This window comes from Muntiacus reevesi, chromosome 3 (assembly GCF_963930625.1).
Source record: "Muntiacus reevesi chromosome 3, mMunRee1.1, whole genome shotgun sequence".
NCBI classification, from domain to species: domain Eukaryota; kingdom Metazoa; phylum Chordata; class Mammalia; order Artiodactyla; family Cervidae; genus Muntiacus; species Muntiacus reevesi.
In genome coordinates, this window is record NC_089251.1 from 112,944,244 (window position 1) to 113,063,214 (window position 118,971).

Below are 118,971 nucleotides of genomic sequence, written 5' to 3' on the forward strand. Positions count from 1 at the left end.
ACTGGGATCTTCTCTTGATTTCTGTTACTCTGCTGCAGCCTGACTGGCCTTCTCCAAGTTCCTCCAACATGTGAGGATTTCATGGCCTTTGCCTCTGCTGTTTCCCCACAGAATCCTGAAACACTCTACTTCCGGATCTTCAGCTGGGATCTTCTCATCCTCCAGGCCTTAGCTCCTGAGCCAGCCTTCCCTGTTCACTTAACTATGTCTAGTTAGGTCCCCTCCTCAGTCATATTCTCTCTCAATCTCTCTCTGGCACATCTCCTTCATAGCCCTACCATACCTGGCATATCCTGCCCTTTGTCTATATCCACTTCCCTCCCTTCTCCCCCATATCCCCTTTCTACCCACCTACCCCCAACATATGCACTACACAATAGAATCTCTATGAGAACAAAGACAAAATCTATTTTATTCACTGCAGGACTCCTAGCCCCTGGACCATTGCCTGCTACATAGAGAGCACTCAAAAAATCTTTGTTTACTAAAGACTGCCTGTACTTTTGCTTCTAACTCCCCACCCCTTGCAGCTCACTCCACCCTCTGCATCACATTCTCAGAAGCTGATACGGGGACTGAATCAGAAAAAGAGGAAGTTCTTCCCGTGGGTGCAAAAGAAAAAAACAACAACTCTGTGATGAATCCAGATACAGTCAAGTGAATCACCTCCTCCCCCACACCAGCCCCACCCACCCCTAATGTCCACCATGGCCACACAAGCAAAAGGCTAACTTGCTGGTTTTGAAGGCAGAGAAGACAAGATTTAAGTCCTGCTGGCTCTGTGACCTTGAATCAATCTCTGTCTCAGCCTCGGTCTCCTCATCTGTAAAAGGAACACAATAATGGTACCCTCCTCACAGCGGGGGTTGTGAAGAGTACATAAGGTAATCCACACTCACAGAGGGACTGGGAATCATGTCTGGAATGTAATAAGGACTCAAGAAGTGCCAGCTGGTATTATTTTTAATACTCCAACTGGCACCACTAACCTGCCTTTCAGAACACAGCCCAGTCGTTGTTGTCCATCAGTTGTTCAGTCGTATCTGACTCTTTGCGATCCCATGGACTGCAGCACACCAGGCTTCCCTGCCCTTCACCATCTCCTGGAGTTTGCTCAAACTCCTGTCCATTGAGTCGGTGATGCCATCCAACCATCTCATCCTCTGTCGTCCCCTTCTCCTCCTGCCTTCAATCTTTCCCAGCATCAGGGTCTTTTCCAATGAGTTGACTCTTCAAATCAGGTGGCCAAAGCATTGGAGCTTCAGCTTCAGCATCAGTCCTTCCAATGAATAGCTACAGTTAAGACCCTCTCTGCACCTAAGTCTCCCCATCTGTAGCTACACTTATTATTATTATTTTGGGCTATGCTGTGTGGCATGCAGGATCTTAGTTTCCCAACCAGGGCTTGAACCTGTGCCTCCTGCAATGGAAGCTTGGAGTCTTAACCACTGGGCCACCAGGTAAGTCCCAGGAGCTACACTTATGAGCATGTGCTCTCTACCAGGCACTTGGCATATGCACTGTTATGCCTAGTAGAGTCTAAATTCCCTCAGCTGGCAATCAGCTTCCTGCCTAGGGCCAGGGACATCATAGGCATGCCCCAAACCTTGCTCTTCACTGTCTTTTATTTAATTATTTAATTTTATTTATTCATTTTCATTTTTAAAATTATTATAAAAATATACTTAACATTAAATTTGCCATGTTTAAGTGTACAGTTCAGAGGCTTTAAGTACATTCATATCATTGTTTATCATCAGCAACAACCATTCCTAGAGCTTTTGTACCATCCTCAACTGAAATTCTGTACCCATTATATACACTAGCTTCTCAAATACTCCCTTTACCCCGGTCCCTGGCAACCACTATTCTATTTTCTGTCTCTATGAATTTGATGATTTTGGTTACTCCAAATAAGTGAATAGAGTTTGGACTTTGGACAGAGGCACCGGGAGTGGCAGCTCTGCAAGTTCTTGGATTTGTAACCTGAGGTTGTGCCCCTTAATTTCACTGATCCTGTTTTGCCTCTTCTGAGAAAAGGGGATATCACTCCCTACCTGGAAAGGAAATTCTCTGCCTGGAATTTTATCTATGGAAAAACTTCTAGTACACTGCAGACACAGAGGAAGGGTTCAATAAATGTTAGTTTCTTTTCCCTTCAATCCTGTCAGCAGCTAGTCTCAGGAAATCATCTTGGTTAAGTCATAGCATAGACTGAAGTCAAGAGCCCAGATTCTGGTTCTACTGCATACCAACTATGTGACCTTGGTTTTCCTATCTATAAAACGGGGACACTACTAGTACCTCCCAAGTACATTAATACCAAGTGTTTAAAATGGGCTGGTACTTAGTAAACTTTAGCTGTTGTTATTCATGCTGCTGCTGCTGTTACTGGGCTTGGAATAGACATAGTCAAGAGCCAGCAGAACTGCGGTTTTTCCACCTGGCTGTCCCCTAGAGTCATTGAAGGCCATTTTAGAAAATATTCATGGCTAGACTCCACCCTCACAGATTCCAGTCGAAGTCATCTGGGATGGGGCTCTGGTATGGGTATTTTATAAGACCACCCTGAGTGATTTTATGTGCGACCAGGGATAGAAGTTCCACAAAGGTGGGATAACTAGGAGCATGGGCTCTGGAGTCAACCACCTAAGTTCAAATACAAGTCAGCCAATAAATAGATGTATGAATGTGAGAAAGTTTTTTTTTTTTTCCTCCTTTTTTTTTGCTGTGTAGCTTGCATAGAATCTTAGTTTGAACTAGGGACTGAACCTGGGCCCTTGGCAGTGAAAACTTAGAGTCCTAATGATTGGACCATCAGAGAATTCCCTGAATGTGGGAAAGTTCTTAACCTCTCACATTACACTGGGTTAATAACAGGACCTCGGAGGCTATATAGATCTAACATATTTAGAGCAAGCTCTCAGCAGGTCTGCCACCACTACCCCTCAGGTTCCCTTTTGTTTTCAAACCATGCAGCCATGGTGGGCCTATGTCTAGCTCACAACTACAATCTAACCAGGGGGGCCTAAGTGCCTTGAACATCCCAGATGGGGTCCTCTCCTCACCTTGCCAGCTTCCCCCAAAGTTATGTTTGGCCCTTCCAATGTTTGGCTTTTTTATTCAATCAAAATGAATAGAATTATCTCCCAAACAAAATTGTCTGCTTAGAAATCAGAGAGACCCGAGAATGCTATAGGGAAGGATAGAGCCAAACGGGTCATTCAAGTATGTCTCATATTTTAAAGAAGAAAGGAAGGAAAGGAGATGGAGTGGAGGGGGAGGGGTGGAGGAGAAGAAAAATTCTTCTCGTCAATGTTTAGGAAACAGTGTTTAAGGGAAAAAGAAGTATAACATGGATTGCATGTTCAAGACAGTTCTTCAAGATAAGGAAAAAATGCATAGAAAAAAGATGGGAAGGAAATATATTCCATGTTAAATAAATGTTTTTTTTTTCCCTTGCTTCTCCATCCTTTTATTTTTATTTCTTTATTTATTTTGATCATACTGGGTCTTTTTTTGCTAAGCTCAGCCTTTCTCTAGTGCAGCAAGTGGAGGCTACTCTTTAGTTTCAGAGCTTGAGCTTCTCATTGCAGTGGCTTCTCTTGTTGCAGAGCACCAGCTCCAGAGTACACAGGCTTCAGTAGTTTAGCTGTGTGGGCTCAGTAGTTGTGGTGCTTGGGCTTAGTTGCCCCAAGGCATATGGGAATCTTTCCAGACCAGGGATCAAACCTGGTAGGCGAATTCTTAACCACTGAACCACCAGGGAAGTCCCTCTCTATCCTTTTATGTATTTTACAATTTTCTGCAGTGAAAAGGGATTCCAGGAAAAATAAGTGAAAAAATAAAGAAGGAAGACCTTCGCATGACTTTTTCTCCTGTTAATTTGTCATTATTTATTTTATATCTTGGCCCTGCAGAGACCTGCAGGATCTTAGTTCCTTGACCAGAGGTGGAACCTGGGCCCCCTGCAGTGGAAGTGCAGAATCCTAACCACTAGACCACCAGGGAAGTCCTTCTCCTAAAATAATCATCTTGGTGCTCTATATTTTAGTTTCTCCTTTTTGTTAAAACATTTTGTTGTTGTTGTTGTTGTACGGCAGAAACGAACACTATATTATAAACCAATCATACTCCAATAAAAAATAATAAAAAAGAAAAAGTATACATATACAACAGATGAAAAAAAGATGAATAAATGCTAGAGATATGCCATACAACATTGTACCTACAGATAACAATATTGTATTGCGCACCTAAAAATCTGTTAGGAGAGTAGATCTTACGTTAAGTGTTCTTACTACAGTAAAAAAAAAAACAAAACACGAGTCAAAAAAATATTTTTGGGTCAAAAGATATTATCTCTACTCACAGTTTCTGTTCATTCTCCTCCCATTTACCATTTGAGCCACTAGAATCTGGCCTCCTTCCTAACCTCAGAGGTGACCGCATCCTTGAAGGATCAGCAATGACCTCTTAGTTGCCACATCCAGTGATCTTTTTTTTCCTTGCCTGAGCTCTCTGCAATATCTGGCATGGCTGGTGCCATCCCCTTCTTCTGGAAGCTCCCTGCCTGCTCTCTGGGCTTCGCTCTCCTCTGTCCAGGGAGCTAATCACTCTGACCACTTTCAGTTGGTTCCTTTAGTTTCCTCAGGGCTTACTGTTCCCCAGGTTTGGGCTTCTAGGTTCCTCCCTCCTTCCCTGCACACTCTCCCTGGATGACGCATTCACTCTTGGCCTCTATGGTCCATCTAATTGACAAGTCCTCAAATCTAGCCCTGGATTCTTGCCCGAGGACAAGTCAATCCAACTTCCTCCTGGAGGCTTTCATTTAGATGCCCCTCAAATATCACAGACTGAAGAAGCTCAAGTGGACTCATCATTTCCACTTTCTCTCAATCCCAACTCTTCCTGCTTCATTCTTTTACTTGGGGAATATCCTCGTCCCTTTCTCTCATTCATTACATTCACTTGGTCACTAAGACTTGTTGTTTCGATTGGAACTGTGTCCAGAGCCATGAACTCTGCCCTGCATGAAGCCTCTCTCTCTCTCTTGAGGGGAGGATCCTAGTAAGATGATCCTAGTCTCCCTCACATAAGTTTCCTTGTCCTGGTCTTTCTCCTCTCCAGCCCATATCTTAGCATTTTTTTTCTGATTGTTCAGTCATTCAATCAAAAAACATTTGCCACGCACCATACTTCATAGACTGACACAAAATAGGTCAAGAAATAATCCGTAGGATTTCACATTGTGGAGACTGCTATGAAAATGAGCTGGAGGTTGGGAGACAATAACTAGGACATGGATATAGGAGTTCTCTCAAATGTGGTGCTGTGAAGAGTCCTCCAAATGAAACCGCCCAGCGCCCTGATGGAAAGGGGAGCAACAGTGATAGAGCAGAATGTGGCTGGGGACCCCGCTTTAAGGTTGGGAGCCAGGGAAGGCCTGTGAGGAAAGAAAGATGAGTGAACCCTGAAAACCTGAGGGAAGAGCTGCCCAGGGAGACGGAAGAGCCACGACAAGGGCCTGAGCGGGGGTTCCAGGCACACATAGGTTGTCTGGAGCATAGGGAGTGAGGTCGGAGGAGGGCAGGAAGATCACACATGGTGGTCCTAGCAAGGGGTCTAGGTTTTAGTCTAAGTGCAATTGGAAGCTACTGAAGGGTTTTTAAACAGAGAAATCACCTACTTTGTTTCTTTAAAAGATTACTCCCTCTAGGTCCCTAGGGTAGATAACATTTAGAAGGTGGGTGGACAGGGTTGCTGAGTACTAGGAATTACTTCAGTGGTCCAGGTAAGTCCTCGGACTGGGACTGGGTGTTAGCAGTACAGCCAGAGAGGACTTAAACCTCCAGTGGGTCCCTACTCCCTGTAGAATACCTCTTCACTCTTTATGAGGACCATCTGGTTCCGAGCCTCCCTCTTCACACCCACTTGTTCTTTTTGGAATGTTCTACCCCACTTTTCCCTTAAAGGATGAACTCGTCATCCTTTAAGACCAGGTGCAATTGCCGCCTCATTTGTGAAGCCTTTCAGGAATCCTGCAGGGAGAGTCCTTTGCACCTTTTCAGTGCTTTGTTTCTATCTCTACCATAACACCTATCGCACCGTACGCCTTGCATGTTTACAATTCTGTCCCTGAAGAAGGTAGACCGAGAGCTTCTGGAAGACAGGGACAGGGTTTTGGTAAATGTTCCATGAGTGCACGATGCATAATCAAAAGATATAGATGAAAAAAATATATAGATGGTATCACTATGAAACAGTTCACAAAGGTCAAGAGTCCAGTCATGACCAGTCCCTATTATATTCAGAATCATCTGCTAATGTGTAAATTCATAAGAATGGATATGAACGTGGATACTAAACCTCCTCATTTGATTCTGAAAACAGCCCTGAGAGATGGACACAGTGAGAAAACTATCTCAGTTTTACAGATGAGGAAATCAAGGCATAAAGGAGATGTGACTTGGCCAAGATCCCTGAGCTTTGATCAGTTCAGTTCAGTCGCTCACGCGTGTCTGACTCTTTTGTGACTCCATGGACTGCAGCACGCCAGGCCTTCCTGTCCATCACCAACTCCCGGAGTTTACTCAAACTCCTGTCCCTTGAGTCAGTGATGCCATCCTGTCATCTCATCCTCTGTCATCCCCTTCTCCTCCTGCCTTCAATCTTTCCCAATAATCAGGGTCTTCTCAAATGAGCCAGTTCTTCACATCAGGTGGCCAAAGTATTGGAGTTTCAGCTTCAGCATCAGTCCTTCCAGTGAATATTCAGGACTGATTTCCTTTAGGATGGACTGGTTGAATCTCCTTGCTGTCCAAGGGACTCTCAAGAGTCTTCGCCACCACAGTTCAAAAGCATCAATTCTTTGGCGCCCAGCTTTCTTTATAGTCCAACTCTCACATCCATACATGACTACTGGAAAAACCATAGTCTTGACTGGATGGACCGTTTTTGGCAAGGTAATGTCTCTGCTTTTTAATATGCTGTCTAGGTTGGTCATAACTTCTCTTCCAAGGAGTAAGCGTCTTTTAATTTCATGGCTGCAGTCACCAATGCAGTGATGAGCTTTGATAACCAAGCATAGAATCCAGGTTGTCTGGCCCCCAAATCCTTTTCTATTGTTTGACTCCTGGGCTGCCTCACCTGTTCTTGAATCAAGAGCCTGTAAAACTTCCTGTTACTTCCTCACGACAGAGGGGACAGAGAACAGAGATGTGAGTCATAAGAGCAGGCAAGATGGGGAAGCAACTCTCTCTCCCCCACTCATTCATACCACCACCTCATTCATTCTTAATAAAGGTAGCAACCATCTAAGTGCTTATAACTATACTCTCCGCAGAAAGAAGGGCCTGAGTTTGCATCCTGGTTATACTACTTACAAGTTTGATGACTTTGAGGGATTCATTAATTTCTCTCAGCCTCCTGTATTTTATTTGTAAAACGGGAGTGAAAAGAAGCTACTTAGTAGAGTTGCCAAGAGGATTATATGAGATAAAGGAATCTTCTTCAAGGCCGAGCCAAACAAAAGGTCTTTTTTTTTTTTAAGCTATTTTTATTTATTAGCGGAACAGATCTTAGTTCCCTGACCAGGATCAAACCTGTTCCCCCCGCATTGGAAGCAAGGAGTTTTAACTAGTGGACCTCCAGGGAAATTCCTACAAAGGTCTTAATATTTGCTAATTATTACGACTGGCCCCAGGAACTTTCCTAAGCATTTTCAAGTATCACTTCTTTAAACGCTAACGACAACCTATGTCCTAGACGAAATAGGGGCTTAGAGCTGTCAAGTAACTCCCAAAGAATTTATGGGTTCTGACTGGAACCCAGAACCAACTCGCGGCCAGAAAAGTCTTGGCAAACAAGCATGCGTCAGAGGGCAAAGGAGTTTGCTTACAGACTCTATACTCAACCAAATCTTTTGATTCCAAATTGGTAGTTGGATCATCACTTTTGAAAGTCTGGTAAATGTAAGCTTCATTGGATCTGAGGAGTGAAGAGGGGCAGCAGAGTCCCCCAAGGGGAGTCCTGCCTTTGAGAGACCTGCCTTTGTTCCTGATTGCGCATGAGGTGTCTTTAATTTAGACCACGTTTATCCATGAAGTGGGGTTAGAAGAGTTATTAGGGTCCCTGGCGTCCCTCCCAACACTAATTTTCCAGAGCAGAAGCTGCTTGCTCTGATAAAGGCCCCAAACTCTCCGGCTGAAGTTCATCCTCCGCGGGCAGGCAATAGGGACGCGTCCCCTTTAAGGCTCCAACTCGCCGGCGGCGGCGGCCGGAAGTGTTGAAGCCCGGCCTGGCGGCGGCGGTGGCGGTAGCGGCCGTGGCGGCCTCTGCGCATGCTCCGTCGCCCGCCCGCCCTGGCCGCTCGCCGCCCGCCCGCCCGACGGAGACGGTGAGGAGGGGGAGGGGTGGGCGCGCGGGCGCGGGGTGGGGTGGGGGCGGGGGGGGCGGGCGCGGGGGCCGCGCGGCGGCCGGCGAGGGCGGGCGGGCGCGCAGGGGGCGGGGGGCTGCTGCCTCCGCGGGCGCCTCCCCACGCCCTGTGCGTGCCGCCGCCGCCGCCGGGGAGCGAGCGGACGTCGCGGCGCCGCGGGGGGGTGGGGGGACGCTGCCGCTGGGTCCGCCTGAGCAGCCGGGCCGCCCCCAGCGCGGCCGGCCGCGCCGCTCGGGTCCGGCCCCCGGCCGACAGCGGCGGGGGGCCGGCGAGCCTGGCACTGGGGGGCCCTGGCGCCCCCGGACCGAGGGGCCCGGAAGTCCTCTGCCGAGGGACCAGGAAGGGCCGGAGCGACTCCGGACTGAGAGGCCCGGACGTCTAGGACCCCGGGGAGGGGTCTGGGGATCGAGGGGGTATCCCTAAAGGCGGGATCTGGGGAGCACCAGGCCCTTCGATGAGGAGCTGGGGATGAGGCCTGGGTCGCTCTCGGGCTAGGGGGTAGTGGTGAAAGGACGGGGGGCGAAGAGTGAAGGAAGCCCGCTGCCTGCCCGGGAGGACCTCTCGGAGTCTTGGGGTGGGGAGCGAGGGCAGAGAGTGGGTTCTGCTGAGGAAAAGAGTGTCCAAGCTTCACCCGGGGGCGCCTAGAGGCCTCGGCCATTCAGTCCAGGCGACAAGAGGCAGGTGCTTCCCCGAAGGCACAGTGACAGGTCCGGTAAGCAGGGGACAAGGAAGAACAGCTCCAAGGGAAAGTGAGCAGGCCTCTACCTTCCCCTAGATGAGGGGGCGGTAGGAAGACACCTCAGAGCCTCCAGACGAAGGAATGAGAAGGGTCCAGATCTGTGAGGGAATAAAAGAGAGCTTGGATTACCTCATATAGGTAGAGAGGAGGGTGATCTGGCCTGTCGCGGATGAGGAAACCTGAGGCCCGGAGAGAAGATAATTGTTGGGAAGAAGGCTAGCATATCCCCGCTTTCTAAAATGACGGGGGAATTGGCCTGGTGTTTCCTAATTGAGGGGCAGGAGAGGTGAGAGCAGACTCTTGAGGGTCCTGGAGTGTGATCCATTCAGACTAAGACACGTCAAGTCTTGATCATGGGAAGTCTTGGCTGTTTAAGGAGCAGAAGGAGGCATTCTCTCAAGATGAGAGAAATTCACAAACACTTAACAGACACAAACAGGGGCCTTAACTCGTGTATATTTAGGAGAACCAAGAAGTGTCATTCTCCTTCTTAACCTGGAGGATTAAGGAAAGAGAGGATCAGCTAATTTTAGTCTCACAGGATTCTTTTCTCTCTCTTTGCTTATGGAACGTTTGGGGGACTTTTTCATTAAATTGTTGGACTGACCTAATTTGTCAGCCTTTTATCAATTATGTGTTTTTATTGTCTACTGACTTAACTTTTTTCTTTAGTTACCTGTTAGTTGCTTACTCCTATTTACAGCAAACATATTGAATAGCCAACTTGTACTCAGCTTCATGGGGTTAGTTTGGGCTGTGTTTTGTTCTCGTCCTAAGAAGAAATCTCCTCAACTGTAGTAGGTTGACCCTTCAAAAAATCCTTTTTGCAATTGCTTCTCCAAACACCTACAGAGTGGTCACTATTAAGTGATTCATCCGAAACTTCATTTGCTATGACTTTTTACCTCAGTGGTCCTGTGTGTGATCTCTTGGATTCATTACATCTGGTAGTGCCCTGGATCACCTAGTAAATACGTGAAACAGAATAAAGAAGGAAAAAACTCAAGGAGTTTTGACCTCATGTAATAATAAATTTTTTAAGTTGAAAATTTCTTAGAATAGGCTACATAGTCTACAAAAATTAAAGTATGAAACAAATACATTTTGGAATTAGAAAATTTCAGGATATATGGTATTTCTATGACTCTCTCTCAGCTACCAACTGTCATGTTCCTATGATCATGTGACACTTGTGCTTACATCTTGCCATGTTTTTTAAACTTCAGAACACAAAAATGAATTTAATCCAGAGTAGGTCAGGTATCATTGATGTAATTTTTTGATAGTTTACGTGAGTAGTCATGTAGTTACTTTCAAGGTGTCTTGTCTTTGAAAATAACTACAAATAATCCTTCCTTTTCACAGAAGTTCGACATACTTCCCTTATGTGTGTTCTCCTAGAATTACAGAGTGTTGTGCGATTCCACAATGAATACTCCAAGGTCCCCTCCATGAAATACCCAAAGGAGCAACTTACTCATCTTCCCTTAGTTTTTGTTGCTATAAACAAGAACCACTTTTTCAATTTACACTCAACTCAAAGAAATGACCTTCCAATTAACCAGTGTAGTCTGTAGAGCTGGTTAGGGTTTCTTGCTCGGAATATGGTATTTAGGGTAGTAAGAGAGATTCAACCCAAACTTGCTTCTCTGAGGAATGTAAGAATTGCCCTGTGGGATCAGACCTGTGTCTCTGACTGACAATGAGAGACTTGTTGTGGATGATTATAATTATCTTTTCTGGTAAACTCTCAGAAGGTTAGAGAAGCAGCCATAATATTGCTTTTGAGTTCCAAGGTGTGGGAGGGGTAAGAAGTAAAATATGAGTTCTTATTGAGGAAAGTATTAATCAAGAAGTTAGTCAACCACTTATTCAGAGTATTGGAGAGAGAGAGGACTCAACCTTAGGGTAGAAGGTTGAACTAGAAGCATCCTTTTAATTTTGCTTTTCTAACCCATTAATTTACCTATGCTGTTAATTTAACATTTAAACCACTTTTTTGAGATAATAAATTACCTACGATTGTTATATGCTAAAGTATTGTATCTTTTAAATTCATTGAATGTGTAGCAGGATAGTGCCTGACAACAAATAAGTGTCTGACAAATGTTAGCTGTGATTATTTCAATTCATCCTCCATTTTTATGGTTCAAACTTTAAAGATATCAATCGGTTCAATTATTCTAGGATTTGATGGCATTTTATACTTCATCATATCCCTTTTGGCATTTTCTAGACTCAAAGGTCCTAATCATTTGGGTTCTGTTTCTGGCAGCCAGCCATTCTGGTCCATTGATTTCCTATCCCCGCCTCCCCACCTCCAGTTTTAAACTTTTAATTTACAGAAGTTCAGATTGTATATTCTAGTATCTTGCAATTACTTTTTTCCTCTACTATATGACAGTGTCACTTATCTCTTTCCCTTCTGTAGTTCCTTAAGAACAGATACCATCCCTTTTCATATCTAAGGAGCCTAACTGTGTCTGTGATTTCTCCCTGTCATTACGGGAAGTTCAGGCTTTCTAAGCAAATTTATATCCCCTAAATTAAAGAAGTAGAAAGTTCTAAAAGTCTTTTAGGGTGAAGTGAGTCACTGATTGTATGAAAATTTATTACATACCTGCTGTGTACCAGATTTCCGTAGAAAGTTTTAGGTAGGCAGTTTTGTAAATAGAAATCTGATATTTGAAAATTATGGTACTTGTGGCCCTGGGCATTGAGCTAGCATAGGGAAGCCTGTTAAAAAAGAAAAGCTAGCTTTTCTCTCCCAGGATGCAGTCTGGTGAGGAGAGACTGACAGAGTGGGCTGATGGTTGTGACAGGGATGCTTCAGGCGCTGAGGAGGCAAGAAGACCCCCTCAAATCTAGTCAAGGAAGTCACAGAGGGCCTCTCTGAGGAAGTGATGTTTTAAATGTCACAAAAGTATAGCAGTGACTTGCCAAAAAGGACAGAAAAAAGAATTCCAGGTAGAGCAAATAAGTGTGAAGGCTCAGGAGAGGAAATATGGCATGTTTGAGAATTTGGAAAAAATGCAATGGCAGGAGCGCACAGTGTGAGAGGAAGAACTGTGGGAAATGAGGCCAGCAGGGTGGGCAGGGGACAGATTTGGTGGGTTTTGTAAGTCAGGGTGTTTGTACCATAATAGCAGCAAAGGGAATGCCCTGAAGGATTTTTTAAGTGGGGGAAATGGCCTTTAGTCAGATCATTTTGTCTCTTATCTAATAATGAGTTGGAGATCCAGATCAGAGGTTAGGATACTGATGAGAAGCAGCTGGAAAAATCCAGGTAACAGTGTGGTGGTTCAGCATATGATGATGGCAGCACAGATGGAGAGTGGAGGATGGTTAAAAGAGATATATAGGTGATAGAATGGCCAGGATTTATTTGGTGGTTGGTTGAATTTAGAAAGAGAAGAAAGAGGAGTCAAAAATAGCTCCTTCATTTCTGACTTGAGAAAATGGGTGGAGAGTAGCACCATTTATTGAGTCAGGAAACATAGGAGCAGGTTTGAGAGGGAACATGCTTTCAGTTTAAGATGCCTAAGATATTTTAAGAGGTTTTTGGATATAGGAGGTGTTGAATCCAGGAAAAAGTTTGAATGTGAGAATCATAAAGGGCAGGTCTAAGTTATATGTGAGGAATTTTAACTTGGTCAAACACAAACAAAAGTTGATTGAACTGCTGTATGTCAGTGCCTGCAATGAACAAGGCTGTAGGAGACAAGATTTTTAGATAAGCAACGCCTGTCTTCACAGTGTGGTCATGGAGGTAGATGGATGTTCAGTTACCCCGCTGTACAAGGCTCAGTGTGATTAAACACTAGAGGGGAGTGGCAAGCAAGTATTGGGGGCCTACAGGAGAGAAAATGGGGAGGTAGTGGCTTTGTGGAGGAGTGAGCTTTGAACTGGGCCTTGAAGGGAGAAGATGAGGGAGAAAGGAGTTTTGGGCTTACAGAATAACAAAGGTACGGAAACCTATACATGTTACGTGTCCAGAATTCAGTGAGAGATTGATGTGGCTGGATTTTAAAATTCTTGGGGTATTATAGTTGCAGATAAAACTGGGGAATTTGGGGGGGCCAAATGAGGGAGACTTTGAGTGCTGTGTTAAATGTGTGTATTATAGGCAAAAATTATAGGCAAACAATTGCTGTGGCAGAGCTGAAATGTGGATTTGGTCGTCTTGAGTACCAGGTATATATCCATTGTGTGTCTAGGCACGGTTCATTGCAGTTCTTTTTTTTTTTTTTTTTTTTTCTTTTTTTTTTTCTTTTTTTTTTTTTTTTTCATTGCAGTTCTAATCATCTTCAAGCACTCACATATCTCAGTCAACAGAGTACTCTTAGGTATATTTTCTTATATGACCCTCTCCTTTCTTTTCAGCTGTGAAGACTAACAGCTTAATAACTTAGGATCCTCTGAGTTTTCATTAAGATTGAGATAATGCTTTGAGTTAATTTAGAGTCAAAGATCTTTTGGTACTGGATGGTAGTTTCCCCAACAGCTCTGCAAGTGAAGTGTCAGGCAAGAGCCTATCTCCGTTCAGTTTGAGGCAAAGAGGTATTAAGATGTTCCTGGAAGTCATACAGTTGGACACAGCATTTATTAAACAGCTGTACAATGCAAATCATCTTTCTTTTTCCATGCAACTTAGTTTCAGAATGCTTGATGAAGTGTAATGGCTGGTTGCAAAGAAAATAGATGATTCTTACTTTCTAAGCACTTACTGTTTGGGATGGATCTAGTGATGTGTTGTATACCAGCTCTCTAGAATAAAAAATACCCTGATTTGTAATGCTTGCCAATTTCTTTGGTGCATGTACTCCCAGAATCACTGATTTCAAGCTACCAACTTGATGTTGCTAAACTGGGAGTTGGAAAGAGATGTACACAGTTGGCTTCCCCTATGACTCAGTGGTAAAGAATCCACCTGCAGTGCGGAAGATGCAAGAAATGCGGGTTCAATCTCTGGATTAGGAAAATCCTCTGAAGTAGGAAATGACAACCCACTCCAGTATTCTTGCCTGGAAAATTCCATGGACAGAGGAGCCTGGCGGGCTACAGTCCATGGGGTTGCAAAGAGCTGGACAGGACTGAACGACTGAGCACACATGCACGTGCACAGTTGGTTCTCAGGAGCTGGTAGAGCTGCCTGCAGCATACCACTGGGTGAATCACACGTACTAAGAAAATCTCCAGTAACTAGTGAGTCCGAAGGCATTTCTGTGGAAAGATCAGAGCCTATGTCTGCCCCTTCTCACAATTCCCATCTTTTTCATGAGACCATGATCTCCAGGACGCCCTTGGAATTAAGAGTTATTATATTGCTGTTCCTTTCCTATGGTTGTCATCTTTTCAAATCAGACAAAATTACTGGTGCTTCTTATTTCTGACAGCATTCCCAGCTATCTGACTTCATGTGAAAGATGGCTAATGCAGAAGTGAGTGTCCCAGTGGGGGATGTGGTTGTGGTACCCACTGAAGGAAATGAAGGGGAGAACCCTGAAGACACTAAAACTCAAGTGATCTTGCAGTTACAGCCTGTGCAACAAGGGTAAGTGACTAAAGATTGGAATATTCTGAAAATTTGGGGGAGTTTAAAGAGTGGAGATATTATAACTTTAAGGTGACTTAGCACAATGGAACGTTCAACATCAATTCTCAGAGCTAAGTTTTCTTCTCTATAATGTATTGTGTGCTCTATTTGTCATTCAGTACTTATTACAACAACTGACTGTTTCCTCGTCTCTCGCCCCCTACTCTGAGCTCCTTGAGGATAAGCTACATGTTTCCCTCATCATGTTTATCCACACTGGTTAGCACACTGCCTTGGTACATGTGGTACTTTTGCCCAAAGGTGAGATAGTTACAGTCAGAGGAGAATAGGCAAGGCAGCTATAAAAGTATTCCTACCAGTTCTCTGGACCCTCATGGATGGGCAAATTATCAAGCTTAGTCTATCGAAAATATGTATACCAGTCGCCTACCATTATACAACATATCACAAAGGTGTTGAAAGAAATATAGCACATGGTTCCCACCATCATGAAACTTGCAATCTAGTTGTGCAAAGCAAAAATACATGTTTATAGAGTGATCACTTACTTAGCAAAATCTAACAAGTGCCAAGTGGCATGGTTAGGATGTGCTTTTGCATTCAGAGAAGTGATTTAGAAAATCACTATGAATTTGAGAGAAGAGATAAGATTCTTTTTTTTTTTTTTTTTGAGAGAAGAGATAAGATTCTTAAGTGGTCTTAAAAGTTAAACAGGAATTAGATCTCCAGAGAGAAGAGGGGGCTAGTTATTTTATCTTGGGGAATATATAAAAGACTTAAGGATCGAAGTGTTCTATGGGCTTCCCTAGTGGCTCAGATGGTAAAGAATTCATCTGCAACGTGGGAGACCTGGGTTCTATCCCTGGGTTGGAAAGATCCCCGAGAGAAAGGAACGGCTACCCACTCCAGTATTTTTGCCTGGAGATTTCCATGGACAAGTAGCCTGGTAAGCTACAGTCCATGGGGTGGCAAAGAGTCAGATATGACTGAGCAACTTTCACTAGACAAACACACAATTGGCCCTCTGTATCTGTAGGTTCTACATCCTCAGATTCAACCAAACTTGGATGGAAAAAAAATTCCAGAAAGTTCCAAGAAGCTAAATTGAATTTGCCACACACAAGAAACTATTTACAAGCATTTATATTATATTAGATATTACAAGTAATCTTCAGTTCAGTTCAGTCACTCAGTCATGTCCGAATCTTTGCAACCCCATGGACTGTAGGCATGCCAGGTTTCCCTGTCCATCACCAGCTCCCAGAGTTTGCTCAAACTCATGTCTCTTGAGTCGGGGATGCCATCCAACCATCTCATCCTCTGTCGTCCCCTTCTCCTCCTGCCCTCAATCTTTCCCAGCATCAGGGTCTTTTCCAGTGAGTCAGCTCTTCGCATCAGGTGGCCATAGTTTAAGGTGTTGAAGTTTCAGCTTCAGCATCAGTTCTAGTGAATATTCAGAACTGATTCCTTTAGGATGGACTGGTTGGATCTCCTTGCATCCAAGGGACTCCCAAGAGTCTTCTCCGACACCACAGTTCAAAAGCATCAATTCTTTGACATTCGGCTTTCTTTATAGTCCAACTCTCACATCCATATATAACTACTGTAAAAACCATAGCTTTGACTAGACGGGCCTTTGTTGGCAAAGTAATGTCTCTGCTTTTTAATATGCTGTCTAGGTTGGTCATAGCTTTTCTTCCAAGGAGTAAGCGTCTTTTAATTTCATGGCTGCAGTCACCATCTGCAGTGATTTTGGAGCCCAGGAAAATAGTCTGTCACTGTTTCCATTGTTTTCTCATTTATTTGAAATGAAGTGATAGGACCAGATGACATGATCTTAGTTTTCTGAATGTTGAATTTTAAGCCAACTTTTTCACTCTCCTCTTTCACTTTCCAAAAAGAGTCTCTTTAACTCTTCTTTGCTTTCTTTCATAAGGGTAGTGTCATCTGTGTATCTGAAGTTATTGATATTTCTCCCTGCAATCTTGATTCCAGCTTGTGCTTTATCCAGCCTGGCATTTCACATGACGTACTCTGCATATAAGTTAAATAAGCCTTGGCGTACTCCTTTCACAGTTTGGAAGACACTGCAGTGAGAAGCCCAGGCACCACAACTAGAGAGTAGCCTCTGTTCACAACTAGAGAAAGTCCATGCACAGCAAAAAAGACCCAGCACAGTAATAAGTAAAAATTATTAAAAAAGAAAGAAATGTCAGAAAACTGTGGTTATAGTTTTAAAACTAATAAGAAAGAGTCCTTATCTTTTACAGATACATACAAATGTCTGGAATTTGCTTCAAAAAAAATTCAGGAGTGGGCAGATGTAGAGATGAAATCAGACTGGCCATGTGTTGATAATTGTTGAAGCTGGGTGATGGATGCTTACATGGTGGTTCATCATCATATTTTCTTTATTTGGAGGTATATTTGAAATTTCCTATAATAAAAAGCCTTTTAAATTACCAAGATAGGCTAATAGGTTAACAGTTTTTTAAATCATTAATTAATTTTAATTATTCATTAATTTTTAATCATCTGATTTATGCAGTAGCTGATTTAAGTATATGGGAGGATGTGTATAGATTATATGCAAATACTATGCCATTTTATAAAAGACTTGCATATCTGTGGATTTTGGTATTTGCAGGGGTTTTCTGGAACCAATCTCCCCACAATACTGAGGAAGAACAGCAATCTAATCCCAGTCTACTAAGTCATGTACCTTGCCTTAAAAACTTCTAGGGAAAAACTGTTAAACTATTAACCTGTCTTGGTAATTTAAAAAGCTTTTTATTATAGGAAATTTCAAATATACCTCCAAATAAAGAAAATATGATAATGAACTCCCATGTAAGCATCCATCACCCAGCTTCGGCAATTGTCAACACATGGCCAGTCTGATTTCATCTCTACATCCGCCTACTCCTGAATTTTTTTTGAAGCAAATCCCAGAAATTTGTATGTATCTGTAAAAGATGAGGACACTTTCTTATTAGTTTTAAAAACATAACCATTGTCTTCTGACATTTCTTTCTTTTTTAATAATTTTTATTTATGGACTGTGCTGGGTCTTTTTTGCTGTGCGTGGACTTTCTCTAGTTGTGGTGATCAGAGGCTACTCTCTAGTTGTGGTGTATGGGCTTCTCACTGCAGTGTCTTCTCTGGCTGGGCTCTAGGTTCTTGGGCTTCAGTAGTTGCAGCACATGGGCTCAGTTGCCCCATGGCATGTGGAATCCTCCTGGACTATGGATCAAACCCACGTCCCCTGCATTGGCAGGTAGATTCTTAACCACTAGACCATGAGGGAAATCTGACATTTCTAAATATTGTTAAGCATAAAGGAGATATTCTAAGGTCTATTAAGGAAAGTTGCTATAAATAATGTCTAACATATAGTCTATAGAGCGGCTTAAATTTTTGTTGGCACCAACAAATTATGCATGCTTATTCAAATTCATTTGGGGGTTTTATTTTGACATACACACACATACTTGTAGTCATTACATTTTGAGGTGTGGTAACATCAGGAAGGATTAGGGGGCAGGCTCTTCTGTCTTTCCTAAAGCACTCCAGTTGTCATTTGTCCTATCCACAGTGGAGACAGAAAAAAATTCTCTGCTACTTCGAGACTTAATTCTTTTGAAGATTTGGTTCCACTTAATTTTCTGTTTGTCTCTTTTATTTTCCAAATGATACTATCTTTTGTGGATACCTGGCATTGCTTGATTAGGTAGAGGCACCTTTGTCCAACATATATTGACTTCCCAATCCACTGTCTACAGTGAATTTTAATGCATGAGCTAGTGAATAAACATTTTGAGGTATTGCCTTTTTTTTTTGAGCTATTGCATTTTGAGGTGTTTGTCAGTTGTATTATTAAATTATTTTAATATTTTATTGCATTTTAGCCTCATTTTGTAAAAATGAGCAGGGTACAAAAACAGTGATTCTAGTGATGAGATATATAGGTCTCATAATTTTAATACACTTGAGACAAAGATGAAAATTATCAGGTGTCAGTGTTCAGCCTCATCACACTTCACCTGATGGACTATAATTCAAGTGTGAAGGAAATAAACAATCAAAGCGTATGCATAAATTGTTAGGAATAAATTGGTAAAGATTATATTCAAAAGATGTGAGAGTTGGACTGTGAAGAAAGCTGAGCACCAAAGAATTGATGCTTTTGAACTGTAGTGTTGGAGAAGACTCTTGAAGAGTCCCTTGGACTGCAAGGAGATCCAACCAGTCCATCCTAAAGGAAATGAATCCAGAATATTCATTGGAAGGACTGATGCTGAAGCTAAAACTCCAATTTGGCCACCTGGTGCAAAGAACTGACTCATTTGGAAAGACTGATGCTGGGAAAGATTGAAAGCAGGAGGAGAAGGAGGCAACAGAGGATGAGATAGTTGAATGGCGTCACCAACTCGATGGATGTGAGTTTGGATGAGCTCTGGCAGTTGGTGATGGACAGGGAAGCCTGGCATGCTGCAGTCCATGGAGTCGCAAAGAGTTAGATGCGACTGAGTGACTGAACTAACTGGCTGGCTGGTATTCAAGAGGCAAGAAATAGAGATTTTATATAAGTATTGTTAGATTTCAATATGTAATTCCTTTTGCCCATCATTTTAATTTTTTTTGCATATATGACATTTTATACTTTCCCAAATATTCACCATATACACATTTTCAGGGATGCATATGAAGCAAAAGTAGAGTATTTGGTAACGGTCTATTTATATGAATACATAGAACCTGACACATTGTATAAGATGATACTTTCATAATGATACTAAGTTAAAATATATCCACATTCAACTTTTTAAGAAAATAGAGATACTAAGGTACTCAGGTACTAAGCTATTAAGAAGATTTTTTATTCTGGGAGTTTTTCCAACAAAGATGACTTTTTCAGTGTATGCTTTCTTTTTAAAAACAAAAAAGATGGTTATTAACTTTTTCAAATAAAACCTTTAAACATACTTTGGAAATTCTCAGGAGGAATGAAAGTACTAAGATTCCATTACATTCTTGACTTTCCAATTCATTTTGGATTCATAAGAGTTTTAAACAATGAGATCATGGACTGGTGATTTTAATACTACATAAATTTACTCAGTGTGCTGAGTGGAATAGTTCAATTTGAGGAATAGTGACCTTACTTTCCTTATGCTCATATCTCTCCCTAGTAGGAGGTTTAAAGTGTTAGGAATATGTACAAACTCAGATTAGTAGGGTACCCCTTAGTTTATGTAAAAGAATCCCACATTCAATTAATCAGAATAGCTTTTCTTAACATTCAAGATAAAAAAAAAAAACCCGTATCAGTTTTCAGTGAATTAGAATACAATAATGTGGACTTAACTTTAAAACTCTTGTACATGTACACAAGAGTACTGTGTATACATATGTACTATATATTATACTATTGATATATATTTATATGCACACATTATACTATTAGTGAAGTTAACATCACAGTCATTGTAAATGCTGATAGTAACTGACTTGTACTTCACTGATCCATAATTACCACTTATTATTTGTAGCATAATAATCTGCGTGCATGTTTTATACGTCAATTTAGACTGTAAACTTCTGTGTTCTTCAGAAGAAAGGATTTAGTATATCATGTGTTCTCAAAGAATGTTTGTGAATTAATAAAGGAACAGCAACAATCATAATAAAATTTTGGGTTGATTATTAAAAAAAGCTCTAGTAAACCTAATTTTGCCTTACTTTGATGATTCAGAAGGCATATTGATATCTTATAAATCCTTAACATTTTAAACATATTTTCTGATTTTTGACTATAGTTTTAGTAAGTATAGAGAATTAAGCTAAATCCATCACTGTTATGAGTTGCTTTAGAAACATTTTCCCTGATAAAATCTTATTTGCCCGTAAAAATATAGACTATGCCCCGACTTCCCAAGTGCAATTTACTGGTTGTTGAAATTATGTATAGACAAGAATCTATTATTTTAAAGGATTTTGTAAATATTGGTCAAGTTAGAATAAGCTTACTAAATTTACTTGAAGTAGAGGTGTGGTTTTTTTTGTTTTTGTCTGTGCTGCACGGTGGGATCTTAGCTCTCCAGCTATGGATTGAACCTGGGCCACAGCAGTGAAACTCAGAATCCTAACCACTAGGCCTCTCAGGGACCTCTTAGATTATGCCCAAGGAGAGAAAGAAAGGTAAATAAGTAAATAGTATTAAGTATTATAGTTGTTGTGGCAAAAGCTTAAAGTACAGTTGGGTCACAGAGGAGGAATTGGGTGATTATACCGGAGGACTGAGATGGAAGGAAAAGCACCATACAGGCTGCTAATTAAAAAACAAAAGATGGGGAAAGATGTTCTGGGAAGAGGAAGAAGAGCAAGAACAGAAGGGATAAAAGAAGATGGCAGTTTGGTACAATTGGGGCTTGGGTTGTCTGGTGGGGTTTGGTGAGAACTGAAACCAGAGGACCAGATCATGGAGGGACTTAAATATCATATTAAGTATTTTGGGCTTTATTTCAGCAGCAAGGAGGAGGTTCTTGCAGGGTTTTGTGGAGGGTGTTACCTGATCATTCTGGAAGGAATATAGAAGATCAGGTTGATGTGAGGAGACCGGTTCAGACTAAACATGATGCAGCCTGAGTTAAGGCAGTAGCAGTGGAAATAGACAGGGAGGGTGGCTGGTGTTAAGGAGGTGTATCTGGCAGGACTTGGTGACTGGCTGTGTGGGAGTTGAGGAGGATGAAAAGGGAGAAATTTAGTGTAATTTCCAAGCTTCTGTTTTAGGCTACTGTGTGCTGAGTAGTGCCATTAACAAGGATGGGAAATATAGGAAGAAGAGTAGCTTGGGAGGTGGGAGAGGAAAGAGAACTTGGTTATTTTAGACATAATTCATTCAATCAAGTCCTATGGGATATTTAAATGTATTTATTTATTTAGCAGTTAATTGTATCCTGCTGTGGAATTCAGAAGGGAGGTCTGTGCTAAAGGTGTCACCATCGGGGAGGGAAATCACTGATGCAAAGGAGATTTTTAGGCACTACTTTAGGATAGCTAGTGCAGTAAATAGCATGGTAGGCTTATTGTGGAAATTAAACAAAGGATGTCAGTGTTCATGTCAGGTTATCTGAGCCCATTTCTTAGGAGGCAGAAACATTTTGGAGAGAGAGTTTTCCTTAAGTGGTACCTCTCATTACAGCTAGTTACTTTGGGCATAATTGCTCTCTCTCTTTTTAAAAAAAAAACTAGGCTCTGCTCATGTCTGTAGTTTGATTATGATGCCTTAAAAAATGCTAAAGTGTAAAAATGGCTAAAGTACCTAGATTCCAACAAAGGACATCAGCTTCTGTAGTCAGTAAGTTCTTCCTGGTTTGAATTGTCTAAAGGTATTACTTTTTAGTCATGTTTGGATAATTCTATAATATGTTTCAAGTGAAGCAATACTTTATATCATGAACTTTTAAAGTTAGGGAGGGATAAGTCTGGTGTAAAATACAGGTATTTTATAAGTAGCAGTGTAAGTAGAGTAGCAAGAGAAACTTTTCCTCTGGGATGAGGAAAGTTGTTGATTCATTTCCATGATAGTAGCTGCTAAGCAGTCTTGGGCAGCCTGGAATTTAGATACGTTGGGGCTTAAGTCAGAACACTAACATCAAGTTGTAAAGTATATTATTTTATTCCTTTTGAGTTAGATTAAAACAAATTTCTTAATCCTGTGCTGTGAATATTAATTTTGTCATGATTTATGTAGTTTATTGTGGACACTTTTACAACAGGATTTATGAAGCTGGATCTGAGAACAATACGGCAGTTGTGGCAGTAGAAACTCACACAATACACAAAATTGAAGAAGGGATTGGTAAGTCATTTTGTTGTTCTAGTACCTTTTTTTTTTAACCGCACCTTGAGGCATTTGAAGCCCTCTGCAGTGGAAGCGCAGAGTCGTAACCACTGGACCCCCAGGGAAGCCTTGTTCTGGTACTTTTAACCTTAGCCTCCTCGGTTGAGATTTCTTGCTTTTTGTACCTGATTTCCCCTCCCGTCCCCCCACACCTCACTGCCCAGTGTGCTCTACCAGTGCTGTAGCCATCAGTTTGATGACAGTCCATTGAGAGGCACTGCTCAGATGCTAGGGCTCTCGGTTGATGTTTAACATTAGTTTGCTTGGGTTACTGAAAAGATTTCTCATCAGTAGAAACTGGTCAAAGTATTTGGAGTCTCAAGGTTGATCTCTGTCATTCGGGAAGTTGCTGATGAGGTGCTGATTGGAAGGCAGTCAGTGGAAAGAAACTGAAGAGGAACTCTGAAATTAGTCAAACTTGGAATTTGAATCCCACATTCTCACTGAGCTGTATGACCTTGGGAAAATCCCTTCACCTTTCTGAGTCCCATACAGGTACATAGGAGAAACCGTGACTGCCTCACAGGATTGTTTTAAGAATTAAAAAAGATTGAACCTGTAAAAACACATGGCACAGTGTCTGGCACATAGTGGGAGCTTGGTAAGAGAGCTGTTATGCCAAATTTCTTCCAGAAGATCCCTGAACAATACAAATCAGTGTGAACTCTTAGCCCCTGAGAGAAACCAGGAGACTAGAGATGTTGAGTTAAACTTTAAAGAAGGGTGTTTGATAAATAACTGGTATTCTTTCCGTTTGCAAGATGCAAGTACTATAGAAGCAAACGAGGACATGGAAATTGCTTACCCCATAACCTGTGGGGAGAGCAAAGCCATTCTCCTTTGGAAGAAGTTTGTATGTCCAGGAATAAATGTGAAGTGTGTCAAGGTAATTGTCTTTCTGCTTGCCGGGGTCTGTCTTGGGGCTCCTTATTTTCAAAGGGTATGGTTTTAGAACCTCTTCTTCCCCACCATTTCAGTGTTCTTAATTTTGTGGCGTCCCTTTGTGTCACAGTTTAAAAGAAAAAAAAGGACTTTGGAGTGATACTGACCTGGGTTCAAGTCCCACCAGAATACAAGTCTTTTGAGAGCTGAGAATTTGTCTGTCTTATTCACCGTTGTATCCCTAGCACCTAGACTAGTGCTCTGAATATTTATCAGTAAATATTTTGTTGAATGAATGAAGTCTATCACTAGTTAGGTGACTTTGGTCAAGTAATATTTCAGAGCTTCATATGTTAAAATATAAATAATTATACATACATACACACACAGTAAGATTGTTGGAAGGTGAAATAGTATATGTAAAATGCCTTAGACTAGTGTGTAGTTTGGTAGAGTTTCTTCAAAATTATTACTGATAAAAATAATCTTCATGAGAGCACAATGTGGAAATAATTGCTTATTCTGCCTCTGCTGGTAGCTGCAGCTGTACCCATAGATAGTAGTCACCATCAGTAGCATCATCCTGGAATCATTAAGGATTACAGAATTTTGAGGCTCTGCAGTGCTGTTGGTTTCTACCATGCTTTTTCTTTCTACCAGATCCTGAATCTTGTCATCAGGGCTGGATAGATAACTTCAGTTTATTTTAATAGCTTTTGCAACATCAAAACCATCTGCTTGATTCAGGACACAAATGGATTTTATATCCTAATCAGTATATTAATATCAGGACAGAGCCAGAGAAGGATCATCTCCTCTAGCACAATAGGGTGGGAAGATAGAGAATACAGGCCCTGATTAGAGACGTCATCTGGGTATTTTTTTGTTTGTAATGAATAGAGTTATGTCTTTCTTTCCCTCATGGCTTGCCTAAATTAATATTGGATTATTTTGGACTTTTCCTTTTACATTAGTTCAATGATCAGTTGATCAGCCCCAAGCATTTTGTTCATCTGGCTGGCAAATCCACCCTGAAGGACTGGAAGAGAGCTATTCGTCTGGGTGGAATCATGCTCAGGTGAGCTCTAATAGCAAATTCACACCTTTAAAGTGGCTGTGGGGTACTTAATCATGGTAGAATCCAGAGAATCCAGTCTTTTCTCTCCAACTTGAATTTTTATCCTGTATGAAGGATTGGTTTGAACGATCCATGTATTATTTGACCTTCATCAACTTGTTCTTAAAATCCCTGTGAGAGAAGGAAAATTGAATTAAATTGACTTCTTCCAGCATCTAGGGCAATTTCTTGTGATGTCAAAATGCTGAGTAGGATCTTCTCTGGGCAGAGAAGCTCAGGAGTAGATGACAGTCTTGCTTGAGATCTTTCAATATAGGTGGAGCTAAACCTGATGCTAAGAAAGGGTGGCTACCATGGAGATGTAGGCTGACAGACAAATTCTGGGAGAATCTGGTAAAGTAGAAGGGTGCTTGTCAGAAGAAACAGTTATGCACAATGAACGCAGTCCTTGCCATCATTGTGCCATAGAAGTAAACTTCATTTTTTTTTTAATGCAGATGATTTTTTAAAAAATTATTTATTTATTTGTGGCTGTGTGCTGGGTTTTTGTTGCTGCCATGGGATTTTGCTAGTTGCAGTGAGTGGGGCCTACTCTCTAGTTTCGGTGCACAGGCTTCTCATTGCAGAGCATGGGCTCCATGGTGTGCAGGTTTCGGTAGTTGCAAGATGTGGGCTCACTAGCTGTGGCTCGTGGGCTCTAGAATGCAGACTCAGTAATTGTGTTGCATGCATTTATTTGCCCTGAAGCATGTGGGGTCTTCTGGGACCAGGGATTGAACCTGTGTCCCCTGCATTGCAAGGTGAATTCTTAACCACTGGACCTCCAGGGAAGCCCAGAAATTAACTTTAGAATGTATAATATCCTCACCATGTCTGTTTTTGCAGCAAGTTTATCATTATAATTTCATCCCCTACCCATAAAATTAACATTATTTTCTATCAGTAGCAGTCACCTATTGATAGAAAATTTTTAAATGTGGTCAAGAATTAAAAGCTCCCCACAGAACATGTATCAAGAGCCTTAAAAGCTTACTCTTTGTCTTCAGTTTTTTAAGGAATCTGTCTAAAGAAAAATCTATAGTACTTGTAGAGATTCAAGTATAATGGGGTTTATTGCAACATAATTCAGGATAGTGAAAATTACAGTCTGCTTTAATACACAGTCAAGGTATATCTGAAGTAAATTATGGCTCATCTAAATATATATGGGTTTATACATTAAAATATTCCTAAAGACTTTTTACATGGAAAATTGCTTATAATGTAATGTAAAAAAGAAAACAAAATGGACTATCAATTAATTTAGTGTTTTACAAAACATATATGTAAGTAAATTTAGTGGAAGAACATGTGCTAAAATGTTGACACTATCTTTGTGTTGGGGGATTTTTTCTTTTAAGGAGCAATTGTTTTCTTTATAGTTTTCTATGTTTTCCAGAGGAAATGTTATTTTTTTTCTTCATGTATTATCTTTATAGTCAGAGGCATAATTTTGAAAAATTCATTCCAGATCATTTGTATGTGTTAATTAGTAGTTGAATGAAATTGGAGGTGAATACCTTTAACTATTGTTGTTGTTGTTCTTGAGTTGTTTTATTTGGTGAGAAAAACAAGCATATGCTAACTGTTCCCAAATATAAAAGACCCAGAGTACCTAAAAAATCTTTAGCGAAAGCCAAGTAACATTATAACATAGAGTTTACTGTAATTAAAATATCTTATGATGGTTATGCTCATAGCCTATAATAACAATGTCTTGTGAATCTAGTTATAAGGACATTCTATAGTGGGGGTTTAGTGTAATCAGCTTTGCTCTGTATTTATAGGAGAGTTATCTCTTTTTTTTTTTTCAAAGGAAAGAAATGTGCTGAAGTTTTATGTCTTCAGAAGTGGCAACAGATCTTGCTGGTCTACAAGTACTAATACTTCAGAATCTAACCACAAAATTTGAATCCGCCTGTGCCTTTTCTCAGTTGTGCTGGGATATGAGTTAGCCTTTTCCCCTTTGGGGTTTGGTTTCAATGAGATTCTATGGGGAAATTTAGCTAGTGTCACAATTATGTCTAAAACTTAGTGATAATGGGAAATAAAAGAGAGTACTCATAATGAGTAGACTAGGGAGGGAAGAGGAGTACTTGTACACGTGGGCAGGACCATGAACATTTTATTGCCCCAATTAGAATTTTTGCGACCTAATGACTTTTAATACTATTAGGTTTCACTGCGGGACTCTGCAACTTTGTCTCTGTTTGTCCCCTGTAGATGAAGTACAGGCTGAACTGGTACTTCTTGTCTCTCTTTGCACAGGAAAATGATGGACTCTGGACAGATTGATTTTTACCAACATGACAAGGTTTGCTCCAATACCTGCAGAAGCACCAAATTTGATCTGCTAATCAGCAGTGCAAGAGCGCCAGTGCCAGGACAGCAGACAAGTGTGGTGCAGACACCCACTTCGGCCGATGGTAGGGGGTAGGAAACCACCTGAAAACCCATTGTGTTTTTCAGTAGTACTTTTCTCCTCATTCTCTTTTGTGTTTCTGAATTTTAATTCTCATGAGTGTTGATGTAAGATATGGTAATCTTGGGTAGGAGTCCACGCTTTAGAAGGAACTCTGTTTTCTCCTCAGATTCCTAATTGGCCACTCCTCCTTCCTTATTTCTGTATTGCAATGCACGGTAAATGTTAGAAAGGTGATTCATATAATGCTTATTTAACAGTATTACTTTGGTGCCAGTGCCACTTGGTATATCTTTGAAATTAGATTGTTTTGAAAATCCTTGGCAATTCTGATGGTCAGGGCAGGCGGGTGGATTTAGAATGGTGTGTGGTTTTCAGCTTTTGAACCGAGATGTCTCAAAGACAGTGTCTCATTGACGGGGCTGGACTCTGGAGACTCTGCCGTAAGGGTCAAAGAGCTCTGTCTGGGAGGAATCCAGATAAACAAGCTGAGGCATCTTCACAAATGAGATAGGGTATGCACCCACTTAACTTCAGTATTAAAGAGTTTGGAATGAGGGCTCTCTAGGAAATTTATAGCCATGTGAGGTTATTATTAAGGACTTAGTTGAGCTGGAAACTTGGCGCAGCTAAAGTTCGTAGAATGTGTCTAACTACTTCCAGGAGGCTTAAAAATATGCCTGACAGAGACACAGAATGCAATGTAAGGAAGGCACTATGCTTTAAAAATGACTTCTCAAGGCTTCTTTTGCTCAACCCTAATATTCTGTTCCCAGCCTAACTGTTGGGTGAGTAGAAGCCAGATCTCACTGAGTTTCTTTCGGGAAAGTATAAAATATCTAGCAATGTGAATATTTGGTGGTGTGACACATTGACTTGAGAAGTGAAAAATGCTGTGAAATTATCTACTTTCTTTTTATTTTGCTGAACCTTCTTTACTTGATCATCCATATTGATATTTTGCTTGTTTACTGATATCCTTCAGAGTGGAGAGTCCACATTTTATATTTCTGTCTGGATCAGTTGATTTTTCTCAATTCTCTTTGTTTAAAACCTTAATATTAAATTGATAGCAATAGGTTTTTCCTCTGTGAATCTGCTACTCGTGGATCTTTTATCTGATTTATTTTTTTTGGTCTCATTTATCTTGCTTTCTCTTACATCAGCTGGTAAGTAAGTTATAGCAACTTCACATATTCTAGATGGTTAGTATCAAATACACTTGGAATAGGGCTCTTGACTTGACTAAGCACCATGTTTCTTTTTCAATTATTTCAAGTCCTCCTCATCCTCACTAAGTCTGGGTACAGCCTGGCAATCATGCCCACCTTCTGTCTCTTTCAAAAATATAACTGCTCAGATTGCTCTTTTGTGATTTTGTAAGTTATCTTTCACTTTCTATTTAGAGTAAGAAGAAAGCATTTTCTGCAAGGCAGGTTTTCTTTAGGAAAGCCAGTATTCATTCTGGCTTACCTAGGATTCTAGTTTTTAATATAGGGATCTTCAGGCAAAAGTCCATAAGTTAAATAACAGGATCTCTTTGACTGTCTGAGAAAGAGGATAGCTGTGACTTTTTCATAAAATTCACTGGCCTTCCCTTTAATGCACTGCTTTTAGGTAGCATCACACAGATTGCCATCTCAGAAGAGAGCATGGAAGAGGCAGGGCTGGAATGGAACTCAGCTCTCACTGCCGCTGTCACCATGGCCACAGAGGAGGGCATGAAGAAAGACTCAGAGGAAATTTCAGGTACTATCTATGGCACCCAGATTTCTTGCAAGGTTTTATAATTCTTATCACCATTATGATTATGGACACAGAAGGGTTCTTCATTACTTGTGCTGGTTTTTCTTATGCATATTAATACTAATTATAGCTGCAAACATCTTATTTGAATTCATGTAACAGCCTTGCAACGTTAGATTCTATGAAGAAATTGAGATTCAGAAATGTTTAGTACATTGCCCAAGACCAGTCACATAGCTGGTGTCGGAGCTGGACTCAGCTGTTTAACTCTGGGGTCCATCTTCTCATGCTGCCACAATGATTCCACCTTTGGCACATTCGTCAGGTAAACCAAACTGCCAGATTTTAGAAGAAAAAATTAGCTAGCAGGTGGTGTAGATGATGATTAATGGTGATTCACTCAAAGGGGACAGGAGAAGCTTTATATCGTCGTTCATTAATTCATTTAACAAATGTTTATTGCTGCCTGTTTTTAGCTGGCACTCTTGCTCGATCTAGATAGAAAGATGAAAAGACAGCCTCTGCCCTCAGGGAGCTTATACCCCCACCTATTCAACTATTTTATTTTGGTGTTTTAAGTATAGGATTAGAGGGCGTATATCTTTAATTTATATATTTATTTAACTTTTAAAATATTATATATTGAAAGTGAAAAGTGCACGTGTTAGTCACTCAATCTCATCTGACTCTCTGCAATCCCATGGACGGTAGCCCGCCAGGCTCCTCTCTCGTAAAATTCTCCAGGCAAGAATACTGGAGTGGGTTGCTATTTCCTACTCCAGGGAATCTTCCCAACCCAGGGGATGGGAATGGCTACCCACTCCAGTATTATTATCTTTTAAATTATTTAAATAAATGTTTTAGTATTTAATTAATATTTAATTAAATACCTTTATTGAAGGAAGATACCCATTCCCCGTAGCCAGAGGCATGACCCAGTGAGGTAATTATCACAGTTACCTGGAGTCCAAATAATTATGTACCAACTCAAGGAGGCAGCTGGTGTTCCAAAAGCTTCTTTTCTTCTTCCAGAAATGCTCGAATAAGAAATCATTGGAATCCTCTGGTGGCCTAGTGGTTAGTATTCTGGACTTTCACTGCGAGGGCCTGGGTTCAATTCCTGGTCAGGGAACTGATCCCACAAAGGCACATAGCATGGAAAAAAATTTTTTTTGAACTTAACATTGTAGAGCTGTACCTAAGCACATGTAGCATCCCTTATTTGTATGCTCAGTTGTGTCCAACTCTTTGTGACCCCATGAACTATAACCCACCAGACTCCTCTGTCCATGGAGTTTTCCAGGCAAGAATACTGGAGTGGGTTGCCACTTCCTCCTCCAGGGGATCTTCCGGACCCAGGGATCAAACCCACGTCTCCTGCATTGCAGGCAGATTCTTTACCACTGAGCCACCTGGGAAGCCTAAGTATATGTAGCATCCCTTATTTACCTTCTGTCTTATCCTTTTTTGCCAGAGGACACTTTGATGTTCTGGAAAGGAATAGCTGATGTAGGACTGATGGAAGAGGTTGTCTGCAACATACAGAAGGAAATAGAGGAGCTACTTAGGGGAGTTCAGCAGCGGCTCATCCAGGCTCCCTTCCAGGTCACAGGTAAACACACTAATCCTAACAATAGTGGTTATTTATTAAACAGTAACAATTGTAGGCAGACCTTGTTAGCCTTATGAAACACTGAGGTATGGGTATTATTATCCTCATTTTACAGTGTAGGGAATTAAGAGTTATAAAACATTAAGTTACTAAACAAAGTTCATAACTAGTTTTTTTTTTAGCTGTAAAAAATTGTTTTTTTTAATTGAGATGTAGTTGATTTATAATATTGTGTTAGTTTTAGGTGTACAGCGAAATGATTCAGTTTTGTGTGTGTGTGTGTATTTATATATATTTAGATTATTTTCCATTATAAGTTATTGGAAGATACTGAATATAGTTCCCTGTGCTATACAGTAGATCATTATCGCTTATGTATTTTATATGTAGTAGTGTGTATCTGTTAATCCCATACTCTTACTTTATCCCTCCCCCACTTCCCATGGGGGAAATGGTAACTGTAAACATGTTTTCTATGTCTGTGAGTTTGTTTCTGTCTTGTAAATAAACTCATTTGTATTATTTAGGCTCTACATATAAGTAATATTATATAATATTTGTCTTTGACGAACTTCACTTAGTATGATATTCTCTAGGTCCATCCATGTTGCTGCAAATGGCAATATTTTCTTCTCTTCTTATGACTAAGTTATAGTTCATTGGCTATATATACCACACCTTCTCTGTCCGTTCTCTGCCAATGGACACTTAGTTTGCTTCCATGTCTTGATTACTATAAATCGTAAATTGCTGCTATAAACATTGGAGTGCATATATCTTTTCAAACTGGAGTTTTCATCTTTTCCGGATATATGCCAGGAGTGGGATTGCTGGATCATATGTGGTAGTTCTGTTTTTAGCATGCCTTGGTTTTAAACTCAGGTTTGTCATTGCTTTTTCCACAGGTAATTTTTACCTTTGTAAATGGTGTCAGAAAGCAGTTTCTCTCTCTCTCTCGATATAGATATAAATAGATATATAGAGTTTGAAAATTGAAGAAATCTGCCTGTTTTAGACAGTTCTCATATTCTGTTAGTTTAAGGCTCCCAGATCTATTGTGTGCACTTTTAAGTGTTTCTGCATACTTACAGGGTACTTGCTGTCATGCACAATGTAAAAGAATGTTTTAATCATCTGATACAAAAGGGCTCATTATGAGGTCTCATGAGCTTGTATGTTTAGTAAGTCCTTACTTAGATTTGTTAGGTGTGTATTGTTACCTTCTTATGACTCATACATTATGTGTAAGGAAGTAAGGAAGTGTTAGTTGCTCAGTTGTGTCCGACTCTTTATGACCCCGTGGACTGTAGCCCTCCAGGCTTCTCTATCCATGGAATTCTCCAGGCAAGAATACTGGAATGGGTTGCTATTCCCTTCTCCAGGGGAATCTTCCTAACCCAGGGATCAAACCAGGGTTTTCTGCATTGCAGTCAGATTCTTTATCATTTAAGCTGCCAGGGAAGCCCCTGGTATTTACATTATGTAAGTACACTTAAACTTTACAGCAGAATCTTTTTTTTTTTATGATTGGAATTTTTTTTTTTTAAGGCAGCTAATATAAAAAATGGGTGATTCTTTTAGGCAGGGTGGTCAAAGAAGCCCCCTCTAAGCAGGTGGCATTTGAGTAGAAATCTGAATTGAAGGAGCTAGCCATGTGACAGGCTGGGAGAAGGAATACTCCAGGCAGAGGGGACAAAGATCTTGAAGTGACAATGAACCTAGTGGGTTCAAAGAATTAGAGGAGTGCTGACATGGCTCCAGTGGACTAAGTTAATGGAAAGAGTGATAGGTGATGAAGTTGGACAGAACCAGAGGACAGAGCTTATTTTAGACAGAGCTTATTTTAGATAAGCTTTGGTCAGATAAAACCCAAAGATAAAACTTTGGGTTTTATTTTAAGGTGATGTTAAGCCATCATAGTGATTTTGAGCAGGAAAGTAAAATGAGCAGGTTTATTTTATTTTTAAAAGATCACTGTGGTTGCTGTGGGGAGAATAGATTATATGGGGCAAGAGGAGATAGAAACAAGAAGACCAGTTGGAAGACTTCCCAGGTGGTCCAGTGACTAAGACTGTGATCTCCTAATGCAGGGGGCCCAGGTTTGATCCTTGGTTCAGGAAACTAGATCCCATATGCTGCAACTAAGAGTTTGAATGCTGCAACTGAAGATCCTGCATACTGCAACTGAGACCCAGCACAGCCAAATAAGTAAATAGCTCAAAAAAGAAGACTAGTTGGAAGACTCTTGAAGGAGTTAGTTCAGGCAAGAGATGGTGGTAGTGTATTAAGTGGACAGTGGTAGACTTGGGAAGAAATGGTCATACTGGGGATGTGTTTTGAACGTGGAACTGACAGGTCTTGCTGGTGGATTAGATGTCGGGTGAAAAAGAAATCCAGGATGACTCATATATTTTTGATCTGAACTGTGAGTGGTGGCAAAATTTCTTGAGATGAAGACTGCTGAGGTAGGAAATCAGAATTGACTTTTGACTTTTAAATTGAGATGCTTATGAGGCCTTCAAATGGAGATGTCACTTGACTAAACAGAAGTATGAATCTGTAATGTAGGAAAGAGGTCTGGGCTGGAGATCTACATGTGGGAGTTCTTAGCATGTCTGTGATACTTAAAACTATGAAACGGGACACAATATGCCAGCAAATTTGGAAAACTCAGAAGTGGCCACAGGACTGGAAAAGGTCAGTTTTCATTCTAATCCCAAAGAAAGGCAATACCAAAGAATGTTCAAACTACCTCACAATTGCATTCATCTCACACGCTAGCAAAGTAATGCTCATAATTCTCCAAGCTAGGCTTCAACAGTATGTGAACTGAGAACTTCCAGAAACTCAAGCTGGATTTAGAACCAGAGATCAAACTGCCAACATCTGTTGGATCATAGAAAAAGCAAGAGAATTCCAGAAAAATATCTACTTCTGCTTCATTGACTATGCTAAAGCCTTTGACTGTGTGGATCACAACAAACTGTCGAAAATTCTTCAAGAGATGGAAATACCAGACCACCTTACCTGCCTCCTGAAAAACCTGTGTACAGGTCAAAAAACAACAGTTAGAATTGGACATGGAACAACAGACAGGTTCCAAATCGGGAAAGGAGTACATCAAGACTGTATGTTGTCACCCTGCTTATTTAACTTACATGCAGAATACATCATGCAAAATGCCGGCCTGATGAAGCATAAGCTGGAATCAAGATTGCTGGGAGAAATATCAACAACCGCAGATATGCAGATGACACCACCCTTATGGCAGAAAGTGAAGAGGAACTAAAGAGCCTCGTAATGAAAACGAAAGAGGTGAGTGAAAAAGCTGGCTTAAAACTCAATATTCAAAATACTAAGCTCATGGCATCCCTTTCCATCACTTCATGGCAAATAGATGGGGAAACAATGGAAGCAGTGACAGACTTTCTTTTCTTGGGCTCCAAAATCACTGCAGATGGTGACTGCAGCCATGAAATTAAGACACTTCCTCCTTGGAAGAAAAGCTATGACCAACCTAAACAGCATATTAAAAAGCAGAGACATTACTTTGCCAGCAGAGGTCTATCTAGTCAAAGCTGTGGTTTTTCCAGTAGTCATGTATGGATATAAGAGTTGGACCATAAAGAAAGCTGAGTGTCACAAAATTGATGCTTTTGCTCTGTGATGTTGGAGAAGACTCTTAAGAGTCCCTTGGACTGCAAGGAGATCAAACCAGTCCATCCTAAAGGAAATCAGTCCTGAATATTCATTGGAAGGATGATGCTGAAGCTCCAATACTTTGGCCACCTGATGTGAAGAACTGACTCACTGGAAAAAGACCCCGATGTTGGGAAAGATTGAAGACAGGAGGAGAAGGGGACGACAGAGGATGAGATGGTTGGATGGCATCACCGACTCAATGGATATGAGTCTGAGCAAGCTCTGGGAGTTGGTGATGGTTAGGGAAGCCTGGTGTGCTGCGGTCCATGGAGTTGCAAACAGTCAGACACAACTGAGTGACTGAATTGAACTAAACTGATGAAACTGGATGAGATGACTGTGGAAGAGAGCTGTAGGTAGAGAAGTGGTCTGAGTTAATAACAGCTCAGTTAGTAACAGCTCTTTCAAGAAGCATTGTTTAAAGGGGAATAGAGATAATGCTATTAATAATAATAAAGCCCATGTTTGGCATTTAGCATATATTTCTAATCTTCATATCTATCTTGCAGAGTAAGTATTATTAGTCCCATTTGTTTCAGATGAAAAAAACTGAGGAGTGAAATGACTTACCCAAGGTCACACAGATAGGAAACATCAAAACCAAGATTCAAATTTAGCTCTGTCTAGTAGATGACCACGTTTTCTTTTTCTTTCTTGTTTTTTTTTTGCCATACCACACAGCATGTGGGATCTTAGTTTGCCAGCCAGGGATCAAACCTGTGCCCTCTGCATTGGAAGGCAGAGTCTTAACCACTGGACTGCCAGGAAAGTCCAGAATGACCACATTTTCCTAAACCAAGTCAGAACCTATAACCAGATGCAAGATTTTTTTTCCTTATTTTTGTATTTATTTATATGGAGAGATGTATAAAGATATAACAATTACATAAAAATTAGTTACACATGTGATAAATCTTCTTTACTTAATATTTGTTTATTTTTATTGATTTCTTTGGCTGCACCAGGGCTTAGTTGAGGCATGTGGGGCAAGGATCAAACCCAGGCCCTCTTGCAATGGGAGTGCAGAGTTCCCAGCCACAGGACCACCAGGGATGCCCCGTGATAAATCTTTTGTTAAATTTTTTTGAAAATGCAATTAGTATTCTAATTTCTGAATTGTTTGATATTTATGAGCAGCATAGTTGGGAGTTTGTTTTAACTGGACAGACATATTTTGTTTTAAATAGATGCTGCTGTTCTTAATAATGTAGCACATACATTTGGCCTAATGGACACAGTCAAGAAGGTTTTGGACAACAGGAAGAACCAAGTAGAACAGGGAGAAGAGCAGTTTCTCTATGCCCTCACAGGTATGTATAGCTTCTCTCTTTTCTTTGGTGATACACTAACGTCCTTGAGTCTTGCCATTTCTTCGTTATCTTCTGTTGGGACTGGACTGGCCTCTTCCTTCCTCCCTTCCTTCCATTCTTCTTTTCCTCCCTTCCTCCTTTGCTCCTGCTCTTTCTGTTTTCTTCCTTCTCTGTCTCTCTTTCTTTCAATTCACATCGTATTAGATTTGGCTTTTCCTCTGTACACAGTCCCCCGTGAGGTGGAGTCACGTCAAGCAGAGGAAGCACAAAAAGAAAGAAAGGAAAACTAGCAATATGATCTTCTTTTTATATCTTTGAAGGATTAAGATGTCTGCTAGATTGCTCATTAGCCCAGTAATTTAAGTGGCAGAAGAATAAAGCTGACCTTTGTTTTTTTTGCATTATTAATACTGAGTTGGTTGATAGATACACATTTTGCACTTCCCTTATTTCTGGTAATCAGAAATTATGAGCATATGTATAACTTAACCCTTTTTAATAAGTATTAGGTTAGTCAAAAAGTTCATTTGGGTTTTTCTGTATGAGCTTATGGAAAAACCTAAACAAATTTTTTGGCCAACCAAATGCTTTGTGCTGGTCTCCAAGCTAGATTTTAGAAATATAATGTTGAATAAGGTAATCTCAGTCTCTTGAGGGCTTTCAAGGAACTCAGCGGAAAGCAGACTTAGAAATACGTCCAAACAGTAGTTCTCTAACAGAAGCATGTGGAAGGTATGGTGGTAGAACAAGGGGAATTATCATTTATATCCAGAGAAAAATCTTGAGAAGTTTTCAGAGGAAGTAAGGTACAAAGCAAGTTAGAGGTATAGATTATCAACCTTAGATGATGTAGAATATAGTCAGTTGGGAAGACAAAAGGCAAGAAAGATCATTTGGTAAGAGAAGAACAATTTAGGTTGTTTTAAACTTATTTTTATGCCCAGTTTATATTTTAAATTCAGTTTACCAAGTATTCTCAGAGATCCCCTTTTTCATTCATCTTCCTAGGAATATTATAGGCTGTTATCCTCATTTTACAGATAGCCCAGTAAAGGCACAGAGAGAATAAATGATTTGCTGGGATCACATCACTTCTTGACAGTGAAGCCCAGGGTAGAACTGTATTCTTTCAGACTGGTAGAACAGTCTGAAAAATGGTTTTTGTTAGAAATGTAGGCTTCTTGTTTCTTGCCCATATATTTTAGTTATAACCACAGTGTACATAAAGTTGTGTTTTCTGCTTTTTTCACTATGATATACTAATATGTTTTCAAGTTGCTACATAGTATTTTACCTAGACATTTTTCTAGGGATGAATTTAAATTTTCAAAAGTTTCTTCAAAGGCTTATTTATTGCAGTGAACTTGTATGAATATAACATTTCTTCTTATGTCCTGTTAAACTACTTCATGGAAGTTCCCTGGTTGCCTAGTGGTTAGGATTCTAGGCTTTCAATGCTGTGACCCAGGTTCAATCCCTGGTTGGGGAACTGAGATCCTGTAAGCCGTGAGGCCCCCCAAAAATAAAGAAATAAATTACTTCACAGGACTAAGCTTGAGGCTAAATGGTACTGATATTTGTTTATGGAGTTTTGTGACCTATTGTCAAATTTCCGAGTAGATTATACCAATTTAGGTCACAAGTTTGAGCTCCCAACTTTGGGTGTTGTTTTTATTTTTTTTGGGGGGGGTGTTGTTTTTAATAATACACTCTGATTTAACTTTTTTAAAACTATAGGTTTAATTGATATCTTGTTTAGGTTCACGTTTCTTTGATTACCACCAAAGATGGGGAAAAAATGTAATATCTTATAACCTCAAAAAGGCAGCATTGTAAAATTTTTGACTATGTTCTTTATCCCTACGACTTAGCGACCTAGCATGCATGCACATACACACTCTTATTCCAAGCGAGGAATTGACTGACTTTTGGTGCTGCACAGGAACAATAGTGCTCTTCAGGTGTAACTGGTTATTTATTGGATGTTTATCAGGTGCTACGCAGCAGAGAAGCTCTGGTGTAGAACCAGACTCACCAGTAGTCATCAAGGTTGGATTGGACCCTTGGGAGAGGGATAGTGATAGGTGTACTGGGGTGGGAAAGCCACCAAATTGACTATCAGAAGATTTTTGTTTTGGCCCAAGCTCTGTGATCTTAAATAAATAACTTTACTTCTCTGGATCTCTATCAAAATGAATGTGTTAGAGCTCTAAGACTTCCTTCAGTTTTATAATTCTTAGGGACTTCCTCTGTAACTTTCTGTAGATTTCTCTGGGGCTATTGGTAGATTAAAGCCATCTGGGTCACCAGCAAGTGATCCTGCCTTGAGGGATAGTTTGGAAATCACTGTTTTTCAGAGTGGCTGTTGTAGCTCCTTTGTAGGTCCATCGCAACAGCAAAGGGATTGTACAGATATTATTTTCATCTGTAGGCAGGGCATATATAAGCTGCTAGACCAAATGGAGACTTCTTTGGTTTACATTTTAGTGACAGGTGACAAAATGCCACAGGAGCTTCTAGAGTTGAGCTATAGCAGGATCACAATATGGCAGGATTCTGAATTATCACCTTGCCTATAATCACACAATGAAATACAGTAACTGGTAGAGTTGTAAAGATCATCTAGTCTAGTTCCTTCTTGAAAACAATGACATGACTTTCCTGAGGCTAAATACACTAGCAAAACCAGGATAAGACCCCAGGTCTCCTCACTCCTAGTTTACTGTTCCCAGGATTATGCTTCTCTCTACCCAAAGTCTGTCTTTTTTCCATAGACTTGGAACGCCAGTTGGAAGAACAGAAGAAGCAAGCCCAGGATCACAGGCTGAAATCCCAGACAGTTCAAAATGTGGTACTGATGCCTGTGAGCACTCCTAAGCCTCCCAAAAGGCCCCGGCTCCAGCGGCCAGCCTCCACCACCGTCCTGAGCCCTTCTCCTCCTGTCCATCAGCCTCAGTTCACAGTCATCTCACCCATCACCATCACGCCAGTGGGTCAGTCATTCTCCATGGGCAATATTCCAGTGGCCACCCTCAGCCAGGGCTCCAGTCCTGTGACTGTCCACACACTGCCTTCTGGCCCTCAGCTCTTCCGTTATGCCACAGTAGTCTCGTCAGCCAAGAGCAGCTCACCAGACACAGTGACCATCCACCCTTCGTCTAGCTTGGCGCTGCTAAGCTCCACCGCCATGCAGGATGGCAGTACCCTGGGCAACATGACCACCATGGTGAGCCCTGTCGAGCTGGTGGCCATGGAGTCTGGCCTAACCTCGGCCATCCAGGCGGTTGAAAGCACCTCAGAGGATGGGCAGACCATCATTGAGATTGACCCAGCCCCAGACCCAGAGGCTGAGGATGCGGAGGGCAAAGCAGTCATTTTGGAGACCGAACTGAGGACTGAGGAGAAAGTCGTGGCTGAGATGGAGGAACACCAGCATCAAGTCCACAATGTGGAGATTGTGGTCTTAGAGGATTAACTGGGGGGTCTCGGGGCCAGGAGATACGTTTTGGTTTGGAATTTTAATTATTTGTTTATTTTTATCATTGTCCCACTCATTTCCACATAGGATCCTTTTTTTAAAAAACAAGATCTGATTGTTGTAACTGAACATGTCGGGTCCCTTCCAGCCCCTCACTGAAAAATGGACAAAACAAGCTGCCCTTCTGGAAGTTGAGAGTAGGTCATTCAATGTCCTAACCATCTTACACCAAGAGAGTTATTTCTTTGAGGGGAGGCATCAAAATAACCCGAAACCCTATCCAGAAATCACTTTCCAGGCTAGTCTGTCTCTGTATACACGTGGTTTTAGTCTCATAAAGGTGCATTGACCAAACCAGGGAACACAGATCTGACCCTGGAAGGCAACCCACTCACACATGGATGCAAAAGTATACTTAATTTTGTATCCTGGAACAAGCCTTCAGAGGCCAGTGCAAAACCCCCAAACAAAAGTGAGTTGAACTCTGCTTCGAGGGGAAGGTAACAGACTAGCAGAAGCTTAAAAAGGGAAGTGCTTTGGCCAGGATGGGGCAAGGAAATTATCTTACTTCCAGAAGTGCAACTGATACCTCTTGTTATCTCTGAGGGTTACCACCATGGGTGCCATTTTGAGGCAATGCCAGTGTTAAGCGGAAGGGTACATTTTCACCAAGTAGGTGGCATCAGGGTAGAGATAAGAATCCATAGATGTCACAGCTGTCCTTTGGGGCTCAGGCTTACCTTGCAGCCTGTTCTGTCAAAGCACTTAGCCTCCTAGTCCATTCATTTGCAAACTGTGTGATGTATAAAATCGCTCTGGTCCTTAGACTGTGGCTGTTCGGGGGGTGGGGTTCCAAGGCCATCATTTTTATTGCATGACTCCAGGAGCAGGAGAGTTCCTCTTCCAGACCAACTGCCCTTTTTGTGGGGCCCTTTCTTGACTTTGGAACCAAAAGCAGCCACTTCTTTGGTGCTTCCTCTTGTTTTCCCCTCTATCCCTCAATGGTTAATGGCATCTGTCTCCTGGATCCTACGCTCTTCAGCTTTTTGGCTGATTCAGAGAACAGTGACAGGTGGCTGCCTGCCTTCATCCCCTTTTAGATTCATTTATACCACAGATGTTTCTGTGAGATATTGAGCTCATAAAAAACCCTTAGGTTTGGCAGGGAGGACTCAACACCCCAGTCTGTCAAATAGATGTCTCCTCCTGAGCGAGCTGGACTTCCTGGGAAAGAAGCATTGTCTGCAGCATTATATTATAGGAAGTGTACCAGGAATGTAATCATAATGTCTTTGGGTGGGGAGGGGGTATTTTGTTTTGTTCTTTTTTTAATGTTTTTGTATATTTGGAGCTGGGCCCATTTTCTGTGCTGTGATTCTTTCTCTTTGACCATCTTCAGTGTTTGGGGCAAGAGTGGACCCTGTTTTTTATTTCTAAAGATTACATTGTTTACTGCACTAGGAAAAATGTAGGGAAACTGCAGACTATTTAAAGGAAAAGTAGGTCAAAAAAGAAAGCACACAACTTAGGAGTGGGAGGTCTTTTTTTTTTTTAATTAAAAACAAAACTTTGACCTGTAGTTTCCTTCTTTTTTTTTTTTTTTTTGAAGGCATCCACCTGAAGCCATGTTTCCTCCAATGGATGTTGGAAACCCTATTGTTAAGCAAGTGAAAACTGCCTTCTGCCATCCCTCCGATAGCTGTGCATAGCTAGGGAAGCCTTCTAACTTGGAAGGGTTAATTTTAAAAGACTTAAGGGTGAAATTTCTGAATCCCATGCAGTTGTGGTTTTCAGCTTTAAGATTGTCCAGGGTTTTGTTTTTCTTTTCAGAATAGTCATTAGACATAGCAATCAATTTAGAACAAAGCTTTGGCCCTTAATATATCTTTAGTGAGGGAAATGACTTTTATTTCTTGCTTCTTTAGATTTTCTGTTGGTACATAAAAACAAAATTTCTGCCTAAGTCTAAAACTACTACTTGAACCTAGAAAGGCACATGTCATCCCTATTGTGGCTTTTAAGGATACTTTTCTCTTTCCCAGAGACAACAGGCTTAACTCTGGACAGAGGAGGAGCCCTAGAGAACACCTATGTGCTAGCTCAGGTTCCTTTCTTTCTTGTTTCAGAGATGTTGGGACTGTTTTAAAGTAGTGTGAGCATCATGCTTCCTAAGTCAAGAGATCGCCTCCTAAAGACAGAGCCTGTTTACTTTCACTCTGAATATTCCACCTGGTGGAAATACATGAGCTTTGTTGTTTTCCTAGTCTTCCAATAGCCTGTCATTATTGCTCAATGCTATGTACCCGTTGTTGAGTGTGGGTTTCCTCATAGCCCTGGTCTAAATGATCTCAGATAGGGTGAGACACATGCAAGCCACTGGTATGTGCACAAGCAGTTGCAATGACTCATTCCTCAGGCTGAGCTTTCGGTAGCCATCTATCTTTCTGTTCATTCACTAAGTAAATGTTTGTAAGTGTCACCTATGTGCCAGGCTTTGTGCTAGGCACTCCCAGTACAGAGATGAAGGCTCGCTCACTCCATGCACTCAAGGGACTCATTCTCCAGAGACTGTCTGGAGTTAAGAACTATATTTCAATATAATTGGTTTCCTTTGTAACCGTATGTATTTTACTTCATGCACTGATAAATATTGTTTCAAGAGCTGGTCCATAGATTTCAGAAGGCTACCAAAGGTACAAAATGGTTAAGCCTTTCTCTAGGGAGATATTGAAACTAATCATCTGATGGGATAAGTGCAGTGACAGAGCTCTTGGCTGGGAGAAGAGAGAACAAAGGGTCAAGCATCTAACCCAGCTTGGAGGCAGGGATCAGTAAATAATGGGAGTACTTTCTGGAGAAGATGTATACCTAACCTGATTTAGGACAGATCATTTTTGGCTACTTTTTTGCATTCCATTTTCAAGTTGTTGGACTTAGGTATACAAGAAAGGGGGAAAAATCCGCTGTCTTGTTGCTTCTGCCTCCAGAGCTAGGCAGAGTCAGCAGCTCAGACAGTCTCTCCTGAGGGCACACCACTGGAGAAAGCCCAGTCATGCATCAGCTTCTCAGAGTTTCCAGCAGATGAATCCAGTACAGGACAGGACATTTAGCTGGTAGAAGGTAAATGCTCCAAACGTTCTTACCATGTGGTTTTCACAAAGGCCTCAGAAGCAACTGTTCAGCTGTCTTGCCTTGGCCATGCCCCTGTCTGGCACGCGCCTGTTCTCTTCCCCTTTTCAATTTCCATGTTCCATCCCTGGCCCCTTCCCCAATTAAAACAAAGCTCCCTGCCATTCCGAAGTTAAAAAGGAACAATAGACTTGAATATTTAAGATTTCAAGCTGCTTCATATGGAGTTTCTTTTATGCTTCTGTCCATGTTTGGGAAGGAAGACCAGAATTAATCCAGATACCCTCAAATTTAACATTCTATTCGGGTGAATTGACTGTTTAGTGATGGCAGTTTAACCCATTTCATGAAAGGCATTAAAGGTAAGTCTGCATGGTGGGAAGTACTGGTAACATTTGATGATAAAGAGAGTGAAATCAAGCATGAAACATGGAACTCCTAGTTCATTGAGTTATAACTGGCCCACAACTCTCAAGGAGGCAGAAAGGTTGAATTTTGAAAACAGGCATGAGCTGTGATTCACTTGGGTAATACTCCTGAGGAAATAGTCCTTTCTGAGACAAATCAGATTCTAGGTTAGCTAGCCCCTCGCATTTCAGTCAACTTACGTAGTACAATTGATCACAGACCCCTCACACCTTGGATACCTCCTCCCTGGGAAATTCTTGTGTAGTCTGTAACATACTATAGTAATAAGCAAGGCTGATGTGCTAAACAAAGGATCAGTTCTGCTAGACTGGCACTGTCTGCCCCTGGTATTCTCTTCTTAGATAGCCTTAGTTGAGTCATTTCTAGGTTCCCTTGCCAATCTGAAACACCTTTCTTAGTCCCAAGCTAAGCAATCTCGCCCCCTCTAGAAGGTTCTACTTTCCTTGAACATCCTCACCACGTTCCACCATCCTCCTTGCTTTGGAGAAACCAGTGTGACTTAGTTCCCAAATCCTGCCCTGTTAGTAACTCTACCTTTCTTAGCAACAACTTTCTTATCAACAACTCAACTCAAGACAATCATTTCCTTCTAAGGAGACCCCAAGACCCAAAGCTCACTGTACAACCAGAGATTTCAGTCTTCACTCTAGAACAGCCTTCTTAACTCTAGTCATTGCCTGAATTGAGGCATCTTTGGGATATGCTTGTACTTGAAGTGCCTCAGAACACAGATTCTAAAATCTATCACACACCTATCAATTCTCTACCTATGGTCCATGGCCCAGGCTAAGACGTGCCTGTTTGCTGGATAAATTATTGCAGCCCAGTGTGATTCCTACTACATCTTCATAACTACCTGAAATTTCTGTTGTGTCTATGAGCCTCCCAACCTGAAGACTCCTGAAGCCCTCTCATCCTAAAGTAGGCCATACCGTACTTTGAAATTGGCTCTGGGTTCTCCTCCTGCTTCTATGTGCCTTTACTAGTAACTGTGGTTTATGATATGGTATACGTGGGTTGATTTTTCTAGTTTGAGAACAAGTGGACATTAGCATTGGATCACGTATAAAGATAAATCTGAGGCTGGGTAGTGATCCAGAAGGAAAGATGGGTTCCTCGTTGGACTTTAATGTAGGAGTTTCTGTAAAAGGGGGTGTTACCTGCATTTCAAAGTATGTTTTTTAAAAAAACCCCAAAACTTCTCAGTTGTTTTCTCTAAAGAAATATATGTGTTGTAGAGCAAACTGGAAGCCCACAGCTCTGAATCAGCCTTGAGATTTACTTTGGCCCACATTTTTGTTTTAACTTTTTTGAGAAAAAAGTTCATTTATTTGGCTGCATTGGGTCTTAGTTGCAGTTGTTTTAACTTTTTATTGACATATAAATGCATACAGGAAAGTGCACAAATCACTGTACAGTTTGATAAACTTAAATTGAACATACCCATGAAATCAGCTTTCAGATCAAGGGGGGGAAAAGTAAAAAACAACCCACCAGCACTTCTCCCAGACAGCGTAACTGCTATCTATGTCTCTTAACATCATATCTTAATTTTACCTATTTCTGAACTCTTTTGGGACTAGCATTTTTTCTCTCAACATTATGTTGTAAGATTCACCTATAATGTGTGGAAGTGTAGTTGATTACTTCTCTTTGCTGTGTAGAGACTATTTTTACTATGTCACAACTGATCGGCACGTGGGTAGCTTCCAGTATGGGGCTGTTATAAATAATGCCTGTGAAAATTCTTTTTTGGGGGGCGGGGGAGGGGCACTGTGCCATGTGGCTTTCCATATCTTAGTTCCCTGACCAATGATTGAACCCAGGCCTGGCAGTGAAAGCGTCAATCCTAACCACTGAACCACCAGGGAATTCCCACCTTTGGATATTCTTGTATCTGTCTTTTGACGAACAAATCTGTGCATTTATGTCTACATGCGTGCATGCTTAGTTGCTCAGTCTCGTGTCTCATTCTTTGTGACCCCATGGACTGTAGTCTGCCAAGCTTCTCTGTCCTTGGGATCCTCCAGGCAAGCATACTGGAGCGGGTTGCCACTTCCTCCTCCAGGAGATCTTCCTGACCCAGGGATCAAACCCTGTCTTCTGCATCACAGGTGGATTCTTTACCATCTGAGCCACCAGGGAAGCCCCGTTTATGCCTACACAGAGTTTTAAACATAGGAACAGTTCACATGAAAAATTTAGGATAAACCCTTTCTTTAAACAATAGCAACAACAAAAACCAAAGCCCAGAAGATCTGACAACACTGAGTCCACATTTCCTCACAGCAGCACCAGACTGAAACTGAGGCCGTGTTAGGTGGACCATGGTTTCTTGACAGACACTGTTACTCCCTATTACAAACCCAAATCTATTAATATTTATTTTTTGTACCTTATTTTTTGATTCAATAGTCTCAAGCACACTCTTCCCCTCAGATAGCTGCAGAGCTTATTATTAATACCTCATTTCCTTTCAAGTCTGTTCACATGTTCCCTTATCAGAGAGGACTTCCTTGATTACCCACCCTATGAAAAGTGGCAATTTCCTTCTGCACTGTGCTTCCTACTTTCTGTTACTCTGCTTTATTTTTCTTTCTTTTACTATCACCTGATATACATGTATTTTTTTCTCCCCCAACTAGAGTGGAAGCTCCAGGAGAGCAGGGGCCTTTCTCACCTCTTAGTCACTGCTGTTTCTGCAGTCCCTGGAACAGTGCCTGGCATGTAGTAGAGGCTGGATAGATATTTGATGCATGAATAATAATATTACTAACAATAATAGCCAATACTTATGGAAGGATAACTATGTACCAAGCATTGTTCTAAGCACTTTATATTGTTAATCCACTTGATCCTCACTACAGTCCTGCGTGGTCAATAGCATTGTTTACATCATTTTACAATGAGGAAACATTTATATTCTACTCAAAACAACAGATACATTTGAAGCATTGTATATGGATCAAATTTATTAAACAGAGTCTTTAAATGTGCTAGAGAATCTTAATACCTAAAAGGAAACTTTTAACTATTTTATCATGATGATGTTCTACTGATAATGTATTTTCTTTAGCTGCTCCTTAAGGTTGTTTTGCTTACAGTCCTGTTCACCATCTCTCAAAAGTACTGGAGAGGGAGTTATGGAGAAAGGGAACTTACCTGAGAAATGATTTTAGAACCCAAATCATCTATCCTGTCCATCAGCCACAGGAAGTACTGACTTATCCCTTTGTTAATGGTCCTGTTTGAGATGATGCTGATGTCATGGTCCCTGGTTAGAACTCCTTCATTTGTTTCCTACTGTATAGAACCCAACCCCTTATGATTATACAGTGGAAGTGAGAAATAGATTCAAGGGATTAGATCTGATAGACAGAGTGCCTGAAGAACTATGGACGGAGGTTCGTGACATTGTACAGGAGGCAGTGATCAAAACCATCTCCAAGAAAAAGAAATGCAAAAAGGCAAAACGGTTGTCTGAGGAGGCCTTTACAATTATCTGAGAAAAGAAGAGAAGCAAAAGCAAAGGAGAAAAGAAAAGATATATCCATCTGAGTGCAGAGTTCCAAAGATTAGCAAGCTTAATAGATAAGAAAGCCTTCCTAACAGATCAATGCAAAAAAAATAGAGGAAAACAACAGACTGGGAAAGACTAGAGATCTCTTCAAGAAAATCAGAGATACCAAGGGAATATTTCATGCAAAGATGGGCACAATAAAGGATAGAAACAGTATGGCCCTACAGAAGCAGAAGATATTAAGAAGAGGCAGCAAGAATACACAGAAGAACTATACAAAAAAGATCTTCATGACCGAGATAACCATGATGGTGTTATCACTCACCTAGAGTCAGACATCCTGAAATGCGAAGTCAAGTGGGCCTTAGGGAGCATCACTATGAACAAAGCTAGTGGAGGTGATGGAATTCCAGTTGAGCTATTTCAAATCCTAAAAGATAATGCTGTTAAAGTGCTGTACTCAATATGCCAGCAAATCTGGAAAACTCAGCAGTGGCCACAGGACTGGAAAAGGTCAGTTTTCATTCCAATCCCAAAGAAGGGCAATGCCAAAGAATGTTCAAACTACTGAACAGTTGCACTCATCTCACATGCTAGCAAAGTAATGCTCAAAATTCTCCAAGCCAGGCTTCAACAATATGTGAATCATGAACTTCCAGATGTTCAAACTGGACTTAGAAAAGGCAGAGGAACCAGAGGTCAAATTGCCAGCATCTGTTGGATCATAGAAAAAGCAAGAGAGTTCCAGAAAAAACATCTGCTTCATTGATTACACCAAAGCCTTTGACTGTGTAGATCACAACAAACTGAGGAAAATTCTGAAAGAGATGGGAATACCAGACCATCTTACCTGCCTCCTGAAATCTGTATGCAGGTCAAGGAGCAACAGTTAGAACTGGACACGGAACAACAGACTGGTTCCAAATCAGGAAAGGAGTACATCAAGTCTGTATACTGTCACCCTGCTTATTTAACTTATATGCAGAGTACATGCTGTTGCTCAGTCGTGTCTGACTCTTTGAAGTCCCGTGGATTATAGCCCACCAGGCTTCTCTGTCCATAGGATATCCTGCCAAGAATACTGGAGTAGTTTGCCATTTCCTACTTCAGGGAATCTTCTCGACCAAGGGATCAAACCCTGGGTCTATATGCAGAGTACATCATGCAGAATGCCAGGCTGGATGAAGCACAAGCTGGAATCAAGATTGTTGGGAGAAATATTAATAACCCCAGATACGTAGATGACACCATCCTTATGGCAGAAAGTGAAGAGGAACTAAAGAGCCTCTTAATGAAAGTGAAAGAGGAAAGTGAAAAAGCTGGCTTAAAAGCCAACATTAAAAAAACCTAAGATCATGGCATCTGGTCCCATCACTTCATGGAAAATAGACAGGGAAACAGTGGAAACAGTGACAGGCTTTCTTTTCTTGGGCTTCAAAAATCACTGTAGATGGTGACTGCGACCGCGCAATTAAAAGACACTTGCTTCTTGGAAGAAAAGCTATGATAAACCTAGACTGCCTATTAAAAAGCAGAGATATTACTTTGCTGACAAATGTCCTTTTGGTCAAAGCTATGGTTTTTCCATTAGTCATATACAGATGTGAGAGTTGAACCATAAAGAAAGCTGAGTGCCAAAATAGTGATGCTTTTGAACTGTGGTGTTGGAGAAGATTCTTGAGAGTCCCTTGGACTGCAGGGAGATCAAACCAGTCCATCCTAAAGGAAATCAGTCCTGAATATTCATTGGAAGGACTGATGCTGAAGCTCTAATAATTTAGCCACCTAATGCAAAGAACTGACTCATTGGAAAAGACCCTGATGCTGGGAAAAATCGAAGGCAGGAAAAGAAGGGGACAACAGAGGATGAGATGGTTGGATGGCATCACTGACTCGATGGACATGAGTTTGAGCAAGTTCCAGGAGTTGGTGTTGGACAGGGAAACCTGGTGTGATGCAGTCCATGGGGTTGCAAAGAGTTGGACACGACTGAACTGAACTGAACTGAGAGCCCAGCCCCATGTGCCTTGTTCATGAAGAACCAATTTCTTTGGTTCACAGAACATTTATAATATTGCAAAGTCTTTACCAACTCAGAAAAACATATTTCCCTGTTCCAGGAACAAAAATGGAACCACTATGCTTCAGAAATGCTAAGTTAACATTTCCATTGACCAAGACATTCTGATTAGCCTTTCTGAGCAAAGTGGACAGGGCTTCTCATATTTTTGCCTCTCACACTCTGTAGCTGCCACCCAAGGATCAAAAGGGAAGCATTTCACTATAAAACACTGTCAAATAGTTTAGAGGCACATTCATTAGTTTAACTATTTTTTCTTGGCATAGACTTAAAATTGAACCAGTCCTTCCCAAGTCTCCCTAACTTCATTTTTCTCTTGGCACTATCTCCAGAAATCTTGTTTATACTCCATTTTTCCCCCTAGGCTATTGTCTAAGATTAAGACTATAAGCTGTTTCCTAGCACAGTGCTGCTCAAACTCTAAGATCCGGTGGATCAATAAAAGAGATTTGAAAGAAAGAAAAAAGTCTTAGGAAACAGTATGAGAAAAAAAAGAAAAGGAACCAGTATGGGGTTCTATACACTATATTTTACCAAATAAGGTTATTAATTTATTGACTTATTTTCTTTTGCTCACTGTTGTATCTTCAACGTCTAGTATTTATGTTTTATTTTTCCAAACTTTAAACTTTTAATTTTGCATCGGGGTATAACTGATTAACAATGTTGTGCTCGTTTCTGGTGAACAGTGAAGGGACTCAGCCATACATATAAAAATATGGAACACTTCATGAATTTGCATGTCATCCTTGTATAGGGGCCATGCTAATCTTCTCTGTACTGTTCCGATTTTAGTATATGTTCTGCCAAAGTGAGCAAGGGCTATTTTTTAAATGGCTAATTTTTACTGGCATCATTTGAGAAGAAAGGGCATTTTCACATCAAGAAAGTAGGGGGAAAACCATCTCAGAATAAATAAGTCTTCTACACTGAATAAGTTCAGTTTTATGAAAAACTCATTACATTATCATTAGCTTTCTCATTTCTTGGGGGACTGGTGAAACTTTCGGCTTTCACCTCTAGACTCTGAGTTGAAAATTTCAAGGATCTTTTCCTGCTGGCTCTTTCTGGGTTCTGGTTCTCTTCTGCCCTTGATGACATCCCCAACAGGGGCCCTTGTATATACAAGCTGTGGATTCCTAGTGTCCTTAGGTCACCTGGCCCAGCTGTAGGTCTTTTCTTCCTTTAGCTTTGTTCTCATGTTGCTCTTTTCAGAACTTCATTCAGCAAGTCATAAAACACACCTGCACCTCAAAAGCCAACCATCCATTTATCTTGGGATTTCCACAGTGCCTTTCCTTTAACATTCAATTATGCTAGCTAAATCTTCACAGTTAACTTCTGAACACAAAGGTTGGCCCCACAAGGTTTTCATTAATAAAATGGAGATTGACATTACTACGGAGAATTTTGAAAATGAATGAGAGAAACTAATTCAACAAACATTTATTTAGCAAGCACTGGATTATAAAGATTAATAATAAAATGTTCTTTGTCCTATAAGCAGTCACAGATTTATTGGAGAGGCAGCATATAAGTTGAGAGTTTGTTCTCTTAACCTGCAGTTGATAAAATGGATGTACTTGGGGAAAGTGTGAAAGCAAAAGTGTTAGTTGCTCAGTAGTGTCTGACTCTGCAGTCCCATGGACTGTAGCCCACCAGTCTCTTCTGTCCCTGGAATTCTCCAGGGAAGAATACTGAAGTGGGTAGCCATGCCCGTCTCCAAGGGATCTACCTGACCAGGAATCAAACCTGGGGCTCCTGAATTGCAGGCAGTTACCATCTGAGCCACCAGGGAACCCCCATACTTGGGAAAGAGAGTGCATAATGAGATTGGAGGTAAAGATTTGGTTGTATGTGCATTTTTCTGAGAAGTTTCATTACTCTCATTAGATTTTCAACTGAGTCCAAGATTTCCAAAAGAAAAATGCTGATATAAACAGATAACTTTAATACACTAAAATAGATTACCATAAGGAACTGTGACCGATATTACGGGTGGACAAAGAGAGCACTTTTGTTCTGCTCAAGGGAAAAAATACAGCTTCATTGATCAGGGTTTCAAAGGACAAATAGGAGTTGGGGAGGGGAGATGGCAAGGACATTGGAGGCAGAAAAAACAGCATGTGCAAAGTCATGGGTTCCAGGAAAAAGATGTATGTTTCAGAAAAATGCAATGTGGCTGGAGTTTGGAGTGCATGGTGAGACATATACATGGCTAGGGAGTCATAAACTTTATAAACTGTGTGGATTACAGAGAACCAGCAGAAATCTTTAAAAATAGGGTTTGACACTGTCAGTTGTGTGAAGTATATAAACATTTATCAAAGGAAAAATGTTCCACTCCTGCCTCAGTAAGGGGGTGACTTGGGCAATGAAGTCTGCTGTTCCTGAAGTCTGGAAGCATTTGAGAAAAAGAGCAAGAGTGCTAGGGCGTAGCCCAGCCCATAATAAAATGGGCATAGTAAAGTGTAATCTGGAGATTACACGTAAAATCTGTCCTAACCAGGGATCAAACCTGTCCTAACCAGGGATTAAACCTTATCCCCTGAGATGGAAGGCTGAGTCTTAGCCACTGCACAGCCAGGAAGTCACCTCCTTGTTTGCTTCTTGTCTTTCTCTGATCCCCACTGCCCCCTTCATACATCCAGAAGAATTTCTTTGGTTTTTACCTTCCAGGTTTTTACCTTCTAAAAGGTTTACCTTCTAAAATGGTTGAACTAGAAGGAATCTCAAAAGTTATTCTGAGATTAATAGCCCCACATCCCTATTTTACAGTTTTGGAAATAGACTTTGAGTAAGGAGATGATTTCTTCTCCTTGTTTCTCCCCTTCCATCTCTAGTTTGGTGCTGGGCCTGCGGCTCTCCTCTTGCTCTTTTGAGGAAATTTCAGGGGCTCTTTTGGCTTTAACTAACATCCCCATACCAGAAATTCCAAGATTTGTATTCCTAGTTTGATTATACTATCTAAGCCCCAAACCTTTTAATTGTCTACAGAACTTCCAATCTGATATTTTAGATTCTCCTGAAGCACAGCATGTTCAAAGGTGAATTGATGATCTTTTCCCATCTCTAGTATTACCTGCTTTAGAAAATGGCACCTGCTCTCAGTGCAGGGGGCCCAGGTCAGGGAACTAGATCCCACATGCTGCAACTAAGGGTTGGAATGCTGCAATGAAGATTGAAGATCCTGTGTCCTGCAACTATGACTCAGCGCAGCCACATAAATAAATATAGATATTAAAAATAAATAAACATAGTTAAAGAAAATGGTACCAGATCCACCGAATCACTCAAATTAAACTAGATATTATGTTTATATCTCCTCCTTTAATGTCCTCCCCAAATCCAATCAATCACTGAGACCTCTCATTTTACCACCTAAAATGTCCATTTGTCCTTTTCTGTATATATATTTATATATTCCCCCCCCCCAAGCCTCACAGCTTGTGGGATCTTAGTTCCCCCACCAGAGACTGAACCTGAACCCTTGACAGTGAGAGCGAGGAGTCCTAACCATTGGACTGCCAAGGTATTCCCCATCATCGCTGTATTAGACCACTATCTTTTGCTTGGACTTGCTGCAATATTCTTCTAACTCCTAAAGTACTCATCTCTCCCTGAATCTCCTTTCCACACTGCAATCACAGTGAACTTCTTAAAACATAAACCTGAGAATACTATGCTTTTATTAGCCCTTTACTAGATGATCACTGCTTGGAGTTAACAACTAAAGTCTCTTATTTTCCTTCTTTCTGCCCAATTCTTGAGTCTCATTTAGTTTCATCCTGTCTCTCATTATGCACCAGTCACACTGGCCTTTTTTTTCGGTTCCTCACCAGTGCCAAAGCTCCTTCCCTGACTGAGGTCTTTGCACATATTATCTCTCACATTCCTTCCCTCCTAGACTGGTCAATTTCCCGTCACCTTTCAGGTTCTAGCTGAAGCTCAGGACTTCAGAGAAAACTTCCTGGTCTTCTGACTAAGTGAGGTCCATCTATTCTTTCTCATGCACTCTACACAGCTGTGATTGAATAATTATTTTAATAGCTGTTTGCTGTCAGTTTCCCTGACTATAGATTTAAAGGGGAAGTGAACTCTTAAGACTTTCTCTCCAGCACATTGCCTCAGTTCAGTTCAGTTCAATCACTCAGTCGTGTCTGACTCTTTGCGACCCCATGGACTGCAGTGTGCCAGCCTCTCTGTCCATCACCAACTCCCGGAGTTTACCCAAACTCACGTCCAATGAGTTGGTGTTGCCATCCAACCATCTCATCCTTCGTCATCCCGTTCTCCTCCTGTCTTCAATCTTTCCCAGCATCAATGTCTTTTCAAATGAGTCAGCTCTTTGCATCAGGTGGCCAAAGTATTGGTGTTTCAGCTTCAACATCAGTCCTTCCAGTGAACACCCAGAACTGATCTCCTTTAGGATGGACTGGTTTGATCTCCTTGCAGTCCAAGGGATTCTCAAGAGTCTTCTCCAACACCACAGTTCAAAAGCATCAATTCTTCAGCGCTCAGCTTTCTTTACAGTCCAATTCTCACATCCATACATGACTACTGGAAAAACCATAGCCTTGACTAGACGGACCTTTGTTGGCAAGGTCCGTCTGCTTTTTAATATGATATCTAGTTTGGTCATAACTTTCCTTCCAAGGAGCAAACGTCTTTTAATTTCATGACTGCAATCACCATCTGCAGGAATTTTGGAGCCCCCCAAATTAAAGTCAGCCACTGTTTCTCCATCTATTTGCCATGAAGTGATGGGACCAGATGCCATGATCTTAGTTTTCTGAATGTTGAGCTTTAAGTCAACTTTTTCACTCTCCTCTTCCACTTTCATCAAGAGGCTCTTTAGTTCTTCTTCACTTTCTGCCATAAGGGTGGTGTCACCTGCATATCTGAGGTTATTGATATTCCTCCCAGCAATCTTGATTCCAGCTTGTGCTTCATCCAGCCCAGCGTTTCTCATGATGTACTCTGCATATAAGTTAAATAAGCAGGGTGACTACATATACAGCCTTAACGCACTCCTCGCCCTCAATAAATACTTGTTATGTTAGTAGAGGGACTGAATGGTCTATACACCTAGTGGTAGAGGATAAACTAGAATCCAAAGTCATTTCTGATACAGTATTCTTTTCTTTGCCACCCTAAGATGATACCCCACACTCCAGACTTCCTCTTCCTCTTCCCAATGATTAATTATATGCCTTTTTTCTCTTTTTGGCTACGCTGGGGTTTCTCTTGCTGCAAGTGGGCTTCCTCTACTTGTGGCGGGTGGATGCACAGGCTTTTCACTGTGGTGGCTTCTCTTATTGCAGAGCATGGACTCTAGGGCACTCAGGCTGCAGTAGTTGCAGCCTGTGGGCTTTAGTGCACAGGTTTAGTTGTGGCAAACAAGTTTAGTTGTCCCACGACATGTGGAATCTTCCTGCATTTGGGATCAAACCCCTGTCGCCTGCATTGGCAGGTGGATTCTTAACCACTGCACCACCAGGGAAGTCCTATATGTCTTAATTTTTTTTTTTTTTTTTTTTTTTTTACTGTGCTGTGTCTTAGTTGCAGCATGTGGGATCTAGATCCCTGACTAGGGATTGAACCTGTGCCTCCTGCTGTGGTATCCAGGAGTCTTGGCCACTGAACCACCAGGAAAGTCCCTAAATATATATCAATATTGTGTGTTCTGTTCAGGGGCCTGTTAAAACCAATCTTGTGAACTAATTCAGGTTTAGAGACTATCCTTCCCCCCAGGATATCTGCCTTTTAACTGGGAATACCTGTAGGACAGAAAGTAATCCCAAAGGGACTAATCAAAATTTCAGGCACTAAGAAAATATTATTGAAAGGAGGAAATTTTCACTATCATCCCTTAATGGGATTATAGGAAAGAAACTTAAAATGTACCAGATTTGCTTTAATGTTTTTGTTTTTTGATTTATGGGACTTTATCTTTGCAACAAACCTGTTAGGTAGATATTATTATCCCTTTCACCAAATAAGGGACTCTCTGAAAGTTTTAGTAATTTACCTAGAGTCATAAATCTGTTGAGGAGGCCTGTATTTAGTCACTCCCCCTCCCAGGTTATGACTCCTAGTCTAATCCTATTTTTACCATACACGCCTAAAAGGGTAGGCTAGGCAACTTCTTACAGCTTACACATAAATCTGGGTCATGAAGTTAACTAAGTAATCTTTCTTTTCTTTTTTTTTAAAAAGGCTTACCAGGTTACTTTTCTTCCTTTGGTGGGATCTATGCTCTGAACCTGGATTCTGCCAGAAATCTATCATATTTGGTACCTCACCTTATCCATTCCAACCATAAATGTGATTATGGGCAGGAAAAAAGTATTTTGAGCACTTTTGGCAAAATTATGATGCAACATCCAAGATATGTTATCACTTATTTTACTACTGAGTCCACTAAAGCTTCCTATATCCAGGGAGTGGATGGTATCAGGTTGACCCTTAAGAGTGCATTCTTTTTTTTTTTTTTTTTTTTTTTAGAGTGCATTCTTCATCTGTTTACTACTATTTGTAAAAACAAAAGCTATTAGGAGATGGGCTGTCCCATATCAAAGATGCTTGCAGGGGTCAGGTTTGCCTCTGATGAAAAATGCTTCTGCCCACCCTTTGTGTATATGTGTGTGTGCTCAGTGGCTAAGTCCTGTGTGACTCTTTACGACGCCGTGGACTGTAAACCCACCAGGCTCCCCTGTCTATGGGATTCTCTAGGAAAGAATACTGGAGTGGGTTGCCATTTCCTCCCCTAGGGAATCTTCTCAACCCAAGGATAGAACCTGCATCTCCTGTGTCTCCAGCTTTGGTAGGCAGGTTCTTTACGAGTGCCACCCCCATCCTTTAGACTTCCTCAGTACAAATTTCTCTTGGGGTTGGAGGGACACTTTTACGTTCCTCTCAATGTCAGACAAACTTCCTTAATAGCTTTGTGACCTTGGGCACATGCCTTAACCTCTGTTTCCTCAGTTGTAAAATGGATTGACTGACAGCTATTTTGATGCTGAAAGTCTTTAATATGTTTGAAAGCACCTGACAACAAAAGGTAGTCTACAGCAGGTATTTAAAGAACATTAATTTCCTTCCTTCTCCAGGTAAGGGCTCATTGAAAGAACAGTAAAATTTTGTGTAGATGTGTGAAGTGTGTTTTTCTTGGAAAAACCCACAGTTTAACAGATTATCACGGGGGGCCAGCGATGTCCCTGAAAAAGAATTGTAGATTCTCCTGCCTGCAACCGCCAAAGGGTAAATCTCTCTCAGGGGATCAGATTTTTTGTGGATATTTTTGTTCTCTAGGTACTCTTTCTTGTAGACTGATAACAGAAGAGGATGACCAGGTGAGGGGCTTTCTCTCTCAGGGCGGGGTCCCTTTGAACTTTCCCTGAGGGCTCTGTGACTCCTGTTTGTGTTCCCTCCCATAGGAGGGGTAGTGTGCCATCTGCAACTGGGAAGCAGGTTTAAGGTCGCTCAGCCTTCGAGGGTCGCTTCCTCACCGAAAAACCAACTTTTGTGGGTTTCCTCAAGCTAAAGGGACTCTCTTCAGCTCCAGCTGTTAGTCAAAACCTCGTGGTGCAATCCTGGCCGCCAATCCCACCCTCCTAGGCCCCAATCCCGAGGCGGTGGGGGCGGGGAGGCCGCGCGCGCCGCTTCCGCTCCTCCACACCACCAGAGGGCGCTGCGGTCCCGCCTCTGTCTTCCCGGGGTGCTTCGCGCCGGGCCCCTTCCGCGTGGGCGAGTGAATGTGAGAGTCAGCGTCGCGCCGCGCGCGCCGACCGCCTCCGCCGCCCGGCGCTCTTATTTCGGCTGCGAGGGGCGAGCGCGCGCGTAAAGGCATAGAGACGGGCGTTGAGCTCTCGGGCTAGAGCGTCGCCGAGTCGGAGCCGGAGCCCAAGCCGCGCGCTGTGTCTCCGCTGCGTCCGCCGAGGCCCCCGAGTGTCAGGGACAAAAGCCGCCACCGCGCCTCCTGCTCTCGTCGCCGGGGCTCATCCGCTGCCGCCGCCGCCCTGAGGAGAGTCTGCCGCCGTCTTCACCCGTGAGGATCCGAGAGCCATGTCGGCCAGCAGCCTCTTGGAGCAGGTACAGGCCCGGCCCGCATGCCTCGGCCATTGTGTGAGGCGAGAGGGAGCCTGACTAGGCCCGGACCCGCCGCCCCCAGTCGGGTCAAGGCGAGGCGGCGCGTCTCGCGGGCCAGGTTTCGAGCCTCTCAGGCCGGCCGCGCCCAGCGACTCGCCCTCGGCCCGTTCTCCCCGCTCTTCCCCGGGCCTCGGAGCCCGCCGGCCGCGCCGCGTCCCTTCCTCTCAGCGGGCCTCGTTTTTCTCTTGTTTCCTTCCCCTTCCTTGAAGCCCTGGTCCCCTCGCGTTGTTTGTGGCGCGGTCCCGGCTCCTCTCCGCGGCCCCCTCCGGCTTCGCACTTCCCCCGCCTCCCATCTTCAGCCTCCCCCTCCACCCCCGTTCCTGACGCCGCTCCTCAGGCCTGCGCCTTTATTCCCTTCTCGGGCCCGGCTTTAATTTGTCTTTCCTTTTCCGTTTCTTCCTCGGACGACTTGCCGCTCGGCGACGTTTCCTTCGCCTGCAGAGACCGAAAGGTCAAGGAAACAAAGGTGAGCCCGGCTCCGCCGGTGGCCCGGGGCGGGCGGGGGGACCCTGAGTGGGGGGGCGGGGTCTCCGGGAAGCGCCCGGGGGAGAGGACCTTTCGGAAGCCGCTTAGTTTGCAGGTGCCTCACACACTTAAGTGTTTGACCCTTTCGGTGTGTTCCTGCAGCTGACGAACAGCTTTTTAGTGAACAAGGAGTAATTCATTGGAAGTGGGGGGTGGAATCGGTTTTGAAATGTTCCAGGTCCTTAGTTTCCTGTAGGTCTTAAAAGGCCTTTGTTTTTCATCCTCGTGGATCACACTCTGGAAGTACTCACATGTGGTGGGGGAGGGGAAGCGGGAGGGAATTGAAATCTAGAGGAGCCAATAAAATGACCTTTTTAGATCAACTCTCCCTGGGTGGAGGGAGACATTTTCACTGACGAATTGTTGCTCGACATTCACTCATCTTTACCGTTTTGAAATACAAACTTAACTTGCTCTTTAATAAGGTTTTTCTCTTGTTAGGAGGTATTTGGTTAATTTGGGAGGTAGATTGTACGATTGAGACGCTCCTAATTGGAATTTTTTTCCTCTAGTACAAAATGGATCCGTACATCAAAAGGATGGATTAAACGATGATGATTTTGAACCTTACTTGAGTCCACAGGCAAGGCCCGTGAGTAGTTAACCATTTACATGCTTGATCTTAGGATGTAGTATACGTTTATTCTTTGCTCTGCTCTAGCAATAAATCTGATTTTCACTGGATGACTTTCTTAATACCAGTCAGCATGTTATAAAAAAAAAAAAGTTGCTACAGATGTTGTAGGCTGTTAAGATTCTCATCTCTATTGTCAGCAAACAATTCTCTGAGGCTAGTACTGATAACATTTTATAGTGTACTAACAGCAACACTTGTTTGAGTAGTTCTTCCTCCTTACCAAGAATATAACTGCAAAACTTAAGAATACTTTTCTGTGTTAAATATTTTCACTCCCAAAACATTTTTCACGTTTGCTTCTTTGGGGAGCTATAGAATTTACAAAATGGATTTAAAGTAATGTAAGATACTGTTTAGCACAAAGATCAAGAATAATGGAATTCAGTTTTTGTAATGTAATCTATCTTCTAATGTGAAGACAAGAGTTGCATATAGGTTCATGTATGAACATGACCTGTACACACAAAAAGTTTTGACTTGGTAGTTTTTTGTATTAGTATTTTGAATCCCAAAGACACAGCCACAAAGTTGTAGCTAATAAATATAACTCCCCAGATTAATTAACCAAAAGGAAAATTGACAGTAACTCATTTAGAATATCGTAGAAGATAGAGAAACTTACGGAACATTTATATAAATTCTGAACAGATGCTCTGTGATACATATAATAGTCTTGAATAACTTGACATATTAGTGAGAGTGCATGTTTGGGCCTAATTCTTACGTAAAACTCTTTGATTCCTTATGTAAAAGTTTCTGTATTGAAAGTGTAGAAACCACTTAAGCAAGTAATTGGGAAAAAGTTTTTACAGAAGACAACCAGTTAATCAGGAAAAGTAGGGAAGGAAGTAGAGGAATGAACTATCACTGGGTTCCTGCTATTGAAGTAGTTTGCTTACATAATCATAACAGGGAGAGTGGTAGCATTTGGAAACATAATTCTAGGTAGTTCTTGTGAAACATTGTGTAATTCAGAGTTTTGAGCTCAGGGGCATGTGGGAACCTGCCAGATCAGGTGTAGGCATTCAGCTGTTATAATAGCATAATATGTGATAATGAGTGCATTTGTTTTATTAAAAAGAAGGCTAAAACTTAAATATCTTGAAAAACTTGTGGGGGGGGGTATATAAATTTTGGTTGAGAAGACATAATTTGAGACTTTGTAGTTTGTCAAGAGTGTTTCATCTATTTTTTTAACCAATTTTTATTACATTATTTGGAATAATTATTCAGGCTTAATCTATTAAGGGTAGACTAAATTTCTTATTTATAATGAATTTGGGGCTGTTAAAATTATAACACTATCTTTGAGACGTAGATTTTTCGTAAACTTGAGGGTATATGTCACTTAGTTTTAAATTGATTTAGTTTTAAATTTAAAAGAAAGTTTTAAATTGGTAGAGAAAAGCTCCACTATTTAATCAAACTGCATTAGTTGAAAAATCTAATCTTCAGGAGATGTGTTTTAGTAGCCAAGGAGAAGTACTCTTGGCTTTGATAATACAAACCAATACAGACCTAGTATATTTATAGTTTTGATCATCCAAGAACAACATTCTCTATTGACTAGTTAGTGGATTCTTACATACCAGAGCTCTTTTGAAGTTAGGTTAAAGCACTCTATTTTTGAGTTGAGCTGACTCTGCATGTATAGAAACCAATTGTATGTATCTGTTACTTTGATTTGAGGGACTACTTTGTGAGTTATAGGGTTTATTTTAAAATACTGTCAGCACAGATGAAAGAATGTCTTTACAATGTAATCTGTTTTCTAATGTGAAGACTAGTTGGGTAAAATTTTTTCTGGTTATTCTCAAGGATGATGATTCTTTTAAAGATATAGACTGTACCATGCCTTTAGAAATTAATTCCTGTTTTTAATGGAAAAGTTAAGTGTACATTTTAGCTACAGCCTTTACTTTTATAGATGAAACAGAACAAGTAGCAATACTTGTTTAGTTCTGGATCCTTTGGAAGCCACTGTGCACTTTCTTTTTTTTTTTTTTGCTTCACTGTGCACTTTCTTTCCAGGTTATAATTTTTTTTCATTTTTAAAAATTTCAGGTTATAATTAAATAGTGGCATCTACTGATGTTCTCAGATGGTCTGCCAGAAAGCTGTATTATAAACTAGATGTGTTGAGCTTTTCTTTTTGGTTTATGGTTGGATAATGGCTGCACAGATTTTGGGGATAGAAATTGAAATTTCCAGTTCATTTTGTTGTTTTATTTATTATACAATGCAGTTTTAATAGGAAACTCTTTTGAATATTATTCTGTTCTGCCAGTATTCCCATTCCTTCAGTCCAGAGATAGTGGTTTTAATAAAGGCATCCTCAGAGAGTGGGCTTCCCGGATAACTCAGATGGTAAAGAATTAGCCTGCAATGCAGGAGACCCTGGTTCCATTCCTGGGTCAGGAAGATACACTGGCGAAGGGATAGGCTACCCACTCCAGTATTCTTGGGCTTCCCTTGTGGCTCAGCTGGTAAAGAATCCACCCGCAATGAGGGAGGTCTGGGTTCTCCCTGAATTGGGAACATACCCTGGAGGAGGATATGGCAACCCACTCCAGTATTCTTGCTTGGAGAATTAACCATGGACAGACAAGCCTGGTGGGCTACAGTCCATGGGGGTCTCAAAGAGTCAGACACGACTGAGTGGCTAAGCACACATTCTTTCTCACAGAACAGGACTTACACTTGGTGAGATGCTGGGTTTTCCCTTATCTGAACTGAATCACTAAAAGCTAAGGCCTGTGTTCACTGTATGTCAGTTTAGTTTTAAATGTTTAAACACTTCAATGATTAAACCAAAATATCTTAGTCTATAAAAATACCAGCAAGTTTATGGGAAGAGACCATCTGGAAAAAAAAAAACCTCATTTTTTTATGGTAATGGCTGAAATGTTTGTACTGTATGAATAATTGGGAGAGGAAATGTCCTGGTGGTTTTATTTATTTTTGTGTTTAGTTTTAATTTGCCTTTTTTTTTTCCTTCCACAGAATAATGCGTATACTGCCATGTCAGATTCCTACTTACCCAGTTACTACAGTCCCTCCATTGGCTTCTCCTATTCTTTGGGTGAAGCTGCTTGGTCTACTGGGGGTGACACAGCCATGCCCTATCTAACTTCTTATGGACAGCTGAGCAACGGAGAGCCTCACTTTCTACCAGATGCAATGTTTGGACAACCAGGAGCCCTGGGTAGCACTCCATTTCTTGGTCAGCATGGTTTTAATTTCTTTCCCAGTGGGATTGACTTCTCAGCTTGGGGAAATAACAGTTCTCAGGGACAGTCTACTCAGAGCTCTGGATATAGTAGCAATTATGCTTATGCACCTAGCTCCTTAGGTGGAGCCATGATTGATGGACAGTCAGCTTTTGCTAGTGAGACCCTCAATAAGGCTCCTGGCATGAATACTATAGACCAAGGGATGGCAGCACTGAAGTTGGGTAGCACAGAAGTTGCAAGCAATGTTCCAAAAGTTGTAGGCTCTGCTGTTGGTAGTGGGTCCATTACTAGTAACATCGTGGCTTCCAATAGTTTGCCTCCAGCTACCATTGCTCCTCCAAAACCAGCATCTTGGGCTGATATTGCTAGCAAGCCTGCGAAACAGCAACCCAAGTTGAAGACCAAGAATGGCATTGCAGGGTCAAGTCTTCCGCCACCCCCAATAAAGCATAACATGGATATTGGAACTTGGGATAACAAGGGTCCTGTGGCAAAAGCCCCCTCACAGGCTTTGGTTCAGAATATAGGTCAGCAGCCAACCCAAGGGTCTCCGCAGCCTGTAGGTCAGCAGGCTAACAATAGCCCACCTGTGGCTCAGGCATCAGTAGGGCAACAGACGCAGCCATTGCCTCCACCTCCGCCACAGCCTGCTCAGCTCTCAGTGCAGCAGCAGGCAGCTCAGCCAACCCGCTGGGTAGCACCTCGGAACCGTGGCAGTGGGTTCGGTCATAATGGGGTGGATGGTAATGGAGTAGGACAGACTCAGGCTGGATCTGGATCTACTCCTTCAGAACCTCATCCGGTCTTGGAGAAGCTGCGGTCCATAAATAACTATAACCCCAAGGATTTTGACTGGAATCTGAAACATGGCCGGGTTTTCATCATTAAGAGCTACTCCGAGGACGATATCCACCGCTCCATTAAGTATAATATCTGGTGCAGCACAGAGCACGGTAACAAGAGACTGGATGCTGCTTATCGCTCCATGAACGGGAAAGGCCCCGTTTACTTACTGTTCAGTGTCAACGGCAGTGGACACTTCTGTGGTGTCGCAGAAATGAAATCTGCTGTGGACTACAACACATGTGCAGGTGTGTGGTCCCAGGACAAATGGAAGGGTCGTTTTGATGTCAGGTGGATTTTTGTGAAGGACGTTCCCAATAGCCAACTGCGACACATTCGCCTAGAGAACAACGAGAATAAACCAGTGACCAACTCCAGGGACACTCAGGAAGTGCCTCTGGAAAAAGCTAAGCAGGTGTTGAAAATCATAGCCAGCTACAAGCACACCACTTCCATTTTTGATGACTTCTCACACTATGAGAAACGCCAAGAGGAAGAAGAAAGTGTTAAAAAGGTAACCAGCTTACTCTTCTTAAAACTTTTAAGGGAAGGAGAAGGAACCCTTTTTAAGACTTAAAGGGAAGGAGGAGGAACTAGAGAGAACAGGAGAGGTATAATACTGAACCATTAATAAAAGCTTTGTAAATAACACAAGTATCATTTAACAGTTCAAGTCTTTATGGGAGGATAATTGGTCTTATTATTTGAACCTTAGTGTGAAAGAGTGTGGGAACTTTAATAGGGGACAGAAATGTGGGCTTGAGTTAAAGGAAAGCAGAAACCATAGAGAAACTGACTTTGTGAGATGCAGGAACAGGTAAAGAATGAGTGAAAAGTACACAAAGGGAGTAATTGAAGTGAAAGAAACAAAACTGAAAGTAGGAAAAGATTGAGGCTGTAATGTGGCAGAGAAAAAGATTAAAATTCTGTTGCAGGTTTTGGCCTAGCTGAGTACTTGGTTATTTTCAAGAGTCACCAAGCCCTGACATTTCTGCCTGCCTGCTGACAACTGGCAGTGTTGAGGATGTTTTTCAGAACTTTCTTCCTTGCTCCTGTCTTTTGTAGTGTTCTGCTTAATCTTTTTTCTTTCCCCAAGATCTTTTTCCCATTAGAAAAGTTTATTATATAAAACTTGAAAAACAGATGGTCAGGAAAAACTGGCCTCTTGCTCTTAACATTTTGCTGTATTCCTAAAGATCCACGTTCTTGTTTTCCTCTGTAACAGGTAGTTATCTTGGACAGAGTGGGGAATAGTTCTGTACTAAAAGGTTGAATTTATTTGAAAGAGTTGGTCTGGTGCATTGAATGTGTAAGGACCATAAGCGAATGATAAAATACGGGTCAGGGCAGATCACTTATTATCCCGAACTTAAGCGTATTTAAATGTAGAAAGTAGGTGAAAAGATAATGGCGAGGAGGAAATATTTTTAAAAAATATTTTTTAATGATAGAATCCTGAGTGGTTAATTTCAAATGTAAAATAAACAAAACCTAACAGACTTATGCAAATATATTCTCCTTGAATTGGTCATTAATTCATAGGGATCTTCTGTAATTGATCTAGGACCTGAGGCACTTGTTTTGCCTCTGTAAAGGAGGACTGCTCAAAGGAATAACTTGGCTCAGGTAGATTCTCTACCTCCATTAACATAGTCAGAGGTCCATAGTTGCCTAAAACAGGATGGTTGACTTTTATCTTCCGGTATGTTCAGACAAATAAGAAATAGAGATGTACTTGTCAGTGATGCTGAAAGTATTGGGGAGATAGAGCCAGATTACTGGAAAGTTGGTTGTCAGAAAAAACTTGCTCCTTTCCTGGAGTTTTAACCATTTAACTTAAAAGTTTTCCATAATGTTGTAGAAAAAAGGTAGTTGATTATTTTTGCCAAACTTGTGAAAGACTGTATGTCCGCACAGGTTTCTCTTTCTGGAGGAACAAGAGAGGAGAATGGCTTTTTGGGCATCATGTAATGGCAGAGCAGATTATTAATGTGTGTGAGGGGCATCCAGGTGCTTGGTTTAATCACTTGCAACATGCATAGTATCTATTATATATTAAGAACCTGCTTGCTTTCATCTGCAAAGTTCTGTTCTACATCTTGTGGTTTTAAAAGAAGGCAAAGACAGGACTATTTTTTGGAATGTACAGCTTAACTGTTAAGATAATTCGGTATTTGTTAGAACTAGTGGAGAAGCTGTTTAAAAATGAAGTAGCAAGTTTGAGGATTGTTAACTTATGTTCAGTTTTTATCGAGTATTATATTCACTTGAGTGGTTCAGTGAATAATGAAACTTCATAAGAAGGTGTAAGATACATTGACCAGCCTTGTATTTTCAAAGAGTGAGTGTAGTAATCAAGCTAGGGTCTTTGTTAAGGTAACTGATGGACCTTTCATAAAGACTTTTGATGAATGAGTATTCTAATTGTTCTCAGGTGAACTAATTACCAAAAATAAAAATAAAAGCTATTATACTTGTGTCAGATTACTTTTTAGTTTACTTTCTGTAAGAAGAACCTGCTGAGGTTTCAGGAAGGTCCCTATGATTGCTTCCAAACCTAGTTACCCTTTCAGTCAGTATTGCCTTACCCCTGTGTTGCCCACTGTTATTCTTTAACATGCTTACATAACTGACTGTAAACGGTTCTTTTTAGTCTTTATTAGGCTTCTAAGACAAAACAAGTTTCATGAGAATGGGACTGATAGCTCACTGAAGCAGTAAACTCCCTGAAGTGGGGTGTTTGTGTGTCTGCCTTGGTATTATTTACAAGATTGCAAAAGATCTTTTGACCAAATGGTAACTCAGTAGGGAAATACTTAATACTTCATCCTGGAAATGATGTCACAGCTGTTCTAAAGTTCCGTGATTGGGCATGTTTCTTGGCAGAACACAGTGAAGCAGACTGCAGCCATTTTTGCCTTGTTCTGTCACATGATCTAATTCAATATCATAAAACCTTTTCAAGATGTATCTGGCTTAAATATCTTAGCTGTCTGGCTTGACGCTTCCAGCAAATTTTAGTGACTTCCATGCGTGGTTTACTCTGTTGTGTACTTTAGATACTGTTTTGTAAACTCTTTCTGCATTTGTTTAGAACCTCCCCTAATTGTTAAATATTCTGTGACATCACTTTTGAAGGCTTCATAGTATTCTATCAAAGATTTACTGTAATTCACCAGTCCCTGCTGAGTAAGTTGGCTTCTTTATACTTTTTTCCTGGCTAAAATAACATTGTTGTAAACATTCCAAGGGGCTTCCCTGATAGCTCAGTTGGTAAAGAATCTGCCTGCCATGCAGGAGACCCTGGTTTGATTCCTGGGTCTGGAAGATCCGCTGGAGAAGGGATAGGCAACCCACTCCAGTATTCTTGGGCTTCCCTTGTGGCTCAGCTGGTAAAGAATCCGCCTGCAGTGCGGGAGACCTGGGTTCGAACCCTGGGTTGGGAAGATCCCCCTGGAGAAGGGAAAGGCTACCACTCCAGTATTCTGACCTGGAGAATTCCATGGACTGTATAGTCCATGACGTCACAAAGAGTCAGACATGACTGAGTGATTTTCACTAACTAACATTCTAAGATAGAAATTTTGATTCACACCTATCCTTAAGTGTTGGGTCAAAGGATATACTTTTTGAAGGTCTTGGCTGTGTTATACATTGTCATGAGCCTTTTTCTTAAAATTTTTTTTGTTGAGAGAACTCTGTCAGAAATTCAAAAGGCAGCGACAGTCAATTTTTCCCTCTATCTCAACTTTGGAGTAGTCTGGGATAGAGGGAGAGTTGCTCCTTGCATTAGTGATAATTTTGTTGATAAACCTCATCAAATAGTTGGCTTGGTTTTATCTTTCTAGCCTTTTAACTCTAGGCAAAAATAAGATAGACTTTCTTGGTGGCTCAGTGGTAAAGAATCTGCCTGTCAATGCAGGAGACGTGGGTTGATCCCTGGTTCGGGAAGATTCCCCTGTAGAAGGGAATGGCAACTCACTCCAGCGTCCTTGCCTAGGAAATCCCATGGACAGAAGAGCCTGGTGGGTTACAGTCCGTGGGGTCACAAAGAGTTGGACATGAGTTAGCGACTAAACAACAACAAATATGATAGTCTAGTAGAGGGAACTAAGGGCTGTGTAATTCTCTTAAAGTCTAGCCCAACATTAGACTCAGTCAGATATCTAGGTAAGCGTTTATCCAGTTTAACTGGAAAGCTCAGGGGAGTTTAGGAGAGAGAGATCTAGAGAAAATGTGATTATAATGACAATACCTTAAGGTATATATTTTTAAAAATTCCATTGCTAGTAAGTGAGAATAGTAGGATTTCTTTGCATCTAGGATTCTAATTTTCAAGCAGAGGACTAAAAATGGACTTAATTATGTTTGAATATAATGAAAATTTATTATGGTGTGTAAGAATAGAGATGAAGCTATTTTTTCTTTGAGCAATTTTACTATGTGCTAGACTCTACAGAAAAATCAGAGGAGTCTTGTCCGGGAGCCTTACATTAGTGACATGTAACAGTACAAAATGGAAAGTGTTTTCTCAAGGTATGCACAAGGTGCCAGTTTGAAAGCTTGAAGATTGCCTAATCCAGTTCAGGGTGTGGGTTGATTGATCATAGAAGAATCCTCGAAGAAGTGATCTCTGAGCTGTGCCTCGGAAAATACATAGATGATAGCCAGAGATGTTTTGAAAAGAGTGAACATAGGTTCAGAACAGCTCAATCTGTATAGACAATAACATTGTATAGATAATTCGGAATAGGAATTCTTCTATAGTTCAAGAAGTGTAATTGGAGATTGTCAGATGTGTAAGGAAGTTTGGAGATCAGATGAGGAAGAGGGAGTTGATTTGCAGTTAGTTGGATGTAGAAGGAATCTATTGAGATAGATACAAAGTTGGCTTAAAAAAACAAGTATGAAGGGTAGAGTCTAAATTGAATCAGGTTGGAGGAGGTCCCTGATGTAACCTTCACATGAAAGTCAGTGGGAAACTTGTAGAAGTAACGGTGGACCTGTTCTATGACCGTATGTATACAGATCACTTCTTCCCACAGTGTGTTTTAGACATGTTATCTTTTTTCTCATTATATTGTTTAGCTTAGTAGAGATGATTTAGAAGGGGAATATAACTTTTTATTATAATTATTATTTTTTTGGAGTATAGCTTTTTAAAAACTATAGTAGGTTTATTCTTCATATCAGTGACAGCACTGGAATCAATGGATATTGAGGTTATAGGGAGGAAAATTTTTATAAATAAAAGAGGGAACTTTTCTAAAAATGGAGTCTTAGTCACAGTAAAGTTTGAAGAAGAGACCCAAAGGACTTTTATTAGATAAATTGTAAAGAAGATTCACACATGGGGTAGTTTAGATCAGAGAAATTGAGGGTTAAGAGAGGGTTCTCTGTCTCTCTCTGTCTCTCTCTGTCTCTCTCTGTCTCTCTCTGTCTCTCTCTGTCTCTGTCTCTGTCTCTGTCTCTCTCTCTCTCTCTCTCTCTCTCGTGGTTTAATCGTGTCCGACTCTTGCAATCCCATGGACTGTAGCCTGCCAGGCTCCTCCTCTCCAAGCAAGAATACTGGAGTGGGTTGCCATTTCCTTCTCCAGGAAGAGAGGGTTAGGTGGCTGGATAACATGTGAGGTTCATGGAGAGGAATTGATGATACAAAAGAGGTCTTTTTTTGGAAGACCTCATTTTTATTTGTGTTCTATAATTTCTCACTTAAATACTTACTACATATGAAATATAAAAAAGGGCTTGAGGCTAGAAGGAGATAGATAACAGGATTTGTGGATTCTCACTGGATCTTAGTATAGATCAGGTGTCTGGGTAGTTATTAATATATTTATTGTGTGTTAATGAAAAACTTATCTAAAATATAATAAAGACTTAGCAAAGGAACACAGCAAAGAAGCACATAATTGTTTCCATTTTAAAGAAAAAAAATCTAGGTTTACTGTAGTGTTGGCACAAGTGATATTGCTCTTTATAAGGAAGTTGGTTTTTTTTTTTTTTTCTTTCAACTCTATTTTTCCCCCCTCATCCTTTAACTTGGACATTCAGTTCCTTGTTTACAAATGTTGGCTCCATTTTCAACTTCAGAAAAAATTTAAAATATCGAAGTTTTGGCGATGCAGAAATCAGAAAGGAAAAAGCCATCACTTTTGCTACATGTATTTTATTAAATCTTTAAGAAATAAATAAAAAAAAATGACCATGGAGTATTGTTCTTTCCGTTTAATATTATCCCACTCCTGTTCTTTTAAATTGCTTCTTCAGAACTAGTGAGTGGGCATCCTGTTTTAATCAGGATGGCAAACTTGAATGTTTTATAAAATTCTAAGTCATTCTATGTTTTCTGTCTTGCAGATAAATTTACTTTTTTTTTTGCCAATAGGATTGAGGGAATTCTATTTGTATTACTTACCTTCCTTGCTTTGTGGATAGATGAAATGCCTCTCTGTAGCCTTCTTAAAGGAGGACCAAAAGAGGATAGGTAACACTGAATTTGAAACTTTTTGAAGCATGCCTTTTGTGTGTATCCATCTTTCAACAAATGTGTTGTGTTAATTGCTGGGATAGAACAGATAAACAAGGCACCATCTTTGTCTTAGGACCAGACAGTGCTGTTAATCAGACAACAAAATGGATAACATATGAAATAAGAGCTGTAATAGAGGGATGAAGAAATGTTTTGGCTTTCTGGAGACGTGTTAAGTTTGGGGAAATTAAGAAAGGCTTCATGGAGGAAACAGCATTTGGTCTGTATCAAATAGAAGGAGTAAGGGGGTAGGGTAGTAAGCACTCAATGATAGCACAGTGCTTGGCACTTGTTGCACATAGAAGTGTAGCGTTCTCTTCTGGTGTATCATTATTGTATTTTAGATGAGGAAGCAGGCTCAAAGAGGTTCTGTATAAAGGTCTCATAGGTACAAGTGGTGGAGTTGGTATTTCAGTGTCCCAGTCCAATAATGTGCTTGAGCTTGCTCATTGTGAGCCAACTGTTTAGGTTTCAAGAATCTTAGCAAGCTAGTTAAACACAATCATTAAATTATATGAATTTAAAAATTAAATACATTGTATTAATAGGTGTTTTAGATTTCTATTTACATTTAATTACATTATAAACTACAGTTTGTAATGTAAATTAAAGTTAAACTATATAAATTTAGAATACTGTTGTTATTACCATTAAACCATAATATTTAAATTCATCAATCTTAAAGTTATTATGTCTGTATCAATATAATACACTGCAGTTGCATGTCTTCTTAGTCCTACAGATAGTCCATTTTTAGTTTGGGGTCAGCTATGTTATTGGCAAATGCTGTATACAAATCAGGACTTTATTTTTGTTGATTATCTAGACTTAAAAGTGATAGAGAAAATATTAATGCAGATTTGCTGTGAGGCATTAGGGATCGAACCCGTGTTCCTTGCAGTGAAAGTGCAGAGGCCTAACCACTGGACCACCAGGGAACTCCCTTAATGCAAATTAAACACACTTATGTCTCTATCCTAACATATTTTGAATAGCACAAAATTTGAGGAATTAGTCTTACACAATTTGAAAATCATTATCCAGTTTAGCAAGGAAGTTGTTCAAATTGATGAGCCAGTGAAGTCTTGACATACATCCTCATGTTGTGTTAAGTCAGTAATGAGCACTAACTTTGTTAGGCACTTTCATAGTTTTACTTTAATCTCTGCACCAACTCTCAGAGACAAAATTTATAGGTAGGAAAATGGAAACTCAGGTTAGCAATGTAACTAAAATCTGTTAAATGAAGAGAGAGGTATAGGTGACTCAGGCCCAAGTGAGAGTTTTTTACAATAGTTGGGGGAAACACTGAGAGCCTGAATCAGATAGTGGGAATGGGGAAATGTGATAGAAACATTTGCTGATAGTTAATAAAAAAAAAAAACAACTTAGAAAATCTGATGAGCAGCAGGTTAGGGTTTGGAGATATGTTGGCTTTTGGAAATAATTAGGGGTACCTGTGGTACAATCAGCTGATGGTAGGATCTTGGGCTCACGAGAGAGGAGTCTCTTGATAGAAATTTGGAAGTTTTCAGCCCTCAGTGTAGGTAAAGGCATGGGTGAGTTTAAGATTCTTTAAGAATATTAGTAATAAAAATAATGGCCAAAATTGTATGTTCTGTAGTGTCTATAATATGCAGCTGTCCTGAATACATATTTGTATGTATGTTTTCATTTAGTTTTATCATTGTGGTATAAGTACAACTTACCTCAGTTTTACAGATGAAGACTCTAGAGAACTCTAAAGAGTAAATACCTCTGCACAGTTACCCAAACTAAGAAAGCAGAGCTCATGTTCTACTTATTGTGGTTCCAGAGCCAACGTGCAGTGAGAGAAGAGGGCCAAAGAAAGAACCCCCAGCAGTAACAGTTTAAAGGATGCATTAAAGAGGGAGCAAGTGAGAGAGATTGAGAGGGAGTAGTTTCAGTTTTAAAGAGAACCAGGAAAGGGCTATATCTTGAGTAGAATTTCAAACAGTGGGGTATAATCAACTTATTCAGAGACTTCAGAGAGGTAGCAGATGACTGCAAATGCCAACAACTATCTGAATAAAAGTAACATGAGAGTGCTTTGTTAAGGGTTTGAAGGTTTTGTCCTCCACACATTATTCAACAGACTCTGCATTTGTTGTTTCTGTAGTTTTCCAACCCTTCCCAACCTGCAGAGTTTTCCAAGCTGTCTGTTCCAACCAAGTCTTAAAGAGATTTAATGAAGTAAGACCAGCTTCTGTTTAGTTAGTATTGGCTGTTTTGGTGAATTAGACTATATAGCAATTTCTGAAATACAGTTGAGTATTGAAAATGTCAGTATTCTGGTTCTTTTTTCTTTTTAAAATTTATTTATGCACTGGGTCTTGGTTGCTTTGTATGGTAGACTTTTTCTAGTTGCGTTGAGTGGGGACTACTCTAGTTGCTGTCCGATGGCTTCTCATTGCGGTGGCTTCTCTTGTTGCAGAGCACCGGCTCTAGGCGCTTGGGCTTCAGTAATTGCTACCCTAGGCCCTGTAGTTGTGGCGCACAAAGCTTAGTTGCTCTGAGGCATGTGGAATCTTCCCGGACCAGGGATGGAACCTGTGTCCCCTGCATTGGATTCTTCTCCACTGTACCACGAGGGAAGTCCAGTATTCTGCTTTTGATAGCAGTAAAGATTGATCTAGAGCGGGCCATTTTTCCAGACCTAAACATTTGGGGACAAGGAGTGGTTAACAATTTTAGAATCATTTACTGTTTGTATTTACTCTTAGTATAAACCAAGAATTACTGAGATGTGAACCATTTTGCTTATCTACCAGAAATAAAGATTAGTCCTATAAGTTTTCAGACTTTCTAACATCGCATTTTTTTCCCACTCTAAACGCTGTTACTCAGAACCCCATGAATAGCTGATTTCACATGTGTCTGTGCTGAGTTGCTTCAGTTGTGTCTGACTCTTTGCAGCCCTGTGGACTGTAGCCCACCAGGCTTGTCTGTCCATGGGGATTCTCCAGGCAAGAATACTGGAGTGGGTTGTCATGCCCTCCTCCAGGGGTCTTCCCAACCCAGGGATTGAACCCAGGTAGCCCGCTTTACAGGCGGATTCCTACATGCTCAGTGTTTTTTACCCCCTCTGGGTGATCTTCAAAGTACCTCCTCTGTGAAGCAGAATTGGGAACCCACTGTGTGACAAGAATTTTTTTTTTAATGAACAAATGGTGCAAGGAGGTGTAATTGGGAGTGGGGGTGATCTGTTTTGAAATTGAAGGAACCATAAGGAATCTGCTGCTTCAACATCTCATCTAGGTATATTGGTTATTTAGCCTTGGAGGAAGGGAGGGATTAAGAAAACATCTCACAGAAGCTGAGGATGCCTACAGCATTGACTTTGACTGCCTTAAAGAGCTGTGTGATAAGGACTGACACCTGCACTAGTTAGGAGTTTCATGTAGAGGAGAAAAACTCTGTTACCTGAATTAGGGAAAGCAAATGTGATCTCTTCACCATTGAATTCTGCAAGCCTGCAGGAGCTGACAGCTCGGTAAATAGTGCCCTAATACTTTTCATCCCTTGCTGAATAAACAATCCCTAATTGAACTAATTTAACTCCAGTTAGCCCTAGGGAGGAGATATAAATAAAATTGTATGAGATCGTGTGTATTGGAGGAAATGTCTTAGATGAAACAGTATAGGAAAATGTGTATTAAAGTGCTAATTTTATAGTATGAAACTAAGTACAGAAGAAAAGAATAGCAAGACCAGGGTTGTCATTTTTATGGAAGACTGGAGTTGACATGTATATAGAAAAAAGAGTGTGGAAAGAAAGATGAAGGAAGAAAATGGTTAAAGTCTTCAAGTTTCAGCTGTTAAATGTAGGGGTGAGGGAAGGGAAGAAGCAGGCAGTTGCTCTTTCCAACTCTTGCGTTTACTGCTGTTGTAATACCTGTTGGTTCTTATGAAACAAGATATTTAATACTCTGCTACATGTGTCAAAGCTGAAAATTTTGGACAGATAACTCGTGTAATACATGAAGTCATTTAGAAAGGGTAGACATATATATAAGCTTTTGTCTTCATGTGGACCTTTTTGGCAGTTGGTGTGGATAGCATACTGAGTTTTTAATTTGTGTTAAATTTGCTGTGTGCCAATTTTATATTAACATTTGCACATTTCCCGTTGCATTTGTTTTTCATTGGAAAATATAACCTAATTATAAAAAAATGCAGCAAAGAAAAGAAAACTGACCCATAGTTCCTCTGCTCTAACAAAAACCACTCATCATTTTGGCTTGTTTTCCTACATAGTTTAGTGGTTTATGTAGTTATCATATTCTATATAGTATTTAATCCTGCTTTTTCCCCCCTTAGCACTTCAGATATTTACCCATGTTTAGCCATTTTTTGGCACGTTTATATAAGGCACTTTCCATATGTTATTGCAGATACCTTGTAACAACCCTGTAGAATAGTTAAAGATTATGTTTGTTTGGTTTTTTTAGCCCTACTGTGAAGCTCAGGGAGGGGAGGGAATCCTGACTGGGGATCCGACCACCAGGGATGGAACCTGGGCGCTGTGCCGTGGAAGCAGAGTCCTCCTAACCATTGGATGCTGGGGAATCCCCAAGATAATTTTCATTTTACAATTAGGGAATTGAGATTCAAAAAGGAATAACTTTCTTAAGAGACTGGCTAGGGAAAAAAAACAACAACAACAAAAAAAGAGACTGGCTAGGTCGTAAAAGAGGTGGAATTTGTTTTGCCCCAAAGCTTTTTGTTCTTTGGTCTTGCTGAATCTTCACATTTATCATTTAAAGTAGCTAACAGCAATGATCTACTATCTATTGATGCCTGTAGCCATTCACCTGTTTGTTGCCTGTATGAGGAGAGCATAGTTAATTGAAACTTAAACCTTTATTTAAGCACTTAGGTTTAAAACTTCCCTCATCACAAGCATCAAAATGGAGCAGATTGTATCTACCTAACCTTGTGAGAGTTGCTGCAGGAGTAAGGGAGAACATAAATGGTTCTTTGGGTTTTTTCCCAGTTTTTAGAAATTTTACTTACTGTTTATCTTTGGCTGTGCTGGGTCTTTGTTGCTGTGTACCCTTTCTCTAGTTGTACACAGGCTTCCTGAGAGCGTAGGCTTTAGAGCGCCGGTTCAGTAGTTGTGGCACACGGGCTTAGTTGCTCTGGGGATCAAACCCACCTCCAGGGCATTGGCAGGCAGATTCTTAACCGCTAGACCACTGACCAGGGAAGTCCTACAACTTACCATTTGAGAGCACCTACATGACAGATTCTTGTCCTTCCTCTACTACCAAGTGAGCACCTTTGAAGCTGAGGCTTTGGAATCTGTATTTTCTCAGCTTGATAGTTGATTCCCTTGTATTTAAATTATGAATGTCATTAGGTAGTTTTTTGTGTGTCCCCCGCCTCAAATTCCTCATGCTTATTCCTGTAAGATTCTTCCTTTGGGCTAAAGTTTTCCAGTCTCTGCCTGCTAGTCTCAAGATTTAATCTTTGGAAACAATGTTAGAAGTTGTATGTGTCTGGTAAGCCTGGCTCTATACCTTTATATACTGTGGCCTACCTTGAGGCTGAAAGGGTCTTTTGAGTAGTATTTTTCACCATTATCAATATTATGAGCCTCCAGTGAATTGCCTGTAATTTGTTCATTAAAAGGTGGCAGTGTAACAGAATATCCTGCGTGTAATTTCATGCTGTAATCTACTCCTCAGAGACATTATGGCTACTTCTAAGAGGTTTTAATGTTTTAAGTTTTACCTTATTTTATTGTATCTTCCTTTTTATGAGCACCTTAATTGTTTAGAGTTGTTAGATAATTTAAAGGAATAAGATTTAGTGACCATTATCCATCCTGAAGTTGTCCAAAGATGTTAACTGACTTTTAAAGATAATTAGTTTTGGGGAATGTGGGAAGGGATTCTGTGAAGTATATGTATGACGGGCCTTTTAAAAAACTTAGGTATATATATATTGTTTGTTAGGTTGGTATTATTGATGGAGCATGAATCATAGATTCTGTGGTTTTGTTAACATAGTAGTGAAAAGGTTAGGAGCCTTCTCTGCCTCTTAGTGTCAAATAAGCAAGTAAATCTTCTGAGCCTTAGTATTTTATGAAAATAGGGGAAAAAGCTTACTGGGTTGTTAGGATTAAATATATATATGTGACTGAAGTAATTGCATACAGGTCTTTTTGAATATTATCCATAATCTCAGGCATGTAAATAATATATATACACACACACACATAAATATACATATATTTGTCTTTATTTTGGGTCAGACATCAAATCCTTCAGTAACCTTTGATATGGTACTTAATAATGCTGCTGGGTCCCCATTTTTGGAACGGACTGAGGAGGGCACAGTACTGAAAGAGATCAGTTAAAGGGGGTCTGTAGCAAAGTCCTATTGAGAGATTACAGTAGCTTGGACTAGAGAGGTATTCATGGAGGTGTCGAGGATGGTTCCACTTGAAATTTTTGAAGGTCGAACTGGAGGTTATATCAAATAGCTGGGAAGCATATTCAGTGATTGCTTCATTTTCTGAACTTACTGTCAAATGCTGGGAGTTGGGGGATTTGACTGACAAGCTATTGAAAAACCTTATTTGTTAAATTGTATTCTGAAGTGTTTTCAGAAGTTGGTTTTATTATAAAATTAGTTTTTGTTCAGATGTATTCCTTACTGGAGAGCCAGTTATTTTCAAAGAATAACTGAAAAAATGTAGTCTCTCTTACCCTTTGTTCTGTTACTAGTTAGACTTAACTATTCAGGGCTTGAAAATAGTAGATTATCCAGGCTTTTATTTCTAACCTTTTTGGTGAAATGTATATAGGAGTTCAGCTACTAACTCTTTGTAAATGTGATGGTTGGAAAGTTAATAGTTAAATGTATTTACTTCATTCTGGTGCTCCTATGTCATTTCCTAGAAGTATATTTCAACTAAATGTCCATTTCTACACCTAGAAATCTCAAAAGGGAGAAGACAGAAGATACTTTAAATAAAATACTATAGCTCTGCTTTAAATTAGGGAGTTGATGGAAGATATTTTTGTTCCTTCATTATGGAAAAGACAGAGTATTAATTATATATAGCTTGTGATCTTTCTGTCCTTAGACTCACGTAATGCGTATATTAACAGCATCAGAGATTATTAAGATTGTTTTCAGGGAGTTCCCTGGCAGTCTGGTGATTAGGACTCCACACTTTCACTGCTGAGGGCAGGAGTTCAATCTCTGGTCATCAGGGAAATAAGATCCCTCAAACCTCAAAGTGGGACCAAAAAAAAAAATTCCATAAACCATATAAAACATTGAAAGTTATGTTAGTATAATACTATTTTTTCATGTTAAGCTGTCTACCATTTTATTTTCAGCCAGAGGTTGTGAAGTGTGTGTTGTTGTCTACCAAGGACCAGGGGGACATAAGATTCAGTTGAAGGCTGTTAAGTACATTTATTTCAGAGGATAGACATCAGATTTTAAAGTTAACACAATTATATCTGGTAAATAGATGTGTGTGTGCCTGCTGTGTGTGTGGCCCACTTAAAAGTGGGAAGAGGAATGGTGGTAGAGATGAGAAAGGATATTAAGCTAAATAGAGGAAAAATTAAGCAGATTTACAGAATTTCAGAAAGAGATTTAAAATGTACAGACTTTAAGTAACATTGCCACTTTGTGGCTTTTAGGATATTTCCTCTAGAGATGGAGTTTTGCATTTTATAGTCATAGATGTAAGGTGAGAAGAGACTAAAATGTGATGAATAGATGGTGTGTTAACCTCTAGTTGTTTAAGTGACAGATCAGATATTGAGGCCTAGAAACTTCTTCTGCTGGTTTATATATTCTTAGTTAATACCTTTAAATTTATCTTATTTAATTTCATATGATTTTTTTCCTTTAGTCTCTTCACTGAACAATGAACAATGAGATTGTGAACTGATTTAAAGATTAGGTGAATGTTCTAGTGGGAATTTTGTGATGCAGTGTGAATTCAGTAAAATCTTGCTGTGCTATTTTCCTTTATTCCTTATTACCATCACAGTATTGTAAAGCTCTGGGAATGCATCTTTCTTACTTTTAGCATTTGGTCTGTTTTCTGTTTAACTAGGACTTCATGATTAATTTTGTGTTTGTGCTTGAGGATCTTATATAGGGGTTTAACCTAGACTGGCCACTCCAGTCGGTTCCTACCACTGATGACACTATAGCTGCCTCTCACATGACACTAGCTTTAAAAAATGTGGTATATAGGCTGCAACATGACACCACTGTGAGGAAAGCCAGTATGCCTTACCACTTCCCCTGCTTCAGTGGATCAGTAGCATCTCCATGTATAAAAAACTGGAGTGTCCAGCAAGACACAAGTACCTTTTGTGCTTATGGCAATTCCGGCTGGGACCTGGACCCACTGGAGGTCTCAGCTTGCTTTTGTGTGTTCTGCTCTTTCCTTTTATTGTGTATCTATCATCATTCTTCTGTCTCACCCCCAGATTTTTCTTTATTAAATATTACCACGGCAGCACTGGTTGATTAGAAATGTTATAAATACATCTGACAAATGAAGTCTTGACCATAGATTGTCAAAGCAATCAATTTACTGGAATTCCGGCAGTAATAAGAAATAGTCAAACAAGTGAAAGAAAAGACGTGCTGTAAGAGAAGTATTTTATAGAACTCTAAAAGGTTTTAATGTCTCAAAATGGTTAAAATAATGGTCCTTGTGTTAGACTCTTTTCTGTCATTTTTTCTCATTTTAAAAGACTTGTAAAAAGCTGATAGGCAGATTTGTTTCTTTTTCTTTTGCTAAAATACTCTCATGTTTGATGATTTTAGTATAGATATGAGGAAATAAACACATTTCAGTTTTACAAGTTGTTAAACATAAACTTCTTTTTTCTTGGCTACACCTGCAGGTGGGGTCTTGGTTCCCTGGCCAGAGATCAAACTAACACCCCCTGCGTTGGAAGTGCAGAGTCTTAACCACTGGACCGCCAGGGAAGTCCCCAAACATAACTTTTTAATGCAGCCAATTTTTGAAGAATTAAATGAATTGTCCCACATTTTATTAGCTTTTTATCTTGAAATAATTCCAGATTTGGAGAAATTTAAAGAACAGTGCAAAGAACTCCCAAATATTCTTCACCCAGATTTACCAGTGTAATATTCTACTACATTTGCTTCATCATTCTCTTTGGAGATGTGTGTGAAATTTTTTGTGGATCATTTGAAAGTGAATTCCAAGGCATTGAACCCCTTTCTCAAAACTTTGCTGAGTAGTTCCTAAAAAGAAGAGCATGCATTTATGACCACAGTGCAGTTTTTCAGAAACAATAAATTTAACACTGATGCAGTACTGTTACCTAATCTACCGATGGTATTCATATTTTTACCAGTTGTCTTAATGTCCTTGGTAGCAATTTTTTTTGTGGTCCAGGGTCCAGTACAGGACCTTTCAGTTTTATGTCTTTTTAATCTCTTAATCTGCAGTTATACACACATAATCACACACCAGCATCTCACCTATTCGACCTTTTTGTTTATTACATGATATTTCTGAAGAGTATATGAATTCTGTTTTTGTAGATGTCGCCCTCAGTTTGTCTAAAGTTTCCTTTCCTCATAGTGTACAATCAGATTATGCTTTTCTGACAGGAATACTATGTGACTCTGTCCTTGGTGCATCACATTAGGAGGCATAAGATGTCTGTTTATGTCATTATTGGTAGTGTTTACTTTGACCACTTAAAGTCTTCACGTGGTTCTTCATTGTAAAGGTACTGTTTTCCTTTGAATAAGTGGGAAAATAGTTTGAGACTATAAATATCTTGCTCCTCATCAAATTTTCACCCTCTAAATTTAGCATCCATTGCTAATTCTGGCCTCGTTGTGAAGAGTTAACTCATTGGAAAAGACCCTGATGCTGGGAGGGATTGGGGGCAGGAGGAGAAGGGGACGACAGAGGATGAGATGGCTGGATGGCATCACCGACTTGATGGGCATGAGTTTGAGTAGACTCCGGGGGTTTGTGATGGACAGGGAGGTCTGGCGTGCTGCGATTCATGGGGTCGCAAAGAGTCGGACACGACTGAGCGACTGAACTGAAGATAGTTGTTCACTTATCAGTAAGGCTGTGTAATGCTCACATTGTCATAGATTTGGGCAGTCACGGGCCCTTCAAGCAGGGTCATCTGATTCATCCCTGTTTCTAGCCAAGTTGTGGATTTTTGTTGTTGTGTTTTGTTTTGATTTTCTTTTTTGGCCCTGCTGTATAGTTTTTGGGCTCTTAGTTCCCTGACCACGTATCAGACTTGATCAGGGATTGAACTCGCCCCTGCAGTGAAAGTGTGAAGTCCTAACCACTCACTGGACTGCTGGACAATTCCCCCTAGGTTTTTTTTTTTTAATGTTTAAAATATCTAGCAATATTAAAAACCTTGTGACTCCTTTACAGTTTTATTATGTTTATCATTTAAAGTTTTATTATTATTTACATTTACAGTTTTATTATTGGTGCCAAATTCATTTTACTTTTCAAGATGTGAATGCTTAAGTATCTTTACAATTTCTGAGAAGGTGTATATTTATTTGTAAATATGTAAGCTTATTTGTGTACACATCAAAATTGTATTTGGAAGTGGAAGAGCAATTTAATCAGCTTGCTGAATTGGATCATTGTGCTATTCTTTAATGTTGATTAGGAGATTAAGGCAGCTAATGCCAATTGTTGTTTGCATGAAATTTCCATGATTTAAAGCAATGGTCCCCAACCTTTTTGGCGTCAGAGATCAGTTTTGTGGAAAACAGTTTTTCCATAGTAAGGGGTGGGGGTGGGGAGAGGTTTTGGTTTTGCCCCCACCCTGGCCCCTGCCCTACCGCAGCTGCTCACCTCCGCTGTATAGCATGGTTCCTAACAGACCATGGCGTGGGGTGGTGTTTTAGGACCCTTAATGTAAAGTAAGCCTGTCACACAGGTTTACATTAGGACACAGGTGGCATTTACTGTTTTGGTATAATTGTGTGGTTAAATTCAGGAATAGTTTTGTTGGAGACAAAGTTGAACACAGGTGTTTGTGGATTTAGTATCACATTATATAAAGAGAAACAAACTTTGTTTATAATAAGAGCAATTTCACAGTGCTGTTTTGAATTTCTTTTCACTAAATATTTTAAATGATGTCATTTGCCGAGCCACTGGGCACGTGGACGTTTTAGTTCCTCAACCGGGGATTGAACCCGTGCCCCTTGCAGTGGAAGCATGGAGCCCTAACCTTTGGACCACCAGGAAATTTCCTATAAATGTATTTCTTAAGGGAAAACAGATTTGGCAGTTGAGGTTTTCTAGTTTAGCAGTACAATTTGGAGCATGTAAGTTAATTTATATTCTTGGGGCCACATTACATTAAAATAAAAGATAGGCAGAATTTTCCCCCTTTTTTTTTTTTTTGTCTTTCTACCAGTCCATTTTATTTTTTGATGCATTACAAAGAAATTAACATTATCAGTTCACCCCTAAACATTTCAGCATACATGTCATTATTAGAGCTCAGTATTTGTTTTACGTACTTTTTGAGTTTAACTTACATGAAATGCACAAGTGTGTATTTGCGGAATGCTGACAAATGTACCTGTCTGTGTAACTCAGACTCCTATGAAGATATAGAATGAGGACTTCCTGGCGATTCAGAGGTTGACTTTGCCTCCCAGTGTAAGAGGTGCAGGTTCGATCCTTGGTGGGGAGCTAAGGTCCCACCCACCTCTCACTAAAAATCCAAAATGAACACAGAAGCAGCATTGTAACAAATTCAATAAGGACTTTAAAAACTATCTACATCAAAAATAATAATAAAAAAAAGATACACAAAACATTATCATCCTAGAAGTTTCCCTCATGCCCCTTAGTCAGTCCCACCCCTGCTTCACCAAAGACAACTACTTTTGTAATTTTGTCCCCATCATAGATTTGTTTTTCCTGTTATAAAACTTCACATAATTGGAGTCATGCATTATGTGTTCATTGTTTGTTTAAGGCTTCTTTCATTCAGCGTGTCTTTGAGAACTACTTTTCTTTTAGATCTTCAGTACTTATCTTCAGAGCTAGGAGGGTGCTCCCAGATCCATAAAAAAGCAGATCTATATGTGCTGAAATTGAACAGTCTGCAGGACATATTAAGTGAGGGGGGAAGCAAAGTGAAGGGAGTGTCATATGCTACTTGTGAAAAGCAAAAGACAATACCAGCTTTTATATGCTTAAAATAGCTCAGGAAGGACAGGAGGAACTGGTAATAGAAATTGCCTCTAGGGATTTTCCCCAGTTTTTTGAGGTATTATTGACATACAGCATTGTTAAATGTGTACTACAGCATAGTTATTTGATAAATGTGTATACTGAGAAATGCTTACCACAATAAGTTTAATTAACATCCATTACCATTTTTTTTCTTGTGATAAGAACCAGAATTTTATTTAAAAGTCAGTTGTAGCTTGTTATCCACTGACAGACTTCTAAGTAAGTTTGTGAGTGAGCTTAACTGAAGACCTGTTCTTTGCTTTCTAGGAGCTTTTGGTTGAGTTGGGACTAATTTTCTATTAAACAAAACAATTTAATTTTCAATTGTGGTTGCAGATTTAGAAGGACTTTGAAAACTGCAGGGGCTAAGGAAGTCTCAAAGAAGGAAGGAGTTTTGAACCTGTACCCTAAAGGTCAGAAGGCTAGGTATTCCACGCATTCTTGGCTTAAAACTATAAGAATGAGATTTAATCAAGAAACATGAAAAAAGTCCATATTTCCTGAAAGGAAAGATAGATTTTGATTAGAAATAGAAGAGGTTAGATAAATAGTATTCATCCAAATTAAGGAAGACTGAACTAGGTAGATAAGTTTAAGATTGATAGGAGAAAAATTCTGTAAAGCCATTATCCTTCAATAAAAAAATAAGAAAAAAAAAAAACAACCTACAACAACAAGATACAACCTACTGCTGTAGCATAGGGTACATTCAGTATTTTGTAATAACCCATGAAGGAAAAGAATATATGTAACTGAATCACTTTACTATATGCTTGAAACTAGCACAACATTGTAAATCAGCTATGTTTCAATGAAAAGGACTGATAGGAGAATCGATGTGCTATTGAAAGTTTTGTTTTGGTCAGTGCCAGAGGTTTTTTAGTTGGGGTTTTCCTATTATAAATAATATATCTATCATCAAAACTTTGGGACAGTTATATAGAGAATGGGGGGGGGGCTCAGTATTGCAGCTGAGGAACATCAGAATTTTTGAGGTCCCTTATTTATGTTGGATTTAATTTCTTATTCTTTTTTTCTTTTTCCTTTTTCAAATTGTTGAATTGAGTTTTGAATTCCAGAAATAGCATATGGGTGAATTTTTTTGTTAACTTTATTAAGTTGGAAATTTCCAAATGACTTATTTTGAAAATAATATCCCATATCTTTGTATGTTGGTGAGTTTATTTCTGAATTCCAGATATGTCCAGTAGGACATCACAAAAAGATAACTGCTCCTTCTGAATAGTTACTGTTTTTTATATCCATGGAGTAATTTAGTGGTAGGGTAGTCAGTTCATCACAAAGCCTCACTTTACTTTGTTGACTTTTGCAAAATGTTCCTACATGTTGTAGACAAAGAACCATATAGCCATGGGTTTGGAATCTTGGTTCTTGGGAAACCTTGATCAAGGAAACTATTTTGAGCTTTAGTTTTTTATCACTAAAGCGGGAGTAGTACAGTCCTTGCAGGTTGGTTATGAAGATCATTATGTACAGTGCCTGAAATGTGGTAGCCCATAAGTGGTAGTTGGCTTTTTTTGGTTTGTTTGTTTTTTAAATAGGAATCATATTGAACTTCAGAACCATAGTTACCATAAGGTGAATAGGAGCAAATGGCTACTTACATAGCTTGATGAATCAAGTCTTAAGTTCAGTTATGTGAGCTTGCTCCTAACTACTTAATGCTTTTGCTTTTTTTTGTTTTTTGCTTTTAAAAGGCATGTGGATTTTGTTGTATGTTTTAAAATTCCTTTGTGAGGTAGTGTGTGAAATGGAATGATGTTTAGGGTAAATTTATGAAAAGCTCATAAAGAATGATTCTTAGTAAGAAAGGAGTATTTAGATTTATTTCAGGGAGAACATAAGTATTGCATTCAGTTTTCAGAATCCATTTCTGAGTGGGTTTTAAACTCTCCCTTGGGGAAAAAGACGATTTTCTTGCCTGCTATGGAGTAAGAGCTTTCTGTATGTCAGCTCATTAATTCTCCCACAGCCTAGATACATATCCTCACTTAACCAAAAACAAGAAGGAAATTGAGGCCCGTGAATATGTTTAATGCCTTGGGACTAATATAGGATGACTCCAGTATTGTTCAGGGCTTACGCAAGGAAAATGATTTCATATTAATTAGGGTTCGTGAGTGTTAGTACTTTCGTTTAAAATATTAGAAGTAGAGCTTCCCTGGTGGCTCAGTGGTAAAGAACTTGCCTGTCAACGCAGGAGACACAGGTTTGATCCCTAATCTGGGAAGATCCTGTATGCTGTGGAGCAGCGAAGCCCGTGGGCCACAGCTGTTGAGCCCTGTGCCCTGGAGCCCAGGAGCTGCACCTGCTGAAGCCCACAGCCCTGGAGCCCATGCTCTGCAACGAGAGAAACTGCCCAAGTGAGAAGCCTGCACACCACAACTAGATAGTAGCCCTTGCAGCAGCAAAGACCCAGCACAACCAAAAATAAATACATTTAAAAAATAAAATATTAGAAGTAAAAAGTCTTTACCTGTGGGGAATATTCTGTTTAGCTCAAATAATTAATTTTCTATAGTGTTAGTCTATGAAGCTTTAATTCTTGTTCAGATAAGTTTTAACTAACCATTTCATTTTTTTTTTTTTTTTAACTTCTATAGGAACGTCAAGGTCGTGGGAAATAAGAGGCAGTTCTGCACAGCCTGCAGCAACGGTTGCATCTGCATATCCTAAGAGGAAAAAAAATGACCTTCAAGAGAATTAGGACTTTTTTCTTAATTTCATTGACTTCAGAGACGATTGCAGACTTGCAGTTTAAGTATTGGAATTTCACAAAAGACATAGGACTTAACTGGAAAATGAAAAAAAAAAGAAAAAGGAAAAACTAAACAAAAAATCCCTCTAGGTAGTTTAGGTGAAAAATGTCCCTTTTATTTTGGCTTTGGTTGTGATTTCAGAGCATAATGCTTTGTTTTTTGTCTTTTTACTATGTTTTTCGGATTTTAAAGTCCGTAAGTACATACAGTTTTCTCTAATTTTTAAACCCTTTCCTCCCCCCATTTTGACATTTGCACTTGGAGAACACTTGAGTTTTGAAGGTTTTGGGCATCCACCCCAGAAAGTGGGAATTTGGTTTTTTCCTTCCGAACTGGAAGAACATTTTTATGAAGAATTTCTGTCTTGGAGAATTTAACAGTGTTACCCAAGGTTGTGTCTTTAAGGGTGGTTCATTTTCTCTGACCCTTTGTTACTCAAAGTAAAGTACTAGGAGTCCTAAGAAATGTTCTGTTCTTGTACATTATACTGATTAAGTCAGGATTAATTTGATTTCAAAGCTAAGAACAGTGGTAAAAACTTGTTTACAGAAATGCATTTTGGAAGAGAAAAATATTGTAAAAACGTGTAGTGAATGTTTCTTCAGTTTCTTGTTCAGCCAATGAGGAAAGGGCATTGCCTTTCTTTTTACCATTAATCACTTCTCAATAAACGTGAGATCCTGTTGAGCATCACTTCTAGTACCATTTATTAGTATTATTTGATTTGCTATGTTTTGTGAAAGCTTTGGAGTACAAGGAGTTTCACGAGGTGAGACAGCAACCATTTTTAGAAAGTTCACTGAGATGGAATAGTTCAGGAATTGCTTCGTACCCAGGGTTGGATAACCATGACCACTGCAAAGCAAGGTGGGCCAGTATTCATAATGCTTTATTTCTGGATACTTTCTGAGAAGGTAGTGCCACTGCTATGCTAAATTGTTCAACAAATATTTGATTGTGAGTCTATTAGTTGCCAGGCAGGCACTGTGGTAATAACCCTGTAGTAACCTGGCCACATATCTTCTGTGCATAATAGGTAGAGCCCAGTATCAAGAATATACATGTTTAATCTGAAATATGACTGAGTTAGGCAGGATTCTGTGTGTCCCAAGAATAAGAAATTTCAATGGGCTTGGATCTTTGTGAACCATGTAACTGTAAGGGTAATTGATTCATCATTATTTATTTTCTAAGGTTTGGCGATTCTCTTTTTCTTACAGATTTTTAGCCCTTAAGGAGTCTCAATTAAATGTAAAAGCTTCCGTAATAAGAAAGGATTCAGAAAATAGATTATAATACTGTTGGATCGTGTTTTGCCCTCAAATGATTTATTCATCCCATTCTACACAACCCAGGCTACTAACTCAAGAGTGTGATAAAATTAATAAGTTGCTGATAATAATAATTAGCATTATTGTTAACACTTAGAGTTGAGAACTTTCTTCTGCCTGAGACATGGTCCAGTATATATAGATATTCCTATTTGCTAAACTTTTTGAAATGCATTCCCCCCAAATCAGGGAGTCCTTTGTGCTTTTATAAGTTTGAGGATGCCCAGTTTTGAATTGGAAATGTAACATTTATTGCATTCAACTTAAGCTGAGATTTCTTGTGACTTCTGGAGGACTCCCATGGGCTTAATGGAGGTTTAGTATTTCACTTTTGAAAGGGAAGAAATATCCTGAGAAAAGCAAATTCAGCTTTGAAATTTTGAAAATTTGAAAATTTTGAAAATTTGAAAATCAGCTGGATTTTCCTACATTGTATTCAAGTTGGATATGAGATCATTTAAGATGCTTTTCTGCTATTTGAAATGTTAGTGCCTCTGTATTTAAGCCAGTCTTTATTTTTACATTACGTAGAAAATACTGGTATGGCTTTGAGGACAAGCTGAAAGGAATTTGGAGCCTTTAACAAGGCTGCTCACTTGAGTGAGTATTGAGGGGGTCAGGATGTTGGATTTGTGTATTTTTTCAAAAAACATACTGGACTTTTAATATATAAGTAGTATAAAAAATTAGATTATATTCGCTCTTAAAAGAGTTGGTCCAAAAGTTGGTTTGGTGAGGATCCCAAAATGCAACTAAACTAGTTCTCTTATTTGCTAATGACAACTTTGCCAGTGGAAATTGTTGACTTTTGACTATTTGCCCTTGTTGACTTTTGACTGTTTGCCCTTAATGCTTTGTCTGTCATTTGTGAATGTAAGACTCCAGCAACCATGCTTGTTTACTTTTCTCCTTTGTTGAATATGAAGGGAAACTGAACAGTGTCACAGCGTGCCATCAGTGTTAACTCAGAGCACTTTAAATCTTTAATGTGAACAAACTGTGTAAGTCTCACATTCACTTGATTTAATACTTAATTGACTACCTTTCTCCAACCATGTTGCATTTTTAAAAAACTTAACTTTGCAAAAATGGTGTGAAGAGTTCTCATATACCCTTCACTCAGCTTCCCCTAAAAGCTAACATTTTATATAAGCCACTGAACCATTTTCAAAAGCAGTAAATATCGATACAGGACTATGAACTAATCTGTAGACCTTATTTGACTTGTGCCATTTGTTCAAGGAATGTCTTCTTTTTCCCAGCTCAGCATTCAGTCCAGGATCCCATGGTGTGTCTAGTTGTCTTTAGTCTGTAGACTGCAGTTCTTCAGCCTTTATTTTTTATGATTTTGACACTTTGGTAGAGTACTTGCCAGTTGTTTATATAGTGCCCCTCGAACTGACTTTGTCTAACACTGTCTCACTACTAGATTGAAGTTATATTTTGGTAAGAATACTGCAAAAATCATATGCCCTTCTTGGTGCATTATATCTAGATACATGATGTCCATATGTATTATTATTGGTGGTGTTAACTTTGATCACATTAAGGTAGTATTTCCTGTGTTTCTCCACTGTAAAGTTATTGTTTCCTTTTGTAGTGAGTAACTTGTGGAGGGATATAATTTTAAACAATTTTTGTTCACTAATTTTGACACCTTGGATTGTTATTCACTGACTATCAAGTATGTGACATTTACCAAGTGTTAATTCATTATGTCTATTATTTCTTCTACATTTGTACTATTAGAATTCTACTGTAAGGAGAAACTGTCCCTTCTCCCCGTTTTATTTATTTAGTGACATCAGTATGGACTCAGAAGTATTTTATTCTATGGGTCAGTGCTATCATTTGTTGCTCAAATTGTCCCAGCTTTGGCCATTGGGCGCTCCTTCAAGTTGGCCCCTGTGTCCTTTTGACATGCCCCCAGTGTTCTTTGAAGCCTTTCTTAACATTCTGGCTTGTACTATACGATGTTCTTGGTTCGTCTTGTATTTTTAGTCTCTCAGCCCCATTTTTCCAAGGAACAAAGGTTCTTTTTATTGGAGAGTATTTAGAAACCAACCCTTGATTTTTTTTTTAAAGCAACACTTTGAATTGCAACAGATTATTAAAGTGGGGGCTTTATTTCTTGTATAAGTGAAGAATTATTTAACCTAATCAAAACACCTAACCACTCATCCCTTCCACTTTTGTAGAGCTGTGTACCAGTCTTCTGGAGTTGGGGAGAGGGCTTTTCACTTGGCTTATTAATACTTCATCTGTAGTGGAGGCCAATGAGTACAGGTTGGTTTGCACCCTTCCATAATTTCTGTCTTTTTAGTGTTGTAAATTAGAGACCCAAAAGGTTGAAAATCCTGACTTCCACCTCACCTAAACTATTTTAGGGGTTCAGAGCTTTTTCTGCCTGTGGAAAAGTAAGTGGTCATATGCTGACATTTTTCATTAGGGAGCAGGTAGCACTTGAATATTCCCACTCATTTGAAAAATGATTTTTTCCCCCTGGAAATGTAGTCTTGTGTCATGAATGTAGGAGCCTTCCCTCTGAAAATGAAGTGAGTTAAAGTGTCCTGAGGATTCAGGTTTCATAAAGTCAGTTTACAATCTTACTGTTTTTTGCCTGCGATAGTATCGCCACTTTCTCACGACTGTATCACTCACTGCTAGCCCTGTTTCTGGCAGCGGGTGAAACTCCTTACCTCTGAGACAAGTCTTTCTTTGAAACTAATACTTGTTACAGCTTCTGGGTTTGCCCGTGGAAAGCTGACATGGCTGTAGGGTAATCAGCCACAGGGAGATTAAGTGGGTTGGAAGAAGTCCCACAAACCTGCAGGGCTCTGCTTGCAGGTTCCCTGGACTGGGTCTAGCCTCACTTGCAGGGGAGGGAGCGTAGGGCACCCGCCTGCCCTCCGTCCGGTCGCTGGGCTCTGAGACTGGCCAGCACGCAGGTTGACGCCGCGCCTGGTGGCCACGGCATCGTGACCCGCAGGTCCTGCCCTGCTGACCTAATTCTCTGTACTCTCACGACCCCGCCAACTAGCCCGCTGCAGCCTGGAGGGGCCGCTCTGCATACCTGATCATTTGGTCTGATTTTCCCCTGACTTTGACCGCGAGAAATGTGGGTTCAAGGTGGTGTAGATAGTGCTTTTGCACTCGTGCGAAAGCCTCTCTCAGTGCCAACCCTCTTACCTTCACAGGTGAGCTAGGTCTCTGCTGCATGAAGGACAGGGAACTGGCATTTCACACCAGCGGAGCAAAGATGACATTAGTGCCATGCATGACTTGTTGCTTGCTTCTACCTTTTAAAATAATGCTCAACCGCGTGGCTGGCTGAAGGTTGTAAAACTGTTACTGTGGCCCCACCTGCTGGCGATGGGCCGTGTTCACGTGCCCTAAAAATAAAGTTACCCTGGAGTTTCCCTTTAAGGGGAAGCTCCCTAAAGAAACTCCCAATTTTGCTGCTTTGTCCAGTTTTTCATGAGAGTGTTCATCTGCTTTTCCTGTCTATGCAGTCATTCAGTCTGTATTTCGTGAGCCCCTGTTGGTGCTGTTGGCCACTGGGGGAGAGGGGAATGATAAGGTTTTTGTCCTCAGTTTAGTTCAAGGATTGCAATGTAGTGCAGGTTTGCAGTTGTGGGAGGTACGCAGAGGAGGGAGAGAAGAAATACCTGGCAGATGTCCCTTTCAGTATTGGATCTTCCTAGGTTTTTCTTACTCAGTGGGCACCACATGAGCTCCATGCCTCTTCATCTTCCTGTCGGCAGTTTGAGCTCACTCCTAGGTACTCTGCTCCATCAATGAGATGTCTGACTGAGAAAGTCAGGGAATTACTCTTTGCATGTATTTCCTCACTGGAAAGAGGAATTGACCTCTGAAGCCACTTGATGTATGGTTTTTGTGGGAATTTAGATTCATTTTAATTACTAGTGCTTTTCTAATCAAAACAACCTGTCCAGACAGTTAACATATATAGACTAAAAAAAAGTATATCTTGGTATAACACTTTGCTATCTATCCTTCTAAACCATTAAACAAATTGCTTTATATGTAAATTCAGTATATAGAATATAGCATGTGTGTATTCCTGAATATAATGTGTATAATTTAAGTTATTTTACAAAGATGGGATAATACTAAACCATCCACAGTGTGTGTCTCTCTGCCCCTCCCCCATCACAATTTCAGGAGTTTTTCTATTTTGGTCTGCCTGAGAAGAAGGACCCAGGTCTTCTAGAACAATATGGTTGACCTTCTAGGATCCTGGAGTGAGTAGTGCCCCAGGACCTAGGTTTCTGTCATCGAAAGCTACCTGGCAGAACCTTGAACTCGTCATCTTGTTCTTAAGCACTGGGACCCAAACTTTTCCAGACTTAACATTTCCCCAAAGCCTTTCAACTTGAGTTAGGCACTGTGTTTTTAGATGAGTGTCATTCCAAATCAAGGTACTTTGATGCAGAAGTCTAGGACATGTCCTGGATGTGGTTGAAGAGTAAGCTGGCCAGGATTGGGATAAGGATAATGTTGGGGAGGACTGCTAAATGCCAGGCAGAATTCTAGGCACTGGGGCCACAGCAGAAAACTGAAAGCCCTTTCTTCAATGGGACTTCAATTCTGGGATGAGTGCTATAGAGAAAATAACACAAGATAAATGTTTGAGGCTGGAAGAGTCATGCTAACAAATTCAGAGAGGTGAGTGATGAAGACAAGCTGGATAAGGCTTTGAGAAGAACGCACTCACTTTTGAGAAAAGTATATCATTTTACCTCACCACACCTCACCTCTTGTTTTCTAAACTTCATGGTTCTCATAATCTCCCTCCCACCTTGTATTCACTCTCAACTCTCATGCCCCTTTCTCTTCATCTGTTTTAACTGACAAACCACAATCTTGGTTACATAAAATTCTTCACCTACCCACACGTGTACGGTTTAGAGTGGTTGTATAAAAACATTCACCCAGCGTCTTGTCTTTAAATTCATGATCATCAACCTCAGGAGTTAGATCATTTCAACATTTCACCCTATCTGTTCACTTTCCTACTCACAAGACAACCATTTCCTACTTTCTTTCCTCAAACCTCCAACACCCCGTATCCCATCTTCACTCAATGACTTTACATGACAGAAAAGTGAAGCAATCAGAATGAAAATCACTGACTCCTGCCACTCCATCTACTTACCCCATAACTGTAGATCGATGTATCTTAAAGTCTTCTCTCCGGGCCAGCAGTAAAAGCACCACTGGGGAACGTGTCAGAAATGCAAATTATTGGATGCCACTTCAGACCTACTGAATCAAATTCTGAGGGTGGGGCCCAGCAATCTATGCTTTAGTAAGTGCTCCAGGTGATTCTGATGAGGCTTAAGAGTTTGTGAATGAATTCATTTGGGACTATGTATGTTTCTATAAAGAGTCCCCTTGCACACCAGACCTTAGTCTGTCAGCATCTCAGGAACATCACTGCATCAGATCTTCCACATCCCAATTTTACCTCTGTTGGATCATTCCCATCAGCATAAAAATGTGCTGCCTTTCCCCCCCATTTCTTTTGTCGGTTACAACTCATTTCTCTGTTCCTCTGCAGCAAGACCCCAAAGAGGAAGCTGTTACTCTCTGGTGCCATTTTCCCCTCATTTTCTCTAACCCACTCCAATCAGGCTTTTCAGTGGCACTGAATCTGTGACCCTACATTGGTAATTCTCAGCCCCTATTTGACCTATAAATGGCATGTGATCTCCTTGATACACTTTTTTCACTTGGATTCCAGCATGGCACACACACTTCCTGATTTTCCTCCTATTTTACTGGTTGTTTCTACTTAGTCTCCTTGGTTGGTTCTTCCTCTGGTTTTTGCCCTCTTGATGCCAGAGTGATCCAGAGGCTTAGTCCTTGACCTACACTCCCTAGATTTCATCCAGTCCAAGGGCTTTAAACACCATCCATGTGCCAACTACCCCCAAATGTAGAGTCAGTTCAGGTCTGTCCCTGGCACTCTGGTATATTCAGTTGCCAGTGCAGTCTCTCCACTAAAGTCTCACCAACATCTCAAACCTAACACTTACATAAAACTACACCCCTCCCCTCCTCATCTGCCCCATCTCATGCAATAACTTCATCTCTCTCATTTCTCAGGACAAATCCTGAGAGTAATGTTTGATTCTCTTCCTTATATCCTACGTCATAATTGTCCGTTAAGTCTTACTGGTTGTCCACTTCTCAGCATAGCTATGCTCAAGTTATCATCCTCTCTCACCTAGATGATTGCACCAGTCTTTCAGCTGGTTTCCCTGATAGGTCAGTTGGTAAAGAATCCTGCAATGCAGGAGACCTGGGTTTGATCCCTGGGTTGGGAAAATCCCCTGAAGAAGGGAAAGGCTACCCACTCCAGTATTCTGGCTTGGAGAATTCCATGGGGTCACAAAGAGTCGGACACAACTGAGCGACTTTCACTTTCTGTCCTCCACACAGCAATAAAGGGATCCTGTGGAAAAGTACATCAGATCATGCCACTTCGGAGCTCAGACTTTGTCTTGGCTCCCATCTCTATAGAGTAGAGGCCAAAGCCTTCAACAGCTCACAAATTCTTATGCCATCTTGAGCATCACAATTCCATTTTCATCTCATTGTTCTTATCTTTTTCACTCACCTTGTCCTCCCCGCTTCTCTTCGTACACGCCAGGCTCCTATCACAGGGCCTGCGCCCTGGCTGGGTCTTCCACCTGGGATACCTTCCCTCATTTATCTGCAAGTCCCACTCACCCCTTTTTCAGCAGGGATTCCCTCACCAGCGAGATCTCTCCAGACTATCCTATTTACATTCGTTCTTCCGTCTCCCATACTGCCTGCTTCCCTTGCTCTGGGCTTACAGTAGGCAGCAGTAAACCTGAGATTCCGCTCACCACAGGTCTGTCTCTCTATTCTAAGGTGGAGAGTCAGGAAAGCTAATAAAAAACTGACACAATTTAAAATAATTGAGCATCAATTACTGGTTAACAGAATTTTAAAAATATAGTTTCTATTCTCCAATTCCAGATTTCTTGGGGAGATAGAACACTGACCTGGAAGTCAGAAGCCTTGAATTCTAGGTCTGGATCTATCATAAAGGGTTTCTGTGACCTGTGGCAAGCAAGTCATTAGTCTTGGTCAGCCCAGGAAGTGAGGGAACTAGGCTAAATGATCTATGAGGCTGACCTTCCAATCATGTCAACCCTGCTACCAAAATAAATCCCCACACTGCCGGTGTTTCTCAGCTGCATTGCCACCACATCTCCATGCTGTTTTTATTTCCTGCCTGGGGTACTGCACCTGCGTCCTTCCTCATCTCCTATCACTCTTGTCCTTTAGTCCACTTTCCACACGGCTGCCTAAGTGAATGTACACGTATAAATCAGAGCATGCCCATTTCTCTGTTGAGCCCTTCGCTGCCCGCTGCACTTAGCATCACCCCTGTGCCCCTCCTGGCCTACAGGGCCCATCAGCATCTGGCTCTGGTTCCAGCCACAGTGGTCTCCAGCTCCTCCAGGATGCCAAGCTCATTTCCGCCTTGGCAGTCCTTTGTCTCGCTTGCACGTTCTTCCTCCTGTGTTCTGGTGATTTCCTCTCATTTTTTCCCTTGAACTCAGCTTCAACATCATTTCCTGAGCGTAAGCATTCTTTCTTGATCACTGTAGGTAAAGCCAGTTCTCCTTTGTTTTTTAAAATTCACCTCCCTACTTATTTTGTTTGCATCCTCACATTTATTATTTTAAACCATGCAACATTCACACAATGGAATACCATACAACTATACAAAAGATAGCTATGTATTGATATAGAATGATTTCTTAAGATACATTGTTAAGTGAAAATCCCAAGGTGCAGTGCAGAGTGCGTAGAATACCACCGTTTGTATAAAAGGTGAGGGGGGGGAGAATATATTTGCTTGTATATTCTTATGTTTTCTCTGGATGGGTACAGAAGTAACTGACAACATTGCTGGCCTCTATGGAGGGAGCTAGGTAGCTAGGGGCAGGAATGGGAGGCCCACCGTTTGTATAAAAGGTGAGGGGGGGAGAATATATTTGCTTGTATATTCTTATGTTTTCTCTGGATGGGTACAGAAGTAACTGACAACATTGCTGGCCTCTATGGAGGGAGCTAGGTAGCTAGGGGCAGGAATGGGAGGCTTCACTGTGTACCTTTTTGTATTTTGAATCATACAGTGTACCACCTATTACAAATAAATACATAAATATTAAAAGTTGTGTACTTGCTTTGTTTCCTGTTTCCCCAAAGAGAACACAAACATCATGAGAGTGTATCAGTTCAGTTCAGTTCAGCCGCTCCGTCGTGTCTGACTCTGCGACCCCATGAACCGCAGCACGCCAGGCCTCGCTGTCCATCACCAACTCCCACAGTTCACCCAAACCCACATCCATCGAGTCGGTGATGCCATCCAACCATCTCATCCTCGGTCATCCCCTTCTCCCTCCTTCAGTCTTTCCCAGCATCAGGGTCTTTTCCAGTGAGTCAGCTCTTCACATCAGGTGGCCAAAGTATTGGAGCCTCAGCTTCAACATCAGTCCTTCCAATGAACACCCAGGACTGATCTCCTTTAGGATGGACTGGTTGGATCTCCTTGCAGTTCAAGGGATGCTCAAGAGTCTTCTCCAATACCGCAGTTCAAAAGCATCAATTCTTCAGTGCTCAGCTTTCTTTATAGTCCAACTCTCACATCCATACATGACCACTGGAAAAACCATAGCCTTGACCAGACAGAGCTTTATACCATGTCCTTATTCCCTACTATGTCCTCAGCACTTAACGCAATGCCTGGCACCTAACTGTGCTCAATAAGTAATTACAGGATGAATGAATAAAAGAATGAAGGTCTCTTCCTGCTCTAAAACTGATTTCAAGACTAGAAGACATGGACTCAAGGACCAGCCATTTAGAGGCACCAAACGAGAACTATTTTGTAGTGTTTACTGTTTTTCTTGTTATCAATAAACTTTGAAAAACAAAAGTGGTGGGGGGTGTATGGTGGGTGAAATGTGGAGGACCTCCTTCCCAATTGAGAGCCCAAGTGCCACAAAAGGACAATGTCCTGCTTAGACCATGTCCCAGTCATGGCCTCGGCACATGGCAGCCTGAGGGACAGGCAGGACAGGAAAGCCTTTCCTGAGGTCTCAAAACCTTCGGGATCACAGCACACTCCAGTTCTGAGATTGTCTTCTTCCCTAGACGCTAAACTTTTTTGAGGTCAGGAACTGCATTTGTCTTGGTCACCAGTATACTTAGAGTATAGATGGCATAGACATGATGAAAGAATGAATGAAAGAACAAAAATTTGCGTTGAAACCCCAGAACCAGGAGCTGTCATATCCCATGTAGCCAGGAGGCGGCATCAGAGGAGCATTTTCTGAGTCGTCGGTTCCCTCCAAGCCTACAGTCTGGGGTGCAGAGCTGTATTTTGACCGGGGACATGCTGGAGGGGGCAGGTACCTGATTTTTTGACAAATATACTGAGCAGCTCTACTAGGCATTGGGGGTTGTAAGAAGATACAACTGGGAGACAGAAGCCTCACATAGAAATCAACACTATGTAGGAAGAAAAGAGCTATTTCTGGCCCTTGGGGACTCTGAGAAGGGAGGATTAAGTTTGACGCATTTGGGGAAATTTCACAGAGGAAGTGACATCTGAACTGGGCCTTGAAAAGGAGGAGGATTTAAGCAGTTGGAGGACATACTAGGTAGAAGGAATGGATTCATGGGAAATTGTGGAACAGGTGAATTGCCAAGAATAGCTGAGTTATCCCAATTTGGTGGGAGATAAGGGGGTAAAGGAAACATTCTGCTCTGAGAATTTACCCTTTTGTTGAAAGGACAAAAGACTCGTGGAATTAATGCGATGCATACACTAGTAGATCAAAAAATAGTCTATGGCTTGAGATCTTTGTGTCAGGTAAGTAGTACTCAATGCATGTGTTGTTGAATGAATGAATCACGGGGCTCTGGTTTTCTCCGTGCTACGTCACATGTCCTTGCTGGTGCTTTACGAGCGTGTTTTCCAAGGCTCTTTCCTCCTGTGTCTGAAACTCCTCACGGACAGCTTTTCTTTCTCTCAAAGACAGAAAGCCTGACCCCAAAGTGGAAAGGATTACAATTAAACTGTGAGGTTCCCAGTGTCCAGAGCCTCCCTTATTAGAGGGTTCCCAAGTCCTGTTTCTGGAACATAGTCTCCTTCCGTGTGTGTGTGTGTGTGTGTGTGTGTGTGTGTGTTAGTCACTCAGTCATGTCCAACTCTTTGGACTGTGGCCATATAGACCCCATGGACTGTAGCCCACCAGGCTTCTCTGTCCATGGAATTCTCCAGGCTAGAATACTGGAGTGGGTTGCCATTTCCTTCTCCAGGTCTCCTTCCTTAGGACTGAGATAAAAGTAATCATCATTTATATTTTTATAGAAACTGATGTCTTCTATAGCTTGCCTATTGATAAAGCCCTCACTCTTAATTCAGAAGACTGCTTCTTTTTTAAAACATTCTCCTTCCGACTTGTGTGGCCCCATGCTCTCTAGCTTACTACCTGCCTCTCTCCCCTTTTCGTTTCATCTGCTGACTTCTCTTCCCCTCTGTAGCCACTGAAGGCTGAGTTCTAGGTCCTAGCCTCCTCTTGTTTTATTCTCTGCCTGGATGATATTCTTCCCTGTGGTTTCAGCTATCATCTAGATGTCAGCCATCCTCTGAGCGCTAGCCCACACATCCCACAGCCTACTTGACTTTTTTGTTTGGATGTTTCTTGGGCATCTTAATTTCAATATGTATAAAAACTCCTCATCTTCTCTACCTATTCCCCTACCAGGGTGAATGGCCGCATCACCCAGCCTGTTGAGCCAGCCAGAAACATGTGTGTGTGTGTGTGAGTCATCCTTGTCTCAAGTCCCGATCATTCCACCCCCTCACTCTCTCCTAAATCTTTCCACTTTCTTCCCTTTCCGTCACTACTGTCACCTCCAGCTACCTGCTCTGCCAGGCCATTCTCCCCTCAGTAGCCAATGTGACTTTTTAAAAATGCCAATAAGATCATGCCACAACTCAGCATCGGTTGTATCCCCTCCCATTTCTTTGAGGTCATTATTGTTGTTCTTCCATTTCCCTTCTATAAAGTCCTAGCCCTTTAACCATGACCTTCAAGACCCTGCATGATCTGGCTGATGCCCACCTCTCAGACTCCTTCTCAGGCTGGACTTTCCTCCACTCTACTTCAGCTAGGAGTAATTTCATATAAGTATTCATCCAATCATTCATTCAGGCAACCAGGTATTTATAGAGCGCCTCATTGGTGCCAGGTGTGGTATTAGCTGTTTGGATGTGAACAAGGTGACTATCTCTGCCCTCATGACCCCTCTCAAGATTCCTCCTCCTGCTTCAGGCTGTTTCATACATGGCTCCCTCCTCCTCAACTCCCTCCTCCAACATACACACTCTACTCCCCTCAACTACTAACCCCGGCTCATCACTCAGGTCAAAATTGAACATCACTTCCTCTCTGAAGCTCTCCTGGGGCTGCCAGGTTCCGTTAGGACTCCTGTTATAGATCCCAGGGGTCCTGACCTTGCCTTCATTGCACATTCTGTTTTCCCCTGCTGGACCAGAGGCTCCATGAGAATGAAAACCAGACCTCCGGAGTTCACCAGTGCCTGGCACGATGCCTGGCTCACATCATGATCTCAATACAGATGAATGAAAGGACACAGGCATTTCCTTTGGGTCTGCTCTTTTAGGATATTTGAGGATGACACCTTAAATGCTCATAGATAGGGCCACCCTCATTGCAGCCTTGCACAGTCCAGTCTACCAGGTGCCAATGCTGTACTTTAAAGGAGGCCTCTGACTGCGACATCACCTTGGTTCAAGGAAGCAAACAGCCAGGCTGCACAGAGGTTTGCTGCTAAAGCCTTTCATGCAGTCAGCCTGTCCTGCAGAAAGGCAGTCAGCGGTGTCAGACAAAGGACCGGGGCTTTCCAGGGGGAGGGATTCTAACTCACACACTTGTTAGTTGTGTGAATACGTTATTCGACGTTTCTGCCCCACAGCCTTCCCACCTATGGGAAAGACAGGTATAATCAAATGTGTGTTGCTGGGCTGATGGGAGGAGTTCACGAGCTGTCACAGAGGACTGGGGAGCCATTAGTGTCAATCTCCTTCATAATTTCAAGGCAGTGCAGGTCTTTTGTTAGCAGTCTTGGTTCTGGGTCAGACAGACCAGAGTCTGAGACCTGGCTTTGTCACTTTTTAGTGATCTGACCTTGGGGAAGTCTTGTCACACCTCTGAATCTTTGTCTGCATGAGTGGAAAATGTAGACAAAATTGTACCTACATCCAAAGAGTGCTTATGTGAAGAGCATGTATATAAAGAGCTCAGCCCAGAGCCTGGTACATGCTAGGTGCTCCGTAGATGCATACAGCATCAAGATGGTGACAGTCAAGGAGACAGAAAGTGCGCCCGAAGTTCTGATCCTCACTGGTGAGTTCATTTCAGAACTGTTTATCGAGCATCTAACTTGTGGAGCATCTTATGGAAGGCTGTCATTCAATGTGGACCCCCTCTCTCCCAAGGCTAGGATGGGAGAGAGGACATAAATAAGAAAGTGTGTGCCAAGTGATAAATGTTATTTTATCAAAGGTTATTAAGGGAGTTCCCTGGTGGTCCAGTGGTTAGGACTCTGATTGGATTCCCGGTCAGGGAACTGAGTGAGATGCCACAAGCTGTATGGTGTGACCAAAAAATACCAAACCAAACCAAGAGACTAAAAAACTTTTGAATGAAAGAAGCTAGAAGCAAAGGAGTCTGTACCACATGATCCCACTTTTATGAAGTTCTAGATCTGGTGATGGAGAGAAGTGTGATTCCCACTGGGGCATTGGCTGGGAGAAGCATGAGGGAGCTTTCTGGAGATATTCTGTCTTGATCTGGATAGTGGACCCCTGGTCGTATGCAAAATATGCAAAAATTCCACAGTTCAGATTTGTGGAAATCTTTTATACAGTAAACTGTATGTAAATTATATTTTAAAAATTGCAGCAGAGGAGTTTAGAGAAGGGAGCAACTTCTTCCACCCATATGGACAAGGAAGCTGTATGGACCGGAGAAGGAATAGCAGAGAGGAAATGACCCCCTTGGTCTCTCTTGGTGGCTCAATAACAAAGCATCTAAACAAAGCACTTAAATGGAGTCAGAAATCATCAGTAAGTGGTTTTGGAGATTATTTGCTCTCTGTTTACATTGAAAAAAAAGTTTGAGATTATGTAATTGCCAAAGTCAGGGAGGTAATTATCAAGTGTAACATGAGTGCTCTATTTTTGGGCTCACGGCTAGCTCTTCTGGCCCTTCATTCCCTTCAGCTAATGTGATTGCAAGTTGTTTTGCCGGTTCTCTTCTGTCGGAGGCGGCTGGATAATGGGAGGCAGTGGATGGGGAAACACAGAGTGGAATGATAAATCACATCTCTGCTGGGCTTCACTGTTCACAAAGCACCTGCGCATAGCGTCTTACTTGATGATAGCAATCTAGGAGAGGGGCGAGGGTATCAGTCAGGGTTATTGATTGCAAGCAACAGAAACCAATTCTGGGTAGCTAAAGCAGAGAATGAGTGTATTGGGAGGTCATCAAACAGCTCACAGAAACACAGGAAAACTGGAGAACTAGGGTCAGAAAATAGGTAGGAATCAAAGGAAGCTTACTTAAGTCTGGGCATTTGAGGCTGTCTTTGCTTTAGCAGCTTAACTATCATGGTTATATTTGGAAATCATTGAGACAGATTTTCATGTAAGTGGTAGTGTGGACATCGCTGATGGAAAGTAATTTGACCAGCAAAGAAGGGAGTTTCCAGAACGGACTCATTGGATGAGCAGAGGCAGGGAGGTAGGAAGAATGTTGAAGCCTGGCTTGGGGAACTGAGTTTGTTGCAAGGTAGCAGAGAGCTAAAGCTGAGAAGGGAAGTGGAGGCTGTACCATGAAGAGCCTTGCGTGTCTGGGTGATGAGTTGGTACTTGAGCCAGTGGGCAGTAAGGATCCTTGGAGGTTTTTATTTACTTATTTATTGGGCTGCATCAGGATTTATTTGGGGCTTCCCCAGTGGCTCAGCTGGTAAAGAACCTGCCTTGCCAATGTAGGAGATGTGGGTTTGATCTCTGGGAAGATCCCCTGGAGGAGGAAATGGCACCCCACTCCAGCATCCTTGCCTGGAAAATTCCATGGACAGAGGAGTCTGGTGGGCTACAGTCCATGGGGTCACAAAGAGTCAGACACGACTGAGCACGCATGCATGTACACATGAGTCTTACCTGCAGTGTACAGGCTCGGCTGCCCCATGGCATGTGGGATCTTAGTTCCCCAACCAGGGATCGAACCCACATGCCCTGCATCTGAAGGTAGATTCTTAACCACTGGACCACCAGGGAAGTACCCCCTTGGAGGTTTTTGAACAAGGGAATAAGATTTTCTATTCCACTTTAGAAAGAATAACCTGGTACCCACAAGAGGACTGTGTGAAGCAGGAAGAGTCTGGACCCTGGGCCAGCTGACATAGGAAGTGACACTGTCACCTCCTCCTGAGAGGCTGAGGCTGAGGACCAGAGAGGGCTTCGGTAGCTGGGTCACTGGAACCACGAGAAAGCAGTTTCAGGAGTGCGCTGAGGCCAGTGTGCAATGTTAGAGGCTGAGTGGGGGTGAGGATGCGGGGTTTCGGGCAGATGAGAACACAGGCCCTCAGTCCAGGCTTTCCACCAACTACCCCCCAGCACACCACTGTCCTCAGCTCCTTCTGGGCTCCCCGTGTCGCCCTCCCCCCACCCCACACTCTTCCCCTGTCTCAGGGTTGAGGCCCTCTGGATTTTGTTCTTTCATCCTGTTCCCCCAGCTTGACAGAGAATCTTAGCGTCTGGGCCATCTAAACGCCTTAGATGGACCAGCGGAGGCTTGGGGAAGGGACGGGGCTAGCCAAGGACACAGGCAGGGAGAGGCAGAGCCAAGAGTGAAGCTTCGTCTCTTCTGCCCTATTCAGGGCCCTGACTAGACTCGTCTCTTCTGAGACACTGGCCCCGACGAAGCCCCGTCACTGGGTTATATCATAGCATCGTGGAGGCATGTATTTGGTTTGATTGCATATTCCGTGGGCAACTTAAAATTCCTGATTTGATGTGTCTTTCAGTGAGACGCGGCAGAGGCCTGTTTCCTCATCCTTGGTGTTCCCTCCAGAACTAGAGTCCAGGGCTCTTCACGGGGAGCTCTTGAGCCCCGGGGTTGAGGCCGGCTCACCCTCTCAACCTGGGGAGATTTCGGAGCACAGACCCCTGCAGCCTTCAGACTGACTCCCAAAGGAAGTGCCCTGGGAGAGAACCCTAAGCTAGGAGGTGCCCTGGTAGAAGGCTTGAGCCAGCCTTCTGCTCCGTGGAAGTCCCTCTAGAGACCTCTTCACCTTCCAGGAATAGTCTAGCACCACGCCCAGGCTGTACAGGCCTGGTATGCTGTCTTTCTGGAATATCCTTAGGGGCCAGGACACATTTTATGTTCATCCTTCAGCTTGTGCTTCCAAGATCATGTGAGGAGTGGGAAGTCAAGCTACAAACCTGACCCTGAGGAGTTTCCTGGTGATCCAGTGGTTAGGACTTGTCACTTTCACTGCCAAGGGCCTGGGTTCAATCCCTAGCCGGGGAGCGAAGATCCCACAAGCCACAAGGTGTGTCCAAAAAACAAACATACAAACAAAAGACCAAAAATCAAACCTGAGCTTGGATTAGCAATTCCCAGGGAAATACCCACTCTCCATTCTAACTCAGGCCAAGACAAACACGTTTCCTTGTTTTTCCCTGTGCCAGACGAGAGATTTTTTCTTTTTCCTAATCTCCTCTTCTGCCAAGGATGTAGTCCTGGGAGGGTCCTGCTTCATATGAAGGTCTCAATTCTAACTCCTCCTCCCGTATCATTAGAACCTGGACTCAGCTACCCCTTGTCATCTCTTCATTCAATTCCCTACCTGGGAATCTTACCCTGCTGTTCCTTAACTTCACCCTGGAGGAATCTCAGCATGGCTCTGATCATGCTCAAGAACCCTCAGTGGCTCGCCACGGATTAGAAACGTAGCACATCATTAACTAAGTAGCATTTCAGACCTCTCATCGCCAGTGACTCCCAGCAGAGAGGCCACCGGGCAGGCAGAGCAGTAACTCAGGGCGTATCAGGGAGAAGTGCCTGCCACCTGCTGGGCACGTGGTGCCCCTTGCCTGGCAAAACGATGCCCCCTTCTCTGTCACGCACATTCTCCTCGGACTTCTTCAGCCTATTTTACTCATAACATAGCAGGGATGAGGAAAAATGCTATTTTTAAAAAGCTACCCCAAATGGTAAATTTTATGTTACGTATATTCAACAAGGGGAATAGTGGGGGAAATAGAAAGGGAAAAATGGAAGCAGTGGCAGATTTTCTTTTCTTGGGCTCCAAAATAATTGCGGATGGCAACTGTAGCCATGAAATTAGAAGATACTTGCTTCTTTGAAGCAAAGCTTATGACAAACCTAGACAACAAATTAAAAAGCAAAGACAGCACTTTGCCAACAAAGGTCCATCTAGCCAAAGCTATGGTCTTTCCAGTAGTCATGTATGGATGTCAGAGGTGGGCCATAAAGAAGGCCAACTGAAGAATTCAGACCACTGAAGAATTGATGCTTTTGAACTGTGGTGCTGAGAAGATTCTTGAGAGTCTCTTGGACAGCAAGGAGATCAAACCAGTCAATCCTAAAGGAAATCAACCCTGAATATTCATTGGAAGGATTGGTGCTGAAGGTGAAGCTCCAATTCTTTGGCCACATGATGCAAAGAGCCAACTCATTGGAAAAGACCCTGATGCTGGGAAAGATTGTGGGCAGGAGGAGAAGGGGTCAACAGAGGATGAAACGGTTGGATGGTATCACTGACTCAATGGACGTGAGCTTTGGCAAACTCTGGGAGATAGTGAAGGACAGGGAGGCCTGGCCTACTGCAGTCCATGGAGTTGCAAAGAGTTGGAAACAGCTTAGCAACTGAACAACAATAACAATATTCAACAAGAAAAAAAATCTGCCAGGTTTCATTTCATCTTGGTGTAAGACTACCTTTAAAAAATTTTTTTTAATGTTCTATTCACATTTGCTTTTTCACTTTTAGTGTGCTCACAGAAAACTGGGACACCTTAAGCAGTTTAGCAGCAATTTTGGTAAGCAAAGTTACTTTCTATCTTTGTGTCAAATTAGTCAAAGCTTCTCCAGTATTTACAAAACATGATAGACAAGATGCTACACAAAACCACTGCATCTGAAGGTCTTTTCCTTTGTTCTGGAAAGATCACTGAAAAAGAAAGCATTGTCTGCAGAAGACTGCCTTTTTGGGGACAATATTCCTACTCCGCCTCCTGTGACGCCAAGCAAATCTCAGGATGAAAGTGCAGGAAGAAGCTGAGACCAAAAGAGCAAAACATGTCCCTCCAGGAGATAAAGGGAGTCTCTGGCTGATTGTTTCATCATCACTGTTGCTTGTTTTGTTTGATTATAGATGTTGTTCTGGTTCTTTCTCTGGAGGACCCAAGAAATGGGTGTGCGGCACAGTTTGGACCCAGTAAAGTAGGGGCTGGGACCGAAGACAGTCTTGATTCGAGCAGGGAAGCCCCCTCTACTGTGGCAGAGGCTTGGGGGGCGGGGGGCTGAAGGACCAGAGGGGTGTGGCCGAGGGGCCTGGTGATGGCCATGCTGAGTTTTCTAGTAAGGCATCGCTTTCCAGCTTTCGTTAACTGAACTGCAGTTCCCTCATGACATACCCAAGCTGTCAGCAAGGCTTGTGAGTGCCACAACTCGCCTGGGGCTGGCGCTGTCTTGGGGAATGAAGGGAAGAATGGAGGCTCTCTCTGGGTGGAAGGGATTGGGAGGGCGCAGCGGCCTGAAAATGTGATTACAAGGCAGCTTGGAGTGATCAGGAAGCAGCCAGAGCAGTGTGCAGGCTACATGGCAACAGGACATAACTATAACCTGTGAGTGTTTCTTGGCCATACTGCATGTCTTGTGGGATCTCAGTTCCCCAATGAGGGTTCGAACCTGGGGTCCCTCTCTCACAGTGAGAGCACCGAGTCCTAACCACTGGGCAGCCAGGGAATTCCCAACCTATGACCTTTGGATTCAGGCAGCTGGTTTTGATTCATAGTTGTACCTTACAAGCTGTGTGACCTTGAGCAAGTTAACTAACCTCCCCGAGCCTCCATTGTACTCTCTGTCAAATGAGAATAACAATCTCAGCCTCACAGGGCTGTCATGAGGCTGAAATGAGATATAGCAGTCACCACCTCATCTGTGGTTTTGCTTTCTGAAGTTTCAGTTGCCCACAGTCAATCACAGCCTGAAGATATTAAATGGAAAGTTCCAGAAATAAGCAGTTCAGAAGTTGTAAGTTGTGCCATGTTTTGAGTTTGAGATGAGATCTCATGTGGCCTAGCTTGGTCTATCCAGTCATGAATCATCCCTTTGTTCAGCGTATCCTGCCTGTTACTCACTCAGTAACTGCCTCTGTTATCAGACTGACTGTCGAGGCATCTCAGTGTTTGAGTTAAGTAACCTTTATTTTACTTAATAATGGCCCTAAAGCTCAAGAGTAGCGATGTTGGCAATTCAGATATGCCAAAGAGAAGCCATAACGTGCTTCTTTAAGTGAAAGTTCTAAACTTAATAAGGAAAAAATATGCTGAGGTGGCTAAGACCTACAGTAGGAACAAATCTTCTGTCTATTATGTTGTGAAGAAGGAAGAAGAAATTTGTGCTACATTTGCTCTCACACCTCAAATAGCAAATGTTGTGGCCACAATGTGTGATAAGTACCTCAGTAAGATGAAAAAAGTATTAAATTTGTACGGTAAGATATTTTGAGAGAGAGAGACTGCATTCACGTAACTTTTATTATAGTATATAATTATAATTGTTCTATTTTATTGTTGTTAATTTCTTACTATGCCTATTCATTTAAATTTATTATACATAATTTATAAATTAAAATTTATCATAGGTAAGTATATATAAGGGAAAAAAATCATTGTGTATATCTGGTTTGGTATTATGCTCAGTTTCAGACATCCACCAAATGTCTTGGAACATATTCCTCCGAGGACAAGGTGGGGACTGCTGTGCTGTATGTATAATTCATGTCACGTAGACCTCAATTCAACCATATGAAATCCCTTTTTTGTGTTCAAATAGGGTTAAGAGGCAAATTCATATTGTTAGGCCTAACAAGGACCTGAGGGGCATCCCAGGTGGTTCAAAGAATCTGCCTGAGATACAGCAGACGAAGTTTCGCTCCCTGGTTTGGGAAGATCCCCTGGAGAAGGAAATGGTAACCCACTCCAGTATTCTTGCCTGGAGAATCCTATGGACAGAGGAGCCTCGTGGGTCCATGGGGTCACAAAGAGTCAGACATGACAGAGAAACTACACAATAAGGATCCAACAAGCACCAGACATTATTTTTACTGTTGTTGATATTATTAAGTATCTCCTCTCCGGGAACCCTCAGAAATATTGACAAGAAGACTGGACTCCCTGCAGTTGTTCAGAGGGGAACTGGAGCGGTTTGGTTCTGATAGTAAAGTGAAGGGGGCGCCGGGGAGCTGAGAACACATGGGACTCTCAGGTGACAACTGTTACCCTCTTGAAAATAACTTCTCTTACTTGGACCATGTACTAAATGTACCTTGACCTTTAATTCTAGGTATTTCCCTTTCATGGCCCCTCTAGCTCCCTCACCCAGTCCCACCCTCATGCAGATTTAACCTGACCCGTAGTTGTTTATTTTGTAAGTCATTTATTATTTCTTTTATTTTTGATCACGCTAGGTCTTCGTTGCTGCACTTGGGCTTTCTCTAGTCGCGACCAGAGGAGGCTACTCTTCATTGAGGTGCATGGGCTTCTCACTGCTGTGGCCTCTCTTGCTGTGGCCTGGGGGCTCTAGATCTTGGGGTCAGTAGTTGTGGCTTGTGGGCTTAGTTGCTTCGAGGCATGTGGGATCTTCCTGGACCAGGGATTGAACCCACGTCCCCTGCATTGGCAGCTGTATATCTATCCACTGTACCACCAGGGAGGCCCCTGGACCATAACTGGAGGGAGGTTGGTGCTATGGAAGCAGGTGAGGTGGAGCCTGGGCCTCAGAGAGGAAGCAGGTGGGGGGGGGGGCGGGTAGGGGTGGTGAGGGGGCGTCTCCAGGAGGAGGGAGGTGGGGGAGGCTTGGCTCCCTCTGGGCAGCACGCTCCGACAGCAGGGTCTGCTGGCGGGAAGGGTTGGTGCCTTTAGGAAGGCGCTGGAAGCTGCAGAGAAAGGTCTTCTCCAGAATGCAGACCTGGGCATGAAGCTGGGAGGGGAAGAGACGGAAATGAACACCCACCCCAGCCCGTGTTAACTTTCCTGGCCTTGAGGGCGGGTGGGAGGCAGCTCTGGGGCTGGTGGGCAAAGGCCCAGGAGCTGGCTCTCTGGGGAGAGCCGGACACTTGGGTTCCCCTCACTCTTACTGTGGAAGGAGACGAGGCAGAGATGGGCAACTTGCGAGTCCTTGGGATCTCTGTGTTCATATCACAGACACTTGAAGAGCAGTCTGAGTCATGTTGCCAAATGCAGTGAAGGAAGGACACACAGCCTTTGTCCTCCAGGCCCCTCTCCACGTCCCCTCCACTGCTGTCTCGGCCACTTCAGCCAGACTGACAGCAGGAGGAGATTTACTGAATTCTAAGAAGGGGAAAATAGCTTTGTTGGATTTTTTTTCCTGCTTATTATAGAAGACTTAGACAGTGACATAAAGATATGTGTCTTTCTTTCCTGCCTTCCCTCCTTCCTTCCTTTCTACCTACCTATTTATCCATCTATCTATAAGTAAACAAAATCACGTGGTCCCTCCAGCCTCCAGACGTAGCTCCCATTAGCACTTTGGTGGCAAGCTTTCCACACTTTGTTTTCTTATGCACTCATATGCAGGTCACCCAGAAGTCTGTTGGGGTCTTAAGATGAAGAAAAGGTGGGCTTGAACCCTGCATTCCATGCCCACTGGAAATCTAATCCCCTCCTCGAAATGGAGTTTCCCCAGGGAGAAACATGAGCTCAGTCACCTCTGGCTCTACCTTCCCAGCTCCACCAAATGGCTTCCCTGGTGGCTTAGTGGTAAAGAATCTGCCTATAATACAGAAGACATACGAGACCCAGGTTCGATCCCTGGGTCGGGAAGATCCCCTGGAGGAAGGCATAATAACCCACTCCAGTATTCTTGCCTGGAGAATTCCATGGACATGGGAGCCTGGCAGGCCACAGTCTAGGAGATTGCAAAGAATCAGACACAATGAAGAGGCTAAGCACACACAGCACATGTGTGACACATCCAGGTGGTAGCCGGGACTTGGAATTTAGCTCCTTTATTCCATTTCCAGAAACGTTCCCTTCACGAGAAGCCATGTATACATGTTGCAAACATTTCTAAGGTAGGAGGGATAACGGTGAGGAGTAGAAGCCATTGAAGATCGAAGGCTGACATGCTGTTAAGTTCTTGGATCCTCTGTCAGGGTGCCCATTCCGCCCTCCTTCCTTTTCTTGTTCCTTCCTCCCCAGTTCATGTTGTTCTTAATGCATCTCTCTCATAGGCTGGTCTGACAGTGAATGCCCTTGGGTACACACTTCCTCCTCAAGTGGTTTATCAAAGTGTTATCTTAAAGAGCGACAATTCTCCCCCCAAGGAGCCTACTGCCATCTGTTAAGATGACAATTCTTTCCATCCTGCTAGACACATCTTTTTTTTTTTTTTTTTTAAATGAGCTCATTCTGTGCATCCTCTATGACAACGGAACTGATATTTCCCCCCTCCATTTACGAAAAGAGGAAATTGAAATGAATCTTGGCTCTTGCCTAAAGGCTGTTCTGCCCAGCTCTTCATGTGGCCAGGACTCCGGGTCAGGTAGCTCTATCCCTGGGGTTGCACACACTTCTAAAAAACATCTTTCATTAGTGTGTTTAATGTGTTTCTTGTTTCCTCTTTCCTCTAGAAGGTAAACTCACTGTGGCCACAGACTGTCCATTTTGTTCACTGCTCTGTCTTCAGAATTAATCACGTAGTAGGTTGTTTCTTCAGAGAAACAGAGTCAATAGGATGTATAAATGTAGAGAGAATCAATTAGTTTAAGGAATTAGCTCAGGTAATTATGAAAGCTGGCAAGTTGAAACCTCTAGGGTGGGCTGGCAGACTGGAGGCCCAGGGAAGAGCAGTTCAAGTCTGAAGGCTGTCAAGTCGGAGAATTTCTTCTTGCTTGAGGGAGTTTAGACTTTTGTTCAATTCAATCCTTCAACTGATTGGATGAGACACCCCCAACTCCCCCGCCCCAGCATTATAGGGCTTCCAGGTGGCACATTGGTTAAAAATCTCCCTGCCGATGCAGAAGATGCAAGAGACGCAGTTTCGATCCCTGGGTCAGGAGGATCCGTTGGAGTAGTTAATGGCAACTCACTCCAGTATTCTTGCTTGGAAAATCCCATGGACAGAGGAGCCTGGTGGGCTACAGTCCAAGGGGTGGCAAAGAGTCTGACACGACTGAGCGACTAAGCATGTATGCACACTCACATTATGGAGGACAATCAGCTTTATGCAAAGTCTACCAACTTAGATGTTAATCTCATCCAAAAACGCCCTCAGAGAAACATTTGTAATAATATTTGACCAAATATCTTTGCACTGTGCCCAGCCAAGCTGACACAAGCTGACACACATTTTATGTGTCACAATAGATACATGATAACTATTTGTTGAGTGAGTGACAGAATGAATGAATGAATGAATGAACTTAAGGAGGGTGAGAGTGTTCCCAGGTTCACACAGCTGGTAAAATAGAAGGCCCAGGTCTTCAGAACTCAGTGCAGGCAGCTGTTCTTTCCACCCTACCACAGGGTGTCTAGGAATGCTGACCAGAGCCAGCCTTTTGTGGTTCCCAGGACTGCTTGTCAGAGCATACAAGGCATTCTCCTTTCACATTCCACAAAGATCTTCGCTCCTGTCTGGTGTTATTACAAAATGACTCTTCTGATGGAAATTTTCACTACCTGTGTGACCTGAAGGGCTTCCCAAGTGGCGCTAGTGGTAAAGAACCCACCTAGCAATCCAGGAGATGCCTTAGACAAGGGTTCGATTCCCTGGACCACGGAGATCCCCTGGAGGAGGGCATGGCAACCCACTCCACTATCCTTGCCTGGAGAATTCCATGGACAGAGGAGCCTGGTGGGCTATAGTTCACACAGTTGCAAAGAGTCTGACACAACTGAAGTGACTTAGCATGCATGCAGGCGTGTGACCTGAAGCAATCAAGAACTTATTCTTTTACAAGTAGGAGAGCCTCACCTAAAACCTCCTGCAGGTATGAATAAGCTAAGAGCTGGACGCTCTGGTGTGGTCTCACCCTAACCCACTAACCTACTCACTGGATCCTTGCCTACTTCCCTTCCTGCGCTCTACTCTCCAGTCAAAATAACCTACTTCCAAAAAAAAAAAAAAAAAGCTATTTCCTGTGTGAGGTACAGACCCTGATGTTAATCCTCTCTTCTGTTGTGTTTCACCTGGTGCTGTTATCGCACCTGGAATGTATCTTCCCCTCCTCTATATTTTACCCGTTTATTTATTCATTCAACAAAAATTTCTTTAGCATCTACAACAGGGCAGGTAGTAGGACTTAGCACTGGGGGCACAGAGATGAACAGAGAGATAAGATGCCTGCCCTTCTGGAGTACTTACATGCTAGTACTGGGAAAACAGACACAACTCAGTCGAGGAAGCCAACGAGATCATTTCAAGTGGTGATCAGTACTGGGAAGAAAACCGGGAAGCAATAACAGGTGACAAACAGCCTGATGTGAAAGATGGTGCTAGGAATGTCATTTAGATGGAGCTTAGGGCTGGTGTTTGAGGTGAGACCCCGGCCACGTGTGGAGTGGGGGAAGAACACTCTAGGTGGAAGGCACAGTAAGTGCCAAGGTAGAAGGTAGAACGAATTTGATGTATTAGGAGAGCAGAGAGAAAAAACTCATACCTATTACACGTTTCTGTTAGACGTGTGCTAGGCTCTGAAATACAAAGGTAAAGAGGGCATGGTCACGGGAGGGCGGGGCCACTTCCTGGTGGTCTAGTGGTTAAGACTCTGAGCTCTCAATGCAGGAAACACAGGTTCAATCCCTGGTTGGGGAACTGAGCTCCCCTATGGCAGCCCCCCCCCCAAAAAAAAAAAAAAAAATAGGACGTGGTCTTTTCCCCTAAAGAGTTCATTATTGGGGGAAAGACAAACATGACAGCTGCCACCCTTTGGGAGATCTACCCACACCATGAACCAATGAGCCCATCACTGGCAGCCATATTTGTACTCTGTGGCCATGGCTGATTGGTTGGGAAGGGCGGTCACCTGACTTAAGCAGGACCAATCAGATTTCTCTCCTTCAGGGTCACTGAATAGGGGGTCAGACACTACCCTTGCTTGCAGGGTAGTGCTAGCTGATGTCTTAGGTAGGTATTGTCAGGGTGACTCAGCCTCCTGACTTTCTCACTTAGTGGAAAAACTAAGGATCCCAAGATGATCCGTCATCCTATCTTCAGTGTGCTGGGCTGACTGTTAAACCTGAGAATTTAGGAGCTGTGGGGGGTCAGACCCGTCCCTGTGGCTGGAGCAGTAGAGGACGCTCCTCTGCAGAGAGAGGAGAACGGACGAGCGATGAGAAGCAGAGATCGAGTTCCTGGGATTCTATTCTTGGTACCAGGGTCTTTCCAGGGGCCACCTACATCCCTGACTATGGATTCTCAGACACCCTTGTTCCCCTGCAGAAAATCTCCTCTGTCTGCTTGACATCTCCTTTGTCTTGCAGTGGGTTTCTGTTCCTTGCAACCGGAGACTTCTAAATGATAGGGACAGTGACTGTAAACAACTGTAACCCGGGCGGTGCATGCTTGATAGAGGTGTCCGCAGCCTGGGGCGCACTGAGGATGTGGCCTGCCTACTTGGCTACATCCCCAGGAAAGCCTTCCCCAACTCAGTCTATGGTCTCTGTCTCTCACCTCCCAGCAGCCTCATCTGACCCTCACTCATAACACTCATTCCTCCCTTTTATCTTCTGTCACCTTCTAGTCTGTAAAGACTCATGTGTGAAAAATCTTTGTACTTTCTCCCAAACATAGTGTCTAATGTAGCTAATATCTTGTACTTTGCAATGCAGCATATATAAAGCTTTTTTTTTTTTTTTTGGCCGAGAAGTGCGGCTTGTGGGATCTTTGTTCCCCGACCAGCGATTGAATCTGGGCTCTCAGCAGTGAGGGCACGGAGTCTTAGCTGCTGGACTGCAAGGGGATTCCCTACAAAGCATTTTCAAGTTCATTACCTGATGCGCATCCAACTCTTCAAAATTTGAATGTTAGCTGCTGCTGTTTATTTTGTGCATATTCTATGTGCTAGGTGGGGGGAAAAACACTTGAGACTTAGGATAAGTCATTTGCCCAAGATCTAGAAATTTATGTGTCACAGATCTGGCCATAGAATGTTATTTTCAGGCTATAAACCCATGCTCTCTCTCTGCCCTGCCAGGATCTTGGGGGCAGAGCGCAGGCTGCTGATCCCTTCCCTGGACCCTCTGACTCAAATCCCTTGGGCTGGCCCTGGCTCTGCCTTGACCCTTTCCAGTAGGGCAGGTCTCAGGTCACTCAGTTTGCCAGTCTGGCCAAGTCAGGCGAATTTGGCTCCTTGGAGCTGCTGTGGTTGCCATGGCACCTTCCCTGGGCTCCTCTCAGTATAAACCTGGGGGCGAGCTGTTTTGCAGCAAAAGGGGGTGAAAACAGAGAAATTCTCCGATGAATGTGGGCAACTAGCAAACAGCTTGCCTCTCCTGGGATTTCCTTTTGATGCCTTGCAGGTGGGTTTTTAGGGCCATGGAATCCAATTCCTCCATTTCACAGGTGAGGAAACTGAGGCCCAGGGGCTTAGTGTTTCACAAAGAGATTTTGTGCCATGGCCAGGAGGTCTCTGGAGCCTGAGACCTGGGTTCCAATCTAGCCTCTGCCTGCTCTGAGCCCTGCGCTCCTCATCTGTAAACTGGGGCTCATGACACTCCTTCCCTGAAAGAGTTAAGGGAAGGGTTAAATCATATATTTTTTTAAATAGATATACATAAAAGTGCTTCCCAAGTGCCTGGTATGTGAATAGATGCAATTGCCCAAGGTCACCCTGCCGGGAGTGGGGGAAAGAGCATTGTTACATGATTCAGGAGATATAGATTCTGGTCTTGACTTTGCTGCTAACTTGCTATGTGTAAGTCCCTTCACCACCTTGAACCTCGGCAACTTTTTCTGTAAGCGAAAGGTAGGTTGGATGAGATGATGCTTCAGTTTTTCATTTCCCCAGCACTACAGTTCTGTGCATCTAGTGACAGAATGCTAGTTCCCAGGGCTCCTAAAGCTGCGCTTGTTCACCACACCACCCTGCCTCACCACCAAAGTGACCCTGGGATCCAGTCAAGAGCCCCAGAGTCTTTGGTGGGAGAGGAAGGGATACTCCTGAAGGTAGGAACTTTCTATGAATGCTGGGGCTGCAGTCATTCTGACTCCCCAGTGTCCTTCTCCAGTTCAGAGTGCTGCCCAGGCTTTCTGGGAAGGATAGGGCTGAGTGGAAGGGAGAAGGAGGTTGGGGACTTGCTGATGGGGGAAACCCATCTGATGAGGTCAGCTGAAAGCAGTTTTAAATACTGTCAGCAGTAGTGGGTGGAGATGAGAAGTGGGCAGTGTCGAAGCTCGACTGAGGAAAGAGGAGGAGGAGAGATGGGAAGGGGTGGCATTAGGGATCCAGTGGAGGAAACAGGAATCCAAATTTGAGGGAGGAGGAGGTGAGCAATGGGATGGGAAGCTGGAGGGAATGGATGGAGAAATAGAGACAGGAAACGGAAGAACTGCTTTTTGTCGAAGGAAAAGGATAGCTTGATAGAAAAAACGAGAGAGAGCACGTTCACTGCCACCACCCCATTTGCTCACTGCCCCCAGGAGGCAGGCAGGGAGGCATTGCGCACTGTCCTCAGAGGGGAAGTCCGAGGTGGCCCTTCTCCCCCACTGGGCTGCCTTTGATGGGCTGGCCTGCTGGGGTCCTGGGCCTCTGAGGGTCCTCACCTTTTGCATGTAGCACCAGGCTTCTAATCACGGAGGAGTTGGGGAACTCTGAGCCTGTCTTGCACTCTCTTCCCAGCCACCATCCCTCCCCTGCTGCTGCCCAGGGGAAGTCCCTCAGCGGGACTCAGAAGCCCCTTCTAATCCTTCCTTTCCTCCACTCTAAACAAACACATCCTACAGTTTGACACTTGGGAATGAACTCAGCATGTGTACCCAACACTTGCTGTGGGGGTGGGCCCTTCTAGATCTGGGATCACTTTGCCTCACAAGATTGAGAAAGGAAGCTTGATATAAACACGGTCTTCTTGTTATTAGTATTGAGCATGATTATTGTAATAATAGCACTAGCTAAGATAAGAACTTATTGAATGTTTTCTGTGTCAGGCACACAAGTTCTATATTTGCATTACCTCATTTATCTCCTTCATAATCCTATCAAATATGTATTACTATCCTTTCCTCTTCATAGATGAGGACGCTGAGACTTGGTAAAGTTGAGAAACTTATCAAAAATCATATAATTAGCATGTTGACCAACCCAGTGTTCAGACCCATAGTCCATACTCTTCAAGAATTCTACCTCCCCCAGTCTCCAAACAAAGTTTTGGTCATGCTAGTAAGCCATGTCTGCTTATTCTTGTGTCACTCTTCTTGGATGTTACCCTTGGATGTTATCCTAAAGGATGTTACATCCTTTAGGAATGCTTTAAGCTACAAATAAACAAAAAACCATTAAGAATGTCTTAAATAAAAGATCTTGACGTCCAGAGCCAGTATACTTAGAGTTCAACAACATCATCAAATATCCAGGCTTATCCTTTTTTTCTACTGACAACCTCATCATTTTGGCTTTTCATCCTCATGCTTATTGCTTTGTAATTGCAAAATGGCTGCTATAGCTCCAGGCATCACATCAGCATCCCAAGGGGTCTGGGCAAACAGATTTCTTCTGATGTAGCTTTGTTTTTTATCCTGAAAAAAAAAAAAAAAAGGATGTCAGCATTTCTCTACACATCTCATTGGTTTTGTATCCATCCTTAGAACAATCACTGATGTAGGAAGCCTATACATCATGATGGCTCCTGCTTAGCAGATCATCCCAAAACTTAGGGGCTTGAACAAGCATTCACTAGTGCTACGAATCTCTGGATTGCTGAATGGTTCTGCTGATTTGAGCCAGACCAGACTCATCTTGGTTGGGCTTCCTTCTGTGCCTGTGAAAGCTGATGGGTCAGCTGGGAATTGCCTGGTCTAGGACAGCCTTACTTACTCGCATGTCTGGTGCTGGCTGTTTGCCAGCTGGGGTGATGGCATGATTAGGTTTTTCATCCAGCAGGTTGGCCCAAGCTTGTTTCCATGGCAGCGGTAGGGTTCCAAGAGATTGGGTGGAAGAAGGCATGGCCTTCTGTGGCCTGGACTCTGAACTGGCACACGCATTTCCATCACATTCTTTTGGGCAGAGCAAGTCACAAGCCAGGTCAGGTGCGGGCGTGGGGAAATGGATTCCACTGTTTGATGGGCGAGCTGCAAGGTCAAGGGCTCAAATGCAGAGAGTGATGAAGAATTGTGACTGTTCTGCCGTCTACCGCAGTTTGTTGTTTTGTTTAGTCACTCAGTCGAGTCCAACTCTTTTGCAACCCCGGGGACTGTAGCCCACAGGCTCCTCTGTCCATGGGATTTCCCAGGCAAGAACACTGGAGTTGGCTGTCATTTCTTTCTCCAGGGGATCTTCCCAACCCAGGGATCAGACTGGTGTCTCCTGCATTGACAGGCGGATTCTTTACTGTTGAGCCAAAAAGTTCACTTAGGCCAATTCATCCCCAAGGCCGGGAAGGGGCTCCTTTCCCCCAAACCAAGGGAATACTCCTTCCCCTGATCAGGGTACAGGTGCAGGGAATAAAGAGAGGACATGGCTTGTGGGTAGACTGCGTCTGGACAGAAGGCTAATCCCAGGCACAAGGTGGGGAAGGGAGATTTTGCAGCTTCAGTTTCTCCAGGTCACCCTCCTTCTTCTGAAGAGGGTAATTTTCATCTCTCTTTTGTTGATGCTTGGTCTGGGCCTCAACGATGGTCCTACTAACAGGCATATGCATTTCCTCCAGACACTCATATGCAAAAAACAATTTACAAAAATAAACAAAATGAACTCTGCCGCCATCCACTAGGTTTGTGGGAAAATCCAGTGTCAGTCACTGAGGACAGGCCAGGGGGTTGTCTAGTCCTTCTCCCTGAGGTTTGCATGATTTAGGAAACATGAGGCAAAGCCTTTGGTATTTGGTCTATTAAAGTTCCTTGTGAAGAGCTTTTGTCCAAGCCCCACCCAGGCATCCATTCAAAAACAAAAGACTCTATCTCTGCTCCCTTGATCATCTCTTGTTGCAGAAAATTTTCAGGTTTGTGAAAGTTCACTGGTGGTCCAGTGGTTATGACCCCACACTTCCATTGCCAGGGGCCTACGTTTGACCCTTTGTTGGGGAACAAAGATTCCTCCAAACCTCACAGAGTGACTAAACAAGAAATAAATACAATTAAACAAAAAAAGACAAATGTCCAGGCTCTTACTATCCATCAAAATCTTCACAAAAGGAACCTACAAACCTCCTCTGCCCTCCTTTTCTCAGCATCCTGCCTCCCTATTCAACTCCACTCCCTCTTTTTCCTAACAGACCCAGGCCTCCCCGACAATGTCTGGGTGGGATGGTTTTCTAGGAACCCAGGACCTGACTGTGCTTCCTGGAAGAAAAAGCACCCCAAGAGAGCAGATAGTATGTAATAGAAACGAGTCTGAGGGATCAGGGAAGGAAGACACATCTCAGCTGAGATGGGCAGGAGTATAGGCATGAGTTAGGTCACCAAGGGGCTGGGAAGCCTGCAGTGGAGTGTTCCAGGCAGAGGTGCCATCCTTACTGCAAGAGCCAACATACTGAGCGCTGCCTACCTGTCAGGTTCTGTGAAGCAGATGCTTCTGTTGTCCCCACTGCATGAAACTTATGGAAGAAGTTAAGGAACTGGCCCAAGAACAGACAACTAGTAAGGTGCTGAGCTGGGATTTTCAATCCAACCAGTTTGATGCTGAAGCTCTACTCTTAACTACTTAGATGAACCCAGACATGAGAGGAGAAGGTTGTTTGGAGAACCAAAGTGAGTTTATTTTGGCTGGAACATAGCGTGTGAAGGGGAAGGTGGTACAAGAGGTTATGGAGGTAGAGAGAGATGTCAGTGTGGAGACTCCTGCTGCCACGTTACCACTTGGAGGCAGCCAGCCTAGAAGCATTTCAGAGGCTATTTCAATAACTTTAGCAGGAAATGATGGTGGGTCAGTCTAAGCAGATGGTAATAAAAATAAAGAGTTTAAAAAAAAAAAGTAAAGGACTTCCCTGGTGATTCAGTGATTCACTGCATGCTCCTAATACAGGGGGCATGGCTTCGATCCCTGGTCGGGGAACTAAGATCCCACATGCTGCCAGGAGTGGCCAAAAAGTTAAAAAGAAATGGCAGGATTCGTGGGTTATTAGGAAGAATGGACAGCCCTTGGTGATTAAGTAGTGGAAGGGGGTTTGGGGTGGGGGAAGAGACAGGAGTCAAGAGTGACCCTCAGATCTCTGGGTTGGGAAACTAAATGGATGTCCTGATCCTATTCACTGGTTGCTTTGAAAGCATCTCTCCCAGGCTCTCTAGCTGTCTGTCTTCCTAGCTCTAAAATGAAGATAATGAAACCTGACCTCCCCATTATCCAGATGGTGTCAAGATAACATGAAGTCATCAATTTGGAAGTGCTTCGGAAAGTCAGAAGTACTTTGCAAATGCAAGTGGTTATTATTTTATGGTTATCGCTAAGGTCCTGTCTCTCCTGGGGCTTGCAGATGGAGCCAGACTCAAGGCAACCCAGGGGAACTGCCCGCTCGCTCTCTCACTCACTCTGTCTCTCACTTGGAGGCAGTCTCAGCATTCCTAACAGGCAGCGCCTCTTTGGCAGGTGGGAGCCACAGTCCTACATCCTACGTACTAAATTGTTAATAGCTTCCCTGGGGAGTTCCTTTCTGCTCTGACTCCTTCAATAATTTCTGTTTCTCTACTGCTGACGCCTTCTGATGCCCTGGATTGGCCCAGGATTCCCCATCCATTTTGGTTTGTGTCTTTGTTCTGACCTGAAGTCAAGGATGGGGTCAAACAAAATTGAATTGTTTGGTTGTCCAGGCATGGAGGGCTGTGTATTCTGTGCTCCACCAAGAGCAGGGACGGACTTAAGAATCCCCGATGTTCAATGACTCATCGCCCTTCACAGCCGGGGAAAGTCTGCTTGTGTTCTGGGGGGACTGACTTCCTAGGCTTTGCTCTGAGTGGCAGGAGTGAGGTGCAGCAGGAGCAAGGTCCATCAGGAGTGGCTTTTGGGGTCACACAGACCTGGCTTGACGTCCCTGCTTTGGCGTCAGCATATCACCTAAGCTCTGCCAGATGGAACCACAGTAGAAAGCTCTCACATTTCTAGGGCTGCCGAGAATTAAATGAGATAATCCACGGAGTCCTTGGGCCCGGCGCCTGGCACATAGCAAGCTCTCTCTAAATGGGAGCCAACGGGATCATTTATGAGTTGTGACCACAGAAATGAGACTGTCTTGTAAAGATAAGTAGACTAGAAGGCTCACATGCAAGTAAGAGATGATCTCTTCAAAGTGTTCACTTTGGGAGTTCGTTGGGGAAACTCCTTTTATTTGTTTTTTTTTTTAAACTCCTTTTAGATACCATTCAAGTTTCCATGTGTCCTTCCAGCATCCTTGGGGCGGGGTTGGGGGGGGGACTCCGTTCACATGCACTGGCCTGAGCCTTAGTCATCTGAGGCTGCTATAACAAAGTACCATAACGGAGTGGCTTATCAACAACAGACATTCATGTCTCATAGTTCTGGAGGTTGAAAGTCTCAGTGCAAACAGGATTGGGTTCTGATGAGAAACCTCTTATAGCTTGCAGACTTCTGCCGTCTCATCGTATCCTCCCATGAGAGAGCAGAGATAGCGAGCAAATTCTGCGAAGGCACAGTCTGTGTGCTGTCTTAGCAGTCATGTCCCTCATGAACTTGGTCACTTACTTGCATTACATCTGTCACAGCTTCTTGACTGCGAGCTCCTTTAAGAGGGCAACGGTCTGACTCATGCTCTTGGTTTCGTAACTTGTACTCATGCAGCCCTTTCTCAGTTGGCACAGCATCTGTTGTTTCACCAGATCCTCACACCAATCCTGCCTCTCTCTACTTTCTGGATGAGAAAACTAGGGCTCAGAGAACTGAAGGGAAACTTTCTGTCTTTTGCCTCTACCATAGCTGTGGCTTTCCACCATAGCATTTCCTTACCCAGGAGGGACTAAAAAAACATAGTGGAATGCACTGTTTAAAAACTCCCTCCAGCCCAGTACAGAGACGGGGTGGAGTCAGAAGAGGGCAGCGGTAAACCCTGGGTAGGACCAGACTGGTTCCTCTGCTTAGTTGTTCACGCATGTCCGATTCTTTTGCAGCCCTTTTGGATTGAAGCCCACCAGGCTTCTCTGTCCATGGGATTTCCCAGGCAAGAATGGTGGAGTGAGTTGCCATTTCCTCCTCCAAGGGATCTTCCCGACCCAGGGATCAAACCCCCATCTCCTGTGTCTCCTGCATTGCAGGCAGATTCTTTACCCCCTGGGCCATCTGACTGGGAAGGGTCTCAGATGCAGTGCCAGGCTTGTGCTGTGCGGTGTGGACAGCATCACTGGACCACAGCTCCCACTCAGCCAGGAGATCATGGCAAACAGCCAGTATACTTACAACATCCTGTGCCCACACAGCCGTTTGCTTTCGGTAGAGTATCCAATAAATTAGTGAGATGGTCAACATTTTATTATCCAATAGGCTTTATGTTAGTTGGCTTTGCCTGACTGTAAGCTAATGTAAGTGTTTTGAGCATGTTTAAGGGAGGTTAGGCTAAGCTATAATGTTCGGTGGGTTGGTTGTATTAAATACATTTTTATTTATTTATTTTTTGGCCCTGCTGGATCTTGGTTGCCATGTGGGCTTTTCTCTAGTTGCAGCGAGCGAGGGCTACTCTTGGCTGTGGTGCACAGGCTTCTCATCGCAGGGGCTTCTCCGACTGCAGCGCACAGGCCCTAGGATGCGGGGGCTTCAGTAGTTGTGGCGCGTGGACTCAGTAGTTGCGGCTCACGGGCTCTAGAGCACTGGCTCAGTAGTCATGGGATCCTCTCGGACCGGGGATTGAACCTGTGTCTCTTGCATTGGCCGGCAGATTCTTTACCATTGAGCCACCAGGGAAGCTCTTAAATACACTTTTTAGTTACCATGATATTTTCAGCTGACAACAGACTTATTGGGACATAATCCCATTGTGAGCCTTAGTTCAGGGCTGAGGTTAAAGCCCTGGAGGTGCTGGGATGCGCTGGGAGTTCAGGGCCAATACTTTGAGCACCTGATGCAAAGAGGTGACTGGAAAAGACCCTGATGCTGGGAAAGATCGAGGGCAAGAGCAGAGGGTGAGATGGTCGGATGGCATCATCGACTCACTGGATATGAGTTTGAGCAAACTCTGGGAAATAGTGAAGGACAGGGAAGCCTGACATGTTGCAGTCCATAGACTCGCAAAGAGTTGGACATGACCGAGAGACTGAACAACAATCCCATTGTAATTGAGGGAGATCTGTACTTCAGTTCCAAATAAGATGTGACTGCAGAATTTATGCAAAGGATTTTGAGTTGCTTAAGAGAATTTGTAGGTCCTGAATTAAGCTGTAAATGCTCTGTCTCCCTCATCGAAGTGGGAGCTCACCAAAGGTGGAATTGAGCTTTCTAGTCAATCACACATCAAGCACTAAGGAGGAGGTGCAGAAGTGCACAAGATCTATTGTAGAGGTGATGCACACAAATCCAGTGATTATCCAGATAAATTTCTGTAAGAAAGAGGTATATGATGCTGTGAGAACAAACGAGAAGGATAGCTTGATCTAATTGTATGGGGCAGTGGAGGAGGGCAGTCAGTGAAGGTTTCATGGAGGAAGTGATATTTAAGCTGAAACTTGAAGGATGAATAGCACTTAGCCTAAGGAGGTGGCCGAACCCTTCCAAGTGGAAGAAATAGAATATGCAAATGTCCTGAAGTGGGAAAAATTTTGGCTTGTTGTAGGAGTTGAGAGGGGGCCAGAACCCTAGTAAAACAGCCCTCCTGCATCCTGTCTCAATTTCTTTCCTCTGGCACCAGAAAAGTCTCTGAGTATACCAGGCCCTTTGGGACAAGGGAGAGAGTTTTGGTGGCACATGTGACTACAGAGTAAAAATCAGCTGTCTAATGAGTCCTTAGATGGTTGGGCGGAAAAACCTTGGGGGTGGGGAGTCTGCTGTAGCTAG

General features: G+C 42.0%; 2 protein-coding genes and 1 non-coding gene across 6 annotated transcripts; 2 read left to right on the plus strand and 1 right to left on the minus strand.

The window, feature by feature from the left end:
* The first annotated feature begins 8,290 nt into the window (after positions 1-8,290).
* On the plus strand, positions 8,291-39,037 carry GMEB1 (glucocorticoid modulatory element binding protein 1). 4 transcript variants are annotated; one of them, XM_065930216.1, is made up of 10 exons: positions 8,291-8,398; positions 14,573-14,730; positions 22,515-22,597; positions 23,401-23,525; positions 24,496-24,599; positions 26,907-27,064; positions 28,678-28,809; positions 30,281-30,418; positions 35,308-35,430; positions 38,205-39,037. In XM_065930216.1, the coding sequence occupies exons 2-10, from the start codon at positions 14,603-14,605 to the stop codon at positions 38,903-38,905; spliced, it is 1,692 nt and encodes a 563-aa protein (XP_065786288.1). In that variant the 5' UTR covers positions 8,291-8,398; positions 14,573-14,602; the 3' UTR covers positions 38,906-39,037. The 4 variants fall into 4 exon arrangements, with proteins under 4 accessions (XP_065786288.1, XP_065786289.1, XP_065786291.1 ...); XM_065930217.1 differs by lacking the exon at positions 8,291-8,398 and adding an exon at positions 8,633-9,149; XM_065930219.1 differs by lacking the exon at positions 8,291-8,398 and adding an exon at positions 8,633-9,144.
* Positions 39,038-48,778: 9,741 nt separating this feature from the next.
* LOC136165681 (U6 spliceosomal RNA) lies at positions 48,779-48,883 on the minus strand. The gene has a single exon (XR_010662684.1). It is a non-coding gene; the product is annotated as a U6 spliceosomal RNA (small nuclear RNA).
* A 6,924-nt stretch (positions 48,884-55,807) lies between these two features.
* YTHDF2 (YTH N6-methyladenosine RNA binding protein F2) lies at positions 55,808-83,749 on the plus strand. The gene is made up of 5 exons (XM_065930220.1): positions 55,808-56,160; positions 56,659-56,683; positions 57,255-57,334; positions 60,383-61,969; positions 82,901-83,749. The coding sequence occupies exons 1-5, from the start codon at positions 56,134-56,136 to the stop codon at positions 82,922-82,924; spliced, it is 1,743 nt and encodes a 580-aa protein (XP_065786292.1). The 5' UTR covers positions 55,808-56,133; the 3' UTR covers positions 82,925-83,749.
* Positions 83,750-118,971: the final 35,222 nt, after the last annotated feature.

Coding starts and splice junctions, on each gene's coding strand:
- GMEB1 (XM_065930216.1), top strand. CDS start 14,603: ATGGCTAATGCAGAAGTGAGTGTCCCAGTGGGGGATGTGGTTGTGGTA. Junction 24,600..26,906: donor CTGGGTGGAATCATGCTCAG/GTGAGCTCTAAT, acceptor CTCTTTGCACAG/GAAAATGATGGACTCTGGAC. Junction 30,419..35,307: donor GGCTCCCTTCCAGGTCACAG/GTAAACACACTA, acceptor TGTTTTAAATAG/ATGCTGCTGTTCTTAATAAT.
- YTHDF2 (XM_065930220.1), top strand. CDS start 56,134: ATGTCGGCCAGCAGCCTCTTGGAGCAG. Junction 56,161..56,658: donor CCAGCAGCCTCTTGGAGCAG/GTACAGGCCCGG, acceptor CTTCGCCTGCAG/AGACCGAAAGGTCAAGGAAA. Junction 56,684..57,254: donor GAAAGGTCAAGGAAACAAAG/GTGAGCCCGGCT, acceptor TTTTTCCTCTAG/TACAAAATGGATCCGTACAT.